The sequence below is a fragment of the Salvia splendens genome, chromosome 19 (genome assembly GCF_004379255.2).
Source record: "Salvia splendens isolate huo1 chromosome 19, SspV2, whole genome shotgun sequence".
Taxonomy (NCBI): Eukaryota; Viridiplantae; Streptophyta; class Magnoliopsida; order Lamiales; family Lamiaceae; genus Salvia; species Salvia splendens.
The window spans coordinates 26,353,252-26,475,147 of record NC_056050.1 but is presented as its reverse complement, the minus strand read 5'-3'; the positions used below and the strand labels follow the sequence as shown (position 1 = coordinate 26,475,147).

Here is a 121,896-nt window from a genome sequence, read left to right as displayed (position 1 = left end):
TGATTATGTATTCCAACTAAAAAATGACACTTCTTGGGATAAAATTTTGTTGTTGTTTTACTAAAATATGATTAATATTTTTTAATGCAATAAATTTACTATTTTATAAAGAACGATTCAAGACAAGACAGACCGGGTTCGGTCTAACCACACACATTGTGCGGGCTAGCGTGCAAGCCCGCACAGGAGTACAGCTCGTTCGAGTACGACTGTTTCGAGAAAGAGCCTCAAAGCAAACAAATGGAACGTTTAACATCAGAATTGCAAGTCTAGAAGTAAATGTTTTATGTTTTTAATCCACAAAACTATCACACATAAGAGCATGACACACTAAAGAAATGTATATATATGACTTTGATGTGATGATTTACCTCTCTTCTCAGTTTCTTTAAGCTTTCGATTCAAAATTCTCCAGCAAAAACCGGTACAGTTCTTCGGCAACAACCTTCGGATACTCCTCCTGAGGCAGAAGAGCGCCCGGGACTTCCACGAATTTGCTTACACCCTTTGCTCCCCTTAGAGCCTCCATTTCAGCTTTTGACCTTTTTGGTGCATCCGTGGCTGAGACAACGAGGACTGGCACGTTTCCCTCTAGTCCAGCGAATAGTCGAACAAACTCCTCTCTGGAACCCACTGGATCGAGCATTCCAGTCAGAAACGCAGCTGGCACATAACGGGCCCCCTTTCTTTTGGTGAGTGCATATCGGCTGTCAATAATATCAGGGGTGACGTTTTCGGGGTCGGCATACACGTGGGATTTGTACTGCGACGTGATTGACTTTTCGTTGCTGACAAGAACGTTGTACATCATCCAGCCCAGAGCAGGAGCCCTCAATGTCCCTCTTAGAAGGCCGTACCTGTAAATTCGCAAAATTGGTAGAAAAGAAATTGTTGGTTTGGCTTTAATCTGAAGGCGTGTGAGTTGGTTCATACCTAGTTTCCATACTCGAATCTTTACCAAACACGATGGGAAGGGGGCCGGCCCAGGTTGGTGCAACGGCAGCAATGGCCTGTGGCTTCAAGGAACCTTTTCTTGTCGCCTTAACAGCTACCGTTGCAGCATGCCCTCCTCCGAAGACCACATAGTCATTATCTGTGTACAGAAACTGCAATCGTTAGCTGTAAACAAACGGTGCAAAAACTATCTTATTGTAGTTCTACTGATGTTCTCGGAAACGGCTAAAATATTCTGCAAGACAAAGTTCAGACTATATCTTCAGGACGAATGGCCATCATGAACTCAAGATAACATTAACAAACAGAATATTGGAAGATTGATAAATCAAACATCCTAACTCCTAAGCTTCTCATAAAAACTGTTGAGCTCATCAATCCTGCAATATAATCAATTCAAATAAAATTTACTATTAGATCTAATCACATCAAACTTGCACATAATTAAAACTGGTTCATGGTGATGTATTATCCCTAGGGACATCATCGCATATTTCTCAGTATGTATAATAGTATGCACTTGCAATATAGGATTCAAGGCGTTGATATACTAGGTTGGTGTAATATTATGGATGAAGCTAAAACTACAACTTAGTACTTACCAGCTCCATTTCCTTATTTGAAATTGAGCAAGTATTCAAACGGAAAGTTCTATCAGTAGTATGATGGAGATCCTACAGAACTGGAAACAATGATCAGCAGCAGCTCCCATTGTTTCGACGATCTATAGGCCCTCTCTTCTCTCTGAAGAGACAATGCGAAGACACCTCTACTACATTTTCCTGCTTTCGTCTGCCATTATTCCTTTAACAATTTCCTTGATTTTGTTTTCTTAGAGAGATCTAATTATCAGGTTCTAGATTCTCTTATTTGACTAAAGGACCTTTACAAAATTACATGTGGATGCCAAGTCGGTCGACTTTGATAGGAGTAACTCAAATCCTCGATTCGATCTGCCAGCTTTTGGGACCGCCACTTCGTCTCTGCTACAGCCTTCTCCAATCCGTCCAATCGCGTATCCGTCCTGGAATTCACCATCGTTCACCGCACCAATTGATAGGAGTAAAGGCTGAAGAACACGAATATAATATAGAATCTGGAATCAGAAATTCTAGGCTTTATTGAAAGAAACTGAATAGCAAAACAAGAAAGGGAAATCCTCCCGAAGGAGGCCAATCCTCACGAAGGAGGCCTACGAGTATAACTCGTCCAATAAACTGATCTATCCAAAGATGATCTATTCTCCCTAGCGTTCTTATATTTATAGGCTGCAGAATATTTGAATTACAAGAGAGTAGGAATTAAAATAGGAACTGCCGCTTCTTCCTTTTGAATTCGCCTGCTTCCCCCTTTTTCTCCATCGGTTGGCTTGCATAGCTGACCAAGTCGGCCATCGATCTGCCATCTTTTGAGGAACTAATTTGCTGACCCATTCTTGGCCAAACCACTTCCCTATTTCCCATCCTCCTATCCGTATCAGACTTCCCCAAATCAGCAAGCATTAATGAATGTAAATAGGAAAATTGGCTCTTTTAGCAATATGGGTCAACTATTCCAGAGGAGCAATGATAAATATCAAGTAAAGCATGAACTAATGTGATCTCAAAGACATGTCATCCTCCACTGAGTATGAACTGAATGTTGTCGTGCTCTGATAAGACCAATTGGTCGAGAGAAAACAAACAAATTTCTCCAAACTTAGAGGCTTTACTTACCGTAGAGATACATATTGCAAACAAATTTCTCCAAACTTAGAGGCTTTACTTACCGTAGAGATACATATTGCACAACACAGAAACTGGAAATCAAGCGAAATTCATTTCAAATACAAACTAAAAATGTGAAAATGCATTATATCTTGCTGCTGGAAAAATCATTGAGTCAATATGCAGAAGAGGAAATGCATTGGAGCTTAACACAAAGGTAGCTGGATTATCAGTTGTTTTTAAATTTTGAACAAGGAACTGAGCTTCAATGTAACAGAAAGAACAGCTCCAAAAAAGTGAACACTTAGTTGAATCGTTTTGTTGTTGAAAAATTGTTACTTTTGTTCAATCTCGTGTCTCCTTTACTACGACTTGTAATCTCCAAATCCTATCTACATCTTTTCCCCTTCCATTTCATCACTCTCAATCCAACATGTGATACCAATTACCAACCAACAAACGAGCCCCCCCAAAAAAAAAGAAACCTCACAACCTTGAACAGGGTTAACATAGGTTATTAGATTTCACCTTCGACCTTTCGATCCCAAACAATAACCATGACTCCTTAGCATACACAATTCGCAGAAATGTAGACATTGATCCATGGTAAATATTGCAATAAACAAACCAAAATTATAGGCTTTTAAGCTACAGCTACAAAACTGTTTTAAGCATTTTATAAACAACTGCAATATATTAACTTCGGCAATTAGATTTCGTTTCATCATATCCAAAAAAATTTTCCCCAAATTACTCACTACAACAAACCTATTCCATCGCAGAACAGAAGAAAACACAATAACTAATCACAAAACAATAAGCACCATAAAATCAATAGCAATTACGAATCAAAGCAACTCAATCACACACCTGCAACGAAGCTAGCAACGGGGCTATCCGGCGCAGTGACGAAATCCACCAAAAACCTCTCCATCACATCGGCATTGTAATCGAGCTTCGGCCGGTCCGAGTATCCCAGCCCAGGCCAATCCACAATCGTCGCGCTCCAATTGATCCCGCCGCCGTCCCTCCCGACGATCTCCTCAGCAACGCCTCTCCACTCCTCAACGGTGCTAACGTCGGAAATCGTCGGCACCAGAAGGATGTCCTTCCGCGGCTGATCGGCGCCGGCGCCGCCGTTCTCAAGACGCTCGAAGTGGATATTGACGGAATTTCCTCCGTATTTCCACTTCCAGCTTCCGGAATTGGTCGTGGAGATAGGCTTCGACGGGGAGGAGTAGTCAACGGATGTCGATGCCTTGACTTTGAAAATTAGGGATTTGGTAACGCGGGGAGAGATTGGGCGGGAGGATTGGAGTGGTAGGGAAAGGGATGCTGACGGAAGACGGAGAAATGCGGCGGCCGCCATTGATGACGATCGGAATTCAGCTGAGTTCACGGAGATTTTTTTGGGGGGTTTAACTTTAATTACATCTTTGAATTTTTTATGTTTTTAGTTGAATTTTTGTGGTGGTTAGGTAGAAAATGTTTCTCTACTATTGCCTTTAAAAATAGTACTCCCTCCGTCCCAAGCTACTTGCACTTATTTCCTTTCTGGGCGTCCCAAGTTACTTGCACTCTTTCCATTTTTAGTAAAAATTATCAACTACAGCCGTAATATTTGACTTTGTCTATCACTCATTCCTTAATCCCCGTGCCGAACAGGAAACGTGCGAGTAGCTTGGGACGGAGGGAGTAGGAAATTTGTGTTTAAAATATAATTTTTGAATGAGTTATGTCAATGACTCAATCTTATGATTTTCAAATTATATGAGTCAAATCATAGTTTTGCTATGATTTGCAATTTTATCATAGCATCATCAGGGCGCGGAATTCCAGGCAGAATTTTTCGCGCAATTCCCAAAAACACCTTCTGCCACGTCATACAGACTTTCCACTGCACTGCCACGTCATAAGGATTTCTCACTGCACAGTGACAGACATCCCCAAGGACTTCCCGAAGGACTTCCCACAATTAAAAAAATTTAATGCAATAAACGAGAATTCCGCGCGGACGTCCGAGGGAGTCGCCCATCGTGACGGAATTCCGCGTAACGCCGCGGAACTGCGGTGTCCTTAGTGGACGTCCACCGCGAAATTCCGGCACACCAGTCGGAATTCTGCGGGGACGGGCGTCATTGCTGATGCTCTCAATAGAAAGTCCAAATCATGAATATCCAAATTTGTGAATTCAAGAATTGCGATTTGGAAGTTGCGAACTCCAGTTCAATTTACTATTTTCATGTAGTAGTGTTTGCAAACCGTGATTTCTTTTATCGAAATAACTAAAGTTAGGCCAAACTTAAACATTAGTTTGGTTTACATTCATTACATTTGGTTCGATTGACTTATTATTAGTAGTATTTCAATGTTATTTAAGTTGAACTGCTCTTTCTTTCTTTTTTTTTGCTATTGTAATGAAACTAGTGACATTCATATACATATAGTGTGCATGATTATTTTAAAAGAATATACACTGTAATATAAGAATCAGTCAAATTTATGATATTAGAAGCTTCTTAATTAACATTAATGGCTAGATATATAAAAACGAAGAGAGGGGAAAAGCTATTGACGCTGCTTAGTAGAATATATATTTACAAAAAAAATGTGAATAAAAAAGGTAAAGCAAATGTAATTATTTACAAAAGAAAAAAGAAGAGAAATGGTTTATTAAAACAAAATATGTCAAGAGTGGGATTTGAACCCACGCCCTTTCGGACCAGTACCTGAAACTGGCGCCTTAGACCGCTCGGCCATCTTGACTTATTGATTTTGTTTTCAACACTAATTAATAGAAGTTCTATTGTTGAGACAATCCAATTTTATTAAAACAATATGTCTCACCAACGAGAATTTAGAATGGTGGCCTACCAAAGAATCAATTGTGTGACGAGAACTTGGAGTGTTGGCTTGACAAAGACCAACATTAACTAACAAGGACGTTAACCCTAAAGGGAGCTTGATAGTTGGCAACGACCTAGTCGTGTGTCCAACGAGAGGCAAAGAACCAGTCATTGGCCAACGAGGACGAATGCTCTGAAAGGGGCTTGATTGTTGGAGATGAACCAGTTGTGTGACCAACAGAGATAAATTAGAACAAATCGTGACCAATGAGGATGCATGAGCGGAGCCATAAATTAATATGGGACAAAAATATTAATAGACAAATTTTAAAAATTGAAGAAGGGACATTTAGTGAAAAATTAAAATTAATTTTTATACCAAGTTATACATACATATATACGGAAATATGAGCAAGGGCAAATGCCGCCCCTCCTAGCTTAATGCTAGATCCGCCCATGCTTAAGGGAGATTCGATTGTTATAGACTCTAATGTCCCACGTCAGACAACCACTTTGAAATTTATAGATGAAATGAATTCTCTTACCTATTAATTAGCATGCTATTCTTTTTTAACGAATCATGTTTTTATTGTTTATTTCTGTAACATGATCACATTGAAGATATTAACTTCCAAATTCTAATCATCAAAACAATTGCTTATATTAACTCGAAATTGGCCCAATTTTATTTCCTGCTATTTTCCCTAAATTAAAATATGCAAGCTAGGTTATACAATCAATCTCTTGTTTGATTTTATAGAGAACTTGACTAAAATTTGAGTGGTCCAAAGATTATCAGTAGATTAGAAGGTCTTCTTCTCCTAAAGTATACTACCAATTTTATCTTCCTTAAATATATTCAGGATTTATTTATTCTTATTGATTAGGGTTTGATAAAGAATATCTCCCAAATCCTATACTAAAATATGTCCCAAATCCTATAGTATAATATGTACGAATTGTTATAGACAGGAATAAGGTATAATATTGTAATACAATTACTAAAAATATTGTAAAACAATATTAATATGACCCATTTTCTATAAATTAAAAATATTGTAAAACAATCACTAAAAAAAGATTACAATCTCCGTTCTTTAAAAATAAGAATTCTTCCTTTTTGGAATTAAAAAAAATTCTGTTTGAGAAATTTGTTTCTATCATTTGGAAAAAAGGAAATCAATTTCCAAAGCTTCGAGTGTGAAACGGAACGACAATGGTTTCAATGTAAATGCAATGAAACAATTATCTCTCTTGAGCAGCTGCAAATCCCTTCGATCCCTCCAACAACTGCAAGCCCACGCCACCAAATCCTCCCTCGACGCCGACCCTCTCTTCGCCGGCAAGCTCCTTCTTCACTGCGCCGTCCACATCTCCGACGCCCATGACTACGCCGAGCGCCTCCTCCTCCACTCCCCGAACCCCAACGCCTTCATGTACAACGCCGTCATCCGCGGCTTCTCCGATTCCGACTCCCCCCGCCGCTCCATCTCCACCTTCTCCCTCATGCTCAGGAATCTCAGCTCCCAAATCGACAGCTTCACCCTCGCATTCTCCCTCAAATCCGCCGCGAATCTCCGCTGCCTCCGCACCGGGGCTCAGCTGCACTGCCAGGCGCTGCTGCGTGGGCTCGAAACCCACATCTTCGTCGGGACTACCTTGGTCAGCATGTATGGTGAATGCGGCCGTGTTGAGTTTGCACGCGACGTGTTCGACGAAATTCCTGAGCCAAACACCGTGACGTGGAACGCGCTGCTGACAGCTTTCTTCCGGCGCGGAGATGTCGGGGGTGCGGAGAGGGTGTTTGCTGCGATGCCGGCGAAGAGCCCGACCTCGTATAACTTGATGCTCGGAGGGTACGCGAAATTGGGGGAGTTCGCGATTGCGGGGAAGGTGTTTGATGAAATGCCGCTGAAGGATGAAGTGTCTTGGAGCACGATGATTCTGGGACTGGCGCAACACGGCTGGTACGAGGAGGCGTTTGCGTGTTTCCTGAGGCTGCGTAGGGTTGGGACGAGGCCGAATGAGGTGAGCTTAACCGGGGTTCTATCTGCGTGCGCGCAAGCAGGGGCGCTGGAGTTTGCGAAAATGGTGCATTGCTTTGTTGAGAAAGTTGGTTTGATTTGGATCACTCCTGTGAACAACGCGTTAATGGATACTTACTCCAAGTGCGGGAGCGTGGATATGGCTCGTCTCGTGTTTGAGAGGATGCCAGGGAAGAGGAGTATCGTCTCTTGGACAACGCTGATCGCGGGCCTAGCAATGCAAGGTCACGGTGAGGAAGCGCTTGCTCTGTTTCTTGAAATGGAGGGCTCTGGTGTCGAACCTGATGCTACCGCGTTCGTTGCCCTGCTCTACGCGTGCACGCACGCTGGTCTGGTCGAGGAAGGGAGTGAGATGTTCGATAAAATGTCCAACCTATATAGGCTCGATCCTGAGATTGAGCATTATGGATGTATGGTTGATCTATACGGCCGGGCCGGCCAGCTCGCTCGTGCGTACGAATTCGTGATTCAGATGCCGATCCCCCCCAACGACGTCATCTGGCGGACGCTTCTTGGCGCGTGCAGCTTCCACGAAAACGTGCACCTCGCGGAGAAGGCGAGGGACAAGCTCTCGGAGATTGATCCAAACAACTCTGGCGACCGCGTCCTGTTGTCAAACATCTACGCCGTCGCAGGGAAGTGGAGGGACGCGGCCGCGGTGAGAAGGTCGATGGCGGAGCTCAAGCTGAGGAAGAGCCCGGGCTGGAGTAGGATCGAGGTCGATAAGATGGTGTATATGTTCGTAGCCGGTGTGAGGGGGGATGACGCGACGAGGGAGGCGTACGAGAAGCTCGGTGAGGTGATGTCGAGGATCCGGGTTGAAGGAGGGTACGTCCCGGAGGTTGTGAGCGTCCTGCACGACGTGGAGGAGGAGGAGAAGGAGGGCGCGGTGGCTGCGCACAGCGAGAAGTTGGCAGTCGCGTTCGGGATGGCGAGGTCGGGTGGGGCCCGGAGGGTCAGGGTTGTGAAGAACTTGAGAGTTTGTAGGGATTGTCATAATGTGATGAAGTTGATTTCAAAGGTTTATGAGTTAGAGATTGTGCTGAGAGATAGGAGTAGGTTTCATTGTTTCAAGAATGGGAATTGCTCTTGCAAAGATTATTGGTGAAATTACTTGAAAAAAAGTGTGATTTTTTATAAATAAGAGGGGTGTTGTTTTTTTTGGTATATAAGATGTGTTCTAATGTTATATGTGAACGATGAGAGTAGTTAATTAGGTATTAATTATAGTTTATCAATTAATTATTTAGTATTTATAATTTATTAAGATTATAAAATAACTAAAAGATAGTACTCATTTCATCCGCGAATTGGAGTCCCGTTTTTCTATTTTGGTTCATCCGCGAATAGGAGTCCTTGTTCATAATTACTCCATCCGTCCATGAAATGTTGTCCAAGTTTGACTCGACACGGATTTTAAGAAATGTGAAGAAAAGTGAGTTGAAAAAGTTAGTGGAATGAGGGTCCCACATTTATATATTACTCCCTCCGTCCCGGCTAAGATGACACATTTCTTAGCTGGCACGAGATTTTAAGAATTATTGGTTGAAGTATTTAATTAGAGAGAGAAAATGTGGGTGTAAGTATTATAATAGAGAGATAAAGAAATCTGAATATTTTAATAGGTGTGAGAAAAAGTGGTTGGTGTATTATTAATTGGACAGGGAAACTTTCCAAAAAAGGAAATGTGACATCTTAGTTGGGACAAACTAAAATAAAAAATGTGTCATCTTAAGTGGGACGGAGGGAGTGGTTTTATAATAGAATGTGAGTGGAAGAGTTAGTGGAATGTGGAGTCCATAAACCAAAAATAGTAAAAATGCAAAGTTGACAATTTTTCACGAATAGACTAAAATAGAAAAACTTGACAAAATTTCACAGACTGATGGAGTATTATAAATGGTAAAGAGACCACATATTCCACTAACTCAATCCCACTCACATTTCATTTAAAATTATTATATAAATGAGACCTATACTCTACTAACTTTTTTCCACCTAATTTTCTTAACATTTCTTAAAATTCGTGCCGGATGTAATGAGACTCTTATTCGCGGACGGAGACGGCAGTAATCAATAAGGAATCGTATCTTGTAACTACGTGGACTTGGGCCCCCAAATTTCTTTTCCTTACAATGCCCAATTCTTTTTCTTCGGCCCAACGTTCTTCTGCGCATGTTGTTAGGATTTCATCGAATTTTATCTTCCTTAATTATATGCAGGATTTGATTTATTTCGATATTGATTAGGATTTATTTAATATATATAAAAATCCTAGATTATAAATATGTACGAAAAGAATTATTATCATGTTTGATGTTTCTAACCCTAATTAAACCTTACTTTTAATAAGCCGCCGTCAAAGTAATATGGAGAGAGATCCTTGCAAGAAAGATTTGAAAGAAATATGGATACCGCAAGAAATATGGAGAGACATCCTTACAAGACTCCCGATAAGATGCATTGTGATGTGTTGGAGCGTTTGTAAGTTATGGCGCGATCTAATAGAAGAGGATGGTATGCTTGCGAAACAATTCATGGCTTATGTTTGTCAAGACATGACGAGTGGTTTGTTGCTTTGATCTTGAAACAGAGCTCTTTACCAGTTTTCCTCTTTAACCCCTTAATGTGCGTTTCTTGAGATTTCCTGAAGATACACGTTGGATGTTATTATATTCGGGATATCGGCTATGCATTTTAGAGGACCGGCTATGTTTATGCGATACATCAAGTCCTACACGGTATAAAATTTGGAAGATGGACAACTATGGAGATGCAAGATCCTGGATAATGGAATATATCTTCGAACCACCATTACATGTACGTGCCAATCCGCTCAAACTTTCGACACCTGGTTTTATTCAGCCATATTCCTATCATCAATTTCCTAGCATCACTATCTACACCCCAAGTTTTTTTTCGCTCAAAACATTGGGAATTCACAATGTTCACTCGTTATGTTTACATTAGGAATATTTTGGTACTTTTTATAGATTTTTTGTATGTTTGTTTGATTGTGAACATTTTTTTAATTTATAGATTTATTGTACTGCCATTCCTTTCAGATTGAAACCAAATAAATCACAATATATACTTTGGCGTGTATTTTGTTTTTAACTTGGAAAAATAGTTAAGAGATTACATATTAATGGCAAGAAATGCAATTCCTTATATTAATGCACAAAATCTACTAGCATGCTAGGTGCATAAATCCTCATTAATGGATTCATTCATATTTGGTAAAGATAAAGTGGCAATTTCCTGATAAAATTTGAATCTTAAACCTTGCTTTTAGCAAATTCAAATTGATGAAGTGTTTTGTTGGGATATCACTTCACTTTCATTAATTAAAATTTTGTGACGGGCATAGGGTTATTTTTATTTCTTCTTTTATTTTCTTGGATGCTCTTTAGAAAAATATAAAATAAATTGTGGGGTATGTTCGAAAAGGAAAACTACATATCCTGTATAGCAAATGCTGCATATTTTTATGTGAATGGTGAGAGTAGTTAATTAGGCTTAATTATAATCATGAATTAATTGTGATTTTTGATTAATTAGTAATTATAAAAAATATGAAGAAAAGCCCAATATGTAGAACACATCTAACTATGGCCCAAACGAATTGGCCCAAATGCCTATAGGCCCATTCTCAAATGGACCTACTATATTTTCAATCCCAATCTATATATCATAGGTTGCTTAACATTAGTTTGTCCCGAGATATTCCTATATTGAAACATTATGAGATTATCCAAAATTAAACATTATCACGAAGAGAATGATAAGACTCATAAATCAAAACTGATCTTACGTCATAAAATAAATTATCAAACTCTTCTTGTCTAATCGAACAACATTTATAAGGCTCGTTCTTATCTAAACCATTAAACCAAACACCACCATAATTAACACGATTGGATACGGTAGTGACTCATGAACCTAATCTACACTTGCAACTCTATGTTTCTCAAAAAAGATGCATCTTGTTAGTATGAGTAATTAATCCATATCAAATCTGCTAAGCTCTCATTGAATATAAAGTTTCATATCTCTATATTCTCATAATCTCTCTCATTCTGGTGCGTTTTGATTCATTCATCGCCCCACTTCAGATGTAGGTGTTCGCTTCTTGTATGTGCCTATGCACCGACGATAACTCCCTACTTTTGCTCCGACGTTCATATACAATTCGAATTAAAATTAATATATGGTCTTTCCCATTAATGGCTTGATCACATACCGTCCACCAAATTATGTGCACAACTTACTTGGAGCATAAAATATTTGATGATTTAAATAGGAAAATATTATTGTGAAATGGACAATGTTGTCCCTACACATTGTTGAATGAATGGATGCCCTTGAGCCTTGTTTTTCAGCCACCACTTTAACTTAATACAAACCTCTCTAACTCAGAATTTTCAGCCCCTCCTCTTAAATGACTCTAAACTCAATACAATGTGATAAATACTCATACATATATGTATATATCATATTCAATTATAACTATTATAGTGACTCTTACACATGCCTCCATTTAATTTATTCTTGAAATTAATCCTGTTTTCCAAAGTTTGTATTTGTTTGATGTCGATATTTCTGCAACTTGAGTGAGAGAGGTCTGAGCAAGCTGTGATAATATAACTGGATCAAATGGGACGTGCATATCAATTTAATTACTGAAATATGAGTCCAAATATTAATCACATTATATACACATTCGGTATATATATGAGGTTTGAAAGTGACATTTTTATTAAACTAAGAGTGAGTTGTCACTTGTCATGAATAAAAAAATAACTGGCTTTTTTTGGAAAAAAAAAAAGTTATGAACAAATTAAAATTGGCTAAATTGTCATTTAATTATTACTTTTAGTTAGATGTTTCGTGCCCTGTGAATTACATCAAAGAATTTACATGGTTTGAATGTAATAAAATGACAATTCTTATGTGCGCGCATGGCAATAGCGTTCATTTTTATTTGGTCAATTGTTACGTATGTTACCATATTTATACTCTTTCTATTTTCTATTTGTCATTAAATGTCTTATATTTTCATTTTAAAATATCCATTATCAAATGTTTAATTCATTTCAATTTTCCTATTTTTACTAAAGGAAACATTTATTCGTGGACGAATAATGCTTAAATCTGTCATTTCATAACACATGCATACACTTACAACCCAATAACCTAGCTTTAACCTCATCCAACCATAAACTAAATCCACTAAATTAGAATGAATCAATCAATCGATCGATCATAGATACACTCTAATCATTTCTTCACATAAATATTATACAATACTAATACTACATGAAACATTAAATAAAAACAACATCCCAAACCCTAAAACCATTACAACCAAAAAATGATTTAACAATTAAAGTGGCTACAACTCACAAGCATGTAGGCTCCCTTTGTCTTTGCTCTTATCTTCCCCTCTCCATTCCTACTTAAACCCCACCTCCTCTTCAAAAACCTTCACTCCGATCTCTCTCTCTCTCACTCTATTAACATCTTTACATTTATTTTATTTCGGAAGTGAGCTGATAATCTCCGTATCATTATTCGATACACATCAATGGAGACTCAAGACGGCAGCAACGGTAGCCTTCGCGTTGATTCGTTCTCGTGCTACCTCGATAAAGCCAAAGAGAGCCTCGTCCACCGCGTCTCCGCCCAAGACCACAACAACATGACCATCAAATTCTCCGGCGGCGGCGGCCTCCGAGTCGACTCGTTCTCCCGCGCCTCGGACCACAACCTCCTCTTCCAAGTCCCCGCCCCCGTCCCGGACCCCACCGCCGCCTTCTCCTTCTCCCACCAATCCGCCGAGATCGGTGTCTTCGGCGCCGACCGCTACTTTAATACTATGAAGCTTCAATACCCCACCACCGCCGCCGCCGCAGCCCCCCGCCGCGCCGCCACGACCTCGGGATCGGGATCGGAGTCGGAATTGTCCGCCGCTACAACGTCGAACAGCCAAACCAATCTCCTCCGATCAAATCAATCGATTCAATTAAAGCAGAAGAAAGCCGCCGCCGCCTCCGCAGTTACCGCCGCTCGCCTCTTCACCGGATTCAGCTGCAGAAGCCCCTGCTTCGGCAATAAATCCGTCCGAATCAACGAATTCGTCGTCTCTCCGGCGAAGAATCAGCTAATTGAGAAGATCGAAGAGTCGCGGCGATCGATTGAAGTCTTCGGATCGTCTCGCAAAATTAGGGTTTCGAAAGGGCGAAATGACGTGGCGACGAACATGGAGCGGAAGCTGTCGATGCTGACGTGGGACGCGATTCCGGTGGGCGGGAGCAACAACCTCCCGACTTCAACCATCGGAAGCAGCGGCGGCGGCGGCGGCGACGCGGAGAGCGACGGCAGCTCGGATTTGTTCGAGATCGAGGACGTTTCCGGAAGCATCTACTCGGTTCTAGAAGGCGCGGACGCCGCCGCCGACAACGAGCCGAGCTGCGTAATGAGCCCCGCCACGTCGCTGTACGCGCCGAGCGAGGCCTCCATCCAGTGGAGCGTCGTCACCGCCAGTGCGGCCGATTTCTCGTCCGCGCTGTCGGAGTTCAACGACGACAGCGTCAGCGTCGCCGCGGCGGCGGCGAAACCGAGGGCTAATAGCAACCAAGGGCAGAAGAGTAGGCCTTCTCATGGATTGCTAGGGTGCAAGAGTGTTAAAGCTGTGGATGTTGCTAATGAGAATGTGTGTGTTAAGGTTAAGAACAAAACCCTAATTAATTAATCAATCAATCAACAATCATCAATTTGTTGTTTATGTATGTGTGTGAGAGTATAGTTTCAATACTATTAAGGGTTAATTGTATGTAAATTTACAAAGTTTGATCAAATTATGGTTTGTTCTGAACATTTCGATCCAAATTTGAATGATAAATCACAAAGTTTCAAAATTCTCATTGGTCTCGTGTCGATTTCGCAAGATAAATGCGATGCAGAGTTCGCGCACACGTATAAATTTTTGGTAATATGGATCAATTGTGACACAAACATGTATGAATGTGACGACGTGTACAGCTAAACCACTTCGTATTTGGTTGGATGAGACAATTGAGAATTTTTAAAAATTTGTGATTCCATAGCCAATTCATGATATTATTAATTAATTTTGTTGATTATGATTATGTTATAGTACATGATGATTGAGGATGCCGTGTAACAAGGCTTTTTGTTTTGCAATTTGGGTGTGTTTTTTGTGTCATCCAAAGGTAGAACATGTGTGTGTTGAAAACCCTAAAAAGATTGTGTATATATGTTGAGGTGGGCGTTTCTTGTCTGAGGGAATCGAAAGTTTGATGCACTAATTGTTTTGTCTGTGTTTTGTTGTGTGATTAAATATTGTGGAGATTCTTGAGTTGGGGTCACCAAGAATGTTTGCTTTTGTGACATAAATACCAACAATTCTATTATTTGCATGTTGACATACATGTGTTTCTTTGCAGTTGAAGGTCCTACATATGTTAATAATTTCATGTTCAATAAAATGTTTGCACTTATGTAATGTATAATTCAATGGGTACAAATTGGTAGCATCTCTAGTGAGCCTATTTTTCTTAAGTTCACAGGTATATAAAAGATTAGGTTACCGTAAAAATTACTCCATCAAACTTTGCCAATTTCTGAACAATTTCAAAACTTTGAAAATAGATTATACCGTAACTTTGACATTTTTTCTCAATTTTCTCATGGCGAAAATTGCAGCATACTATATGTTTGAATTTATTAATGTCACGCATACCTATGTAAAATTAAAGACGTGGTTGACTACGTGTATTAAACAAAACATAGTCTGTCACACATTAACCCTAGATCCCGCAGGTCGGATTTGCCACCGCCCGACCATCTTCTTCGTCATGCTAGGGTTTTGAAACTCTAGCGATGCCGTCTTGAATTCACACACTCTACTCCATGCGATTTAATCATAAATTTATTTTCTGTTAAATTTCGATTGGTTATATCTTACTCCTATTTTTTTAATTTAGATATTTAGTTGTCATAGACGTATTAACTCAAGGAAGAGGTCCCGGAATGGAATGTTTCTCCAAGGGACCAAATATAGGTGGAACGTCAATTTCATATGTAATTATAGTATAGTTATATTTATAGGTTTGAACAAAATACACTTAAAATAAATAAAATTGGACCACGTCGAATTAAATAGGGATCTCTTGATAATGTGTTAGAAATATTATGGTTGTATGTATAAAATAATACATAGGTGGCGTTCGGTTTTCAAGATAAAATAATATAAGATACAATCTAGGATTGAGTTGTGAGATTATTTTAGTCATAGGGGGTTAGCTATGACTAATTATCCTATGATTATCCATCTAGGATTGAGTTGGGGGACTAAATCTTATGAACCTGATTATCCATCTAGGATTGAGTTGGGGGACTAAATCTTATGAACCAAACACACTACTAATTTAATCATGAGATACAATCTTGCAAACCGAACACCCCATAATGTATAAAATAGTCGAATGCCATACATAATTGCAAAATATAGTAGTACTAACTACTAATAACTTCTATCTTGACCCAAACCAATTTTGGCCCATTAATCATCTGCAATAAACAGACAAGCCCAAACCTCCTATTTATACATATATATTTAATATTTAGATAAATTTTAATTATTCCAACAGTAGTAACTTGAAATGTGTGGGTATGAAAAAATTATAAGGTCTTAAGAGAACAATCACAATCTAACATTAGAAAAAAAAATCAAGATTTTAAAATTTAATATATCATCAAGTTTAATCTTACTAAGAAATGATTGAGAAATGGAGTACTACCCTAAGCCATATGACCAATAGTGGAGCTTAAAAATGGTGAGTTGGTAGACCCTCGGTCTTATGTTAATTTATTATTGTCAAGAAAAACTTAATTACGAGTATCTTATTCGTGAATGAAATGTTAATCACATTTTTATTTATTAATTATATAATAAAATAAATTAGTCGAACTTTAATTACTTCAACATAACAAACTCCACCCGAATTCGAAACTCAAAATACTCTTAAATAGAAACAACCAACATAGATTCAATTAATCACATTATGCAATACTGATATTTGGATGACACAATTGTCATTAATAATTATGCCACCTATAGTTTCAAATAAAATTGATGACATTAATTAGAAATTATGGCAATTAAGAAAAATGGAAAGATTAGATTGGGCTTAGACAAAATTAATGATGAGATTCTTTGGATTATCACAATTCTCACTTTATTAGTATTTTCTCATTACCTAATTCTTATAATTCAGTGCATCAAATATCAATCGGAACCCTAATCCCTAAATTTCCATCTTCTCTCTCTTTGGGTTTATTTAGGGTTTAAGGCCATCCCTCAAATTATCAATCGAAATCCAAAGACTGATTTTTTTTTTATTTTGTGTAAATTTTGCGGAGAGATATGGGAGCGGAGAAGAAGCAGAAAGTGGGAGGAGCTGATGAAGAGAGCAATGACACCGAGCAGATTGACGGCGAGCTCGTAATCTCAATCGAGAAGCTTCAGGAATTTCAAGACGAGCTTGACAAGGTGAGTCCGATTTCTCATGTTGATTTTGTTGGGAATTGAGGGAATTGTGATTTTCTCTGTTGATTTAATGGTTGTTTTATTGTTTAGAAAGAAAAAGGGGAACGGAATTGAACAATTTGAAGTGTTTAAGAGTGAGTGGGAGTTGAGCCATTGCTAATTTTGGAATATGGATTGAATCAGAGGGAAATTCTTCATCTTTTGTTTGTGAATTTGAAATTATTATATAATTGGAAATACTTTACAGAAGATAGAGTGTAGTGTTTTTCTATTTAAGGTGTTGTGTGATTTTTTTGTGCTATGAGATTGGTTTTGTAATTGGATTTCTAATTTTCAGTGTATTTTAGAGGCTGATGAGTGGATGTTTCAGGCTTTAGCAATTTGCTTGCTTTTAAGGTATAATTGTTTAACGGGCAAGGTGTAGGGCATGGCACGTACCTTTCGAAAAAGAGGTTATACACCATAGAATTAACTAGCCTAGTAGCATATGAAATTAAACACCTTCGGTTTTAGCTTAGGCTCCAGCAAGGTAAAACTTTGGTTTTCGTTCATTTTTGGCGATGTCGAGCTGAATATCAAATGTAAAAGTTGTGAAAACAGACTAACATTACGCTCTTCTTTTTGGTGATGGGTTACTGTTCAATACTTGAGTGATGCTCAAGTTTTATGACCATTATGGTTGAGAATGGAGTTCAATGCTACTAAAGTTATTCCAGCCTTTATTTATTTATGATGATATTGATATGATATTAGGTTTAGAAGAGATTGTTTTTGTACATTTTAATGCCTGTGTCCTGTTTTGAATCATCAATCATGGATCTAGAATATAGACTTTCGTATGTATGCTGGCTTATTCCTGTTCTTGTCAGAAACTGCAAAGCTAGTTTTTTCATATGAAGATGGTAACATTTGCCTTCATCACATATATTGCTCTGTTCTACATGGCATGATTCTCTTGGGATTATTGATCTTGTTCTTTCATTTTATTTTCTCGATGGTCATTAATTTCGTAATCGATCACTTGAACTTGTTATTCTGCTCAATGCAGATACAGCCCAAAGTGGATGCGATAGATAGTAACGAGTTTTTCTGTTTTCTATGTGCTTCCAGATCAATGAAGAAGCAAGTGAAAAGGTCCTGGAACTGGAACAGAAGTACAATGAAATACGGAAGCCTGTCTATGATAAGCGAAATGAAATAATTAAATCCATTCCTGATTTCTGGCTGACTGCTGTGAGTGGTTTATAACATTTAATAGATTAATTATGTAGTATGACTTTTCTTGGTAAATCTTTCCGCTGCTTAAAATTGTTCTTTTCCTACTTAATGTTCCCTTTGCTCTGGCAGTTTATGAGTCACCCTGCTCTCAGCGAACTTTTGTCTGATGAGGACCAGAAGGTTTTCATTTTTTTCTGTCGTTTATTAAGAATAGTCAATAGACAACGTTAATTATTATAAACATTGACGTTTAAGTTATTTCCTTTTTCATATGCCAGATATTTAAGTATTTGATTAACCTGGAAGTCGAGGATTGCAAAGATGTGAAATGCGGTTACTCCATCACATTTGTGAGCTTTTATCTTTGCTAATTCTGGATGATGTCTGTTGTTGGAAGTATGATTTACGTCTAGTCCATTTGAAGGTTTGATCTCATTCGAAAATCCCTTGTGTTTTTTATGTCAGGAATTTAAACCCAACCCTTACTTTGAAGAGACGAAGCTCACAAAGACCTTTACGTTCCTTGAGGAAGGTACAACCAAAATCTCATCAACATCGATAAAATGGAAAGAAGGCATGGTAAGCTTCAATTTATAGCTTTTAGAATACAGCCCTATACTTTGAAAGGAGATTGAGTCTATTGTGCCTCTCTGGCATTTGAAGGGTATTGCTAATGGTGTTGCTGCTGAAGAGAAGAAAGGAAACAAGCGACCTCAAACTGAGGAGAGGTTGGTACCTTCCGTTATCCTCTTCTGCTATTCATTTATTCCCTCCGATTCTTGCTGGAGCTGGTAGAAATTGGCGTATGATCACGATTCATCTAAAGTCTTGTATTTACTGTGATGATTATTTTTGAGACTAAATACGCTTTGAAATGCAGCTTCTTTTCCTGGTTCAACGAAAGCCAGCATACTGGTGACATGGTAGAGATTGACGATGAGGTAAACTTCTCAGGCTTATTATCGAATGAGCTTAGGCTTTATTTACATTTTACGCACCCTTTTTCAAAACAAAGAATAAATTTTTATGAATTTTTTTGTCTTGCCGTCTAAAGCAGATTGCTGAAATTATCAAGGAGGATTTATGGCCAAATCCCCTCAATTATTTTAACAATGTATGCATTATTCCCTAACTTCCTTCGATGTACACTTTCTACAATTTTTTCCAATTCATGCTTTCTATGGTCCACTTTCTAACTCTGCACTTTCCTAAACGATCTTGCTTTAGGAGGGCGCTGATGAAGAGGAATTCGTAATGGATGATGATGAGGTAAGAGGATACCCTTACATGACTTGCTACTTCCGAAGGAGGCTTCCATATCACTCTTCTCAAACTAGATTTTGAAGCGTTTATGAAAATTATTAAGCAGTTCAATTTAAACACCATTGCAGGACAAGGACAGTGATGGCTCTGAAGATGATGAAGAAGAGGATGACGAAAATAAAGATTAAACGAGGCGTCTCCAGAAAGTTTGGTTTTCATCAACTAAACAGGTTTATAGGTTTCTACAAGAGAGGATTTGAACCTAATCGTCTCTGTTTGAATTTGTGGCGTTGGGTATTCGTACTTCTAATTTTGTTTCATTATTTCTCGTGGCATTGATGGCCCCACCGGAAAGTATAGCTAGCTCGCGTTATCTACTGTAAGAACCGTCTCTGTCGATCCGTGCATCCTCTTATCTATTTTGATAAAATGAATCACATTCTTCTCCCAAGATATGGAACTTAGTTGGTTTTCTTCTGTCACCAGTTATAGTTGTCACCTCTCTACTAAGATATAGTACAATGTCTAGTTATTTGTTATACGAAAGTTATCTGCATAAATTTTTCATCATATTTTATTTAGGGGGAAATTGTACAAAAACTACTCCACTAGTCCACGAAAATTAGGGCACATTTGTCATTTTTGGTTGTCCATGAAAAATAGGACACGTTCAAAAAAAGAAAAGATTTCAACAACTTCTCTCTTACTTTTTTCCCCTTTTATTTTACTAATAATATGGGTCCTACATTCCACTAACACTATTTCTCTCTTATTTTTTTTTCCTCTCTCTCTTTTTTTCTCTTCTCTCCTACTAATAATATGGACCTCACATTCCACTAACATTACTTCTCTCTTAATTTTTTAATCATCTCTTACTTTACTAATTCTATATTAAAACCGTATCATTCACGAAGTGCTCTATTTTTCATGGAATATTATGTCTTAAATTCTGGTTTTTTCGTGGAATATTATGTTTGTTAAATTCTGGTCAATATTGTAACCGTGAAAACCAATCAGAAAAATAAAGTTTGTATATGTTCACAATTATTCCATAAAAAAAACTAATGGAATTATATCAGATATATCAGCCAAGGAATCATAAGTAGAAATATCATCAAAGGAATCGTAAGTGGAATTATGTGTGGCTATTTGGATTTGGAGTGAGCAAATTAAGTAGACAATATAAGAATTTATATAACCATAAACCTAGGTTTTTTTATGTGTACACTCTAGGACGAGAATGTTCATGGAGAAGGATCCCAACACCAGCGACAACTAGATTGCATGTACTGCACTGCTGGAGCGAAATTACAATTAGACCATCATTTGATTATGATGTACTCCTCTGTCCCACAAAAATATGCATTTTTTAATTTTGAAAACTCTTTTATCTCATTAGAACTCATTCTCCTCTAACAGTACTTTAATTACTTTTACTTTCTACCTCTCTTTCTTTACAAATTTTGCATCAAAATTCGTGTCGAACCCAAAGTGCATATTATTTTGGGACGAAAGAAGTATTTTTTAACGAAAATATTTATAGGGTTGCATGTGATTTTGGGAATAATATTTACGGTGTTACAGAGTTTTTTTTTCCTTTTCAACCCTTAGTGTGCATTGTACTCAATATTTAATTTATTTTCATGTTCATTAGGATTTGATATAGGAATATTTCCCAAATCCTTTAGTATAAATATTATCTTCCTTAATTATACTCAGGATTTAATTTATTTCCATGTTGATATAGGATAGGGGTGTGTTATATTACTAACTCAATACTTAATTATTAACTACAATTAAATAATAGTCATTAGATATTCAAATCAAGGGCCTAGATCATCAGCCACGGAATATCAATACGATCAACAAAAAACGTCAATAAGGATATTAAAGTCAATTTACAACAAATTTGTTATAACTAACTTTTGAAGAATATCCCATAACTTTAAAACGCATATAACTTTCTCGATTTAAATTATGTTTTCGCACAACATATATCAAATTAAAGATAATTTCATAAGGATTCTAACGAGATCTCACTTGCATATGTTCTGATGTCAAAATTTGAAATAAATTTAAAAAAATTTCATTTTTTTTATACAACAACAAATGTCAATATAGTATATAAAAATGTCAATATAATACATATAGAATGTCAATATAAGCAATGTGTTAACATTTTCAAAGTATTGTGTTGATATCTTTGAAACACTATATTGACATTTTCATCCAAAACCCTAATTTGGTAGTTTTTTTTTATCTTTTTCGATTTAATTAATAAAAGTGAAAATTACATGTGGCAAATTTTAGACCACAAGATTCCTAAAATCCTATAATCTTAAATTAGATGTAGTTAGCAATTAAATAATGAGTTAGCAATTGATCACTCCCATAAGATAAATCCTATAGTATAAATATCTCCCAAATCTAGTATAAATAAGTACGAAAAGAATTATTATCATGTTTTTATCCCTAATTAATTCTTATTTTCATAAGCCGCCGTCAAAGTAATATGGAGAGAGATCCTTCCAAGAAAGGTTTGCAAGAAATATGGAGAGAGATCCTTACAAGACTCCCTATCAGCTGCATTATGAGGTGTTGGAACGTTTGCAAGTTATGGCGCGATCTAATAGAAGAAGATGGTAGGCTTGCGAAACAATTCATGGCTTTCGATCGTGAAGACAAGATGGGGTATGCAGTCGCTGATGAGGACGGCCAGCCACTTTTCTGATTCGAATTGCCCCCTCCTTATTCAACACCTCACCATCGTTTGATAATTAGTTCAGTTAATGGTTTGCTTTTGCTGTGGGATGGATTGGATGATAATCATGATATTCTTTTCGTAGTCAATCCAATGACTTGTAAATATACTAAGCTTCCTCCTCTACCTACACGTAGGTGTGTATATGGATTTGGAGTGAACAAAATAAGTGGACAATATAAGATTTTATGTGTCGATGAATCTAGATTTTGTCAAGTGTACACTCTAGGAGGAGAATGTTCGTGGAGAAGGATTTCTGCATCAACGACAACTAGATTGCATACAGTACCATTGTGGGACTCATTTACACCTAGACCGTCATTCGATAATGCTATATTTTTTAACGGAAATATTCACTGGGTTGCTTGTGATTTTGAGAATAATTTTTTGGTTTGTTGCTTTGATCTTGAAATAGAGCTTTTTACCAGTTTTCCTCTTCCTCTTCAGCCACTTGATGAGGATATCTTGATTTATCTTGAGAAAACACGCTTGCATGCATTACATGTGAGATATCACCTATGCATTTTAGAGGATCGACTATGTCTATTGGACACATCATCATCTAGACTCACTTCTACAATTGGGAAGATGGACAACTATGGAGATGCAAGTTCTTGGATAATGGAATATACCTTCGAATCACCAACATACTGTTATAATCCAATCAAAGTTTTGATGAATGGCGACTTATTGCTTAATTGCCGTAGTAGAATGTATATCTACTACAAAAACACCGAAGCTTATACGCTAAGTGGTGTTCTACCACTATATTCCTATTATTACTTGCCTAGCATCACTAATTACATCCCAAGTCCTTTTTCACTCAAAACATTGGGAATTCACAATGTTCAGTCATTATGTATTCACTAGGAATGTTTTTGTACTTTCATAGATTTTTGTAAGTTTGTTTCATTAGGAATTATTTATGGTTATATAGATTTATTGTACTAGTTCTTTGTCACAACATATACTTGGGCGTGATGTATTTTATTTTCAACTTGGCAAAAGAATTTAGCAATCTAAGGCTCAGACTTATAGGCCACATGAGCAAGATTGAATAAATATAGGAATTTACTGATATTCATGTATGTGATAAGAACACTTCATATATATATTTTCAAAATCATTATAGTGAGCCCACACAATGCTAGAGCTTATAAGTTGATGGCAAGAAATGGCGTCAACTATACTTCATATCAAATTTTATGGGAAATTGTTAAAAAAAGACTATAAAGTTTTGTCCTGGTCCATCTCGTAATTTGAAAATTAATTGGAAAAACTTAAAATTCGTATTTATTCACTATTATTCCATAAAAAAAAGTTAATAAAATTATATTTGATATGCCAGCTTAAGAATTACATGTTGACAAACATTAATAATTTGTTAGATGTAGGTGGCCTGATTTTCCAAGATGGATCAAATTTTTTGATTTGAGTTATGACGCAAATCATAATTTGATTGAATTTCATTACTTTTTGCCTGTTAACCTTCTATTTAATCATATAGTTTGTAAAAAATTGAGTATGTTTGGATGTATATATATATCTCTATTTAGTTAATCCTAGATTTTGATATAATATATTAATTTGATTAGAATATAATTAGGTTTGACGTAGAATGTGATCAAAACAAAAATTGATAGTCAATACAAAACTAGGCCTAAATGTCAATCTCATAGTCAATAATTAACCAAAAAAAAATAAGGTCATTATTAATTAGTTTTAAATTATTTTATAAAATTTGGATTTAAAGTTATTTTTAGACTATTTTAAATTATACTTATGAAAATGACTTAAAAATAAATTAACGGTGATTTAAAAATGACATCGTATATTTGGCTCACAACCCGGTTTAATGTAGCATAATTATAATATGCTCTCATTTTCATTTTCTCAATATTTTTCTATCATTTTCACCGTTGCACACTTGGAATATGGCAAAATTGGCCTTTACTATACTATACATCCAAAATTGGTTAAAAATCAAACTACAAAGCAATATCTTAATCTTGATTTAGAAAAAAAAATGTTCACATATTGAATGCTACATACGGATCAAATCTGTCTCCAGCAACAAAACCATGCATCTGATCTTCACTCTCAACCCAACTGCACCCAGCTTTCTTCTTCACTCTTCTCAAACTCATCACCTTCCTAACCCGATCCGCCTCGCCCCACCTCCCGGCCTCCGCGTACATGTTCGACAGCACCACGTAGTACCCGGGATGATCCGGCTGCAGCTCAAGAAGCCTCTCCGCAGCCCAGCACCCCACCTCCACGTTCCCATGAACCCGACTAGCCCCGAGCAACGCCCCCCACGTGTTCGCCCCTGGCTCGACCGGCATGCCCCTAACAACCCCCACCGCCTCCTCCATAAGCCCGTTGCGCCCTAGAAGATCCACCACGCAAGAATAATGCATCTCCGATGGCGCCACGCCTTGCACCAACATATCGTCGAAGATCTCCCTCCCCGTCCTGACTAGGCCGCCGTGGCTGCAGGCCGACAGCACTGCTATGTAAGAAACAGAGTCGTGTCGGACGCCATCCTCCTTCATGGATTTGAAGAGCTTGACTGCGGCCTCGAACTCCCCGAGCATCCCGAATCCTAAAATCACCGTGTTCCACGAAGCAGTATCCTTAACCGGGATCAGATCAAACACCTTCATCGCAATGTCAATCCGCCCACACTTAGTGTACATGTCCAACAGCGAGTTTGCAACGAAGAGATGCTCGTCAAACATCCTAATCACGGCCAGCGCGTGAATCTGCCTCCCTGCCTCAGACGCGGACATGTTCGCGCAGGCAGCCAAGACTCCGGTGTAGGAAACAGTGTCATGACTCATCCCCACCATTTCCATCTCTCGGAATAAGGTTATAGATTTCGAGCTCTGGCTCGTCTGAGAGTAGCCAGCGATGAGGATGTTGTACGACACCTTATCCCTGGGCGATATGTCAAACATAGCCTGAGCAAGGTCGAGGCGACCACACTTGGCATACATGTCTGTCAAAGCATTTGAGACAAATAGCTCAAATGCTGGCCAGAAACGGACACACCTAGCGTGCAATTCTCTGCCACGACGAAGAGAGCCGACTCTCCCACAAGCAGGAAGAACATTGGTCAGAGTAATGGAATTAGGAACTTCACCATGAGCTTGCATTTCTCTAACTAGCTCTATAGCTTCCGTTGCAAGCCCGTTCTGTGTCATGTTCCCGATCATCGTGTTCCACGACACTATGTTCTTTGCATCAATCGCGTAGAAGACCTCCCAAGCCTCACTCATACGCTTCCATTTGCCATACATGTCAATCAACGCATTAGCAACGAAGACATCACAATCCATGTTCGATTTCACACTGAATCCGTGAAGCTGTGAGCCCTCATTGAACAGATTCAGCTCCGATATCAACGGCAAGATTGTAGCAATCGTCACAGTGTTCAATCTCACACCCTCAACGATCATCGATCTAAAACAATCCAACGCATCTCTCGTTAAACCCCTATACGAAAAACCACCAATAATCGAATTCCAAGAAACCTCATTTCTCTCATCCATCTCACGAAAAACTCTCTCAGAAGCCCTCAAATTCCCACACTTGCCATATGCGTCAACCAACGCGTTTCCAACCTTCGTTTCGCCACCCAAACACGCCTTGATCGCGTAACAATGTATCAAACGGACAAACCTCTCGTCCTCCAACGCAGCACACGCTGGCAAAACACTCACAACACTAATCACATTTGGCAAGAAATCAGACTTTAGAAACATATCCCTAAACAAACCAATTGATTTTGAAAAACAGTAATCATCCGAAAAAACCCGAATAACTGTATTCCATGATATCAAATCTCTAACCGGCATTTCATCAAACACTTTATCCGCACTCCTCAATTCGTCACAGCTACCGTAGAATAAAATCAGGGTGTTATTCACAAACAAATCTCCATCAAGTCCAGCTTTAATCAGCCTCGCGTGGATTTCTATCCCCTTCGACAAGCGGCGGGAATCGGCGCAGAGCTTGAGCGCGAAGGGGAAGGTGTAGTCGTCTGGAAAAAAAGGAGTTGCGGCGAGTAAATGGTTGTAGGCGGCGAATCCGAGATCGGAGGCGGCGGGGAGGAGCGTGGAGGAGCGGATTAGGGTGTTGTGGAGGAAGCTGGAGGTGGAGAAGGGGGCGGAGGGGGAGAAGAGGGAGAGGAGGGTGTGAGGGGGGGAGGAGGCGTGGGCGGCGTAGGAGAGGATGAGGGCGGCGGCGAGGGAGACGCTGGAGGGGAGGAGGCCGTGGAGGAGGGCGAGGGCGTGGAGGCGCTGGGTGGCGGGGAGGGAGCGGGAGGCGGCGAGGAGGGGGAGGAGATTGGGGCATTGGGGAGGGGATGGGGAGAGGGAGAGGAGAGAGAGACGGCGGAGGAAGGTGTGAGTGTGAGTGTGAGTGTGGGTGTGGAGGAAATGGGAATGGTGGAGCATAGCATTTCGATAGTGATGAGAGTTTCAGTTCGCCATAACTGTTTTATGCTAATCCTCCATTGCAACGCCTACTCGTTGAAGAAATTGTTTGACTTTATGAAGTAAAGTGGGTAAAAAAATTGGTGGAATTGAGACCTATTTTTATATATTAGTTTTATAATAATATGAGAGTGAAATGAGTTAGTAGAATGTAGGGTTCACTTACTAAATATGATAAAAGTGAAATGAAATATTTATTGGCGGACGGACGAAAAAGAAAAAATGAGATTTAATGGCAGAGAGGGAGTAGAAATTAATTTTGATAAAATATACTTCCTCCTACCATGATTAAATGTCTTAAATTAACTTGACATGGATTTTAACAATTATAATAAAAATGAATATAAAAAGTTATGGGAGCGTGAATTCTATTTTTATATAATAGTTTTAAAATAAAATGTGAAGTGGTATGAGTCACTGGATAATGAAATCTATAATAAAAAAAATGGTGTAAAAATTAAATGAAACATTTATCTATGAACGAACTCAAAAGGAAACTTGAGACACCTAATCTAGGTGGACAGAGGAAGTACTTTTATTTTCAAAATTTGGGTTAAGGTTTAATAATATAGGGAATTTTTGCACATCTTTTCTTTGGGTATGAAATCACTAAGTACAATAAATTTAGATTCGTTCAAATTGGGCTTCGTATAGTGTTTGTCATGTATTTTTAACGGCCTAAATAAAAATTTTGTTGGGCCACCACAACATTTTCTTATAATATAGTTTCATAGATAGTAACGTATTAAAAGATATAATTATAACATAATAATACTTGATTTCCTCGTTAGATACGACTTCGGAGAATATAAATATTAATTTTTAGAATTTTCACCTAAGTACGAAACAGATAATAAGCATAATTAATACCTCCATCTCATGGTAGTTGAGTCCGTAATTTTTTTGGATTCTTAAATTAGCTGGGTTATTTTTTTAGCAAAATTTTTATATTTTCTTATATTTTACTGTCTTACTTTATTCTCTTCTCACTTATCAGCCCCGATATTTTAAATCCAATGCTTAAGAAAAAATGTGTCAACTATCTTATGACGGGGAGAGTATCATATTTAGAATTATTATTGAAGATTTAAGATAAATTGAAAAGAAAAGAAATGGTGATGCATAATTATGATTAGTTCCTTGTTAGATAGGAGGGGGATAAAATATTCATTTTAGAATTTTCACTTGATAAGTTTCATACAAAATTGATTAGAGGTATATACTGGAGTACTATATTTAAAGATAAATTGAAAAGAAGAAAAATGGTGATGCCACGTAGGCATAAATAATGAGTTTGTGTAATAGTTCATGTGGTAGGACTAGCTGTTTTTGGGTTCTATTTTCTTCTTCGTGGTCTGTTTTTTTGCCAGCTTCTTCTCGCCTTAGGCAAATATTTGAGTATCTTTTGCTATCAGCCCGGTCCAATAATTGTCATACCAAAGACTTCATGTTCGAATCCGAACAAAAAATTTGAGTTCTTGTCACGTGCATGTTCTATTGGATCGAATCGAATCTGATTATAATGGAGCAATAAAAATATTGCTCACAGCGAATAAAATCAAATCAGACCGGATGCAAATTGAACTCTTGTCACATGCATGTTCAATTGGATCGAGTCGAATCAGATTATAATGAAGCAATAAAAATATTGCCCACAACGAATAAAATCAACTCAGACCGGACCTGATGCAATAAAAATATGGCCCGTGTACAAAATCGGCCCGGCCCGGCCTACTTTTATTATTAAATTATTGTACATGTGACATGAGATTTCCAAAATGCAGAGATTGATGGGTAAAGTGGAGAATTATTTGGGGTGCGTGCTACTGTTTTTGGAGGTAAATTAAAGTTAGGTGATGTGACTCCAAATAATTGATTTTGGTATGTCTGTAATTTGTATGTATATATATACAAATGTGTGTGTGTGTGTGTATGGAGGCAACAGTTGTCATTGCGTCAGCTCTTTCTCTTCCACCCAACGCCCAAAGATTCCAACTGTCTCACTTTTCACATCTTCTAGCAATATAACCTAAGAGCATCTCCAATGCATGTATGTCCCACTCGGACATCCACTAGGACTTCCCAAAAACATCTCTTGTCACGTCACTAGGACTTCACATCCCACTGCCAGGTCACTAGAACTTCCTCTGCACAATCCGTCTTTCTCATCGCCCTTCCCACTAGGACTTCCCGAAATTAAAAAATAAATACCGGACTACCGACCCATGCCACAATGGCGGACGTCCGCTCGCCCGTCGCCCGGACGTCCGAGGACATGCGACGTCCATACGGGACATCCGTATCCGAGTGCCTTCGTTACAATGGTGGATGTCCCAGTCGCCCGTCGCGGATGTCCGACCGGACGTCCGCCATTGGAGATGCTCCCCCTCATTATACACCAACTAATATGTTCCTCTCATATGGATAATGTATGTGTGTATATAGGGCCTAGCTTAGGTAGATTCCCATCTTTAGGTAGCATTGTAAAATGATACTATGTGATTTTTTTATTTGGACTGTGACGAATAACATGACATGAAAAATTCAAACCGGCTACCGATGATAAAATTACTTACTGCTCCAACTTTCTTTTCCTGCGTTGATATTAGCACGACGTGCGTGAGTTCATGGGTATGATGTCTTTCTCTATGTTGTACAGAGGATGTGCTGAGTTCTACCTTTGGTTTGAATTGCTTGTAGAATTTGTATATTTTTTGTTGTCAGTAAATTTCTATAATGGTTTGTTGGCGACTTATAGAACAGTGTTTTATGCATCTACTGTTATTATTTTTGCGATAAATCCTTTTTGACTGCTTTGTTGAACTCATTCTCATTAGACTTGACTACTTTTTCATACATGCTAATTGGATTTGGTAGTTTAAGTATTTTTCTAACTAAAAATACATAACATATTGGCGTCGGAGTAAGCACCGTTGAGTGGTCGCCGGCGTATAGATGTACAAACATTTTTATGTATTAAGCAAATGCATTTTTTGGATATAAGTTATATACATATATAAAGCAATGACTTGTATTCTTTGTCGAAGTATCACATTAAAATTAACCAGTTTTCATTTTTGCTTAATCATTTTATACTACATTAAATATGTTGATTATATACATATTTTTGCACTATAATTTTAATATCCAAATAAAATCCGTGTGTCAAAAAGAAATAGTAGACCAAATAAAGTGGGACGGAATAATCATTCATGAGCCTATCATGAATTTATTAAAAAGCACGTTTGAATTATTTACATAGTTGTGTCAATCAAATTGGCCTATTTTTCGAGGCATGAAACGAAAGTATGGCATTCTCTTTAATTTATCTACTATATATGTTACAGAGAAAATAATTCAAAGTTTTCTACTCCCTCCGCCCCGGATAATTCGTCTCACTTTGACCGGGCACGGATTTTAAGAAATATAATGAAAAATGAGTTGAAAAAGTTAGTGGAATGTGGATCCTAGTTTTATATATTAGTTTTATAATAAAATGTGAGTAGGAATGAGTTAGTGGAATATGAGGTCCACTACCAAAAATGGTAAAAGTGAAATGTGACAAATTATGTGGGACGGACCGAAATGAAAAAATGTGACAAATTTTCCGGGACGGAGGGAGTAATTTGTAAGTGTTTAGTGAGTTAAGTACTGGTGAGACAAGTAGACAATTAAATGAAATAATCGTAATTTATTTCCCAATATACATCCATACAAACTAAAATGAAAATTTGGGGCCTCCCTCAAAACCAAGAAATGAAACTATTGAACCAAAACCAAAAATCATTGGAGACAGAAATGAAAGTAAAATAAATGGGAGGTTGTGATGTTTAGGGATTGTGGTCTGAAAAGAAGCAGCAAAAGGAAACTGGTCCCAATTCACATGGCAACAGTCACCTTTGATTTCCCTCACTGCTTAGCAATCTTATGGTTACTTGATTAGACAAACAACTTATCATGTGTTATATGCTCTTGCAACATCATTTATGTATCTATATTATTTTGTCCCATTTTTACTTAGTTCAACATTGCCAACTACTATTAGTATTTCAATTTCCAAAATTTCTTTCTATCAATTTCTTTAATATGTGGTGTTTGTGATAAGCAATAAATGAATAGTACAAGATATAGATAAAAAAACGCTCTATTCAAAACTACTAGAGAAGAAAAGCAACGGACGAACATAAGACAACATAAGCAAAGGAGCAGCACACATCCTGATATTATCTGTCATCCTCATCCACATCAGAACTAGTGGTCTAAGAGGAATTTCAAGTTAGAGAAGAAGAGTACTTGTGATCGATATTTGACTTTTTCTGTTAGAAGAGAGATAGTTCAAAGGTAAATTGTCAATTTAATTTTGGTCAATTCCACAAGGTTTAGAAACAGAATATTAAATCATAAAGTGATTAAGTGAATGAAAACAAGGTCTCTCAAAAGATAAAATTGGAAAATGAATGAACGTGATATTTGTGATTTCATTCTCTTTAATATTAAAGTTTGCAAGTTATCCTGTATTTTTCAGTTAAATACTAATGTATAGAATAAAATTTTGTACACATGCATTGTTCAATAGAAAGACAAACTATAATTTTCTAAATCAAAATTAGAAAAATAGAGCTTACTATTATTTCTTATTTATTTGCTTTTTGTATATATATTTATTTTTGTACACCTTTGTAAATTAATTATTTAGGTATATGAAATTATGACGAAGTAGATATAACTCATTATCATACTTTCAAATAAAAAAAAATAGACCATAACTTATTTTTACAATTTTTACGGAAATTATTATATAAAAATAACATAATGTTTAGATATGTTAAAAATTCTCACGCAAGATACTTTTGCAAAACACTACCATGTTAAAAAAATTATACTATAAGAATAAAAAATCTAATATTTTTAATGCCATTTCTTTCACATATCATAATTCCATCCTTAACATTTCAATCTGCTACTACTTATACCTACAACAATACATGGGTCACTATCTATATATAGATGAAAAATACTAAATTTCTGTTAATTTCTTCCAACACAGTTAATTATTAGACCTGAATTATAGGTGTGTGTTTTAATATTATGAGTTGTCTTATTCGTATACGGTTGTGTAGTGTCAATGATATATTGTAGTTTATTGCTTCGATTAGTTTTTTCACGATTGGTAGCAATTAATACTGACATGGTTTTATGAATGAATTAATATTCATAATTAATTTCTTTAAAATTTTCACGCCTGAAATCTATGAGAAAATATTCAGTGATCTAGACACACCACGTGACACATGATGATGTGGTCTGCCCCACTAATTAGAAATTGACAAATGGAAGTAATTGAAGTATAGAAATTACACTATATAAGGTATCTAGTTCTTATAAATTGAATAACATTTGAAATTTAAAAAATTTACAAATGTACAATGTAAACTATTAATACACATATATAATATTATATTTCATCTTTTTTTCATTATCTATTCACATCATTCTAGGTAATTTATTTAAAATTTGATTAAACTATTCTCTCTTTTTTTTTAAAAAAATTATGGAGTGTATATATATATATATATATATATGTATAATATGTATCTCAAAATCACAATACGTTAACATAAATTAACTATTTTTTCATTTGGTATTTATACATGAAAAAAATTTAAAATATAATGATAAAGTAAATCATAATTAATCATGTTAGTACTATAACCATGAAATTAAAATTGTTTATATAATTTATTTTACTATTACACTAAATAAAAAAAATTATAAATATTGTATGTATCTCAAATAATCCCAATAGATTAACCGAAATTTAGTAGTATTTTTTTCATTTTATGTTTATTTATGAAAATATTACAAATAAAAATATAATAATAAACTAAGTAAATCATAGTTAATCGTATTAGTACTATAGGCATGAAATTGAAAATATTTATATAATTTTGTTTTATCATTACAAAATATAAAAAAAAAATACGTACTTTATATATGTTTTAATAGTTTATATTGTTGTAATTTGTAAAGTTTTTAAATTTCAAATGTTATTCTATTTATAAGAACTAGATACCTTATTGTAATTTCTATACTTCAATTACTTCCACTTGTCAACTTCTAATTAGTGGGGCATACCACGTCATCATGCCACGTGGAGTGGTCTACCACTGAATATTTTCTCGAAATCTAGGTGTTAAACTATTGATTTGTAAAACGTTTTACAGACAGTTTCTGAAATACAGATAGAAAAAGAAGGTATTAAATATTTTATTTAAGTATATATATATAGTACATTGTGATACGTTTCATAATATGGTAGAAAATTATATTTTTTCCTTAGTACTATTTAATATCCCAAGAAAATGAATATTGCAAATTAGTACACGTGTATAAATTGTAAAAGAAAAAAATTATAGTAGTACATTGTTGTTGGCACATAATATAATGAAGTTAATATATTCTTGCTGACTCTTTATTTCTGTACCTTTTTTTTGGGTTAGTAGTATTATTTTTTTTAATTGCTCTTGCAATGCTAAGTTGCCATATTTTTAGCTAATTGAATGTTTTGAATGGGATAAAAATTACTTTAAAAAAATACTACCTCCATATTTTAAAAATAGCAATTCTTTTCATTTTAGTCCGTCTCTTAAAAATAGAAACTTTCAAAGTTTTTATTTTAGGAAATCTTTAAACCCATACACATCAATTTATTTACCGCTTATACCACTACAATAAAGTGGACCCCACAATCCACTAATATTAATTTCATTATTTTTATCTTCCTCTCTTTTGCTTTACCATTTTTTCTCTTCTTCTCTCTTATTTTACCAATTATGCATTAAAACTTGTGCAGTTTCAAAAGTTTCTATTTTAAAAATACGGAGGTAGTAACGTACTTCTGATTTCCACATATCATAATTGGGGAAGACATACACCAAATCGAAGTGAACACACCTAGATTATCGACCACTGATAATTCTCTCCGTGAGAAAACTGTTGTCTTTTCCCACCTCGGTGTCGCCTCTGTCAAACACTTAGAGGGGGGGGGGGGGGGGAATTCGGACACTAACCTTTAATCCACGAGCATAGTTGCCATATCAATAAATTTTCTCTCCGACTCTAAATTTGCAACAGAATCATGAAAAATCAAAACAAATGTTTCAAATAATTAAACCATGAAACAACATAAAACACAAAAATCCATAAATTCTTTATCATTTATGTAAAGTTAATTATTGATATTGTTGCTTAGATATCTCATATCACCATCAAAGGTAAAAACAAGCCCACTAGAAGCCGGTGTTTGTTCCGTGACACCTTTTGATACAAACTTTGGTTGTAAAGTTTCAAATATAGATAATGTATTATCACCTTATGAAATATCATGATAAAAGTAGAATCTTATTCATTCCACCTCAATATCAATTTATTTTGCATTTGTTTGGCTAATCAAATTGTAAATTTTACTCTTTCCCTAAAAAAGAAAATATATCTCAATTTTATTGATACATTAAGCAAATATACATCTCAATTTATTGATTGAAAATAAATATTGCCGCCCACACTGAAAAAAATAATATTCAAATCTCCAAATTCAAAGAGATAGAGAAACTGTGTTCGAATTAAATAAGACCTTCAAAAGGATCATATTATCACTACGAGCATTTATTTTATGATTTAAATGATTATAAAATATGCTATAAATTATTATTAATTAGTTGCAACTATCATATCAAAACCTATCATTGTTTTTAATTCTCTACATCAATATCATCGAAAAAATAGTTACAAGAAATTTAATGTTATTCTAGCTACCTATGTAGGTATATAGAATTAGAATCGGTAAAATTAGGTCATATATGTATATGGTTTGGCCCGACACAATCTTAAATTGTTAAATTCAATCATATCGATATTTCTAAGTTGAGCTACACAAAGCACCTATAAGTAGTAGTAGGTTACAAGCTAGGTAATTAAGGTAAATAAAATTAAATAAAAAAATTTGTGAAAGATATAATGGTTATATATATTATAGTCCGAATATAATTATCACAAATTAAGTTCGTTTGTAATTGTATCAACTCTTCACTTAATAGCTCAAGTTAAAAAAAAAAATTCATACGTTTTTATTGTCGAGTGTGGATTTCTTGGCACATGTCTTCACCTTTTGTTTAGATGTCGGAGTTACCCATAGTGATGTGGGCTATTTCATCAGTGTGATACTTATATGTGCTAAATTGTTCTTTCTAAATTGATAGACCACTAGATATATAGCTTTAATTTTTTAGATGAAACACATTATTCGAGTCAAAGAAGGCGAGCCAAAACAAATATCAGCAAGATATTACGAATTTAAACAAAACATGTCTGCATGACAAAAAAGGAAGAAAACACAAAATAAACGTAAGAGATAGAGATGGCTATACAAAAACTACTAACCTTAGAAAATGTCCAACTCCATCAAAAGACCAAACACCAATAAAGACAAGACTAGAAATCATCAACAACGCAATACAATCATAAGTGTACTTACCAATGCGTATACAAACATGTACCTAAATACCTATGCGTATTCTTGATATATATTAACATTGGAAAAAAATAATGAAATAGTAAAATAAACTTGAGGTCTGATGAAGCAAATAAACAAGTATTTGAAGGTGCATTATATATTTCTAAAATTGAAGAGGTGACAGTCTTGCAGCCATACCATTTCTTATCCCAAAAAGGTGTGTACAAATAAAATATGTGGTATGATCCAACCTATTTAAGATTTCCCCACACACTGTAATTATGATGTTAAATTTCATCAATTTTTATATATTATTATATACGTCGACAGATTTAGGAATATTGCTATTCTAGAATATATGCACACTAATATTGGTAACACGTTTAATTGTTTTCTTGAAATATAGTTTTAAACGTCAAGTTTGTAGTATCATAGTTTTATTTTGTAAAGTAAATATTTTATTTTGTCAATTAACTAAGGATGCAAGATATTTATATGTAAATTGAGTAAACTATAAGATTAAAAAAAACCAATGTATAAATAACTTATTTTAATGAGCTATATGTAGTCCGAAACCTAATTAAGTAATTCATTAGGTCTACTTTCTGTCTTAAAAAAATCGGTTTAGTCTCAACTAAGCTTTGTATAAACTAATTATACTTTTCTTTCCAATTCATGTCATACATCTTTTATTACTACTAATTAAATCAAAGTCATGTAATTAAGTATTTATCCTTTTTTCTCAAAAAAACTATTCGTTTATTTCCTTTTAAAATTACAATTATGTCAAGGCCAGGGTACTATACAAATCATTAACTATTTTTGAAAGAACATGCAAGGACATCAATTTTCTCATGAAATTTTCAGCATTTAACCAAATTAACCTTTTTTCCCTGAAACATGTAATTTGCAACACTATTTAATTTGTTTCCACAATAAAGAACCAAAGCTGTTTTGAATAATATTTAAAGAAACCACCAAAAAAACAAAACATCAAAATAAAACATGAGCAAATTACTATTTACATCTGTATATAATAATCATTGAATTATCTTCTGCACACCTGCATTGAATTCCAACTCCAGTCCCAGAAATAAATAATTTCTCAACTTCTCCATAATGTTTTCATAAAAATCAATCTTTCTTTAATACACAGTCACAAATATTCAACAATATCTGATAATTTAAAAATTAAAATATCTTAGGCTTGATGTGGCAAGCAAAACATTGATTAAGGCTACTTAATTAACAAGTGCCCAAAAAGCAAAATTCCAGCAGAAAAAAAAGGCAAAGAACCAAAGGCAAAATGAAATGATTACATGAATTAGAGGGTCACACACAACCCCAATTTTTCATTAAAATCATTTTTTCCCTCTAAGTCTCTCTCAATTTTTTTTGACTTGAGATTGGGTCCCATTTTGGACACCATTGTCTTTATGGATTGAATGATAAAAAAGAGCACCTCACGTGGACTCTGAACCAAAGCTACTGTCCAACCACAATAATATAAAAAAATAAAAATAAACTAATTGAAAATAACTAATTTATAATAAGGGAGTATTAGTTTAGAAGAAGTTTTGGGATTTGAGTTGGCAAGAAAGAAAAAGATAAAAAGAGAAAAGAGTATTATATATATAATCACTTTAAATACCATAATTATCACCAAAAACGAAAAAGAGGAGAATGAATAAATAGATTAAAAAAAATCAAGAATGATCACAAAATCTCGTTATTCTTCTTTCTGGCGCATTTCAATAAAGGGTTTTTTGTCAAAAAGACAATAAAAAAAGAGCCCCAACAAAAGCATGTATTTTCTTTCTCCCCTTTGCAATTTATTTTTCTATTTTATTTTGCTTTTTAAAGCTCACACCCCATATAATTCCCACTCATTATCTTTGTTGCTTAAAGCTTGTCCTCATCTCTTCTCCCTCTCTCTCCCTCCATTGTTGAAGAGGAATTGCTTCATTCTCTCCCTCCATTGTTGAAGAGGAATTGCTTCACAAAAGAGAGAAAATATAGAATCAAGCATTTTCATTTTAATTTCTTCTTATGTCACACACACTAAATTAAATTAAGTTCTACTTCTATTCATTTTTCAAGAAGTTTTTTCAAGAAGTGGGGTTATAGTTATATTATTAAAAAAAATTTATAGTTATATTATTAAAAAAAATTCATGTTTTGTTACTATACCTAAATGTGATCATGGAAGGAGGTGATGACCATTTCCACCTCCACAACCACGGCCACGACCACCACCACGGCCGCCTCAATTTCCCGTTCCAATTACTCGAAAAGAAAGAAGACGAATCGACTAGCTCCCCCTACCCCTCCCTCGCCATCTCGGCCAGGGCCCCCTCAAACCCTAATTACAACAGCTCTGCCTCCGCCTCTGCCTCTGCCTCGTCACTCCAAATCATCACGGCCCCCGAGGCTTCCAAGAAGCCTCCACCTAAGCGCACGTCCACGAAGGACCGGCACACGAAGGTGGACGGCCGCGGCCGTCGCATCCGGATGCCGGCCCTCTGCGCTGCTAGGGTTTTCCAGCTGACGAGGGAGCTCGGCCACAAATCGGACGGAGAGACCATCGAGTGGCTCCTCCAGCAGGCCGAGCCGTCCGTGATCGCGGCCACAGGCACCGGCACCATCCCGGCCAACTTCACCTCGCTAAACATCTCCCTCCGCAGCTCCAGGTCCAGCATGTCGGTGCCGTCCCAGCTCCGGTCCACCTACTTCAACCCTAGCTACGCCATGACGTCGTCGCCGTTGCACCACCACCGCCGCGGAAGCTTCTTCCCTGGAGATCCCTCCCCCGCCGCCGCCGCGATCCTCAATTTTCCATTGGCCGGCGGCGGCCTGAACCCTAGCTTTATGACGCCGGCGAAGGAGGAAGCGCGGGAAAATTCAATCGATTTGGGGGAAATGGAAGACGGCGGAGGAATTGGGCGGAAGCGGAGGGCGGAGCAGGAGCAGGAGCTGGGGAATTACCTGCTGCAGTCGAGCAACGCCTCCGCCATGGCGGCGGCGAGCCACACCGCCGCGCCGGCGAATTTCTGGATGGTGGCGAATTCGAGCAACATGGCCGCCGGAGTCGATCCGATTTGGACGTTTCCGGGCGTCAACAGCAGCAGCGCCACCGCAGCCGCCGCCTTGTATCGGGGCAGCGCTTCGAGCGGCTTGCATTTCATGAACTTTCCCGGGCCAATCGCGCTGCTACCGAGCCAGCAATTGGGCGGAGGAGAGGCGCAATTGGGCACGCTGGGCGGGTTGGGTCATTATCGGGCCGGAGGAATGTCGGATTCTCAGGCGAGTGGGTCCCACGGCGGCGGCGGCGGAGACGAAAACAGCCACCAATCGTGAGGTGGAGATATGTAAAACACATACACGTGAGGTTTGAGTAATTTATTTTGTCTTTCAAAATTATTCATTTTTTTGAGTTTGCTTTTTTTTCTTCAATTTAATTTTTTTGTTTTTGAAGTGGTGTGATGATGAATATAGAGGAATTCTAGGGTTTTGGGAAGGCCATGTTTTTTACAGTTGGGATTATTGAGCTGATTTTTTTGTGAAGGGTTATAAGGTTAATTTGATGATCTTTTATTGCACTAGAGATTTGATCATTTTCATGTTACACTAGATAGAAACAAATATTTCTAATTTACTAGTCTTCCACATTTCACTTGATCGATTGTGAGAAGTGGAAATTAGAGTTCTTGAATAAATAAACAACTTATAAGTAACCTATAAGTGGTGAAGAATTTAAGCTCACTAGTGATCCCCAAATACACCTAGGCCAAAAGGGAAAAAAAGCATTCTTCTTTAATAATACTACTAGCTAGATACATGCAATTACTTTTAGTTTCTTGTATCAATTGAAGTAGTTTTGCATCACCACAATAACTAACCAAATGCATACTCAATCCGTAATTTTGAATTGGACGGGATATATATAAATATAACAGTGTGTCACGTCTGTCAAATTTCACTAGATATTTATTTATAAGGTCAGGTTAAAAATTGGTAAAACTCATTCATGTTTATGATTTTAGCAGCAAATATTGAAGTTTATAGGAGAAACCGGAAAAATGACATAAGCTCGTGATATTAACGACTATTTGTCATATTTTATATACTAGGCAACTAGCATATAACGATCAATACTAGTTCCATATAATTAGTAAATATAGTAAATTTTCTAATATTTCCCACATTGCATAGTCTTGGGTTTATTTTTAGTAGTAGTACTTTAAGTGCTAATAGTGTGCTAGGAGAAATGAAAGTTTGACATAACAACACATGCTTGTATAGCATGGGAAACCAATCTCTATGTGATGAAATCTTAGTGTCTTATATTTTACCCAAATATGTTTTTACCGAAGTCTATGATTAAATGAAATTTCCTTTTACATATTTCAAATTGTTGGAGAAGGATGGGCAATAGTAATTAGGCTGCGTGGGACCCCATACCTTATCTTCTGCTTCCAGGTGTTGGCTCAGGTGGCGGGCCCACACGCTGAAAATTTTGCCATAGTAAAATTTCTTCTTTTATTTTTACTACTATAGTTTATAGTAAAATATTAGTATTATAATTATTATTTGAGTAAATTGTCATAAAAATAGTTTTGCCATAGTAAAATTTCTTCTTTTATTTTTACTACTATAGCTTATAGTAAAATATTAGTATTATAATTATTATTTGAGTAAATTGTCATAAAAATAGTGAAATTTAATAAATTTTTGGTCCGTTCCCGACTTACAAAAATTAGTTAGAAAAAGTTATGATAACTCATAATAAAAAAAATCTGATCGTATTAGTGTAATATTATTAATATATTTTACACTTTTTTGCCAATGGATAATTGAGAACTTCAAACTTCATACTAATTTTTTGATTGATTACTAAAATTGCAAGACGGATCGATAATTGACCAAACTCCATAGTTTTTCTAACGATTTTAATAATAATAATAATAATAATAATAAGAACGAAGAAGAAGAAAAAAGAGTGTAGGTTTTAGATAGATCCACTGGTCCTGCATGTTTGAATAATAAAATAAACTTGATTTTGTAGTGATAGTGTGTAGTAGAATTTTCTTTAATTATATAGTAAAATCACTAGATAACTTATAGGAGTAATTTGTAGTAGAAATTTCTACATTTACATAGTAGAAGTAGTAGAATTATAGGACCATTGGGCAGTGGCGTATCCAAGATTTTTAATTCGGGGGTACGATATTTCCAATACCTTAGACCTTTAAAATTTGATCTATCATTTTTATTTCACTCTGTTAAATAAAATACTAGCTAGTAAATCTTTTGAGTATAAATTATTCATAAAAAGTATAAGTTATTTTTGAAATATAATAACTTCAAAATAAAAAGTAGAATAAATTAAAATTATAAGCTATTTTTGAAATATAATAACTTCAAAATAGAAAGTAGAATAAATTAAAATTACAGCAAAATACTTAAGTCTCCTAGTAAATCTTTTTATTATAAATTATTCATATAAAGTATAAACTATTTTTGAAATATAATAACTTCAAAATAGAAAGTAGAATAAATTAAAATTACAGCAAAATACTTAAGTCACCTATAGAATATAACTGTAAAAGGGAGTAAAATTAAAATACAACAACTAAAAAAATAAAATGTAGCAAAATAAAAGGGAATATGTGGTTTAATCGAATAAGAAGACAGATAGGCAATTTCCAAAATAGAACGGAGATAATAGGCATTCTTCAAAATAGAATGAGGAACAATTAAATGCAAGGAAATAAACTCTACAGCTCACAGCAACCAGGATCGAACTTGGGTCTCTGCGTAGACTAAGTGACATTCAATAGCTGGACTACAATGGTTTGATTGTAAAAGCATTACAATATATGCTTAAGGCATCAAATTTTTGGGGTACAACTGTACCCCTTATTCTACACTCGATACGCCAGTGCCATTGGGCTTGCCTATGGATTCACTGATCGTTACTACTTAACCTCGGGTTTAGATTGGACGAGGTTAGAACAGAGTTGTCACACCATAAGGTTTGACAACTTTAAGGACCGAAGATAATCGAGTTTTTCAATCCTAACAAACTGACAATGGAGTCGGCTAATCTCGACTCCAAAGCCGCCATTGTATAATGACAATATAATTATATATTCTCTTAGTAATTACTTAGTTTGTACAAAGTAATAACCGTCCATTTCAAGAGTGGGGCATGCACTAGAATGAGATAAGACTCAAACATGCAATAGAAAAGTCATATATGGACCACCATATATAGTTACTCAAACTAGCTTCACGTACTTTTTCATTGAAACATGTCACACCCTTCGACCTATCTATTTCTTCTTGTCCTAAAACTAACTATATTCCAAGACTAAAGTGCTTACATTTGCTGGCATCTCCAAAACCTCTCTGTTTGGGAAATAAATATGGTCGGCTTTGAAATATTCATGACTCGCACTTTGATCATATTAATTAATTATTTCCTAATGTGTACTGCTAAATAACTCATAAGTAGGGGCGAACAAAATATCTGCAATCAGAGTAATTGAAATTAACCCTAGTTTTTTTAATTACAAAACCCGAATTGTATTTAAATAATACTATGTTTTATTCCAATATTTTTAAGATTATATAAACAAATTATTTTGGATTTTCGGCTTGTTTGATTTTTTTTATTATTACATATATTTTATTTAGGAAATATTAGATTTTAGACTTTTGGATGTTTCGGATCGATTCAAATTTGTTTTTCAAAATTTAGATTTTTTGATGGGTTTAAAAATGTGATCTCAAATATGAATGTTCATCCTTGCAAACAAGACTAGAAAGACTTGCATCGTGAATACATGGGAATATGCGATGCGTAGGGCTTACTAGTCGTCAAATTTTGAATTGAAATGTTGGTTCTTTTTTTCTTATTAAGGATTAGTCGTCAAAAACTTAGAAGTTCTGTCTAGACTATTTATGCAGATTATAACAATTCATTTTGAACGGTTACACGATTTTCTGATTTGCTTAACTTTTAACAAAGGAGTTATGTCTACCTATTTTGTAAGGATGATTACTATTTTCTTTTCTTTTCAATAGCCATCTTCAACATATTGATTCTTTTTTTAGCATAATTCCATAAAGTATTAACCTAATATATTGACATAAAGAGAAGTCCTCCCCTATTTTGTTTTTTTCCAAATAGGAAATGAAAATAAATCCATTACCAAGTGGTGCAACATCCAAGAAAAGAAGTTGGTTATTTTCATGCAAGTTGGCTTTGGGATCCATTAAACACCATCTATTTCAACAGCCTTTTCATTGTTCAATGTTTAATTGGGATTGATGTTTGATGTCACAACATCATAATACTTTGGCATACAATTTGTCATATGATCGTACCAAAATGTCACATGGGGTTGGGACCAATTTTTGTACAACCAATTTTGGTCCCATTTCTAGAGATCTTGTAACCTCAAAATTAGTATTTTATCTGATTTTTTTTGTCTTCTTTTAGGAAACTAAACCCTAATTAACTAGTCCACGTCGAAGATTTTTGGGGCCAAATTGTTGTGTCTTAAGTTGCTAACACGTACAATTTTTTTGTTGCTAAATTTGGCTTCTTAAATTGTCCACTAATCATACTTCTTCATCTTAATGATTTTTTAGTAGTTGTAGTTTCTTGATTGTCTTCTATGTTTGGTCCACATATGATTGCTTTGTGGCTCGATCTTGATTAATCATTTGATGGTTTTTTGTTTAGTTTATAAATTGTGTAACTAATAATGCTACATATACATACATATAACATGTCGAATTATGAACTTAATACATTTGTATAGTAGTATTTGTTTTTCAATTATTTGGCATGAACTATGCTTTGTCATGTCTACATTAATTGATTGTTAATTATTGAATACACCATTTAATATATTATGTTGCAGATCAATGGAGTATTAAATAGTGTAAATGTATTAATACTTTATAAACATATTCAAAAGTATTATTCTCCCCACCCCAAAACTGTACTACTACTACTACTATACTACTACGTACTACATTGCTTTTTTACCCACTTCCTCTATCTCTATTGAATGATCATTGAAAAACTATTCCATAAAATTCGTTTTTATAGTTGTCTTCAACTATATTGTGCCACAATTCCGTCGACCCAAGCATTCAGAATTGGGGTTTAATACCATTCTTGATCCGCCATCCATTAGCAATGATGGTTTGTCGCACCGTGTTTTCCTTTCGATGTCAGCAACGTCCTTCTTCACTTTATCCGATCCCACTAGTTTTGTTATAATTATCCAACTTTCTAAATAACGGTTGAAAAGTATAATAGCGGTTAGACCATCTAGCAAACCGAGTTTAGAGCATCCACAGTGGTTATAGCCCAGCAATAGCCCAGCCATAGCGTAGCCACAAACTCCTCATGCCACATCATCAATACTAAAAATCCTCCTGCCACATCAGAAATAGCCTAGCCATAGCCTAGCCATATCATAAATAGCCCAGCCACATCAATAGCCACATCACTAATAACACAATATACGGAATTTAATTTACGAGACATATACGGGAAACATTAATAATACTATTTTAATTTTTTAAAAAAAGTACAATAAATTAAAAAAAGTATAAAAATTTTAAAAAAGTACATTAATAAAAAAATGATATTCAAAATCGCAAAAAGTACATTACTTAAAAAAAATCACTCGTTAATACAAGTGGTGCGAATGAAAATGAAGTGCAAATCGCGTATATATAGTGTTTCGAAAATTAAAAATAAAAATAAAAAATCCGCTGGGCTATGCGCTGGGCGATCCGGGTGCTGCAATGGAGCCGAGCGGATCGCCCAGCGGATTTTGACCGCCTAGCGCTAGGCGAAATTGATTTTCGGAAAACCGCTCGGCGGTTTTCGGCTCCTCCAATGGTTCGCTTAGCGACCGCCTAGCGCCGGCGCTCGGCTAAGCGGTGCGCTAGGCGCCATTGTGGATGCTCTTAATACTATAACGGTAATGAGAGATGACGAAGATATTTTAGTTAATCCAGACATGTCATTTTCTCATGTGGGTATTCTGTCGAACACATGGTTAACTTATGATCTTTGTTTTTTTTATCTCTTAGTTACTATACTACTTATGAATTTTCTATTTGGTTAAACTGAAATACAACTCACCTACACATATATTGTAAAAAAAAGAGTTCACACAACAATACAATAATAATATTAAATTAATTAATACTAAATAATGGACATGTGGCAAGTATTGTAGAAAGTGGCAAGCATTCAATGTCAATGTAAGCCACAAGAAACTCTGTTTGTTTTTACATATATATATGATACATGTGGGACATTTAATGATTTATTTATTGCTAAATATCACCTTATACCTAATTCAAGTTTCTTTTAAATAATGATATATATCTAATAAATTATTGATCTAAAATTAGTATACTATTTTTTCTGTAAAGAAGATCAATAGGATTAGAGTGTTAATTTTGAGGTTATACATTTTAATTTAAAATTTATTTTGATTTTTAAACTTTAATCCTTTTATTGATTATTGTTATGCTAGCAGAATAGATGATCCATTTAGGCCCAAACCCATCTAGCCTAAATAGCCCACTAATTTCGACCCTTAAAACTATGAGTAGCCCAATTCAAATTCAACCTTAATTATTATGTAGTGGACAATAATATCCAAACTCTTAAAAAATAATGGCTAATTTGTATGAACTTTTAGTTAAATTTTATTCTAAATTTTCTATAGAAAATTTAATTAAATTGTGATTTTTTTATATTTTTTAAAATTTAAATGTGAAATTATGAAAATTTTGTAACTATTCCATCAGACCAAATTTGTTTTGTTTTATTTTATGTATACTTTTAGTTTTCTATGCTTAAAATGACGTCGTTTAGTCGTTACATTAATACCGTCACTATTTATTAATATCACCAAATTTGAACTAATCCAAAAAATTAACATGGGACTATTTTAGTTTTTGAAATTTCCATTTGTCATCATATTACTATTCAATATTTATTAATAAATTACTATTTCTTAAATTAACAAAAAATATTATTAGAATCATTTTTTTAAAATAAATGTTTGGTTTTTAAGCTCTTAAGTCTTACTAATAACTTTTAATTGAAAAGAGATTAAAAAAAAGGAAAAAGAAAGTAAAAAGCCCACGCAAATTTGCTGAAGCTTCTGAACTGATTTCAGCTGTAGAAATCGTCCAATTCACGCATGAAATTCCAAACAACTGTTGATTACTGTGCAAAATCTTCAATGTGTTGATGATCAACAGTTCAATATATGCAAATTGGGATGGCTAGAGGGATAATCAAGCACTGGTGGCGTCGGTCACTGAAGATCGCTGCAGTCTGGTCAATCTGCGCTCTCACATTCTTCTGTTTATTTCAGATGGCTCTACGCAAGTCTTCAGCTCGCTCTAGTCGGATCACACTCTCAAGTATATCTATTTTCTTATTTTGCTAGCGTTTTTGAGCGATTGTGTTTTCGGAGTTTGTTGATTGAAGCTAGAATCTCGCTACAGCTTACAATTGATTGGAATTTGCAATTAAGCTCTGTGAAATTAGGTTTTGCAATTAAGCGCTGTGAAATTAGCTTTGTTTCTGCTTCTAGGTTTTGTATCCCCTAATTTAAAATGATTATTAAAGAAATGCTTGGTTTCTGAAGTTAAATTTTATTGATTCACTGGATTTTGGTTAGGGTTCTATAGCAGTTAATGTTGATGCTTCGATGTTCTGTGCCTACAGTTTAATTTCTTCAATTTGGTGTCCTGGTTCTTCTGCACTTGATATGATGAATTTGTGTATATAAAGATTATGCAACTAGCATTTTGGTGTGCAGCAGGTTCTGCTATTGCGAATGCGGAGCAACGATCGATACTGTATACACAATTGGCGAAAGAACTGGATGAGAAAGGAGCAGTTTTTCTCAAACAAGGACAGACTTCTCAGTCATTATCCTTATCCGATCTTTTTACTATAAAGGATGGAATGCTGACCCCTGTTCTTAAGGTAATAGTACGTGAATATATCGAATTTTCCAAGCAAGTCCAATGGTGCTTTTCTCACTGGATGGTTATTGTTTACATGAATGTAGGTTGCGGAACCTCCGGTCCGAGCAAATGTATTGCATTTAAATACTGAGTTCTCCGTTCCAATCTCGTGAGTTATCATACTTATGATTACGTATTTTGAGTGATTGTTATCTGTAGAGTATAAAGATGTACTTATGCAGGTTGAAATGGATTTATTCTAAATTTAGTACTAGGTGTTAAATGATTTGTGAGAACTGAAGCAGAATTGGTCTTTCTGACTGGATTGAATATAGGATCCAATATTTGTTAAAATCAGATTTTCAGATATAAGAAACCTTATAATGTATTTGTGTGCATCAGAATTTTAGTTGAGGGAGATCTATTCTTATGTTTTCTGTTGAGTACATAATCTCTTACTAATCCTACATTTTATCTTATTATCCCCACATCCTAAAACTACTACTGAATTGTGAGTTCTAAGTTAACACCACTGAATGCTTGGAAGATTGGTGTACATGTTGAATTGTTGCTGGAAAATTAATGTGCGGCCATGTAACAAGCTTTCTCTCTCTTCCCGAATTAACAAAACTATTAACTTTCCTGTTTTCAGATGTTTGAATTACATAAAATCGATCAGAGTTTAGATTGTGCTATATGTCTTGGGGTATAAATGCTTTATTTGCTTGCTATTGATGCAGTGATGCCGTAAAGAGCATTCTTTTGCCATACTTTGGAGAAGGTAAGATGTTATTTTATAGCATAAAGGTACATCTAAAAACATATTGCATGTGCAATTCCATATATTTTGAGGATATTGATCAGATTTTTGCTTAGCAATCTGGTTTCAGAACTCGAGTATGTATCACTTTAGCATGTTCCACGCCTCACATCACATAACTCCTGTCCCTGCCTCAGAAAAGGAGGTACTGATATTTTTGGTCCTAATCCATAGATTTTCTTCATTTCTTCTCATGTTTTATTTCATTGCTTGCTCTAACATCTCGATTTTCAGATAGAAGCTGAGGCTCTTGCCGTAAAGGAAGTTTCAAAGTCGATCTGCCCAATGCATATTGTCCTAGATAAGGTTGTTTTGACCTCGACTGGTGTATTACTAGGTTGTTGGCAGGTATGCTTTTTCATGTTTTCTGTCCACTATCATTTCCAGTTTAAGATGAACTCCACATACAACAAATTTTGCTCATTTTCTTTTATTTATATATGGGTGCGTAAAAGAATTACCAAAATAAAGAAAAAGAGGGTGAGAAAGAGTTCAAGGGATTTTGAGGGGTCGGCTATAGCTCTTTCCATTTTTGCTATTTGGAAGCTCGTTGCTGACATTTTTTTTTTCTTGTTTTTTAAAAAAACTTCACCGGAAATTTTTTCTTTGATATTCTATTCTTGAATCATGATTTTGTAGTAAATGCCATTTATATCTCTCTATTTGTTTCCAAAAGGCTTGCTATAGAATTGCAAGTATGGCATCTTTGATCTTGGAGGTTTAATACGGTGGCATTGGTGCTATTATTTGTTTTCTATGCGAGCCCTCTTAATAAAGCATGTGCCAGCTATGCCGAGTTTGCAGCCAATGGAGTATAAGTTAAGTGCTTGTCTCATTTTCTTAGTAATGGTGATAACTCATACTTATTCTGCTCAGGTGGTCTCTGGTACAGATCCTGTAACAGTTCGTGCTAAACTAAAATCAGCTCTTCCCCGCGCTCCACAAAAACAGCTCGTAAGAACCAACTTCATATATCTTCTTGTATTATCTTTCCTACTAATCATGTTAATGTAGGAAGGGTGAATTGCCATGATTGGAACAGTTCTATTTTGAATTGTCGTTGGGCTCTAGAAATGATGTGGATTTTCGGGATTGACAATATTTTTGATACTGTTCATATGCTTGGGACAGTATAACGAGGCAATGCTTCATACTTCTTTTGCACGACTTCTCGCCCCCCCTAAAAAGTTGTCTGAGGTACGACAGTGCTGTTATCACTGTCTAATGCACGATGTTTTGATTCCTTATCTTTCCATTGTTTGCACCAATGCTAAAGTAACTTGACTGTTAGATCTCACTAAGAAAACGAAAAATGTTGTGTAATACAAATCCTCGTTATTCTGTCGAATCTTACACTTCTCTCATCCGCACAGGAGGAAAAGAAAATGTCAGATCTCCAAGTTTTCCATGAGCTTGTAAGCAGACTTAACCGCAAGATAGCTGGACTGAAGGTTAGTCGAAAGCTCCTATCACGAAGACATTTTATATGAAATTTTATACCTGCCACATAGCATCACAAAAACGTTGTGCACACGAGGTTGTGTGAGATGTATAACGTCTACTAGTAATACACTATGATGCAGTGCGTTAAACAGCATATGAATCGCGATTATCTTCGTTTTGATTATCGCAGGCCACAGTTTCAGAACTATGGTATGTTGAAGAGTTCGATTTGCTTGCACTCGCCTTGAATGGGAACATGAAGATTCGTGATTTCAGTTTTGGTTGCTCAGAAGCCTAATGTAGTTTTGTTTATCTCATGGATTTCTTCACATATTTAAGAGAGAGCGTAACGTAGAAAAGTATATGTATTAAGTAAAATATATACCAACTATACTCTCTACATTTTACAAAAAAACAAAAATATATACATGAAACTATGGAAACTACTTACCAAACTAAACTAATTAATGATATTTTATTATACTATAGGAGGATTGTTGGTATGAGCCATGGGGTACGGTTGAATATAAGAAATACTAATTGTTTTTTACTAAAAGTTTATGATGTAAACCAATGATATGCTTATTTGGATTAGCAAGATTAGTAGTATAAAAGAGAAAATAATAAAAAATGTTGTGCAATGTGCACACTAATGTGTATTGCAATCCCTTGTATACGAGTATAAATTATCAAAGGTTCCTTTTAATAAATATGTTGGCAAGCTTGACTTTTTTATTTTAATCTACGTTTTAGATATTATTATATATGTGTGCAAGTTGACACCATAGGACATGTTAATCAATAATTGGCTTATTTCCCTTGAAAAATTAAAACTTAGAAAAATAGGAGATAGTATTTGAGAAATTGACTATGTAAAAACGGCATGCTTCATTCCGCCTTGTGTAGTTTATCTCGGAAGGCCGTACCACGTTCTACTTCTACATAGCCAACCATATTATAATAATATAATGAATAAAATAAGTATTTGAGTGTGTTGTTATATGTCCATGATGTGGACATCCATATAAGGGTATACTAGTCATTATATATGTTATGTACTTATGTTAATGTTATACAATTTGGTAAAGACAAATTAGATCATGTGGCTTCATTTTGTTTTTAAATGTTTTACATTATATAATGAAGACATAGTACCACTTCAAATAACATTGCACTATCTTAAATTATTAGGTGATGATTTCATGCCCAAGTCCAATATCCTATTCATTTGCCTATAGTTTTTTTTATATAAAGAATTAGTATACTCCACTTACATTTAAAGGCATAAATTGTTGAAAAATCATGCAATTTGGTCAAATTCGACTGTCCTGCAGTTTTAGAAATCACTCACAAAAACCACGAAGTTCGAATTTCTTCCCATGACAAGTTCTCTTTGTGAAATCATATATGATATGATAGCCGAGAAACCATATTGCACGTCATCATTGTTGAGTTAAAATATGTTTATCCATACAAAAAAACGACATCGTTTAGTTGAAAAATATCACATGCAATCAATTTCTTTTTCGCCATTGGATGATGGCGAACGAATTCAATTTTTATGATTTTTCCAACTGATTTTTGAAATTATGGGACAGACCATAATTTGCCAATTTCTTAATTTTTGTGTGCGTAGGCCCATGCTAAACTTCTATGTATGTTCCAATTTTATGATGCCTTTAAATAGACAATTAAGGTGTAACCAAACTTCATGATTTTTCGATAATTTGCAATTATAAAAACGAGTAAATTTATCCATTAAAACAAATAAGCCAATTGATGTAATGGATAGAGCATTGAAAGCACGTGGAATAACTGTTGCCGGAACGTGCTTGTCACACACTACACGACAACACACACTGCCACCGTGGCCTCCATCTTCATATGATGACTCCTTTTCCCAGTGCTCGCCACACGCTCTCTCTCTCTCTCTCTTAACCAACCACTGAACCACACCTCCAATTCCAAATTGCTGCAGCAAGAATCCTCTCATTTTCTCCATCTTTGACTTCCCCACAACTTCTATTTATGTGGGTAACCTCTTCTTTCATTACTCTCTTGCAAATCAACCTCTATCTCACATCGGTTTCTCTCTCTTCTGTGAAAAGTTTTGATCTTTGGTAATGATATGTAAACAGTGGCTTTGAATTCTTGTTGAATTGCTATTCTCAAACTTTTATTTATGCACTGAATTTTGTTGTTCTGTGAAATGGAGATTGAGAATTTTTATTCTTGTTAGAAGATTTTATGGATTTGGCCATTTAAAGTGTGATCTTGCCCTCTTGTGTTTCACTTTGGTAATGATATGTAACAGTGGCTTTGGGTTCTTGTTGAATAGCTATTTTCAAAAGAAAAAATTCCCTTGGAGAAAATAGGAATATGTATTGAATTTGTGTGTTTTGCTATACTATGTAAGATTGAGATTAGGAATTTTTCTTCTTGTTGGAAGATTCTGATGAATTTAACCTTTTTAGCTTCCAATTATGCTTTGATTCTCTCTTTTAGTTATGGAATCTCTATGGGGAATAAGGTTCTTTTTTGGTGAATTTGGCCTTTTAGCTCCCAATTATGCTTTTGTTTCTCTCTTCTGTGACAAAAGCTGTGATCTTGCCCTCTTGTGTTTCACTTTGGTTATGATATGCAAACAGTGGCTTTGAATTCTTGTTGAATAACTATTTTAAAACAAAAAAAATCCCATGGAGAAAATAGGATTATGTTGAATTTGTGTCTTTTGCTATGCTATATGAGATCGAGATTCGGAATTTTCCTTCTTGTTAGAAGATTGTAATGAATCTAACCTTTTTATCTTCTAACTATGCTTCTGTTTCTCTTTTAGTTGTAGAATCTGTTTGGGGAATAAGGGTCTTTTCTTGGTGATATAGTATTGGCTTACTTTATCCTTTACCTAATTCCCTCTTTGATTGAGCTTTTCATAAGCTAAGAAAAATTGGTAGAGGATACGAAACTTCGACTCTTAATTGATTTCTTTATTCAAACAGCAGACTACTTTGTTGAGTTGGTGTTACATTTCAGCCACTGACTGTTTGTTTGGTTTATCATAATTTGTGGCAGGAACTTAGATGCAACCCCACATTGCCCCCATAGTTAAGTCTAAAATGGCAGTGGAGACGTCAACGAGTGGGTAAGTTCTATGTATGATCGGTTTTGTGTTTGACTATTGAAGGCTCCAGTAAGCTATATACATAGATCATGTGCTTCTTCTGTATTTCAACTTACAAGGATCAAAATTAAAGCTATCACTTTCTTTTTTTTATCGCTTCTCGTTTAGTCAAATGCATTTGATTATGAGTAAAGGCATCTTGTGGTAGATCGAGTCGAGTGGCTGGGGGAATTAGCATTCTTTAATCATGCTGTGGGATTTTGTTGTTTCATCTGATCAATGAAGCTCACTTCTCCAGTGACATTTCTAGCAAGAACAATGGAAAGATTCGTAAAAGAATTCACAAATCCGAGAGGGAGAAGATGAAACGCGAGAATTTGAACGAGCTGTTTCTTGCTCTAGCAAATTCTTTAGGTTTGGTTTGAAGTTTTCTACCTCTAACTTCAAAACCAGATTCCTGAAAGAGTAACGACTGATGATTTCTTGGTGAACGTATTCTCGCAGAAGTATCTGATCAGAACAACGGCAAGGCTTCCATGTTGGTTGCAGCCACGCGAACAGTGAAAGACATGCTGGATCAGATTGAACGTCTCAGAAAAGAGAACGCCACCTTGTTGTCCGAATCCAAATATGTAACTCATCTTAACTCGTTTTTTCCATTTTCTAATGACTTGCTTTTGGCCTAATTGCATGATAACTAACTGTATATCGTATATATTGAAGGTTAATGTTGAGACGAGCGAGCTAAAGGATGATAACACTGCTTTGGAGGCGGAGATTGGTAAACTTCGGACAGAGATCAAATCAAAGACCAAATTACAGCTCGACCTCAACATGGCCCCTCCTGAATGTCATAACAACGAGCATGCATCCCACGATCTTGATAGTCCTTTTGTCTTTCCCGTAGTGCAACACGGTACACGAGGGCAAATAACTCCTTCACATCTTGCCACATTCTGCTCGAACATCCAAGATCCTCCAGAGGTCGGTATTGGACAACTCGCATCCACGCATATTTCTCTAGTGAGCAAACCACACGCTCGATATCTCACTCCAGCCGACAAATGGCCGTCTCAAGTTCTAGAATACCAGTCCGAGTTAGGAAGAGCAGTTCCTCAAGGTTATAGAAACAGCAAATAATGAGGAGTTAGTACTAGTGCTTTATGTATATTTCGGTTTCTGGTTAGTAGAGATGTCTTCGTGAATTTTAGACCATCCCGATGCAACACATGGCATGTAGAACAGGGAATTAGAAAGTCGTATGGAAAGGTCTATATGTTTCTCCATTCTCTCATTCTGTTTCGAGATCGATATGATGAATCAAATTATATCTTTGTCAATGATGCCTCTGAAAGCATTCTTATTTGTCATGTTCTAATTTTTTTCGAATGTTTTCTTGTGAATGCATCCTATTTTCTTTGATTCTTCGAGAAGAAACGAAGAACGATGTAGAAGAGAACTCTGTGAAGAACAGGCCATCCGAGAATAGCATAAACCTTGTGCCACTTGAGATTGTGTTCGATTCCTATGCCGAGTGATTCAAGGATGCTGTTCCCAGGTACGTTTCCGAAGGTTTTGTCTTTCTGATACTCATTCATTAGCAGCCCTTCGTACGGATAAGTCATTGTAGAGACGGAATACATCCACTTCCAGTAACGCGGCATTGCGTTGCTGCTGAGGAAGTAGCCACAGAAGAGGAAGAATAGCGCGGTGAAGGCAATCACAGCTGCATACCCGAGGATGTAGCTGGGCACTACTGAGCTGACGAAGACCACAAAGGAGTTGGTGGAGATCAGTGATACGTAGAGTACGAGGAGGAAGTAGCCGAACGCTCCATCTAGTTTCAATGGGAGCCACACGATCGATGCGTACAGGGCCGCCTGCAGGGCTAAAAAAGGGAGGTACGTGATGAGGCCGGCGATGGTGTACGAAGATGTGTGGTAGGCGTTGTGGGATGTCTCGCGGATGAAGACGAAGCGCTCCTGGATGAAGGCTGGGACAGCGTCGTTGGAGGAGAAGAAGAAGAAGAGGCAGACGGTGAAGATGAAGAAGCTGATGCGGTCAGTGATGCCCTGAGCGTTGTCTTTCGGGTGCCAGATCATGGTTGCCATCATGAATCCCATAATGGCCAGGACGAAAAGGCGGGACACGAAGAGCTCGGGCGTTCTCATGATGGTGATGAAGTTGCGGCGCATCAGTATCCATGTCTCGGGGAGGAAGGAATTGGCGAACTTTGAGCTAAGTTTCTGGTATGATTCCATGGTGATGGTACTGTCGGTCATGTAGTCGTCTTTGTTGAGAGTGTGGTCGCTGCTGTGAGGAGTCGGCGTCCCTCGCTCGAGTAGGCGCAATATCCCGGAGTCGGGCTGCAGGTATAGCATGAGAGGTATGTATACACACATCATCATTCGTTGCTAAGGATTATACTCCCTTCTGCCAATAAATGTCTCAATAAAATCTCGAGTTTAAAGAAATTGTTTAACATTGTAATAGAAGATTATAGAAAATTTAGTGGAATATGGATCCTACTTTTATTTATTTGTTTTATAATGAAATGTGAATGGAGTGAATTTGTGAAATATGGGGTCGACTTGGCAAAATTTGTAAAAATGAAATGAGACATTTATTGGCAGACGGCCGAAAAAAAATGAGACATTTAACGGCGGATGGAACGAGTATTCAAGATTATAGCTTTTCCTTTTTTTAGCTAAAGCTCGAGGCACGTCTGCCGCCGGCTTGTGGCTGCCCCCTTTAAGTGGCAGGAGTTCCGTTGAAGCCGACATCTCTTCATAGGCCACCAACTGCGGCGGCCTAACTCCGGTGAGAGCAAATTCAGCCAACGCCTCGACACCTATGTCCGATCTATCATACTCTTTCACCACATCGATGAAATACTCCATGGGGTTCTCACCCTTTGAGACCCTGCGCCCGATCCGGCCTAGGTGGCTAGCGACATCCCTAGGAGCGCCCTGGTACACGAGCTGCCCTCGAGCCAGGATGATGACGTGGTCCAGCAGCAGCTGTATCCGCGACGAGGGCTGGTGGATTGTGAGCACCACAGTGCTCCCGGATCGCGCTATGTCGTGATCCTTCTCCATCACACTGTGAGCACTGGTGGAGTCCAAACCCTAAGTGGGCTCGTCTAAGAACAAGAGAGAAGGTCTGTGGATGATGTCCACTCCAATCGTCACCCTCCGGCGTTCCCCACCCGAGACGCCCCTCCTCCCTTTGTCGCCTATGTAAGTATTCCTCGACGACTGCTTACTTAACACAAGAACTCAATAGTTAGTCTCTAAACTATGTGATTTCAAGAATTTGGATCTTCATGTGACATACCGTTAAACCGAGCTTCTCGATCAGCTGCTCGACGCACTGCCTTTTGTCGGCCGCGGACATTGATCCGAGCCTGAAATCAGCAGCAAACATCAATGTTTCATAAACTGTAAGCATAGGAAACAGCCTATCATCCTGCATTATGTATGCTGAAATCCTCTTGATCAGGCTCGGATTAACATCGGCGCCGTCTAGTGACACGTGTCCCATGAGGCTCCCGGCCGGCCAGACCGTCGAAAAACGTCGACTTTCCAGCACCGCTCGGGCCCATGGCTGCGGTGATGCAGCCTTTTGCTGCATAGCCAGTTATATTATGCAGCAAGTCAACTTCTTGCTTCATCCAATTCCCATTGGCATTTTTCACCTTCTCGATCACCGTGTCGGGGCGTCTGGCGCCGGCGTCTCTCAGCCTCCCTAGATTTTGGATTAAAATGTTATCAAGACTGTAGAATCTTAGGATTTATATACACAAGCTACATTGTGCAATCCGATTTTTTTGGAAATGTTTTCGAATCTAACTCGGGGAAAATCAATTTTGTGGGTAATTGGCTACTGTTGCCAAGTTTATGGGTTTCTTTGCCAACTTTAAAGTTCACAGGAAAACCTATTAATAATTTTGATTGAGTTATTTGCCTTTAGATACATAAACTTTCAACATTTTTTAGTTTTTTTCGAACTTTATTTTATGACACAAAAGGAACTTGATAGTCTAAAGAGAGAGACAAAAATGCCTAGTAACAACAGAATCAAATATCCCTTCAAAATCAATGGATGGAAAATAAAATTAAACAACACAAGCAAAGCAAATTCATAACAATCAAGAAAAAGCAGGTCGAAACGCAGTCTCCGGTCACCCCTGGCCGACTCCATTCACTGCCAGCGCGGGTAGAATTGCCGTAGCCTCACCACCAATCACGACCTCGCCACCATCTTTCCGGCAAGTAGTCGCAAACTTCACCCTATCGGCCAAAGAAACAACGCACCATTCAACAAAGAAACAACTTCACATGACAGGGAGCAAAGGCAAGTTTGTCAATTTCTTACATGAACTTATCTTTGAGCTGTCTAATGCTGTTTGCCTGCACTTCACCAACAACATCATCTCCTACGAAAACCGGCTCCCTAAACTCCAGCGTTTGCTTCACGTAAATCGCCCCCGGCTAATCAAAGATACAATGATCATCAATCACATACACTTGGAATCAATTTTAAAACAAAATGTGCGATTGAAGAAGAAGAAGAAACGCTTACGAAATGGGAAGCGATGATCCTCGGAAACAGGGAAGCAACAAGCAATCCCGGGATAGGAGTGTCTTTGTATCCGGCTTTCGTGGCGCATTCCAAATCAAAGTGGAGTGGATTATGATCGTGTGTTAGCTTCGAGTAATCCTCGACTTCGGCTATGGAAAATATTCTGGATTGCTTCAAAATGTCACCGGGTTTAAGCACGTTTGAAGCTGATGCTGATGAAGAGTAATGCTTCAGAGAAGAAACAGAGTTCAACAACAATCGCCTCATCGCTATAACAGTTTTAGGGATTCTCTTGGGGTTTTTATCGAACAGGTGGAGTGCAGTCATCACTAGATTATGTTGCGTCAGTGTAGCGATTTCTTAGAAGAGTTGAGAAGAGTTGTGAATGGAGTGGGATCTAGTGATAAGGTGTCCAAGAAATTGTTTTATCGTAGGCTTCGATTTCAACGATATTAAGGCATCTATCTTAAACAACATTCGTCCGGGAATAAATGTCTCATTTTTTACTAAGCTCGGATGTCAAGAAGCCGTTGACTTCGTAAATAAAAGTAGCTAGAAAAATTATTTTAAAATATTGTTTAACTTCATAAATAAAAATAATTTTAAAAATTAGTAGAATATCAATCTAAAAGAATTGTGTAAAATATGTATTCTTATTATATTATATTTTTTTTGTGTTCCCTACCAAAATAGAAGATGTTTTTCTATAATTAATTTTGAGAGGAGAATGGAGTAGAAATGAAACCTCAAAAATCACTACTCCATTTACAAAGTGCAAGAAACACAAGAAAATATTTCCCTCCTCAAACACTAGTACAAAAATGCTTACTCAAAATAGGAGGAAATCCAACATCACATATTTGTGCAGCACTAAACGCTAGACTTCTTTAGACAAGAAGACCAACTATCAACCACCTCCACAACTGTCTCATCAACCACCTCCGCAGCCATCTCACCGGCCGGTGCAACCCCACAGCCGGGCAAGCGAGACAACACCCTCGGCCACCAATCTTCGAATGTCTGTTCCATGGAATCCCTTCTGCTCCTCAGGACTCGCTCGTTTAAACCACCAATGATAAGTCCCACCGGAGGCATGAGTCCGCCCCATTGCACATCCTCCGGGATGAAGTACTCGTCCTCCTCCCACCCTAAATTATCGTATATAGTTTTACGCACCACCTCCACCCAACTCTCGTTCTTGTAGTCCTCATCATCTGAGCTCACCTCATCGTGGTTACCTTTCCCATAGTTGAGTCCACAACCACTCATTGGAAAACGATGGCCAGTTGGAATTCGATCACCAAACGCATAGTTGAGTCCATGACCATTAGCTGGAACACGATAGCCAGTTGGAATTCGATCATCATCTGAGCTCACCTCGCTGTGATTACCTTTCCCATAGTTGAGTCCACGGCTACTAGTTGGAAAACGATGGCCGGGTGGAATTCGATCACCAAATGCACCTTGAGAAGCCTTCGACTTGACCTCATGAGGAGGGGATGGTGTAGGGAGCCGATCAAGAGTCACGAAGAATTTAGGCGTTTTGAACATCTTGGCAGCACGGTGCAAGTCTTGTGTCGATAGGATTCTCGATTTCACTTGAGAGTCGTCATTAGAGACCCGACAATGCAGAACATATTTGAAGGTGGTCTGAGCAGCCTCGACAATTCTATGCATGAAATCCATGAATTCATCTAAAGATGTTTTCAGCAACGACGGCAAGAAGAAGAGTGACTCCGTCCCATATTGGTATTTCCATCCCGACCAATCCCCGTTATAAGCAACAATAACTTTATCCTCATCATCTGAGCTCACCTCGTCGTGATTACCTTTCCCATAGTTGAGTCCACCACCGCCACCAACAGCAGCATCACGGCAAGGATTTATTTTCAATTATTTGATAATTGGATCTTAAGCAATTCCGACAGTACAACTCTCATAGTATGAGAAAGATAAAATAAAACTGATTAATGTATTGTTAGTGAAGAATGTGTTATCTTTTTTTTTTAGAAAAAAAAATGAAATAGAAATAACTATATTTAGAAAGTGTCTATTTTTATGGAAAAAAGAGGAGTATGAAACTTGGCATGGCCTTTTTTTGTGTGTATTTCACTTAGTTTCTCAATTTCAATTGAGGCCCAATTTTTTTTCTTCTATTCTATCAGGCAAACATATTTTTACCTGAACTTGTAATTTCCCTATTTTTATCAATGGTGAAGTCACATCATTTTAGCAGTACAATAACAAACCATTCAACGTTACTTTGAGCATCAAAACACAACTTCAAAACTGCAAAAACACAATTTTCACGAAGCAAAAAAGCACAACTTCCATCACCAATTCTAACAATGATAGTATCAAAATGTTAATACACCTCTACACAAGAAGAATAAATGGTCATATCCCTACCAAACTTTCAATCAATGTCTCATTAAACTAACATAGCATCACAACACCAATCCAACTTGGCCTACTAATTTAAAGTCACAACACTCACCATCTCATCAAAATGTTAATCTACCTTGTTCCTCATCTCAACCTCAGCCGCTTCGCCTCTCCATCTTCGCAGGCAATGGCGCAGAGAACACAGAGGATTCCCCACGTTCGTCCTCATCAAGCTTCGTCGAAGAATGTCTGAACTCTTTCTCACCCTCACTGCTCAAGGAACCATCCTCGACTTCGTCCTTCGATGACACCCCAATCTCTTCAATCTCCCGACTAAGATCATCCACGAGCTCTTCCTCATCCTCATCATCATCCAAACCATCCTCTAGATAAGGTCTACTCAAGACCCGATAAACCTTCCCATTCTCTGCAAAGGTCACGTTTTTCTTCACCTTCGGCCCAACCCCACCGCGTTGCTTCACCAAACCACCACCACCACTGCTCGGATTCGCAGAAACACTATATTTTCTCATGATCAATTCACCTTTAGGCTTTTCAATCTCCACCTCCTCCTCATCTTCTAGCTCCTCAGCTAATCTATCAATTCTTTCGACCAAACCCCTAAGCTTTTCCCTTTTTGAAAACCCGGATTCGACATTGCCTAGTTTATTCTCAATATTGGAAACCCTAGATCTCAAATTCTGCTTCACAAACCTCCTCTGCACACAAGCCCCTTCAATAAATTCCAAAAATTTATACAACTCTCTGCTCAAAGAAATTTTCCCATTTCTGATCATGGGATCACCACCCTTCAAAAATTCAAAACAAACACAAAAAGATTAATCAGATCAGATCGGCCCATCAATTCCAACTTACCCAAAACCTAAAATTCGATACAAAATTAAGATCAACCAGAATATCGTCGAGTTTGAAGAGCGAGTTTGAAGCTTTACGATAAATTAAATTAAATTAAACATACCCAAAACCTAAAAGTCAATACTTTTAATACAAATTTAAAATCCCACTTGAATATCATCGAGTTTGAGGAGCAAAGTTTGGAGATTTACGATAAATTAAATTAAATTAAATCATACCCAATACCTAAAAATCAATTCTTTCATTACAAATTAGAAATCCACCTGAATATCAACGAGTTTGAGGAGCAAAGTTTGAAGCTTTACGATACATTAAATTAAATCAAACACACCCTAAACCTAAAAATCAGTACTTCAAACACAAATTTAAAATCCCACCTGAATATCGCCGAGTTTGAGGAGCAAAGTTTAAGCTTTACGATAAATTAAATTGAACTAAACATACCCAAAGCCTAAAAATCAATACTTTCAACACAAATTTGAAATCCCACCTGAATATCGTCGAGTTTGAGGAGCAAGTTCGTAGCTTTACGGTAAACGGCGTCGTAATCGAAGTGGGTCTGGTGAGAAACCCTAGATTTGAGGAATCCGAGGCTGGATTTGATCGATGCCAAATCCTTGAGGTGGCGGAGGGTAATTGATCTGCGGACGAGGAAGGCTCTGAAGTGCAACTGGATGGAGCGGGCGGCGACGTCGCGGAGGGAGTGGGAGGGGGAGGGGGAGGAGCGACGGAGGAAGGCGGACTCGAGGGCGGCGATGCGGCGGAGGAGGGAGGAAATGGCGGTGGGGCTGGGTTCTTGAATGTAGCTTTCTTGGGTGTTTAGGTAGATTTGGGGGGAGGGAGAGGGGTGAATGGAGATGGGGAGGATGTGGGGATTTGGAGGCGGAGGGGGGTTGCACGGAGGGTAGGTGGGTTGGTGGTAGCAGTGGCAGTGGCAGTGGCAGGAGGGGGCGGCGGGGTGGTGGTGGTGGTGGTGGTGGTGAGAGGCCATGGTAGTGGAGGAGGGAGGAGGGAGGAGTGGACTGATAGTAGGGTCTGTGATGCTTAATCGTTTATTGGGATGGAGTCCAATTGGAATCATTTTTACACATCAGCGTTTCAAAAAGTGGAGGAATTTTTTGTTGGAAAAGTTGTTCAATATTTCAATAAATGATGATGGAAATAGTATAGTTGTATCAATCTAAATTAAATGATTCATAGTATCTCTTTTATCTCTTTTTAGGTTTGATAATGGGCATATCGAGTAACCCAACCAATCTTGCTCGATTAGATTTGCAGATTAAGATTGAAAGTCTTTCCATTGCAGATTAAGATTGAAAGTCTTTCCAATGAGTGGCGAGGCTTGAACCATGACCTAAAGGTCACTACATCGCCATTTTATTTTTTCCTCTCTCCATCCTGTCATAAACAAAGCACTTATTTTAAGTATGAGATTTTAAAAAGTGATATTTAAAGAGTCAAGTGAAAATAATTACTATATCCGGCTCATAGTAGGAGTCACATTTTGTGTAGGCATGTGTTTTAAGAAATATAAGAAAAATTTGTTGAATCTCACTTTATATATATATTAGTTCTATAATAAAATGTGAATGAAATAAATTGGTAGAATGAGGTGCATATTTACCATTTGTTGTAAAAGTGAAATGTGACTCTTATTTCTGTGACTGATCGAAATGACATGGCAAAATGTGACTATTATTGTGTAACGGGGATAGTATTTGATAACTTTTGTTATTTTTAAGATGGTTAGTAGATATTATTACAATTATCAATTTCCTAATTTCAGATGAATGTATATTTCATTGAATTATGAATGACATTGGATGCTCTCATTAAATGGCCAATAAGTTGGGATATAGTAAAACCATAACTTTCCCATATTTATTTTATCCTATTTTGCTATTGTATTTTGACTAAATTTTCACAATTTTACTCCACAAGCATCTTACAAGAAAAGGGGAAAAGAACCTTGAATATTGGACCACCTCTAAATTCTACTAATCCAGTGACGAACGGAGGTGGGGTTACGCACGATCGGTTGACCCACGGTCACCCATGAGTACCGAAAAATTCTATTAAATGCAACCTTTTGAGTAATTGTCGACCCCACTTCCGACAATTTTGACCCACAAGTTCTGTTTGTTGAATCCATAACTAAATCATAGTATCTCCAAACTAAGCAGCAAAACATAATAAAATGCATGCATATACATCTAATTTGTTCAAGAAGTTATGTAATAGATGATGGAATCTTAACTTTAGGACAACACCGTCCATCTCTCTTTACTTCCCCTTTCTAATATTCCATCTAAGCTTTTTGAATCTGCACAAAACCCTCTTCATTTTTTTGAGTGTGAAGATAACATCTTGCCTTGAATTGGGAGAATGAGGGCCTCTTCAGCTCAAAGCTTCTTCAAATTGCTCATCGAAAATCTCGATATTGTTGCTGGGTAAAATCTTCTCTCTCCAAACAATTTACATAGAGAAGATGATAAGATATAGTACTAGAATTTTTACAAATATATGATTTTGAATTTGTGTTGTTCGATATTGCAGGCCTGTGGTTACATTGGTTTATCCTCTGTAAGTTTGCTATCTTTTTCTTGTAGATTTTATTATTTTTTTTAGCAATTAGTTGGGATTTAATGACATATTTGAGGTTGATATTTGTATTATTGAGCAGTTATGCTTCAATTAGGGCGATTGAGACAAGATCAGTTGGTGATGATCAGCAATGGCTCACATATTGGGTTCTTTACTCTATGATCACTCTTTTTGAGCTCACCTTTGCGAGCCTTATTGAGTGGTATGATCTCTCCCATCTCTCATACTATCACATCGACTTTATGTATCTACCGCGTTTGTGTGAAATTGGGTTTTGTCATATCGGGTCGTGTCAGCACAAATTAAATCGTGTTGCTATCACGTTTGTGTGTGTTTGTGTATGCATAACCGTGTCGTGTTCGTGTCTAGGGTTTTCTTACCGTTCCGTGTTTGGGCTTAGCCTTATCATGTTGTGTCATTATCATGTTGATGCAGAGTCCTTATATCTTGTCAACATGAATCAACTCGTGCTATCACGTTCATGTCAGTATGAACTGTCGTGTGGCGTTAGCGTCGAGAGTTTTCCTATTGCATCACATTGTTATCATGTTGACACGATCATATGGTCGTAATATCTTGTCAACACGAATTTTCTATCACATGTGTCGTGTCCGTGCAAGTCATGTCGTGTTCGGATTTAGCCTTATCATGCTGCGACGCTATTATGTCAACACGATAACGATCCGACATACACGATCCGACATGACATGCCTGACTAAATTAACCTTCTACATGGTTAGGCTTCCCTTTTGGGCATATGCGAAGCTGATATTCACCTGCTGGCTGGTCATACCATACTTCAAGGGAGCCGCATCTGTGTACAACAACGTGGTGCGCCCCTACATCATCACGCGCCAGAAGAAAATCAGCATATGGTACGTCCCCAACATGAAGGACACCTTCACCAAGCCCGACGACATTGTCGCCGCAGCTGAGGGATACATCCGACAAAACGGCCCCGAAGCATTCGAGAAGATCATCCAAAGGGTACGTAAACATAACTAGCAGAAATGACATCATCAATGTACACGTAGCATGCTCGTTTTTTATAGTTTCTCTGATTGCAGAGTAAGAAAGAGACGATGCCGAGCATGGACAATTTCACCAATAACCATTCGTTGTATGAAGACAACTACAAATATGAGGATGACTACAGGTACTGATATTGGTTGATTCAGGGATGAGAATGCTTAATTTTAATGTTTAATTCAGACAGTTTGTTTATCTTGAGGTTACTGCTGTTGTAACAATAAATTGCTCAGGCAAACAATATATCTATATATCCGATTAGTTTATTGTAATAGTTAATATCTTTACTATTGCAACTCCAGAAAAAATGCATAAAATTTTCAGTGATGATTATATTTTGACTTATATGACAAATGGATAAAATGGGTAACTAGAAAAAATTGACAATCCAATTAAAGACGAACTCGGATTAATCAAAATAGCATTGGAGAGCAGAGAAGTTTGCCTTAATTTTTATTAAACTAACTTGATGGTACGACAAGTTTCAGCATACATGCTACTCGAAACAGAAAAAAGGGCAGAAGATACCTTTTTTCCAATGGCGATTGTCTAAAAATTGGATCTGAACACAAAGCAGAGATTCTGTGACCTGTCTTCTGAAGTTTATGCCCGTTGCTCAACATAAGAACCAGAGAGTCCAGAAGTCCCGAGGACTGTAACCTGCAATTTGATGGGAAAAAAAGCAAGGATAAGATCATTAGGTGACGAATAGTTCATGTTTTTAACCAGTTGACAGGGTTCCAATACTTGTGATCAGTTACAATAGTTGCTTGTATCAGAAACACAATCCTTAACCTCGAGCTAATTGACAAGAATGGTTGCAGTGACAATTCCTACAAGTGGCTCACTCCTGATTTCAGATTTTACCTAACCATTTAAGAGTTGTTTTACGACCTAAAGATAAAAAGCTTATGGGTGTATGCAGTAGGCTCCACTATCAGCAACTTGTTTTTACGATTTTTTCTTTGATTTTGGATGTTATTTGGTTGTTTACAATGCTCGTCAAGAAAACCCTAGGGGTAAAATGTTAATTGGATACATTATATGCTATGTATTTGGGGGGGGGGCAAGTTTTTGCATCGATAATTATGAAGAGGAATTATACCTTTCCCCAGTCAGCTTCAAGGCCACCACACCTCATTTTCAAGTATATCATCTTTGATCCCAACTCTGTCTCAACTTTCTTCTTCAAATAGGTCTCTTTTGGCTCAAACGCAGCCAAATACTCAGTGTATCTGCTGAAGAGTGTCTTAATTGCCTTCTGATAGTCTTCTGGCAGTGGTCTCACGTTCTGCCAAAAACCTGATTATCAGACAAAACCAGGAAACACACTATAGAATCAAAACCATCATAATTCATATTACCTCACCACTAAGTCCAATAGCATCATCCAGTTCCATTTTCAGAGACATGATGATCCCTGTAAATTCCTCAACAGCCTCTGCTGCTCGGAAAACATCTCTCAGGGCATCCTGGGCAGATTTGTCTTCAGTACTCTTGGATAATGCCTTCTTCACATCATGGACGACTGCTGGTGAGAGGTCATCCCAGTTTGTAGCCATCAAGTCTTTAAATGCACGTTTAATCTGTGGGTCCTCGATAGCAGGAAAGTTGGAAATATCATAACTGAAAGAGCGAATACCCCCAAGATGTTTTGCAAAAGGATGTCGGAAATCTATAGGTGAGAAATACCAAAAGTACATAAGTGGAATGCACCAAGAATCAGTTAATCTAGGTCAAGATAGCCGGGAAAACAGCTTATAAAAACATAGCATAAAAGAAATAGGGAGGTAAAATAAATCCTGCCAGGATCTATTTAAGCATTAGGTAGCTACAATCACAACATCTGCATCAATTTTTTTTCCTACGCATCCTTATGATTAGAGAGAGATGCATCTAGGCATAATATCTGCAATTTTACAGGCCATAAGTATGATCATTGTTCACCCAACAAATATCCTAATTCCATCGCCCTACATCCCGTTCCATACATCATGTCCACTAATATCTACAAATACAAAGAAATTATTCCATTGTTCCACATCTAATGCTGCAGAATGAAACATAGGCATAAAAATGTCAAGTTCTACGGAACTGAGCATGGAACGGAAACATTCCAATCCTTCCCTTCTTCTTTTCAATGCCGAGACGAGATAAACCATCGAATGAAAACACATACAAAAAATCAAACCAGAATGCTCACAAAGCTTTCCGTCAATATACATATTTTGGAGTAAACAAATTGCAGGCATTTCCAATTTCTGTTTGCTTCTTATAAAACAAAATTATGAACAATGACTAGAAAATTCACAATTTCGTCAATTTCACACTTCAATTCCGAAAACTCAAACATGAGAGTAATCCGGTCTATGGCTAAACTCCAGAAATATACATCTCTTTTCCATAATCGCAACATAAAAAGGAAAAACAAAAGAAATGTTGCACATACATATTTACACATACCATAGCTACAGCTCAGTCTGAACACATATAATCCAGAAAAAAATCAAATAAATAGAGTAGTACCCTGGTTTGGAGAGGAGGCGGGGACCGATGGAGATGAGAAGTGGAGGTGACGGAGTTTTTGGTTGGTGGCGACGGCGGCGGAGGAGGATGAAAACACTTGAGATCTGCGCAAAATTGACCGGCTCAAGGATCTCATCAACATCAATTTCTCCATATCTATTCCTCAATTGAACCTCAAAGCTCAGCTAGATTGGTCGAATTCTCGATGTTGCGACCTTTTGGAATCGGATTGATTTTGACAGTTTTATAACTATTCTCGAAAAATGATATTCTTCGCTGCAATTTTTTATTTTTTCTGTTTTACTCTGCGAATTGCAATTCTCCTTTCCTGCAATTTTAACCCTTTAAAAACTAAATATTGCACTTTCGCATAATTACTTTTTTTTAATAAATAGACATAAATTTTGAAGACGGTATCGTGGTGAACTCAAACCCGAAATCTTTAGGATCGGGATTAACCACACTACCACTAGGAGCATTCCTTTTTTAATGCAAGGGTTGATGAAACTTTACTAGTATTTCATCATCCAAAAGACCAAAACTATCAATTACTATATCCTATAAAACAAGAAAATATCAATTACTATAAGATAGTATTCAAAACAGGAATTAGTTGTTATACTAAAAAATAAACTCGTTGATTTGGATTATCATATATTTCAGAATTAATTGGTCAAAGTCGATAGTTAACAATACAATTGAAAAATGAGCAATAGTTAGGCATAAACCACCTCAATATGAAACAACAAGATTCCAGAATTTTGTCACAAATTTTAAAACAAAGTGCCACACAAATTTTCAACAAATGCTTTCCAAATTCAGCAGATGTACTGAACTAAAATGATGGAATAAAGAGATTTGGCATCCTTTCTTCCATGGCACATTTAGATTCTACTCTGAGTTAGTGTTCAGCTATCGTCGGACAACCCGGTTTGCTCAGCATTTATCAACTCAGACACTATTTCTTGAGCCTCTGCAAGAGCGTCCTCATTCTCGTCTGCAGCATATAAAATCTTCTTTATCGCCACAGACATCTGCAAGATACATATACCAACATGTTCAGTATTGATGTACGTTGCCTAAAGCATATACAACACGAATTGAAAGATCAGAAATGGCATGAGTCCGTTTCGTGCAGCAGTTACACCACTAGTACCAGTTCAAGAAAATGTGATTATGCTAAGTAGTTCTTACAGGAAGATTTTCTAACTCGGGAGTCTGACAAAGCACCTCTACATCACGCAATTTGGCGAAGTAGAAGTCTCTTTCCTTCTCCAGGAGATCGACTGAAACTTTGAGATCAGTAATCTGAAATTACGGAACCTCATCAAAACAACACAAAACATCAAAGTTTAAGAAAGCAATGAATAAAACTGGATTTACAAGTTTGTAAGTTGAACATAAATAGCAGAAAAATTGAAAATAGATGGCCAAGAAATATAACTAAAGATTGTCAGATTACACAAAAGAATGTACGGAGCAAGAATATCTATGTCAAGAACAGATGAGACTGACAGAAAAATGTTGAACAAAGACGTTTAGCAAACAGACGGTACACAAATTGAAACTGATAAGGCCAAAGCGTCATTCTAGATAACAACATACAGCAAAAAGTCCATCATTATACCTCCTTCGTCATTGATTGGAACTCAGACAAGGTGGGCCCTGGCTTCATATTCTTGGCGCCAATGCCTGAAGGTCAGAATTTATTGAGTATGGAAGCTTAAGTAATAAAGAAAATGGGAAAAAAGAATAGAGATATTACTTCTACTTCTTCTAAGAACCACTGGATCTTCATCACATGAGCCCGAGTTCACAGAGTTGTTCGTCTGTAATGACTTCTGGTTCTTCAGTGGACCCCTGATACTTCTATTTCCACCTTTAGTTCTGCGCTCTACGGGATTGTAGTTCCTGGAAAGTCAATACAGAAGAAAAGGAATGTGTGATTCAGTGACTAATTTCAGTAAGGGAAAATTCAAAATCAGCAGTTAAAGGAGGTCTTACTCATTCATTAGACCCCCATTTACAGAATCACAATAGCGTTTCAGCCATTGTAGGAACTCCAAGTTGTCCAATGGTCTTGCTTTGACAAGTCTGTTGACCTCAATATGCTGAAATAATTAAAAAGAGGATTAAGAAATGCACTTTATGCTGGAATTGTGGTAGCACTTTATGGTAATAGAACAAAAACATATGCAAAGACTTTACACTCCAATAAACATGGCGAGAAAGGTCATATGAAAAAAAAAGCTTATTAGTAATTGGAAATTGAGTTGGGAGAAGTATTCTCATAGCAGTAATGCTAGATATATGATAAAGAAAAATTAACAGAATATATGCAAAAAGCAAAGGAGTACCTTATCAATTTTGAGTTTTGTAAAAACATCCTGAAGCACTTTGTAATTCTGGATGAAATCGTATTCAGTCTTACCATCAAAGTTCACCTACAATTGAATGATGTCAGATTTCAGAAATACCTTGAGATTAGGCATGAGCAAAACAAGAAAGAGCAGGAAAATGAAGTCATCACCTTGTGCATGGGAACGATTCCTGGGTGAGTCATGTCCATCATCTGGCATTGCACAGCCCCAGATGCAGCCTGAATGAATGCGTAGAGTGAGAATATAGCATGAGATATCAACCAAGCATAGCTCTTCAGTCAACGAAAAGGGATATAAAGCATTCACAGACTCACAGGATGAAGAAATAGACATAATTTAAGAGTCGTATATATTTATGCTCCTATTTACTTATTTCTACAGTACAGATACACATGATCCAAATTAGTAGCTATTCTTTCTTTGGTTCAGTAAAATTTGCTTTAAACGAAGTTTCAACGACAGTCATAACATCCTACCCAAAAGATTCAGTTTTTAATCAACATAAAAAACTGACGAAGCTGTCACTAATAGGATGATCTATAATATAAATACAATGCTGATCTTATATATGAGAGACACACCTTGCATAGAATAAAATACTTGTTCAAATTGTTCACTCCCACTAACTGCCACACTTTGACATAGATTGTGGTACGTGCAAAATACTAGTTTCAAGTATCCAAATATGTATACTATGCAGTTGAAGTTTATTTCATTTAGCGTGTAACATGATTCAACAGTGTCAATCCAGATAGAAGCCCTTGTGAAGGCAACAATTAAATGGTTAGAAAGTACCACAGTCTATATTTTAGATCACGACAAAAGCAACTGCATAGAAAGTTAGCTTATTAGATGAATTCACGCAGCCAAATGTCTCTGAATTGGAATTATTGCTTCAAACACACGGCCGATAAGAAGGATATCGTGTATTACAGCAAATCGAATTCAACCTGCATGTACTCCCTACACACTATGATTTAGTTTCTTTGATGGACTATGCACTTTCAAATAGAACAAAATCCCCAATAAACTCACTGTATTCATATTTCAAAATCAAAATTTTAAGATGGAGCAAACAGCACAACAGCCTAACCCCCAAAACAGTACATTAACCAAATGGCAACAAAAATCACGAGAAATTCCCCCAAATATACATTTCCTCGTGACCTAATTTACGAATTGCACCAAATTATTTCAGAAATCGAACGAAAAAAAGGAAAATTCAAGTGCAATAATTTCTACATAAACATTGGAAATAAACAATTTCTACCGCAAATAGGTTTTCATATACATTGCAAATATACATCAGTTTACCTCTTCAATACGAGAGAGATTGAGGTGAAGCCTGTCGTTGATCCAGCTAAGAATCTCATTTCTCCCCACGAAGTATGCACTGTCCATTATCCCTATATTTGCTGCCATTTTTACAAATTCAAATAAAATTGAAGTGTCGAAAGGTAAAGGAACAGGCCTCTTTCGTAATTCTTCAACCGCTAATTCCAGATTTCTACATGCAAATGCAGATATCCAGCATTGATGCTTGTCAATTGATTGTTTGAGAGAAAGGGAGAATGAGAGAGAGCTTCGGGTTTCTAATTCAAATTAAGAAATATGCTTTGTCGAAAAATTATTGGTTTTTATTCTAAAAAGATACTCTCTTCATCCCCGATTAATTGTCACTACGAGTTTTAAGAAATATAAAGAAAAGTTGTTGAAAAGTTAGTGGAATATGTGACCACTTTTTTTATGTTGATTTCATAATAAAATGTGAGTGAATTGTGTTAGTGGAATGTGGGATCTATTTACCATTTATGATAAAAATGAAGTGTGATAATTATTGAGCGACAGATCGAAATGGAAAAGAGTGACAATTAATCGGGGACGAAGGGAGTAAAAAACACGTGAGTGAGTTTGTTGGTTTTTTTTGGCGAAAAATAATGAAAATGTGATTTGTTGCTATTTTTAGTCCAAATTTAAAAATGAAATAGCGACTTGTTTAGTGCACGGCTTTCTTTATATATTTTTTTATTTATTTTATCAATCCATACTTCTTTTTACTAGAATAAACTCTTAAAATAGCAGTAGTATTTTTATAAAATATAAACTTTTACTATACTACTTTACATATTTTATTTTGTTATATTTATTCCTTAGCTACAATATATTGCCAATAATATCATTTTTGACATTTTATTCAACTGTCCTATTAATTATATTTAAGGAAAATTATATGATTTGGCAGCAAAATACTTTAACCTAATCTTAAATTCTATATTTTTCATCTCTAAAATAAATGGTTTTTGTAAGTGACATACAAAATTGCAAAGAAAAATATGAATAACGGCTTTCAAATCATACATAATTTTCTCCAAATCCAAATCAATGGGACAATTTAAAAAAATGTCAAAGTCATATATGATTTGGATTTAGGGAAAATTACGCAGGAGTGGAATGGGTTAGTGAAATATGAAGTCCACCACTTGCCACAAATAATAATAATAATAATAATAATAATAATAATAATAATAATAATAATAATAATAATAATAATAATAATAATAATAATGAAATGGAACTTGGAATAGGGATCAAACCTAAATGGTAAATGAGACTTCTTATGGGGGACGGAGGGAGTATATGTGTGAAAATCTTATTCTTATTGCATATATTGACTAATTGTTTAAATATAATTTGGCATTCTGTGTTATTTATATTGTAGTTCGGTTGTAAATGTCACAGCCAACATACACTAATGCTACTTGAATATTAATACTGTTAATATTTATTTTATTATAAAAAATAATATTTGTTTTTAAAATATTTAATTCCTCTCATAGTTTCGGATCCGCTACGATTAGCAAACAATATTACTAATAATCAAACATATATAAGAGCATCTCCAAGGGGAGAGGTAAATGGAGATGTAAAGTAATATAACTATCATATTTACCTTTTTTTTCATCAAAAACCACTCTTCAAGGAGAGAGACATTCGAGAAGGTATTATACCTTTTTTTCATAAAAAACCATTCTTCAAGAAGAGAGGCATTTGAGAAGGTATTATACATTTTCCCATATTGAAGAGGTATCTATACCTTCCCATCCATGGAGAGGTAAAATCTTATAACTACTATATTTGCCTTTTTATCATGAAAAACTCTTCCACAAGGGGAAATGTATTTGAGAAAGTATTACATTTTATATTTTTTAATGCATTTTGTACGATTATTTTATTTTTAAAAAATAATTTACCTTTCTGTATACATTTTTCCTTTGAAATGTGTTAATTTTTAGAAGAGTATATTTCACTTTTTAAGAATGTAAATACATAATACATTTTTCTATATACCTTCTCCCCTTGGAGATTCTCTAAGAACACGTGAGGCATAACTAACATTTGTATTCGAAGACAAATTGTACGTAATAAAAATATATTGTCTGTACATCGAATTCCGAAGAAAGGCGCTATAAAAAAAAAAGGGTTATTTTATTCAGTAATAGAAGACACCTATCTCATATGAGAAGGATCCTCTGCTTAAAATCACAACATTCCATGCTGTGCCACAAAACACAGGAGTTTTCCAATGAAGGCACAAAAGGATCGTCTGCTGTGGTTAAAACCACAGCACCCCATGCTGTGCCACGAAACGTGGAGTTTTCTAATGAAACGGCACAAACATTTATATTCAATTCATCCCCCATCCCCCATCCCCTACCCCCTAAGCCTACCACTATCCCACGTTTTCTACTACTATTAATTCTTTGAATTTTGTTGGCATCGTCGACCAAGTAGAGAATTATATAATCATGAAAGATGCTATATACTAGTACATTTGCTTTCTTCTTGGATTTGGTATATATACTAATGAAAATTTTAATTTCTTCTTGGATTTGTTACTTATATTCATTAATTTGGTCTGGCACATGGATAAACAGTTTATGGGAATTTCATTATTTACCTGTTGTGCGTCACCAATTAAATAAGTACCTGAACATACTAAGCAGTATTAAACACATTACACATACTAAGACCATCCACTACGCTGTCTCTATACCGTCTCTTAAACCGTCCCTTAACTACTATTTGAGCACTATTTGAGGGCCTCACTGTCCTTTTTTCATCCATCTCTTAACTAAGGGACGGAACCTGCAACGCTCCGTCCCTCAACCGTCTCTATACCGTCCCTTAATTACTATTCATTCAATTTCATTTATAATTTTTTTTTCAACCCAATTCAATTTAAACAAACACACTTTATTAAAATTAAAACAACATTACAACTTAAAATAAAAAAAAACGAAGACATAATTAAAATTCCCAAAAAATAAAAATGACATAATTTAATCTGCTTCGCCAAAGTTTTCCCAAATGTGCTCAATTAGATCCTCTTGGAGTTGGGTGTGGGCGCTAGAGTCGTGTGTCCTTGCCCGAATAGCCAACCGTTCTTGTATAGACGGATGCGCTCCACTTCGCGGCGGACTACTTGCGGTTGAGCTTCCGGGGGATTCGGGGTCGAACCAATTTCCCGCATCGGGTCCTTCGTCTCGGACAATCATGTTGTGCAAGATTATGCACGTATACATGATGTCGACCATGCTCTCCATGAACCACGAACGAGCCGGGGCTTTGATGATGTTGAAGCGCGCTTGGAGAACCCCGAACGCCCTCTCCACATCCTTGCGCGCAGCCTCCTGCTTCTGCGCAAAAAGAGCATGCTTTGGGTTCGCAGGCCTGTCGCACGTCTTCACGAAGGTCGGCCACTTCGGGTAGATGCCGTCGGCGAGATAGTACCCCATTTTATACCGCCGGTTGTTGGCGACGAAGTTGATGGCCGGCGCTTTACCATCCAAAACTTCGGTAAAGAGGTCGGACTGTTGGACCACGTTTACGTCGTTGTTCGAGCCATGAACCCCGAAGTACGCGTGCCAGATCCAAAGCCGGTAGTCGGCAACGGCCTCGAGTACAACGGTTGGGTGGGTGCCTTTGTGGCCGCTCGTGTAGGACCCCCTCCAAGCCACCGGGCAATTCTTCCATTGCCAGTGCATGCAATCGAAACTGCCAAGCATCCCGGGGAATCCGTGCACTTGTTCGTGCAGGTTGAGGAGGAACTGACAATCCTCCGTGGTTGGCCTCCGGAGAAATTCGTCACTGAAGGCTGCCCGAACGCCTCTGCAGAAGTTGAGCAATCACATGCGCCCAGTGGTGTCTCCGATGTGCAGGCATTCGTCGAATATGTCGGCCGTTTGTCCAGTCGCAAGCTGCCGGATGGCTGCAGTACATTTCTGCTGCGTCGTGTGGCTGGGACGGCCGACCGCGTCGAACCCTTCTCGGAAGAACTCTTCCCTGGCCGCCAAAGTATTCGCTATGTGGAGAAATAGCAGTTTCCGCATGCGGAAACGGCGACGGAAGTAGGTATCTCCCCAAATCGAGTTATCGCAGAAATAGTCGCGTACTAACCGTGCGGCGGCTTCTTCCCGGTTCCAATTGATGTACTTCCGGGAGCGTCGTGGGGGTGGCGCGGCTTCCTTCGCCTCCCGTCGTCGATATTTTTCGAGTGATTGTTCCATTAATTGACGCATTTGCTCAAAAGGATCCATTTATTTTAGGTGATTGAAGATGAAAATTGGAGGATTTGAGAGGAATAGATGTGTGTTTGTGTTTGAAATGAGTATGAAATAAGATTATTTATAGAGTAAAAAAAAATAAAAAAATAAAAAAACAAAAATATAAATCAAACGGTAATATTACCGTTTGTATAAAAAAAAATTAAAAATTCGATTTAAAAAAAATGAATTATTGCGTCATCAGTGACGTCGCCCATTATTACACTATAATGGTGCATTATTAGTCGGTGTGCATTATCCAACTGAAAATATGCATTATTACACTATAATGGTGCATTATTAGTCGGTGTGCATTATTCAACTGAAAATCTGTATTATTAAATGACACGTGTCACCAATCTAACCGTCGGATGAGAAAATCGTGGGACTGAGATTAAAAAGAACAAAGAACAAAAGATACAAAAAGGAAATAAATACACCCCTATATATATATATATATATATATATAAGACACAAGATCACTCAGATTGAACGCTACTTATAGCATCATATATCGCCTGTACATCGTATTCCCAGAAAACCATGGATCTGGGAATCTGATCAGTGGATGAGAGTAAATCCCTCGCACAAGAAAAATGAATCCAATAATCGCATTGTGAACAGGAGAAAGCAGCTTGGTCTACCAATCCCGGAATGATTTGGTGACAATACCCACACCTCTCATTTCTTCCGTAAGTAAGCATCCGTTTAAGTGTGAGAGGATGAGAGCGACAAGGCATGCTACTTTTGCCTCCGAACTTGACTTTGGACAAATAGCCAAGCGAGGGAATGCAGTTTATGTGGAAAGAGTAGTCACATTTAGCACATCGGTAGAACCAATACTTGCACTCTATACCTTCCTCACACACCTCACAGATGTCGTGATCACTACCATTACTAGTACCCGTAGTGATCAAATGCAGAGGATGTTGATCGAATTTACGAAAATGAACCCTTTTTGGTAGTAAGGCGCACCTTATATGAATGTAGAAATAGCAGGTAGTGCACCCATAGACATCAAGAATGGTGGAGCTGAGAGCATCTGTAAAATTGAGATGGAATAGTAATGGTTTGTATGCATATATCACACACTAGTTTTTTATAATTAGAATTATAATTATAATTATGATCCTCTGCCTCATCACCAACTAGGATCAAAGGATGCTTGTAAAAATTCTCCATTGCAAGCTTCTTGTCTTCATCATCACCAATATTATCAGCTTGGTTTCTCTGCGAGTATGTACTAATCTCCAAACTTGGAAATGTGTCAAACTCGTCATCTGGCAATTGGATCAACTCCAGCTTTGTTTCTGGAATGAATATACAGATATTAGTATATGAAGCAGACTGGATGAATATAAAGATTTTCTGTTGATATTATGTTGACATCTTCTAACGGTCCAGATCATAGTTTGGAGTTTGTATAATATTTAGAGTTTACATTTGATTACATTCCTTCATATGTATGATCCTTAATTACTTACTGGAATGAATATTCTCGAGTGCACATCTGACATGAGAAACGCTCAAGGTTTGGGGACATAAATAGATGGCGTTATGGGTATGAAGCAAGGATTCGTCGCAAACAAGGCACTCGCTCTCCTGGCAACTGGCAGGAATAGATTATACGAGGAGGAAATGCCAGGGAATAGAGAGGAGCTTGAGAGGGGTAGGCAGTATGGTGCAGTCTTGATGAATCTAAAAATTACATTGTTGGTACGAGAAGAAGAAACCATCATGTCTCTCCCCACACTCATCACAACGAGACAAAATATCTCTACAGTGAGCCACGGGCGGGTGAGGTGGATGGCTCTTGTGTTTGCTTTTGATCTCAACTCCATCCGCTGCTGCATCCAAAGGATGCATTTTGAAATGGCAAACCTTACATTCGTAGATGAAATTGGGACTTTGATACATTCGTAGATGAAATTGGGACTTTGATACGTGCATATCTATATGAAGATCCTCATATCTTTATTAATTAGTTAATTAGTGATTTGTCATATCTTTTCCATATATGTTTAGGATATTTTCTTGTTCCTTAAGTTAGGGTCATTAGCATTATCAATAGGTGCAATTGTTATTCCTTTCAATCATCGAATGAATGAATTTATGAATTTACGTTTCTTTCTATTTTATTTTACGCACTTTGTTTAAGCTTGAGTTGTCGACCGGATTCCGCCTCCCGGGACTTCACTTTTATCTTGTTTATCGCCTCCGGCATCGTGATAAGGGAAATACCCTTATCAAATTGGTGTTTTCATCCCCGAACTCATGGCCGAAGTCAATCTTCGTTCATGGCCGGAGATATCGCAAGCATCCGAAAACTTGCAACCGAATTCAATAGCTGCAATGTTGGAATATATCCTCGCTTGGCATGCCCGACTAGAGACCCGATTGAGTGAGCATGAGCATAGGGCAGCAGCCACGCTCCCTCCGTTGCGCCCCGAGCCTGACCCACCGGACGGCCCCCCGCTGTACGCCGTTGCACAGCCGCCTTACCAGCCCTACCAGCCACCATCGGGTCCTCATACCTCCAGTGGCGGGTTTATCTCTTGCTGATGAGGAGCCTTACTACCAGCAGCCGCAGCCGACGTATGGGCCTGCTCCGTACTTTTTGCCGCAACCCCATCACCAAAATCCTAACACTTATGGGTACTCGTCTGTGTCGCCTCGACAGCTACAACCGGTTCGAACCCGACTCCCGACTTGCTGGGACCCACCGCAAGAGTGGCAGCCCTCCGCTTGGGAACAACCCACTCCATACCCCGACCAGCTTGATTGGCAGAAGGCATATAAGCCTTACACTCGGCGCCCACACGCGGACCGTCAGCCCTATGCTTGGCTGCAACCGCCAAGCCATCACCTTCGACACTACGATCTCCCTCTGCCTGAGCAGCTTTACCACCAAGGAGCACCGCAGCAGCAAAGCACATCATCGTCTATTGAGCTGCCGCCCTACCATGCCGCACCAAGACCTTGGCAGCCCTTGCAACCGCTGTCGATGACAACCCCATTATTTGTCTCAAGCTCAAGGGAGAAAGAGGAGGATGTGAATCTGCCCGATGGTGAAGAAAAACTTTGTGCGAGGAAGAAGAGGTTGATAGAACTTAATAGGATGTTGAAGCAGAATGAGAAAGAGAATGACTCTGCTGAAAAAGAGGTTAACAAGGATTTTTCAAAGCTGATCGAGAAAGGGATAAAATATGAAGATCTTAAATCTAAGTTAGAGAAGAAGGAAAAATATTTAAGGGTGCTGCTTGAGAAGCCGAGAAAAAACAAGAAGATGGAGATTCAGAGCCTTGTTGCAATCGAGATAAAAGAGCACGACCTTGAAGTGGAAATGGAAGAGCAAAAGACTGGAGAATTGGTTCAGAAGGAGTGCGCAATCAGCCATATGATGAAAATATTGACAAAGAGGAGTCTGACTTGGCGTATGATCCAGGAGGGAATATCTCGCCAAAGCTTATGTTCGCGATGTTCTTCATTGTGTCGTGGTTCCCACCTCGAGGGCAAGATGGATTTTAACCGTGGGGGAGTTGATACGTGCATATCTATATGAAGATCCCCATATCTTTATTAATTAGTTAATTAGTGATTTGTCATATCTTTTCCATATATATTTAGGATATTTTCTTTTTCCTTAAGTTAGGGTCATTAGCATTATAAATAGGTGCCATTGTTATTCCTTTCAATCATCGAATGAATGAATTTATGAATTTACGTTTCTTTCTGTTTTATTTTACGCACTTTGTTTAAGCTTGAGTTGTCGATGGGATTCCGTCTCCCGGGACTTCACTTTTATCTTGTTTATCGTCTCCGGCATCGTGATAAGGGAAATACCCTTATCAGACTTCCTCGTCGGAGACAAAGATGTGTTGAGACATAGCAAAAACTTGGAATATATATATGAATAATGTTGTTGCCGTTAAGAAGCTTCACAGATTTGAAGGAGATGAAGCCAAGGTTCTCTTCTCTCAGATTCTCCATTGCCATATTGTCAAGCTTTTTGTTTTTTTGTATGCACCAAGAGAGCATGTTTCTCTTTAGCATGTTACTAATATTATGTAGGTCGTCTGGACTGAATTAGTTATATAAAATGATCCCATCCGTACTTACTGGATTGAATTTGACATGAACAATTACAAATATGATGGTTTGGGGACAGAAATAGAAGCAGGGCTTTGTTGCAAATTATGCATTGTTCAGATTGATTGAGGTGGATGGCTCTTGTGTTTGCTTTTAATCTCAACACCAAGCATTGCGGATGCATTTCCAAGTCACAATCCTCACATTTGTAGGTGAAATTGGGACTTCCATTTTCGAGACTATGATTGGGATGGATCAACTCTTCTTCGAATATCACTATATTACTAATAATCAAACACATCACACATGTTCTTATGGAATGTGTGATGCATAAGTAACATTTGTAGTAGTCCATAATAAAATCAAACATTAGCACACAAAACACAGTAACAACTTACAACTAAATGCCCCGTTAAAAGGCTTTGCAAAGAAAGGCTTGTATTTTATTCACTCATACATATATAGAAGACACAAGATCACTCAGATTGACAGCTAATAAAATCATATATCACCTGTACATCGTATTCCCCGAAAACCATGGATCTGGGAATGTGATAAGTGGATGAGAGTGAATCCCTCGCACAAGAAAAATGAATCCAATAATCGCATTGTGAACAGGAGAAAGCAGCTTGGTCTACCAATCCCGGAATGATTTGGTGACAATACCCACACCTCTCATTTCTTCCGTAAGTAAGCATTCGTTTAAGTGTAATAGGATGAGAGTGACAAGGCATGCTACTTTTGCCTCCGAACTTGATTTTGGACAAATAGCCAAGCGAGGGAATACAGTTTATGTGGAAAGAGTAGTCACATTTTGCACATCGGTAGAACCAATACTTGCACTCTATACCTTCCTCACACACCTCGCAGATGTCATGATCAGTAGTACCAGTGGTGATCAAATGCAGAGGATGTTGATCGAATATATGAAAATGAACCCTCTTTGGTAGTAAGGCGCATCTTATATGAATGTAGAAATCACATGTAATGCACCTATAGACATCAAGAATGGTGGAGCCGCGGGAACAACAACTGATGGAGGAGGCTCGCGAATGGCGGCCGGTGCGAAAGAGAAGGTGTTGGCTGTGTGAGTTGTGCTTTATAATGCTTGGAGCAGCCATGCACGACAAATCCATCATCAAGGGGACATCATACAAAGGATGTTCAGACTCAGAAAAGAAGTAGCAAGGTCCATTGCAAGGAAGAGAGCAGAAAAAACAGAAATATATTGAACTGAAGAACCATAGGTTCGGGCGCGGACAAGGTTGTGCCTTTAATACATCGCTGGTTACATCATCTGGAATCCCAAAGTTGAGAAGGGGGAGAAGCTCTACACAGACTTTATGGGCAAGGAAAGAGCAGCCACCAGTTTGTTGAGAGCATTTGTAAAACTGAGATGGAATAGCTATGGTCTGTATGCATATATCACACACTAGTTTTTTATAATCATGATCCTCATCATCTTCACCAACTAGGATCAAAGGCTGCTTGTGAAAGTTCTCAATTGCAAGCTTCGCATCTTCACCACTAGGACCCTCTTCAGGTTGCGAGAGTGCACGGAACTCCAAACTTGGAAATGTGCCCAACTCGTCGTCTGGCAGTTGGATCAACTTTAGTCTTGTTTCTGCAATGAATGAATGCAGAGTTAATAGATTGTGATATCAGTATATGAAGTTGACTGAATGAGTTGTACACTATTTTGACGTACTGGATTGAATATTCTCGAGTCCACATCTGACATGAGAAAATCTCAGAGTTGGTGGGCAAAAATAGATGGCATTATGGGAAAGAAGCAAGGGTTGGTGGCAAACTATGCACTCAATTGTTCGGATATGGGTAGGAATAGAATAAGCGAGAAGGTAAGGTTCAGGATTAGAGAAGAGTTTGAGAGCGGTAGGTAGTATGGTGCAGTTTTGATGAATCCAGAAATTACAGAGTTGGCACGAGAAGAAGAAACCATCATGTTCCCCGCCACAGCCATCGCACATAGACAAACTCTTTCTACAATGAGCCATGAGAGGGTGAGGTGAATGGCTCTTGTGTTTCGTTTTGATCTCAACACCATCCACTGCAGAGAGAGGATGCATTTCAAAATTGCAATCCTCACATTGGTATGTGAAATTGGGACTTCCTTCTTCGAGACGAAGCGTGTGATATTTATAACTCGGCCAATGATTGGGATGGATAAATTTTTGGTGGAATTTGTGTGCACATGATTCGTGCAGAAAAAAATCACAAGCAACAAAGGTGCAAGTGTAGGAGGGAGCAGATAGAATTGGCAAACCACAAATTTTGCAAGAATGAAAGTTATCACTCTCATCCACTTCCTTATCATTTACTACAAAAGAAGTTAATGGATGATCATGACTGAAATGCCAATCGCCCTCCATACCAACTGTGATTCTGAAAAAAGAGAGAGGTGGTGTTAAAAGATGAACAACAACTTCGATTAAAAGAGATCAACTCAAAAATACCAACCTAAGGTAAGAGAAGTCGACGAAATGCGGAAATGCTTGTGAATAATTTCCCTCTTCAGTGATGCAATTGAATGTGTATGTATGTATGCAGTTGAATGTGAGTGAGGAGAAGATGTGTTAGGACATGCCAACAACTTGGAATATATATACATGAATGTTTTAGATGGAATAATGATGCGTGCTACTTTCACAAAAATCATGTACGGTATATATATATACTTGACTTGGTGAGTCGGCCAAGAATATGAATCCAATATCACTACATCCACTTTCTTCAAATGTCATCTGCACATTACTTATAAGAAAATTACATGTTTCCTTGTTCCTTTTGAAAACTGCGTCCATATTTATTATTCGGTAATAAGTAAGATGTGTTACATATTTTCACCTCATTATAGAAGAATATTCTAACATTTGTTTCTAATATATTCTATGAGTAAGGCACTAAAACTTGTAGCCAAACCCAAAGTATATTAAATGAGTAATTCTTTTCATGCAACAAAGTAGGTAGACAAACACTCGATAGTACTATTTGGCAATGTTGACCAAGTAAAGAATTATATTCATGTAAGATGCTAATTAGTTTGTTTGCTTGCTTCTTAGATTTGGTATATACTAGAAACTTTTAATTTCTAAAGCTATACGCATACGGGAAATAAATTTTTTATGCTTATTGTGTCCAGTCAATCACAATTGCTGCAATTCTCTTCTCTTTAATTTTCTCCCTTTCTGCAATTGTGATTAACTAGTGCCAAATGCAATATGTCAAGACCATTGACTTTCCTACGTAATTTTAATGTGGCTGCTTGACTAGAAATTTTATATGTACTCCACTTGTCTATCAAAACATGTGTCGAGTCAAAACGTGTTTTAAATGACGGACAGGGAGAGTATACATAAAAAAAATACTAGGTATCATCACAAGCTTTAAGGGCAATGTCTGAGTTCTTTCGACTCCTCTTTTAGGAATGAAGCCAAGGTTTCTCTCTCAGATTCGCCATCGCCATATTGTCAAGCTTTTCGGCTTTTGTGTGCACCAACGGAGCATGTTTCTCATCTACGACCACACGGAAAGAGGAAGCCTCTTTAGGGTGTTGAAGGATGAAGAAGAAGCTGTGGATTTAAATCGGAAGAAGAGGGTAAATGTGGTGAAGGGCATTACATGCATCACGATTGCAAACCTCTTATGCTACACAGAAACATTTCGAGCAGCAACGTACTCCTGTTAGTAGTGACGATGACATGTTAGTTGGATGCAGAGTTGGCCTTCACAATAGTTGTTACAGGGAAATGTGATGTGTATAGCTTCAGAGTTTTGGCGTTGGATGTCATGTTTGGAGATCATCCGGCGGATTTCTTAAGTCTTTTTCTTCTTCGTGAACAATGTTGTGATATTTTATAGAATCATGATGAAATTTATGTTGGTAATTACATATTATGGGGACTCTTAACATAATTTATGTGATTTATACTGTCTAATTTTACAGCAGGGAACTTTATCACATGGAGTGTTGGTTCCACTAGATCGATTCTTGTACTCTGTTATTTTACAAACTAAGTTATTTTACTTAGCTTAGTCCTATGTAAATTGCATTAATAGTAAAAAATATTATAGGTGAACATCTGTTAAGGTCTTTCTCCTTAACAAACGTCGACGAACCCGCTCGTCGAAGGTTGAACTTTCCGGCGCCCAATCGTAGGGTCGGCGGAATCAAGATTCGGCTGTGCGCGGGATTCTTCCCGTCGGGCAGCTCACAATCTAGGGTTGGGCGTGTTTTGTCAACAAGAAGTTGGGCAAATAATATTTTCATTCATGAGAAGTTATGAACAAAATAGCCCTATTTATATTCTAGGGACCCTAGGTTTGGTTCGACCTAATCCTACATCGGGAAAGAACCAACAAAAAAACCCGACGGAGCTTATAATTACGCTCGAATTAAATGCAAAATAAAAGATAAAAGACTAATATTCTTGAAATAAAAGACGCAAAAATAAAAGAACAAAAAAGGAAACATCTACTCCTATTTGGACACAAAATCGCCTAGCCTCTCCGGCGGTCGTCTGTTCCTTGCCGGCTTCGTCGCCGCGATAGACTGCGGCTGCCGCTGCTCCTCTGTCTCTCTTCCGCCCGGCTCCGACTCCATCGTCACGTCTGCTGCCGATCCCGTAACAGGGGGGTCCGGGACCGTATCAACATCATTGGATGACCACAGTTATTTCCGGACTGGACTATTGTGGACACTCTAATAACATCAAACAATAGCACACAACTACTAAAACACAGTAACAACTCCCTCACAGTTACAACTTATAACTAAATGCCCCGTTATTTTATTCACTCGTATATATAGAAGACACAAGATCACTCAGATTGAGCGCTACTTATAAAATCATATATCAACTGTACATCGAATTCCCCGAAAACCATGGATCTGGGAATCTGATCAGAGGATGAGAGTGAATCCCTCGCACAAGAAAAATTTAGAAAACTTTGCAAAGCTGCCCTGTTTTAGTTTTTCCTATAAAACTTGGCTTGTTATTAGCTTCTATCTTTTTCTATTTATGCAGCCACCAATCTAGCCAAAGCTTTTCCTATGGAATATAAAATTAGCATACTAATTATTTGGTTATATGCTATGTCTATATTCAATTAGAACAAAAAAAGAGACATTAACTAAAAAAATACCAACCTAAGGCAAGAGAAGTCGACGAAATGCGGAAGTGCCTCTGAATATTTTCCCTATTCAGTGATGCAATTGAATGTGAGTGAGCGACACCAGATTTTTAAGGAGAGAATGTGTTAAGACATGGCAAAAACTTCGTAAACAGTAGAAGTATATATACTTGTTTTAGATGGATTAAAGTATTTATGCACAGTATTATATACTTGACTTGATCAGTCGGCCAAGAATATCAATCACTTTGCTCAAAATGTCATGTTGTTGGATATTTAATTCAAACCTAAAATGAATTTCAAACTTACGTTTTCAATTATAACTAATTGATGTTGACATTAGACGATGAAGTGTATCTCAGGTAGTAAGACCTTTCTCCCCAATCTAATAAGTTGGAGATTCTGAGTCATCACTTATCGATATCAGGTAGTAAGACCTTTCTCCCCCATCTAATAAGTTGGAGATTCTGAGTCATCACTTCATCTATCTCAGGTAGTAAGACCTTTCTCCCCCATCTAATAAGTTGGAGATTCTGAGTCATCACGGGAGAGATGAAAACTACTTAATAATCCTCTTCCAAAAGAAAAGTTAACTTGATTTAGTTCAATTCCACTCTTATTATTTGATAAATTTGTAAAATTAAACCCCGAGCTTCTAATATATATGATCACAATCACATGATATAAGAGTCGGATTATAATATAATAGGATAATAGGATTATAATAGTAATTTTTTTTTAAATATCATGTTCCTTTGTTCCTTTCGAAAACCTTGTCCGTAGGCGTGTTACATATTTTTCACTTCATTATAGAATAATCTAGCATTTATTGCTAATATTCTTTTTCATAAAATATTCCATGAGTAAGGTACTTAAACTTGTAACCGAACCCAAAGTATATTAAATGAGCAATTCTTTTCAAGCAACAAAGTCTGTACCTTTATTCTCGACTTGACAAACACTTGAAAGATATACTAAGTGATCTGTTTGCATGCTTCTTAGATTGGGTATATACTAAAAAAATTTAATTTCTAAATTTGTACGTGTATGGGAAATAAATATTTTTACTTCTACTTAAAGAATTGCCTCTAAATACTAGTATTGGTAGTGATCAAATCGGTACCGGTTCCAACAATATTTGCACTTTATATATTTCTCACACACCTCACTTAGATGTCATGATCACTACCAATACTATTACTAATACTAGTATTGGTAGTGATCAAATCCAGAGGATGTTGATCGAATTTATGGAAATGAAGTATATTTTCACCTCGAATACTCTCACATTTGTTGCTAAAATATATTTTTTAATAGTAAAATACTAAAACTTGTAGCCAAACTCAAAGGCCATGTTTGGTTGGCGGGAAAGTAAAGTTGACAAGGAAAATGATTCCTGGGAAAATAAATCCCGGGAATATGATTTCTAATAACTTTACTTTCCCATGTTTGGAAAATATCTAGATTTGAAAGTATATATTTGATTTAAACACTAAACTAAAAATACACTTATCATTTTTTATTTATAAAAAATAATAATACATATTATATAATAAATTATTAATTACAAATGATAATAATTATATTATTTTATTTATTATTACGATGGATAGTTTAAATATGGATTATACATCATAATATATAATAATATAATAATAAATAAGATTATTATTATTATTATCATTATATTAACTTAATTTTTAATTAAATAAATTTTATAATTTAAAATTTCACTACAATTTTATTTTTAATTACTAATTACTAATTATTATATTGTTATATAATTATAATTATATTTAATTATTTAATAAATTATTATTATTATAATAAAAAAAAATATTAATAATATAGTTATAATTATGATAATTTGAATTATAGTTATTTATTATCCTGAAATTAAGTATGGTTTATACTTTTAAATTATTTGTAAAACATTGTAATAAATAATAACAATAATAATAATGATAATAATAATAATAATAATAATAATAATAATAATAATAATAATAATAATAATAATAATAATAATAATAATAATAATCTGTACTATATTGCATTAAATATGTAAGAATCCTAAAACTGGGAAAAAGAATACCTAAGAAAAGTTAGGATTCAGAATCCTGGAAAGTTGTACTAACTTTCCTTGTTTTAGGATTTTGATTACTTTCCCAGTTTGATTAAAAACGGAAACAAACACAGGAATTTAAAATTTAAGGAATCAGATTACTTTCCCAGACAGAATCCTGGCAACCAAACATGGCCAAAGTAGTACTCCGTATTAATTTTCCAGCAACAAAGTGTGCACCTTATTATACAATCCTGAAAGATGCTAATTTGTCTGCTTGCATGTAGGAGTACTATCTAAAATGTTGATCTATTAAACCTATGTATAATCAATACTCGATACTCAACTATAAGAATTTATCTCACGGTGGTCATTCAGTGCTATCACAAACTAGTACTATCATTCATCACTCCAATGCAATATAGGATTTTTGTTCGGACACTGCAATCATTCATGATGGATAAATAGTTTCTTTCATATTTAGGAGGCCAATTGTCTTGGGGACATAGATGGATGGCGTTATGGGTAACAAGCAAGGGTTCCTCCCAAACGATGCACAAAAATTTGGATGCGTCAAAAGTGAGTAATTGTGTTCCTTGGTCGCATGACTTATAGACATCAGTTTGAGGGCCAATGTGGGAATATAGAGGCAGTTCGGGATAAGCAGAGTTGGGGATATTTCAATAGTATCAGCCTCTTCAACTACAGTAATTCCCCCAAGCGCAGATCAAACATAGGCTTTAGTGACTTTATTAAAATTTACAAAATCATTTTTATCATATGTCATGGTGTCAGTAGCATACAATAAAAAAATCCAACCATTTTCTTTCACCCCCTCCCTAGATTGGGCTAAACATGTTGTGGCAATATTCACTAGGGGTAAAAACTTATTTTTTGTAGGATTGGGGTCGTTCTTATAAATATCAGAAGCTGGGGGCTTTTTCTCAAATTTCATTGGGTCATTTATCACAAATATCAGAAAAATCTCAATTGCAAGCTTCGTTGTCTTCATCACCAATACTATGAGCTTGGTTTCTCTGCGAGTATGTACGGATCTCCAAACTTGGAAATGTGTTCAACTCGTCATCTGGTAGTTGGATCAACTCTAGCCTTGTTCCTGCAATTAATATATACATAGTTAATAAGGAGTAGATAATAATAACATATAGGTTGTCTGGACTGAATTAGTTATATAAAATGATCCTTACTTACTGGATTGAATTTTCCCGAGTCCGCATCTAACATGAACAAATATGAAGGTTTGGGGACAGAGATAGATTGCATTACTGGTAATAAGCAGGGCTTTGTTGCAAATTATGCATTGTTCATATCGGTAATTGGCCAGGAATAGAATATACGAGAAGCAGAGGCAGAGGACGAGAGGGGAGCGTGAGAGCAGTAGGCAGTATGGTGCAGTCTTGATGAATCCAGAAATAACAGTGTTGGCACCAGAAGAAGAAACCTTCATGTTTCTCCCCACAGGCATCACACAAAGACAAAATCGCAAGCTCTTGTGTGAGGTGAGGTGGATGGCTCTTGTGTTTGGTTTTGATCTCTGCACCAAGCATTGCAGCTGCAGCCAAAGGATGCATATCGAAATCGCAATCCCCTCACATTTGTAAGTGAAATGGTGACTAATTCCTGCTCGGAGACAAAGCATGTGCTTAGTAGAATCATCCAATGGTGTAGTATGATTGGGATGGGTGTATGTGTGGCTGAATTTTTGGGCACATGATTCATGCAGAAAAGAATGACAAGAAACAATGGTGCAAGTGTAGGAGGGAGCGGATAGAATTGGCAATCCGCAAATTTTGCAAGAATGATAATTATCACTCTCATCCGTCTCCTTATCATCTTGGAAGTTAGTCAATGGATGAGGATGGCTGAAATGCCTATCACCCTCCATACCTACACACAGACTTCGAATATATATGTACTTTCATGGTAGAATTAGGGTGAAATGTATAATTAAGGTTAAATGTGGTCCATTACATAGAAAAAATGAACATGGTTTAAATATTTATGATTCTGTTTGCATGATATATACACCAACAACATAACTTAACAATGTAAAAATGTCTAGTAGGGACATTTTACCTGCTAGAGATGTTTGAAAATGAGTCTACTATGGTAGCCCCAAAATGAGTTATATTTGCCATTTCAATATGGAATTATTAAACAAACTAACTATTGGGCATTATATTGCTAACCTTTTAAGTTGCTAACTCTGCTAACTCATCAATGTAGTGTATTAAAAATGTCAACACAGTATGTTGAAAGTTGTGTATTGACATTTCAATGTTATCGTCACTTTCGTTGACGTCACGAGTCAGCAGAGTTAGCAACTTAAAAAGTTAGCAATTAATCAGACCTATGCAGAAGGTATATTCAATTAGAACAAAAAAAAAAGAGATTAACTCGGAAATACCAACCAAGCTGTGTTAAATGAGTCAACAAGAAGCGGCATGCTGGTAAACAAGGACAATGCCGGAATATTAGTCTGAATATTTTTCCTCTTCAGTGATGCAATTGAATATTGTGGGCGAGTGATCACCAGATTTTGAGGAGAAGATGTGTGAACTTCGAATTTATAATGAATATGAATGTTTAAGATGGAATAATGATGCGTGCTACTTTAACAACTCATGTGCTATGTATATTACTTGACTTGGTTAGTAGGCCAAGAATATCAATAGAATATCACTTCATGCACTTTGTTCATATATTATTCTAAGTTGTGTTGTGTTGTGTTGTATGGATTAATTTAACTAAAAACAACATGGGACTTCAAAGTTAGTGTTTTAAGAAAATACTCCTTCACGCGGTTAGGTGATAACCATTAATCCTCTTTAGAGCATCTCCAATGGCATAGGACCAGGCCCGGCCCTGGGGGGGTCGAGCAGTGCCCCCGCCCCGGGCCCCCAAAACGTTGGGGCCTCCAAAATCCAAATACATACATGAGTATATACATGCTAGAAGAAACTTTTAAGGTAATAATATAAATTGTATGCTATAAATATTGTCTTGGATGTATTGAAGTGTTTTATTACTACTGTTGTTATTGTTACTATTAGTTTATAGTATTATTATGGGGCCCCTCTTTTAGTTCCGCCCCGGGCCAATAAAAACTCAGGATCGGGCCTGCATAGGACATCCAGTAGCCCTCACATAGCCTTCCCACTGCCACATCATCAGCACTAAAATCCTCCTGCCACATCATCTGGGCATGCAACTGGACATCCAATAGCCCTCACATAGCCTTCCACATCACTAACAATTATATAATTTAATTTACAATTGTAGCAACATACGAAATTTAATTTACGAGACAAATACATGAAAATTGAATAATACTATTAAAGTTTAAAAAAGTACAATAATTTTAAAAAATGTACATTTAAAAAATTACAAGCAATTAAATTAAAAACTAACGTCCTGCAATCCTCCGCGCCCACAACTCTTCAATTAAATCCTTTTGGAGTCGAATATGAGCATTCGTCTGACGCATGTTGGCATTTGCTTGGAGGAGGGCTTCTTCATCGTGAGGTACCCCACCTCGTACGTTGGCGGCGGCGACGCCGTGGCTTGGACATGCTTCATTATCGTCGTTGGCTCAATCAGTCAGTTGTACACCTTCATCTTTGACAATCATGTTGTGCATGATAATACAGACGTACATTATATCAGCAATGCAGTCGACATGCCACAAATGCGACGGTCCCTTAACTGCAGCCCATCGAGCTTGAAGCACACCAAATGCGCGCTCCACGTCCTTTCGCGCCGACTCCTGCCGCGTCGCAAAGTAGGCCTTCTTCGCATCTGATGCGCACCGGATCGTCTTCACAAAGACGGGCCACCTAGGGTATATCTCATCTGCCAAGTAGTAGCCCATATCATGCTGGTTGCTGTTGGTGACAAAACTGATGGCCGGACCGACGCCCTGGCACTGCTCGTTGAAAAGGGGCGACGAGTTGAGGACGTTTAGGTCGTTGTTCGAACTGGCTATCCCAAAATACGCATGCCAAATCCACAGCCGGTAATCAGCTACGGCCTCGAGGATCATCGTGAGATTCTTTCCCTTGTAGCCGGTCGTGTAGAACCCTTCCAGGCAGCGGGACAGTTCTTCCACTCCCAATGCATACAATCTATGTTGCCTAACATTCCCGGGAACCCATGCTGATCCTCGTGCATCCGTAGCAGATCCCGGCAATCTTCGGGGGTAGGCTTTCGAAGATACTGATCACCGAATACTTCAATCACGCCCTGACAGAAATACTTCATACATTCAATGGCAGTCGTCTCACCGATGTGGAGGTATTCGTCCCACATGTCTGCCGAAGTCCCGTAGGCCAACTGCCTGATTGCCGCAGTGCACTTTTGAATAGGGGTGTGGCCGGGTCTGCCAGCCGCATCGTGCCTGAAGCGGAAATACAGATATCGATGCTCCAAAGCGTTAACAATACGCATAAACAAGTCCCGCCTCATCCTAAAACGATGCCTGAAATGGTTGGCGTTAAAACGCGGCTCCTCTGCGAAGTAATCTGTGAACATGTGCAGCTACATGGTCACGATCAATCACTTCTCGACGGTGGACAACTGGTCGTGGGCGAGGTACCGCCGGCTGCATATAACTCTGCAGCCATCGATCAACCTCACGGCTCGTATAGACATCTAGCTCTTCGTTCATCATACGCTCGTACTCATCAGCATCCCCACCACTACCACCACCACAACCACCGGCATTACTCATTTATCGTTGTTGATCTTATACAGAAATTAAGATAGAGAGAGTACTCGTTAAAACAAGCGGTGCGAATGAAAATGATGTCCAAAGCGCGTATATATAGTGTTTCGGAAAATTTAAAAAAAAAATAAAAATCTGACGCCGATCCGGGGCCTACAATGGCGCTGTGAGGATCGGCGTGAGAATCGGCGTCGGCCCAAGAATCGGCGTGGGCACGCTGATTTTGACGCCGATTTCGATGACGCTGCTCGCAATGGTTCGGCGTCAGCACCGGCGTCCGCGAAAAATCGACGTGCTGGTGCCGACGCCGCCATTGGAGATGCTCTTAGAAAGAAAAGTTATATTGATTTGGTTCAATTTCACTCATGTTCCTTTTGACACAGATTATAGAAGAATACTCTCACATTTGTTGCTAAATTATTATTTTAATAAAATATTGTATGAGTAAGCTACTAAAATTTGTAGCCAAACTCAAAGTATATAAGATGAGTATTACTTTTCCAGCTACAAAGTCTGCACCTTAAAGGTAAAGAGTTTCCCTAATTTTGATTGCCTATTACACCCAAACTTCTCATATCTCCTTGATTTATTCCCCTCTAATTAGATCTCCTTTTCATTTCTTTCCAACATCCTTACGTAGTGGACGTACTGGATTTTGTTGAGTCCACATTTGACATAAACAAATTTGTCGGTTTGGGGACAGAAATAGATAGCATTATGGGTAAGAAGCAGGAATAACGTAGAGTCTTTTCTACATTATTCTATTTCTTACTTAATTTTATCGGCACTTTAACTATTTATAGTCATTTTTTCAAAACTGGCGCGAAAATGAAACGTCTCGTTTAGGTTAGGACAGATGGAGTACAACATTAGACAAATCACAGTTAATTGGAATATGTCATTATTATAAGGGTACGTTCTCTTTGTTATGAACTGATCATGACAAATTGAGGTATTGGAAATTGGATTTGGATCCCCTGCGGTGCACAGCACTGCTGTGCACCTCACAAAACATTTTTTTAATAATAATAAAATATTTTTTTAATGTTTTGTGAGGTGCACAGCAGCAGGGGATCCAAATCCATTGGAAATTTTCCTCCCTTCAAATTTCTCATTTCTTTTCCGTATAAGTTGATCGTTGTTGTTTTTCGCAAGCAATATTTTGGTACTTAAAAGTTATTTAACAGACAAACAAAAGAATGAAAAAAGCTCTAAGTAATTGTCCAATTTAGGTTCATTAGATTTGTATTTTTCTAAAAATATTAAAATATTTGACAAGAACCTTGACTTGGAAATGTAAGTGTAATATGGTGTTACGTCGATATTCAAAATTGGCTTTGTGGAATATTATACACTAGCTACAAATAATTGTCAAATAACTTGCAAATTAGGGTGGATCGGTACGGTATACCGTATCGAGAATGTTATACCGCATACCGTACCGAAAACTGCGGTATTATAAAATATCATATCGATATCATACCGAAAATTCGGTATGGTTAATTTTTTATAACATTACCTTATCGTTATTGCGGTATACCGCAATCTTACTGTATACCGAAGTAAAGTACGGTATACCTTAATGCCGTTATGCAAAAAAAAAAAATTGTACACAAAATAATTAAAAATATGATTTTCGGAAACTTTTTTTAAATTTTATTATATACTCCCTATGTCCCATATAAATATGTGCATTCTATTTTTGGAAAGTTATATCAATTAAATAATATAGGTCTTACTATCCACTAACACTACTTACTTTAATTACAATTCTCCTCCCCTCTCTTACTTTACCATATATTTCTCCTATTCTCTCTTACTTTATCAATTTTGTCTTAATTCTCGTGTCATCCTCATTGCTCATATTTTTATGAGATGGAGGGAGTATATAAATATATTAAATATAATATAAAAATTATTTAATATTTCAACATATATGTGATGGATTGAATATTAGAGGTAGAAATACTAGATTATACAAAGTAGACTATATACGTGATGGATTATGTATTTGCTACAAGTTTCATCATCATCACTGAGTAAATTAGTCCTTAGAAAAAGCTAGTCATTGAATAGTCATTGAATATTATTTGCAATGCAAAGACTAAATTGAAACGAAAAAAAAACACCTCCACGTAATTTGCAATGCAATACTACAATGGAAAATGAAAGTTTTGGAAATTTTGATTGTAGTCATTGAATAGTCCAGGCATTGACCTGGAAGACTTTGACTTTTATGATTTTCACTCATTAAAATATGATGGTTGCAAGTTGTATATAGAGTGATATTAGAGGTATGATTAAGAAACAGAATCATACATATACAAACCAGACAATATAACTAAGTGATGGGTGTTGTCTTTGTTGCTAATGCTACGATCATTGTGAGCATCTGCATATTGTTGAGCAGTAATGTAATTGCATCTAATGTTTCAGATTCGAACAGAGAAATGAAGGCGTTGATGAATTTTGGATGGCCTTATATCAACTCCACTGCTCCTCACTGCCATTGGATAGGCCTCACTTGTGATGATCGTGGCCGCGTTGCAGAGTTAAGCCTTGAATCTCGAGTAAGATGCAATGCGAGTGAAGCTTGGTGTCACGATGTTGGCTATTTGGATCCGCTTGTTTTCACATCACTCACTAGCATTCATCTCACCTCATGTGGTCTCTATGGATTTATCCCAGAAGAAATAGGTTCCCTCTCCAACCTATCTTATCTCAATTTGTCGAATAATCAACTCAATTCCCAACTGCCTCTTTCATTGGCAAATCTGAGTGAGTTGCGCGTTCTTGACATTTCTGATAACCGTTTCATTTATGGTGCCATTCCACCTAACATAGGAAGCTTATCCAAACTTACTCATCTCTATTTGTCACACAATCTACTCCAAAGTGGTCTGCCTCTTTCACTATCAAATCTTTCTAACTTAGAGGTGCTTCTCATTTCTTCTAATAGCATTTCCGGTGGCATTCCTTCTGGAATAGGGTACCTCCTTCATTTGATGGTTCTTGATTTGTCCAATAATCAACTCAATTCCCGATTGCCTCTTTCACTGGAAAATCTCACTAACTTAGAGGTTCTTGACATTTCTCATAACTATGACATTTATGGTGTCATTCCACCTGAAATAGGTAGCTTATCCAAACTTACTCGTCTCGATTTGTCATCCAATCGACTCCAAAGTGATCTGCCTCTTTCACTGCCAAATCTCACTAACTTAGAGGTTCTTGACATATCTAATAACCATGGCATTTATGGGGTCATTCCACATAACATAGGAAGTTTATCCAAACTAACTCATCTCGACTTGTCATACAATTCACTCAAAAGTGAGCTGCCACTTTCACTATCAAATCTCACTAACTTAGAGGTGCTTCTCATTTCTTCTAATAGCCTTTTCGGTGCCATTCCTTCTAGAATAGGGTACCTTTCGCATTTGAATGCTCTTGATTTGAGCTTCAATGACATCAATTGCTATCTGCCTGCAACTATGACCCAATTAACAATATTGGAATTCTTGAAATTGGATAGCAATAGGTTGGAAGGTGTTTTTGAAGCAGGAATACACATGCTTCCTCGTATCAAAACCATAGGCCTCAGTGCGTGTTCAATCGGAGGAAGGATACCTTCTCAGTTGGGAAATGTTGGTAATGCACAGTTTCTCAATATCGATCTTTCTAGGAACCAACTTATTGGTGAAGTCCCTGAATCTATTTCAAGTCTTGAGAGAATCGATTTGTCCTACAATAATTTAGAAGGTGAGATTCCAGCCAACTTATGGCGTAAGTTTGGGATCGAATCGTTCCACGGAAACACCAATTTACATCCTCCGGAGGAATTTTCCTCCAGGATTACTGTGGAAATGATTTATTATCTAATCTTTGTGTTTTTTATATTATGTGGGATCTATTTCATCTTCTTCACAAGGGATAGGAAAGGTGCCTCCTCCTCAGTGACACCTCATCCCAAACATGGAGATATATTCAAGATTTGGAACTTCGATGGCAACATGGCATATCAAGACATCATTGAAGCAACACAAGACTTTGACTTGAGATACTGCATTGGAACTGGAGCATATGGAAGCGTCTATAGAGCTCTACTGCCCACTGGAAGAGTTGTTGCCGTGAAAAAACTTCACAGATTTGAAGAAGATAATCCTACCTTCGAATCATCTTTTAGGAATGAAGCACAGGTTCTCTCTCAAATTCGCCATCGCCATATTGTCAAGCTTTTTGGCTTTTGTCTGCACCAACGGAGCATGTTTCTCATCTACGACTACATGGAAAGAGGAAGCCTCTTTAGTGTGTTGAGGGATGAAGACGAAGCTGTGGAGCTAAACTGGAAGAAGAGGGTAAATGTGGTGAAGGGCATTGCCAATGCCCTATCTTACATGCATCACGATTGCAGCCCTCCTATTCTACACAGAGACATATCGAGCAGCAACATACTCTTGGATTCAGAATTTCAAGGTTGTTTATCTGATTTTGGGACGGCTAGATTGTTGGATCCAGATTCATCCAATCAAACAATACTCGTGGGAACTCGGGGCTACATTGCACCAGGTATGCATCATAACATCGTTTCAAGTAGTCATTGTTTTCATACTGATGGCATGTTTGTTGTCCGCAGAGTTGGCCTTCACTATGGTGGTTACAGAAAAATGTGATGTGTACAGCTTCGGAGTGTTGGCATTGGAAGTCATGTTTGGAGATCATCCGGGGGATTTCGTTTCCTCCATGATGACGACGAAGAGATCCACACAGTTTGCTCAAAACTTGATGGTGCAACAACTCTTGGACAAGAGGCTACCATCTCTAGAGGAAGATGTAAGAATGTCGAGGGAAGTGATTGCAGTGGTCAAAACAGCTCTGAAATGCATAAGCTGTGATCCAAAGTCACGGCCGTATATGAAGGAGGTGTCTCACGAACTCGCTAAGCACCCACCGCGGTTGACAATGCCATTCCGCTCCGTATCTGTGCTACATCTCATGCATTCAGATTGAACTCACAGCTGTCTTATTCCCTATAATAAATTTACACATGCTCAGTAGCCATATGAAAATACCTCTGTTTTCCTCTGTTTCCTTAGTCTTTTCCTTCTTCGTGAACAATGCTGTGATATTTTCTATAATCATCATCAAATGTATGTTGGTATAATATATTATTGGGACTCTTTACATAATTTATGTGATTTAAAACTGTCACATTTTACAGCAGGGAACTTCATTAGTTCAACCACATGGAGTGTTGGTTCCACTAGATACATTCTTTTACTCTGTTAGTTTACAAACTAAGTTATTTTACTTAGCTTAGTCCTATGTATATTGCATTAATAGTAAAAAATTATTATAGATGCATGCTTATACAAAAAAGTTATTAAAATTAGAAGAGCTTTATAAACACAAGATCTTCCAAGTCACATTTTGGAATATTAGACAGAAAATGGAGTGCTAATTAGACGGAATAAAGCTAACAACTCTGTCAGTTGGAACTTTCTATGATATATCTTTCCTTAAATATTCAATTGTTGAGAGTAAGTATAGTATAGTATCTTAACATATCAAATACTAATAGGTTTTCAGATTAAAAATAATTTTGTGGAATATCTTGTAGACTTGGCCCTTGTAGGTTGGGTTGATTAATAATGGTTAATAGTGACTCGAGTATAGACTTCTAAGTCCAAGTCAATGGCAATTGACCGTTTACTTCAGTTCTAATACTCTCTCTCTCTGTTTGGAGAAATTTTTATTTAGCACGAGATTTTATGTAATTTTATTCTATAGGTTGAGTGGAGAAAATACAAATTAAAAAGAGAATAAAGTAAAAAATAATATTTCCATTTTAGAAAATATACTCATTAGAGTTTGACACTTTAAAAAGGAAAATGTGTCACTTGGAGTAATACAAAAATGTGTCACCAACGGAGCATGTTTCTCATCTACGACTACATGGAAAGAGGAAGCCTCTTCAGTGTGTTGAAGGATGAAGACGAATCTATGGAACTGAACTGGAAGAAGAGGTTGAATGTGGTGAAGGGCATTGCAAAACTATTAGACAAGAGGCTACCATCTCCAGATGAAGATGTAAGAGTGTCAAGGGAAGTGGCTGGAGTGGTGAAAACAGCACTGAAATGCATTAGCTCTGATCCAAAGTCGAGGCCGTCAATGAAGGAGGTGGCTCAAGAACTTGCTAAGCATCCACCACGATTGCCAATGTCATTCCGCTCCATATCAGTGCTTCATCCCATGCACTTCTTGAATAAAGAATAAATGTGTTGGTGTATACCTATTTTTGTAGTATCTATGCTGATGTATCTGCGTTACATATTTATCAAACTCTTACTTTGCTGCAGGGATCTTTATTAGTTCAGCAACATGTAGTGTTGGTTCCAATGTTGAAAACAACAAAAAGAATTTCTAATAAATGAATCTCTCATCTGCTTAGATTGCCAACCCTAGTTGATGGTACTACGTACTTACAAACTAACTTATCTACTTATCTTAGTCCTTTTAGTTGTATAAATTGCATGCTTGTATTAAACTCTAAAATCTTGCTACAAATTTTCCAAACTTCATTTGTCATTGCACCAAGTCATCTAGATGGATATCACAAACATATACATCTAGCTGAGGCCAGCAACTGCCTCAAGAGCATCTAATTAAATGTTCAACTGAAAGTGCAAATCTTTGAAGACAAGAACCATAAGCATCAACTGAATAAATGACAGGGCAAATCTTTGGAGTTTGGAGACGATAACCATCACAATTAGCGTTTGTGACACTTAGAGGTATGCATGAAAAGAATCATTTATACAGAAACTAGAGAATATAAGCAATGGGTGTAATCTTTGCTGCTGTCATTATTATCAGCATATTATTATTAAGTGATGTAGTTGCAGCAAATGTTTCAAACACGAGCGGAGAATTTGAGGCGTTGATGGCTTTTGAGTGGCCTCATATCAACTCCAACTCCACAGTCTGCGAGTGGATAGGTATCACTTGCGATGATGGTGGTTGCGTTACAGAGATAAGCCTGCAAACTCATCTCGACTTGTCATACAATTCACTCAAAAGTGAGCTTCCTCTTTCACTATCAAATCTCACTAACTTAGAGGTGCTTAACATTTCTTATAATAGGATTTTCGGTGCCATTCCTTCTGGAATAGGGTACCTCCTCCATTTGATTGCTCTTGATTTGAGCTTCAATCATCCGGGGGATTTCGTTTCCTCCATGACGAGGATGAAGAGATCCACGCAGTTTGCTCAAAACATGATGGTGCAACGACTCTTGGACAAGAGGCTAGCATCTCCGGAAGAAGATGTGAGATTGTCGAGAGAAGTGGCTAGAGTGGTGAAAACAGCACTGAAATGCATAAGCTCTGATCCAAAGCTGCGGCCATGTATGAAGGAGGTGTCTCAGGAACTTGCTAAGCACCCACCACGGCTAACAATGCCGTTCCGCTCAATATCAATGCTTCATCTCATGCATTCAGATTAAAGTTATATCATAATGTTATTATGCCTGTGTTCATCTTTTCCATTTTGTTGGTTTTGTCTTTTAATAAGATCAAATAGGCAAATAGCTATGAGTTAAGTTAACTCCGTTTAATTATTCTTCCTTTTCCCCTGCTTCTAGAAAAGCTTCTAAACAAATGCTGCCTAACATACCAATAAAAGTAGAGTCAAGTCAATCCACTAAAGCACTAAGCCTAACACTGTAATTCCAACTCCAAATATAGATTCAAAGTAGACTTTCATTTCAAGCACTCTAATTTTAATTATTAAAGTATCTAATGTTTGTAAAATACACCTCCAGCACTGTAGATATATATTTCGTAGTTCCAATATGAGAAATAAACAATAATGAGATTGAAGTTCTCATGATCTCATCTAAGAAATGTGTGTTAATTGTAATAGGAAAATAAATTCTTGCAGTTCCAGTTGTTTAAAATTAGAAGAATTGGTGTATTATGTTTATAGATATTCTCATGAATTATGAGTGCACCTCAAGTGTATCATATATCTGCATTTAAATATTGAGGGGTATTAAAATAGAAAAAGTGAATTGTGGAAAACGTGTATGTTGGGTTGGGACTTCAACACTATACAAGGTGATATATCATAGGTATGAATATGAGTGAGATTAAGAAAAAGAATCATATTGATATACATACAAACTAGAGAATACTATAAGTGATGGATGCCTTGTTTGCTATGATCATTGTGAGCATCTGCATATTGTTGATGAATAATGTAGTTGCATCTAATGTTTCAGATTCTAGCAGAGAATTGAAGGCGTTGATAGATTTTGGATGGCCTTATATCAACACCACTGCTCATCACTGCGATTGGGAAGGCATTGCTTGTGATGATGATGGCCACGTTGCAGAGATAAGCCTGCAGTCTGAAGTAGGATGCAATGATGATGAACATAGGTGTCACGATGTTGGCTATTTGGATCCGCTTGTTTTCACATCTCTCACTAGCATTCATCTCAGCTCATGTGGTCTCTATGGAGATATCCCACCACAAATAGGTTACGTCTCCAACCTATCTTATCTCAATTTCTCGAATAATTATCTCGAATGTGAGCTGCCTCTATCATTGGCCAATCTGAGTGAGTTACATGTGCTCGACATTTCTAATAACTTTGGCATTTATGGTCTCATTCCACCTCAAATGGGAAGCTTATCCAAGCTAACTTATCTCGATTTGTCTGGTAATCACCTCCACGGTGAGCTGCCTGCAAATTTGACTGAGTTACATGTGCTCAGCATTTCTTTCAATAAGTTTTCCGGTGTCATTCCACCTGAGATAGGAAGCTTATCAGAACTAACTCATCTCGATTTGTCTGACAATAGCCTTGAGGGTGAGTTGCCTCTTTCACTTTCAAATCTCACTAAATTGGAGATACTTGACATTTCTTGGAATAACTTTTTTGGTGGCGTTATTCCTAAGATAGGAAGCTTATCAGAACTAACTCGTCTCGATTTATCTAGCAATCGGTTCGACGGTGAGTTGCCTCTTTCACTGTCAAATCTAACTAAATTGCAAGACATTGACATCTCTTCTAATAACTTTTCTGGTGGCATTATTCCTAAGATAGGAAGCTTATCAGAACTAACTCGTCTCGATTTAGCTAGCAATCGACTCGAGGGTGAGTTGCCTCTTTCACTGTCGAATCTAACTAAATTGAAAGGTATTGACATTTCTTGGAATAACTTTTCTGGTAGCATTATGCCTAAGATAGGAAGCTTATCAAGATTGACTCATCTCATTTTGTCTAACAATCTATTCATGGCTGTTTCACTACCAAATCTAACTAAATTGGAGGTGCTTGACATTTCTTACAACATCTTTTCTGGGGTCATTCCACCTGAGATAGGAACCTTATCAGAACTAACTCGTCTCGATTTGTCTCACAATCGACTCAAGGGTGAGTTGCCTCTTTCACTTCCAAATCTCACTAAATTGACAGAACTCGACATTTCTTCTAACGACATTTCTGGTGCCATTCCACCTGAGATAGGATGCTTAGTGAGACTAACTCATCTCAATATGTCTCAAAATCAACTCTACTGTGAGTTGCCTATTTCAGTGGCAAATCTCACTGAATTACAGATGCTTGAAATTTTTCAAAACTTGATTCATGGTGCCATTCCCTCTGAATTAGGAAACCTCCAATCCTTGGCTTTTCTTGACTTGGGAGGCAATAGCATCACTGGTGTCATTCCCTCTGAATTAGGAAACCTCCAATCCTTGGAATTTCTTGACTTGAGCAACAATGGCATCGCTGGCTCTATTCCATCAACTTTCATTCAATTAACAAGATTACAATTCTTGAAATTGGATGTGAATAGGTTGGAAGGTATTTTTCTAGGGGGGATAGAAAAACTATCTTCGATCGAAATGATAAATCTAAGTTGGAACTCAATCAAAGAACAGATACCTCTTGGTCTAGGAGATGCTCCCATTGCACGGTATCTCACTATCGACCTTTCTTGGAACAATCTTTCCGGAAGAGTCCCTGAATCTGTTTTTAAGTTGAGTGGCATCAATTTGTCCTACAATCATTTGGAGGGCCAGATTCCGCTCGCTGTCTGGCGTAAGTTTCCGGTTGAATCATTCTTGGGCAATCCCATGTTACTGGTTCCAAATGAGTCCATGCCGACACCTCCAATTGCAATGAAAAGAGAAAAACATCGAAACAATTCAGTTACAATTTATGCTGTGGGGATAGTATTTGGCTGTGTGTTTCTGTTTTCCATTTTCTTTGGAGTCTTTTTCTTAAGAAAGAAAGCAGCAGCAGCAGCAGCATCAACCTCACCTGATCTCAAACATGGAGACATATTCAAGATATGGAACTTCGATGGCAGCATCGCCTATCAAGACATCATTGAAGCAACCGCAGACTTTGACTTGAGATACTGCATTGGAACTGGAGCTTACGGGAGCGTCTACAGAGCACAACTTCCCACTGGAAGAGTTGTTGCTGTTAAAAAGCTTCACAAATTTGAAGGAGATAATCCTAACTTTGACTCCTCTTTTAGGAATGAAGCCGAGGTTCTCTCCCAAATTCGCCATCGCCATATTGTCAAGCTTTTTGGATTTTGTCTGCACCAGCGGAGCATGTTTCTCATCTACGACTACATGGAAAGAGGAAGCCTCTTTAGCGTGTTGAAGTATGATGACGAAGCCGTGGAGCTGACCTGGAAGAAGCGGGTAAATGTGGTGAAAGGCATTGCCAATGCGCTGTCTTACATGCATCACGATTGCAACCCTCCTATTCTACACAGAGACATTTCGAGCAGCAACATACTCTTGGATTCAGAGTTTGAAGGTTGTTTATCCGATTTTGGGACAGCTAGATTGTTGGATCCAGATTCATCCAATCAGACTCTACTTGTGGGAACTCGGGGCTATATTGCACCAGGTATGCACAACATAACATAGTTTAAAATAGTAGTAACTGTTTTCATGGCGATGACATGTTTGTTGGTTGCAGAGTTGGCCTTCACAATGGCGGTTACCGAAAAATGTGATGTGTATAGCTTTGGAGTTTTGGCATTGGAAGTCATGTTTGGAGATCATCCGGGGGATTTCATTTCCTCCATGACGACGATGAGATCCACACGGTCTGCTCAAAACATGATGGTGCAACAACTCATGGACAAGAGGCTACCATCTCCAGACGAAGATGTAAGAGTGTCGAGGGAAGTGGTTGGAGCGGTGAAAATAGCCCTCAAATGCATAAGCTCTGATCCAAAGTCGCGACCGTGTATGAAGGAGGTGTCTCAAGAACTCGCTAAGCAACCACCACGGTTGACTATGCCATTCCGCTCCATATCAGTGCTTCATCTCATGCATTCAGACTGAGCTTATGTCATGATTTTGTCATTGTGTCGTGTTCTATCCTCTCCATTTTATTAGTTTTTTCCGTTAATAATCAGTGTCTAATGTCGAACAAAGCAAAAAGATCTCCATGAATCGCTAGTCACCTCTGTTTTTAGAAAGAGCTTCTAAATAAAATGTGGATTGTTGGGGCTTTTCCTATCCTAACATTCTCTCTATTTATAAGAGCAAGGACTTCTCATCAAAGAATTCTGTTTATAACATATTAGTTGCTAATATCACTAATTTTTTGCCAAATTACAGATTCTCCTAAATATTACTAATAAGTTTGTGCTTTGTGGTGGCAAAGTTCACTATATTTACGACAAGTTTTAAGTTGGTGGCAAAATCGTAAATACGGCAATAAGTCATAAGAGTAAAGTCAAGTCAGTCCAGTAAAGATAGAAATTTCATCATATTCTCCCAAAATAATTTCCTCACCACATGAATTCCAGAAATTAATACTTATCAAAGCTTGAATCATAAACATACCTCACATCATGAATTCGCAGACGCAACAAAATCCTAATCGCAGCATTCTTTTCCCTTCAAATCAATCGAATCGAATTAGCTCCACTTCCGAATTCCAATCCGACTGCTTCGATTCCATATCCTCCGCCAATCAATCACTTCGCCGCCGTGAATTCGCAGCTCCGGTGGGGGGTGGAGAGATGAGATGGTTGAGAATTTAGTTACATTGAATTTAATATTCAGTGTTGATTTTCTTGTTTTGCTTGCTTTTACGAATTTATTAAAAATGTTTTTTTTTGCATTTATAATTATGTATCAATTTTAGTAGTAATTGGTAGATATTTATATTTAGCAAAAAGTGTGATTTTTTATAATAATATAGGCTAAAACATATACATATTGATATTTTTCAATTGTTAATATTCACGCTAAATGATTCAACTAAATTTCATCGTCTTTCACAATTAAATTGCTAAAGCACTAGCAATTTAATTGTGAAAATAAAAGTAGACATTATATATCCATAAATTATCGCTAGTTATTAATATTGCAAAAATTGTGTTGTGCACTATGAATCATGATTGTATTCAGATGGTTATCAAATTTCAAATTCATGATAGTGAATTAACAAATACTCTCTCCGTCCTATGTTACTTGAGTCATTTCTTTTTTACCCTCGTTTTAAAAAATGATAATAAATAGTTAAAGTAGGGAGATAGTAAAGTAAGAGAGAGAATAATATAGAGAAGAGTCTTCTCGTTCGTATTCTCTCGCTTACTCTACTCTCGCTCCACTTTAACTACTTATTATAATTTTTCCAAAACGAGTGAAAAAAGAAGTGACTCAAGTACCGTGGGACAGATGGAGTATGTCTATAGGGACTATCGATCTTACTAATATGAATTGTACTCCATCCGTCCCGCACTACTCGCACATTTCCTTTTGGGCACGGAGATTAAGAAATGAGTGATAGACAAAGTCAACAATTACGGCTGTATGTATAAATTGTTACTAAAAATGGAAATAGTGCAAATAACTTGGGACGCCCAGAAAGGAAATAAGTGCAAGTAGTGCGGGACGGAGGGAGTACTTTGTTCGAATATTCGTTTTATAAATTGAGGAACAAATTGGCGGCGGATTAGCTAGATTATTCATGTGAATCTTTTGAAATGTATTAGAGATTGTAATCAACTAATAGTGACAAGAAAATCCAAGACATCAATTTTTGTTGGCTATACAATTCTGACTTTATACATGTTGGTCCCAAATATCAATTATCATTATATTATGCTAGGGAAAAGATCAACTGTATGTCCATAAACAGTAGTGACACTGAAAAGAAATAAATCAAACAAATTGAAATATGTACTTATTTTTATATTCATGCACCATTAATGGATGAGAAATGCTATAGCTTCATCAAAACCCTAATATTGTTACTTATATATGCATCCTCCATTTCAAATTTTGTGTTACATCTCATATTGAATTCTAAAAGACATCTGAAAATACGAGATATAAACAAACACGCGACAAATTTAACGTCGGAGGAGTGCCCTAATAGTATCTTCATCCACATTTCCAGAAGCAAGAAGCTGAGACAGTCTCTCACTTAGATCATCCACCTCTTTGTGCAGTTTCTTGAGGTAATTGCATGTCTCCTTCAAAATCTTTGCTGTTGAAACCTATTTTAATGAGCAAGAAAAAAAAAATTACTTTTCAAACTTCAAAACACATGCATGAATATGTAATGCCTAATTGTTCATATTTAGCTAGTGAAAGTCACCATATCAACTTTTTTATTTATAATTGCTAGTATTACTTTTCATTTCTCCAATAGTTTAGATATATGATGATGGGTCTCTTTTGACCTCTTTCCAATTGTCTCTTTCATATCTTGAGGTTTGGTTAAAGGAAATCTTGAATATTAGCTCTTCTTTTTTGTTTGAACCTTGTGTCTTGTGTGTCTATATATCATAAAATCAATGTTTCTATGAAGAAGAAATGCATAGATATTGGGGTGGTCTTAAACTTGATGTTTACGAAAAATCTATAATTAAAATTCAGAACATTAATTTAATTAAGGTAATAATCATATTTAGAACTTACCTTTGTGTTACACCTTGAACTTGAATCCTGCAACAATGGATGCAGCTTCAAGATGAGATCATTGATCTCATCTTCTGTAATTCTTGAACTTCTTTCCCTTCTACTTGTCATAATCTCTCTCTCTCTCTCTGTCTCTTGTTTGTGTGGAGAAGTGGGAAGATGAAAGGAGAGGAAATGGTCTTAAAAAGGAATGAGAAATATTGAGGGTTAGTTAGAAAAGGGAATAGACAGTTGAAATAATACAAAAGAAAATTATTGCTATTTGCCCTTTTGCAAAGGTAGCAATTAGAAAAAGAAAATCTACATTTTCAATCAAGTTAATTCTATTTAATTTCGGTTGCTAATATGTTTATTACCTTGGGAATATATTATGCTGATCTATGTAAATTAATTCGCAGCCAAATTTTATTAGATGCAAATTAAGTTTATATTAATAGGGAAAATTAGGTATACTGTGTATAAAATTCAGTTACATGTCCCCTCAAATTGCAAATAACAAATACAATCATAGCTAGTTACAAATTTTCACATTTTTTATTTGGCGAAGTAAATTGAAGTCTATATATCTTTGATGTTCACTTCAAGGATTCAGTTTAAAATCATATTTGACACCTAATTTACAAAAAAATAACAACCGGTATATATAAAACTAACAAAAATCATATGCATCAAATTATTAATAACACTATAATATCAGAGAAGATCCTAGAGAGAATAGAACACGTGTATGCATTGGATTGGTTAAACAGGATTGCACCAAATAGATTCCTTGTTTGTTTCTCATTTTCTTGCTGTTGTTGGGATTGGGTTTGGGAATAGGATTTCTTGTCTTTTTTGTTGACATCTCTCTCCCTGTGATATTGAAATTGTGTCTCTCTTTTGAGTTTACAGACTTAAAAGTTTAGATAATGTCACTCGAGCTTATTTTAAACATGCCAAGTTGAAACTAAACTTTGTTTTGATAAAACGTCATCATTATATTTTGAGTGTTACTTAAAATATGATAATATATCTAAAACATTATCATTTTATTATCATATCATATTTGATTTTGACATATTAGTTTTAATTTTAACCATCATGGGACAATAGAGAAAAATTAAAATATTGTAATTTTATTATTTATATTCTAGTTTCAAAAGTTAATATTGACCCAAAGTTAACCAAAAATTATTATTTAGATGATAAATATTTGGCAGCATTCACCAACCAAGAAATTTGGCCCTAATTTTTGGGGTTAGTTCTCTAGTTTGGCATTAATTTTGCATTTTTCAAACTTGCACAGAGTATACTATATAGGTGCTTTTGCAATGAAAATTAATTAGCTGCCAATACAAATTTTATGTACATATCCATTGAACCAAGTGGTTGTCTTCTGTCTATCATTTAAAGTCCTTAATTTATTAGGGTTGATTAGGAATTGTCACATAAAACGTGTACAAACTTTCTTGGTAGTTATTTTATTTTAAAGATTAGAACTTTGTTCTATCAAATTAAACATATAATTTCGTATTGGGTACAAGAATAAATATAATTTCAATGTTAATTTATATGATAAACCAATAAATTACATTATTTGAAACTCACCTAACACAACTAATTACCCCCAATTTTTATGTCATAAAAATATTTACTGAGCGTAGAAGATAATTTTTAAAAAAAAAAACCTGTAAAAAAAGAGCTGATAAACTTAGGAAACATGCTAGGCATTACTGCTTGCACAGCCAGTGTAGCTTGTGTCACGCCTCCGGCCTTCCAGTTTCGAGAATGTTCCTTTTCTCCCACGGTATATCCTGTAGCAAGGCTACTTACAATCAGCACGAAGTTATGAAAGAGTATCCATATACTATAAATTTTCCGAATCAATCTATACTTGGATATGGTAAAAATCAAACGATACCGGTTTAGGCTCCCTCTCGTTGTGTGAAGACAGCTTGCAGATCTCTTCATGCTTCTGTATGCCAGTTTACCAATAATCTTTACAAGAGCAGCTTCCATCTTGGAAATGATGGAAGCGGTAGGCATCCCGTACAATGATAGGCCGATCAACCACCTTTGAGATAAATTTAATCCAGTTATGGCAATCATTACAGACGCGCAGATTCTTCATGACATGCAAGGGGATGATATCGGGAAGGCTTAGAAGTCCAAAAGCAACAGCCAACCTTTCACTGTGAATTTGTGCAGTCGGGTCCTTCTGCCTAAGCTCCACCTCGTTCCATAGGCAACTTTGATCTGGCACATAACCAATTGCAGCCACCTTCTTGGTTAGTTCATCCAAGTAGTTGTAAATCTCATCTACAAGAGGATGGAGTCTATCACCGACAAAGAATGCATGGACTGTATTTCTCACTTCAATCCAACTACGACCAGCCTCTTTCTTCACGCCTCTGTCTCTCATGAAGAGTTTTGTGCAATCCCGATGACCCCATTCACCGGTAACAGCGTACATGTTTGACGTAAGTAGCAGAATGGTCTGCAACTTCACCAAATTCTCTGAATAAGAAATTTATGGAATGAGATGGAATTGATAATTATTGATGCTAATAGGAGTGCAGTTAAATTAATTGAACCTTTAATTTAATTTCTATCACTGAATAAATGTAACGACTCCGCTCTAAGAATGAAGGTTGTTCTCATAGACTAACACAAGTCTTTCTAACGTATTTCTACCTAAAAAACTTCTCAGGGGTCATGATTGCCCCAGGCTAAGCTTAGCTTGGGAGTTCTTGTGAGCTAACATCAGAAATAAGATACTACATTTTACTGGTACGATTAACACCCCTATCAAATTTAACAACTTCTCATTTAATGTTCAGTCTCATATATGCATATCCTCAAAATCACTCTCTTTCTGGTGTGTTTCGGTTCATATCCCCCTCTACTTCAGATGTAGGAGCTGTTCTTTGTCAGTGTCTCTGCACCGGTGATCACTCCTTACTCTTGCCCCGGGTGTTACAATAAACTCGCTACAAGAAAAACAACGGCTAAGGACATGCAAGTGATGATACTTCGTTATCAAAATAATCACTTTTAGTTTGGGACTCTTAATTTGGGATTGCAGGTTTAAGTGGTAGTAGATTCATAATTATTTATTACTCCCTATATTTGCAAAATAATGTCTCATTTTGCCATTTCGGTATGTCTGTGATTTGAAGTTCCATTAACTTTTTTCATTTTGGGTAAGTGACCGTCACACTCCACTAAATTATTATACTCACATTCCATTATAGAACCAAGTGATACTCATATTGCACTAACTTTTTCCACCCACTTTATTTCACAAAGCCAAACAATTTCTTAAAACCCGCGCCGAGTCATAACGTGACTTTAAATCGCAGACGGAGGGAGTATTTTTTATATGGAGAGCTATAGTGAATAAAATGGGGAATATGAATAGAATCGCCTCATAATTACTTTGAGATAATCATGATCGATACATACCTTATATGGAGGGCATTTCGAAATACATATAATATAATCTTCAAATCCAATCCAACTGAAGAAGGTTCCAAAAAAAAAAAAACAAAAAGGGAAAATCATGACTAAAACAGTAAATCATAGCCTTAAACTACGGCAGTTGACAGTTTTCGACCATTTTAAAACGATGTGCCAGTCAGCATCAACTAGGGAATTTAAAGAGAAGAGAATTTAGCTAATTTACCAGAGCCATACCTAAGATTGAAACATCACACACCTGAAATGAACCGACTCGTTGATTGTTAAGGACACACATGCACCACGAGCCCCATCAACGGAGGACGTAGTGGCCGAGGCGGCTGGCGGACAGACGGGAAGTGTGCCAGCCGAATGTGACGAGCCAGAGGTAGAAGTTCCGCAGCCAACCATGGCGTCGAGCAGGGTGCTGAGGCCGAGGGATAAGATAAAGCCTCCCAGCCGGCTCCTTAATTAAATTGAGTCTTTTTGGTTATTTTATTATTTTTGGTAGTTACTTAGTTAGTATGGAAATTACTTTATTTTCTTTTATTATTTTCCGTCGGGTTTTCTTTGTTGGTTCTTTCCCGACGTAATTAGGATAGGTCGAACCAACCCTAGGGTCCATAGATTATAAATAGGGCACTTCATTGTTCCGTAAACGATATGAATGAAGAATTATTTGCCCAAGATATCTGCGTAATACTTTTGAACCCTACTTTCTGCCGACGAAGGACGTTCTTCGCGCCAGATATTGAATTCAGCCGCCGATCTTCACGACGAAGACGCCGGAAACGAGTGTTACTTAGTGGATTGGACAACAATCTTCACGTTAAGAGCAGAAACCTCTTAACAAGTGGTGCTCTCATTGATCTAAGGAAACAACGACAGCTGAAGTAAGTGCAATTTTCAAGAATTTAAACAAGTAATAGCCAAATAGCAATAAAATGAAATTTCAGGAAAGCAAACAGCGACTAAAAGAAATTAATTTTTTTTTCTTTTTCAAAAGGGTGAAATGTCACATTGGTTATAACTATGTTGGTAGAGCACCTCGTTTACACGCGCGCCAATGTTTTTTCAGGGGAATCCACCATCCAATCCAAAAAATGGATCTTATTTAGAAATCGACGTCTTACTCTATAAAAATTAAGTAACTGATTCATTTCAGACTTGTTAAATAAATGTAAGAAAGATAACAATATGTGTACCTGTGTTGGCCTAGTGGTAGAGTTTTTAATGCCCGAGACCAAAGGTATCGGGTTCGAGCCTATTAATCAAAATTTCCAGCGTTATTTTCTTGTATTTAAATATTAATTTTTACGACTATAGAAATTAGTATTGACCTCGTAGTCCAATGCCAAATTATGAATAAAACTAATATATAAATGTAGGAGTAACATTCCACCTAAATATATAATTAAAAAAATACAATTGAAAAATATATAAATAAAATTGATTTTATAAGTAGAAAAAGAAAAAGAAATATACTTAAATAAATTAAATTTTGATTTTTAAAAAAATGGTGAAATGCAACGTTGCCCTAAGGGTTATAACTCAGTTGGACAGAGCACCACATTTACAAGCACGCTAGTGTTTTTTTCCCGGGAAATCCACCATAGAATTCAAACTATGGATCTTATTGAGAAATCGACGTCTTTTGCTATAATAACTAAGTAGTTGATTCAATTCAGACTCATTAAATATATCCAGGGGCGGACGCACAAAATATTGGCTGTAGGGGCTGAGCTTCATTATATATTTAATACAAACTATTCCAAAATATACTCCCTCCATCTCATAAAAATATGTGCATTTTCTATTTTTGTCCGTCCCACAAAAATATGTGCATTCCATTTTTGGAAAGTTATATTAATTATATAATGTAGGTCTCACTATCCGCTAACACTACTTTAACTACTTACCATTCTCCTTCTCTTTCCTACTTTACCATACCATTCTCCTCATCTCTATTACTTTACCAATTTTGTCTTAATTACTGTGCTATATCACACTTCTGTTTACACTGCAAAATCTGCCCATTGGCTACCTCTACAGCCTTAGAATGTACTGGAGTTAAGTCACAATTGATCTTCCTAGCCGTTTTAGCACTCAAAAAATTATGAGTACTGCCCGTGTCTATCAGTATTTTGAGAGCTTTCTTTTGACATATTCCCTTGATTCTCATTACTTGAGGCCCATCTTTTCCCCACACTGCGTGTAGTGATAGTTGGACGTCAGTTTCCTCTTCCTCTGCCTCCTCTCCATTTTCTTCCGGCTCATCATTCTCCACTACCTCCTCTCTCTGTATCAGCTCTATGACATAGGATTTCCTATTCGAACATTGGTGATTTGGAGTGAATTTCTCTCGACACCAAAAGCACTCCTTCCTTGCCTTTTTCTCATCTATCTCCTTAGGTGATAAATTTGTACTTGCCCTGACTCCCCCATAACGGCCATTATCCTTGTTATTCCCATTCCAGTTGCTCACATTTCCTACTGGCTTGCTTGTGGCTGTGACTGTTAAGGGTTTGCTATTCGAATAGTAGGCACACCACTCTGAACTCCCTTCGATTTACCCCCTAAAGCTCTCACAGTCAGCTCCTGCAGCTTGGCTAATGAATACTCCTCTGCTAAGCTTTTAGGCCTAAACATTCTCACTGGCATCTGCAACTCATCAATAAGCCCAGATAAGAAGAAACTCTGAGCCTGATCCTCTCTAATACCCGCTCTCGGATACAGCTCATCAAATGCATCCATATACCCCTGCAGCGTGCCCTTTTGCTTAAGATTCCTAAGATCTGCCAATGGATCTTCATAGGCATGAGCTCCAAAACGAGCTGCTAAGGCCGAGGCATAACAAGGCCAACTCGCAAAAGCCATGTCCCCGTGCAAACTCTCGAATCCACGGTGCCATTGTAGAGCCTTCCCTTCGAGGTGGATCGCTGCAACGCGCACCGTTCCTCCTCCAGCACCTCCGCCACCTGAAAAAAAATACTCAGCTCTCATCACCCACCCTTCAAAACCATATTTGTCGAATTTAGGAAATTCGTAGCGTGTGGATCTGCCCCATTCGCTTCACCCTTCACCCCAATTACCGCCACTACTACCGATTTGTTTTTCTGACTTTGCAAGCTAATCGCAGCAATTGCCTGCGCCAATTCCTCAATTCTCCCCCCTTGAACTTGCTTCACCTGCTCAACGAGCTCGCCCATTCTTTGTTCCGTCATTTCCATCACCTTTTTTTCCATTTCAGCACCTCGTGTCACCGTTCCAACGTCCGGAGATCGAACGCTCTGGATTCCACTTGTTACGACCTTACCCCGTGATTTCCCAATTGTAGATCGCAACGTAAATCAACAATCCACAACGATGAAATTAACACAGCAATGAGCAATCAAGAGGAATGATAATAATGCAACGTAAACGATCAACAAATACAATGCAACGTAAAGAAACAGAGGATATAGCTTCAGATCCACGATCTAAGCTCATGAACAAACACACAGCATAACATAACATGAAGATGGTGTTGTGGCCCTTTTTATATGCATCAGAAATCACACGCCCCACGCCTTCCTTGCCACCTCACCCCGCCACCTTAGCCTGCCAGCTCGGTTGAACCATGTGCTACTTATTGATCCACATAAGCTTATTCATATCTAGTAATTAACTACGCCACGTACACTGCACCACGCAGCTTGCTATGTTGCTTGCACATACGAATATTGCCCGAGATAATTGTGCATGCAACACTGGGCGACGGCTGTGGCCGAGAGGGGCCGAATTTTGATGGACAACCACGACTTATCTCGCGAGGCGGCAACTGGACGGACTGAGTGAAGACGACCGGCTTTGCGACCAGAAATTGGAGACGGCGAGCTGAAGGAGGGGCTAGAGTTTCTGCGGCGGGAAACTGAGAGAATGGGCTGCGCTGGCTGCCCAGAAAAAGCGGTGGAGTCCGGCGACTGGGCGATTTCGAGCACTCATAACGCCAGAGCCGAGACCAATTGGAGACGCTGACAGCAGCCGGAAACGGAGCCGGCGGCTGGGAGATTCACGCTGACTACGGCATGAGTAATGAGATAGAGGAAAGGAGGAGACTTCTCTGATATTTAGAGATCAATCGGGAAAGTGAAAAGAGAGGAGACGACGCTGGTCGAGGGAGAGAAGAAGGGATGCAGGCTGTGTCAATTTTGGAGGAGAAAGGAAAATGTCAGTAAGAGGATTGCATTGAGAAATTGATGGAGAGTTTGGAATTCTCAATTTGGTGTAGATTTCCGCCGAGGGGGGGACAGAGGCGGAGCTTTCACCGATTTGGGATTTTTGATTTGGAAGAGAAAGAGAGAGAGAGAGTAGACGACGGAGGGGGAGAAAGAGAGAAGATTTGGGGGCTGCTCTTTATTTGTTTTGGGCCAAGAAATAATTGGGCTGGTTGGATATGTTAATTCCAATTTAGTTTGGGTCAGCAGTTGGAGTATTAATTTTAGTTGGGCTGATATGAAAAATAAAATGGGGGAGGTTTTGGGCTGGAAAGATTAAAAGGTGTTGGGCCGAAGGAGATAGGATACTCGAGCGGCCACGATAAAGATGAAGTTCTAAAGTCACGTGAAAAATTCAGAATTTCCTAAGTAAGATCGAAGGGTAAGATTTAGCATCACGTAGAATGCATGCATTGTTTAAATTAAATTTATTTTCCTAAAGTCTAATCTTAAGTCTTAACATGTTAAGTTCTTTCAAAAAGAGGGTGATTTTTACGCGTTATTTGAGAACGGAATGAAAAGACAAGTTGAGGATTTTAAGCGAACGAGGTGGGCTTTCTTTTTAAATAAGGACTACGTCGTAAGTATGTTTATTTTTCAAATGATGCAAAATATGTTTGTCATGCCATGTTTTTGTGTTTCTATGGGACCTATCTGAAGTGGCTTTACCATGTATATTTAATCGAATTCGGGTCTGACTAGGGAGTGAGTCCCTACTCAGGCTAGTGTACACCCCGTAGATCGGGAGTCATCTTTCAAGTTGGCCGGTCTAGTGACTTGGAATGTGGCCACATTCCTTGTCATGTATATTCAGATATGGTTGTTGATGATGATGTGGATGTTGATGTTGATGTTGATGATGATGGATGTTGATAGATGACAGGATGAAATGTTTTAGTGCCTCGGGCCTTTTCAAAATTAAAACCCCGAGGTCACTCGTTAATGGCATGATAAATATTTTTATGAAAAATGTATGTTTGGCATGAGTCCACTGAGTGCATCAAGTACTCAGCCCGACATATGTTTTAAAAATGTGCAAGTTGTGAGTTGTGACGAGTGCGGTGGATGTTGAGCATGAAAGTGAATAAGTTGACTGTCAGATGTTCTGAATGTGTCGTGTCTTCATACATGGCATCATTCGCTCTTGAATGCTTCCTCTAAATAGTAAATTCATTTGAGTTTACATAATGTTGAGATATTATTCCTTTCGAGTTATTTATTGTTGAGATGATACTATGATTTTATTCGAGTTATTCCTAATATTTCGAGCTATTCCCAAGTATACAATTGTTTTCCCCCTTTCTTCCCCGCTTCTTTAACCCTCCCCTAGTCGCGATCAACAGTGTTTTCTATCCTTAGAAAATGCGGTCGTGACAGGTCATAATCTGAGTTTGGGAACAGATTAGAAGATTCGTGGTCGAGTACGAAGAACTTCACGTGGAGAAGGCGCAAGCAATCTTCGATTCTTTGGAGAATCAAATCGGTAATTCTAAACCGTATGAATTCATGAATTAGGTTTTAATTCATTGAGCATGAATTATGTGCGTTCTTATATGCAATTAATTGTTTAGCATGTGAATTAATTAATCACATAATCGGTTAAATAGATCTTATGTCTGATTTATTTGTTTTTGCAAGTTTTCTGCTGTGCAAGGGGCACCAAAACCCCAACAATTGGTATCAAAGCCAATTTTTAGGTGGATTAATTTCATGTTATGTGAATTGCTTGAGTTTCTTCGTTTCGTTTGTGTTGTTGTTTTCTTTTCAATATTTGATGTCAAAGAACACCATGAACAAAAAGAACGAAGAACGGATTAAGATGACGAGGGCATACTCGGCGAGCACGTGCAGCCAACATTCTACTAACTCATTCCGCTCATATTTTATTATAAGATTAATATATAAATGTAAGATCCATATTCCACTAACTTTTCCACTGACTTTACATTATATTTCTTAAAATCCGTGCAGGGTCAAAGTTGGACACATAATGTGGGAAGGAGGGAATAATGTAAAGTTCTCATAGGTCACCCGAGTGGCTAGATGACATAATGGACACACCCTCATATTAAATTCTCCATTTTTCCATCCATTCTAAGACGAGCCCATGTACAGATGACCATCTCTTTGATAAAAGTAGACAAGGGCTTCAAACTCCAACTGATTTATACATAAGATGCATGCTTCCTTTCTTAAAGCCGAAAAGCGCCAACTCTTCCATCACACGCAAATTTCTATTCCTTTCTTCGCAGCTGCTCATCTCCCTTTTTTGGGTCTCGCTTTGTTAAAATACGAACTAAAGCATAATGAATTATAAGATGAATTTAGGATGTAAAAGTTGATTCCATAGATCTGTATAGCTCATATACGTAGAGCACTTTGCTTGTTGTTAACACATACACATTTATACAAAGTTGGCATCGTTTTTAGATCTATGAATTCACCATCAAGTTGAGAGCAAAAAACGGATCCAGATACATACATATATAAATGGCGGTAGAAGCAGCGGTGTCATTTGCGGTGGAGACGCTAGGTAATTTTCTGATCGAGAAGGCCGTTTTCCTGAAAGGCGTGGAGGGCGACGTAGAGTGGCTGAGAAACGAGCTGAAGAGGATGCAGTGCTTCCAAAAAGATGCGGCGAGGAAGCAAAGCAAGAGCGAGAGCATCCGCAACTGGATATCCGAGATCAGAGAGGTGGCTCACGATGCCGCTGACACGATAGAGATGTTTGTTCTCAACGTCGAGAGCAGAGCTCAGCAGCAAGGGAGGTCCGACTGCTGCTTCCAATATCCCGACCGCGTGTACCATCTCAACAGGGTCGGGAAGGAGATCGAGTCCATCCGGAAGAGGCTCAAGGACATCGAAGACGGCCGGGTGAGGTACGGCATCCAAGATGATGATCATGGGAGAGACTCCGGAACGAGTATACAAGTGGAGTCGTGGCGGAGGTTGGCTTATTGGCAGAAAGACACAGACGTGGTGGGGTTGGAGGAAGACGTGGAAGAGCTGGTGGAGAAGCTTCTTGGGATATCGATAATGGAGAAGAAGAAAAATGTCGAGGTGGCGAGGAAACGTGAGGAGGAGATTAACAGGAAGCGGGAGGAGATGATACGCCGGAGGAGTGAGGAGCGGAAACTCGAAGAGGAGGAGGATAAGGAGAGGAAACGTGAGGATGAGGAGGAGGAGAGGAAACTTGAGGAGGAGGAGGAGGAGAGGAAACGTGAGGAGGAGAGGGAAGTGGAGGAGGAGAAAAGAGTCGTGGCGGCGAGGAAAAAACGTAAGGATGAGATTAACATGAAGCGGGAGGATAGGTTACGCCGGAGGAAACTTGAGCGGGAGAGGAAAAGCGAAGAGGAGAGGAAAAGGGAGAAGGAGGAGGAGGATGAGGAGAGGAAACGTGAGGATGAGGAGGAGGAGAGGAAACTTGAGGAGGAGATGGAGGAGAGGAAACGTGAGAAGGAGAGGAAAGTGGAGGAGGAGAAAAGAGTCGAGGCGGCGAGAAAAAAACGTAAGGATGAGATTAACATGAAGCGGGAGGATAGGTTACGCCGGAGGAAACTTGAGCAGGAGAGGAAACGCGAAGAGGAGAGGAAAATGGAGGAGGAGGATAGGAAACGTGATGAGGAGCAGAGGAAACGTGAGGAGGAGAGGAAAGGCCATTCCGTTGCAGCCATAGAGGGCATGGGCGGGATCGGGAAATCAACACTTGCCAGCAGAATATACAACCATCCAGCCGTTGCTGATCGATTTGAGAGCCGTGCGTGGGTGGTTGTTTCGAGTGAGTTTATGCTCGAAGATATAATCCAGCAGATAATGCATCAGCTGGACATTTGGTTGTATATCCCGAAGCTTCACGATGAACTAAGGCGCCAAGATATTCTACTAGAACAGCTTCACGAGGAACTCAAGGGTAAACTGTATTTTGTAGTTTTGGACGACCTGTGGGACGTCCAACATTTCGAATCGCTTAGAAGAGCTTTTCCTCAAGGTGTGTCAAGCTTTCCCGTTTTTTTTTGTCATCCTTTCTTTTTTACTTTATCAATGCTACTTGGGTCTCTTATATCTAGTTGTTGGTTCATTCTTACAAAATTGAGCGATGCTCTTTAATGGTTTTGATTGTTTTTTTTGGTTTTTTGCTACTACAGAAAGTGTTTACATGTCTGTCTTTATACTAAACTTGGTATCCTATATTTAGAAAACATAATATCTTGGTTAAGTACATAAGATATTACATAAGCCCTATTAACCATGCAGAGAAAGTTGACTTTTGCATTATTTGTGAAATTACAATTTTACCCCTCATTTGATTCCACCCACAATGTTCTTGATCTGGTGATTATCCCTATTGAAATAGCTGTTTCGTGGTCAGATAAAGCTAGCAGACTGATACTTACAAGTCGCAATAAAGGTATGAGGTACAGTACCGACTATGTGCATGAGATGAAACTCTTGGATGACAATCGAAGCTGGAAGTTGTTCTTGAGAAAAGCTTTCATTGCTAATAGCGGCGGAAAGTGTCCAGAAGAATTGAAGGACATAGGGGAAGAGATCTTGACAAAGTGCCAAGGTTTGCCACTAGCAATCAGCGTGGTGGGAGGCCTTCTACTCAGAAAGACACCATGCAGGAGTGAATGGCTCAAAGTTCGCGACGAAATGCGGTCCCAATTGGATGGAAATAGAGGTGACAGTGAGAGTGACATTAAGACTATATCCGCAATCTTGGAATTGAGCTACAAGCATCTGCTTCCAGAACTGAAGGTGTGCTTCCTGTGCCTGGGCTTCTTCAAGGAAGACGCCATGATCAAGGTGAAAAACTTGGTGCATATATGGGTTGCACAAGGCTTGGTGCCGCAGCGAGAAGTGGGAGTAGGGGAAACGATGGAGGATGTGGCAAGGATATATTTAGGCGAGTTGATCAGTCGAAACATGGTTCAGGTCAAGGAGAGCACACATGATCAAGTGAAAGCATGCAAGATGCACGATCTTATCCGCGACCTATGCCTTAGAAAAGCAAAGGAGGAGATAGATTTCGAGGTCCTAAGTGAGGAGGGAAACTCTCGTCACTCCTCCTCGCGCCATCGCGCTGTATACAGCACTCGACTCAGCCTCCTAAACTCCACTCGCAACCAACATGTTCGCTCTCTTTTCATCCACGGAGAGACTGAAAGGAACAACGATTGGCAGTCTTATTGGAAGAGTTTTGAGCTGCTTAGGGTTCTTGACTTGGGAAATATAAGATTCCAAATATGGCCCAAGGCGATTGGTGGGCTTGTTGGATTAAGGTATCTAAAAATGATATACGATGGAAAAGACTCGAGTCTCCCGCGCTCATGGGCTAAGCTTAAAAACCTTCAGGTCCTTCATTTGGGGTGTGGTTTTGGGCTTTTTATCACAGACAAAGTTATACTAGAGATGGATAGCTTGCGCCATCTTTATGCATATATAAGCAGCCACTCTAAGGTTCCTCTAGGGAATCTGAGGAATCTTCAGACACTGTGTTTTTTCGTGGTAGAGGATTCGAATCTCTGGCAGGTGAAAGCAATGACTGGTGTTACCAAATTGGGTATTGATATGCGTGAAATATCGGATGCAAGAAACATCTTCATGAATTTGGCTGAGCTTGAGAATCTTGTGAATCTAACATTATTATATCATGTGTCTAAAAATTTGGATGGGTTGGATACTCTGCAACGTGTCACTCAACTCAAGTTAGTTACCATGAGCTTGCCGAGAAACTTCCCTCCCAACCTTTCTCACTTGACCTTAAGCCGGATGAGGCTGGGCAAAGACCCCATGCCGGTGCTGGAGAAGTTGCCCAAGTTGTTGTATCTCAAACTGTGCGACAACTATATAGGTGAAGAGATGGTGGTCTCGCATTGTGGGTTCCCCAGACTCAAAGTCATGGTTCTCCAGGATAATGTGAGGGTGAAAAATGTAATGGTTGAAGAAGGTGCTATGCCGGAGCTCAAGCAGTTGATGATCCGTAACTGCAAACGTTTGATCATTGACAATCTGCCGGAACACCTCAAATCCAAAATCATTGTTGCTGATTAATTGTGCTGTCACCTTCCAATTGAATACTCTGTTCTATTATTTAGTTTATGTAATGTGGTGTAATATAATGTAATGTAAAGTGTGTGTCTGTTGGCATTGTGTATAATATTGTGTGAAATAAATCTCAAGGTATATGACACGAGCCTCCCATATGTAGAAATTGGTAATTGTATTTCTTGATTATTCACAATGGTATAATACAATATATATAGGCTAGAATATGTCTATACAAGGTAAGATATTGCCCTAATTAAATCTTCCTAATTAGCGGTAGAGATACTCCGTAATCTTCTCATTCAATGCGTAATATTCTCCTTGATTTTGTAGGTGCTCCGGATCTCCTTCCAACACTCCCCCTCAAGTTAAGTGACGGGATCTCCAAAACTTAACTTGCCCAGTACTTCTTGGAAATTCTTTGCGGAGACGGCCTTAGTCAAGATGTCGGCTAGCTGGTCTTCAGATTTCACGTACGGGATCTCCACTATCTTCTCTTCAAGATTTTCCTTTATGAAATGTCGATCAATTTCGACGTGTTTTGTTCTGTCATGCTGCACTGGATTCTCTGAAATGCTGATTGCAGCTTTATTATCGCATAGCAGCTTGCAAGTCTTCTGTGACTCCAAGTCCAACTCTCTCATCAATCTTCTAAGCCACAGTATTTCGGTCAAGCCACTTCGAATACCTCGAAATTCAGCTTCGGCGCTTGAGAGTGCCACTACCTTTTGCTTTTTACTTCTCCACGTTACCAAGTTTCCACCAACAAATGTGAAGTATCCTCCAGTGGATCGTCTGTCCATCAAGTTCCCTGCCCAGTCTGCATCAGTATATCCGTGGATGTCTAGGTGCCCATTTTTTCGAAATAGCACTCCATGTCCGGCAGTTCCTTTCAAGTATCGTAACACCCTAAGCGCTGCCTCCCAATGCTCTTCTTGAGGACTGTGCATAAATTGACTGAGGACTCCTACAGCATAGGCAATGTCTGGTCTCGTATGGGATAAGTAGATGAGTTTCCCAACGAGTCTCTGGTATCTTCCTCGATCCGTAGAGTTCGCACCTTTTGTGATTTGGAGCCCATGATTCTGAACTATAGGAGTGTCTGCGGGCCTACAGTCCAACATTCCTATCTCTGCCAAGAGGTCCAGTATGTACTTGCGTTGGCTAATAAAGATCCCTTTTCCAGACCTAAGTACTTCAATCCCGAGAAAGTACTTGAGGTCACCCAGATTCTTCATTTCAAATTCCGCTGCCAGATGTCCCTTTAGTCGTTCTATCTCGGCTTCATTATCCCCTGTGATAATCATATCATCCACATAAATTATCAAGCAAGTGATTTTCTCACCTTCTCGTTTGATGAAGAGTGTGTGGTCAGAGCTGCTTTGTTGATACCCATACTTCTTCATTACTTCCGTGAATCTGCCGAACCATGCTCTTGGGGATTGTTTTAACCAGTATAGGGTTTTCTTCAACTTACATACCTTCTCTCGCCCGAACTCCTCTGAAAAACCTGGTGGGGCCTCCATGTAAATTGGGTCTTTCAATTCTCCATGAAGGAAAGCATTAGTGACATCATACTGATGGAGAGGCCAGTCTTTATTTGCCGCTATAGATAGAAGTACTCTTACAGTGTTCATTTTGGCAACTGGAGAGAAAGTCTCAGAATAGTCAATACCTTGAGTATGAGTGTACCCTTTCGCCACCAATCGAGCTTTATACCGTTCAATACTTCCATCTGGTCTCCTCTTGATGGTGAAGACCCATCTGCACCCTACGGTATGCTTCCCTTCGGGTAGTGCGCTGATCTCCCATGTGTGATTTCTCTGCAAGGCTTTCATCTCAACCAGCATTGCTTCCTTCCAATGCTTGATTTTTACGGCTTCTTCAAACGTTCGAGGTATCTCCTCCTCGTATAGTGCAGTCTGGAATGCCCTCGCCATTTTGGAGATATTAGCTTCAGCAAAGCTTGCTATTGAGTATCTATTTCTCCTTCCTATCCTCTCTGGTGAATATCTCTTGGGAGGAATTCCCCTTGTACTGCGCGGCGGAAGTACATATTGTCTTGTGTCTTGATCAATAGTGGTATCTTCCTCTGTATCAGGGGGATTAGAAATAACAGTCGTATCTTCAGAAGGTGTGTCAGAGATTACCTCGGATTCCGGTACGGTTGGATCAGAGGAACGCGGCGGAAGCGCTGAAGGGCTTGTTTCTGTAGACAAATTCGACTCATGGATGGTACCAACTTGCTCTGGTGGGCCCATATCAAAGTGACTTGGCACATGCCACCGAAGAGAGTCGCTCTCTTGGGTCTCCCCCTGTCTCGCACTCTCCCCCTGAGTCCCAAGGTGGTAAAAGAATTCTGTTTCGAGGAAGTTGCAATTCATGGTAACGATAATTTTCTTGGTTTTAGGGTCATAGCATCGATAGCCCTTCTGAGTGATCCCATACCCCATAAATACACACTTAATCGCACACGGAGAAAATTTGGTTCTTTCTTGTTTTGGAATGTGTACGTAGATGGTGCAACCAAAAATTTTGGGTGGAAGGGATAAGGCTGCGGGGATTTGTGTCAAGGTAGCCAGATGATCCAAGGGTGTTTTTCGATGTAGTGTTTTTGTAGGGAGGCGGTTGAGAAGGTAAACAGAAGTAGCTACTGCTTCAGGCCAAAAGATCGGTGGAACTTTGGAATAAAAAAGGAGAGCCCTAGTCATTTCAAGGATAATCCTATTTTTCCTCTCTGCTACCCCATTTTGTTCCGGTGTGTGAGGACATGAAGTTTGGTGGATCAACCCGTTATCCCTAAAAAACTGAGACATAGAATTGTTCACAAATTCCCCCCCGTTGTCTGACCGTAGGATCCTAATGTTTGTTTGAAATTGGGTTTGGACCATTTTATAAAACATAATAAATTTTTCAACAACTTCTGACTTATGTTTCATAAAATATACCCATGTAGCCCTACTGCAATCATCAACAAATATCACAAAGTATTTAAATCCGGAGCTAGTACCAGTAGGTGCCGGACCCCACACATCAGAATGAATTAAAGAGAAAACAGTCTCAACACGTGTATCATTGGGTTTAAAAGAGTTACGGTGGCTCTTGGCCAAAACACACGATTCACAAGAAAAATCTTTCGGAACAAAAAGTTTGGGAAATAAAGATTTAAAATATCCCGGAGATGTATGACCCATTCTTCGGTGCCAGAGCCAAGTCTCTTGATGGGTAGGTCTGTGAGCAAGCATCGCCGTACCATCGTGTCGAGAGATCTCATCTACAAAATAGAGTCCACGGCGTTCAGTGCCACGTCCAATAATCTTCCCCGTCCGGATATCCTGTAAGAGACAAAAGTTCGGTTGCATCAGTAGGGTACAGTTTAGTTCCTTAGTCACGTGACTAATGGACATCAATTTTTGAGATAAGTTCGGCACATATAGACAGTTCGTAATCTGCACATTCGGGAATATTTCTATAGTCCCTGCCCCCTCAACTGGAGTCAACCCCCCATTGGCTGTCTGGATGTGTGATTTATGGGTTTCATAAAATTTCACAAAATCTCTTTTATCAAAGGTCATGGTATCAGTGGCACCGCAATCAAAAATCCACCCGGTATCATCAAATTCATCACAATCTCGGGTCTCAAAGGCATATGACAACTTTTCTAGGGGAGCAAATGAATTTTTACATATAATGGGGTCAAAATCGAGGATTTTCCTAGTCTGGGGATTAATTTCATGGATAGGCATACTTGGGGGACTTAATTGCAATTTCGGAAAAAATTGAGGACTTAATTGCAAGTTCGGGAAAAATTGAGGACTTCATTGCAAGGGTTCAGAATTAGGGTTAGGGTTAATTTCCCCCCAACCCTTTACCTCCTTCATCAGCGCCGTTGTTGTCCATTCTCAACGAGGCCACCATCGCCTCAGCAGTTCTCCCTCCGCCACCGTCGCAGCGTCGCCCTCCGCCGGTCTGGAGACCACCGGCTTCAGGCTTTCGCTCCTGGGGTTGCGCCGTTTCTCGGCTTTCTCCCACCCCTGCTCCATCGCGATTTCGCCCCCCATCTGTCCCGATCGCCATTTTTTCCTTTGCTGCCTTCTCCTCCTCCCACCAATCGGGATATCCGATTAATTGGAAGCAGGTATCCTTCGTGTGCTTGTGCATTCCACAGTGGGAGCACCAAAGTTTCGATTTGTCTGGTTTGGAGTTCCCCGACGGGTTGGGTTCTGACGTGGTGGCGGTGGTTGGCCGCGGTGTTGCTGTTGTGGCTGGCGGTGTTCTTTGGCTCCAAAGCCGAATCCTATTCCCGATGATGAATCGTTTCCAGCGGCGGCAGTGGGTGATTCGGACGCC

General features: G+C 37.7%; 21 protein-coding genes, 1 long non-coding RNA gene, 1 other non-coding gene and 1 pseudogene across 33 annotated transcripts in view; 10 read left to right on the top strand and 14 right to left on the bottom strand.

Annotated features, from left to right (window-relative positions):
- Window positions 1–248: 248 nt before the first annotated feature.
- LOC121778296 lies at window positions 249–4,123 on the bottom strand. Its single transcript, XM_042175618.1, has 3 exons — window positions 3,531–4,123; window positions 934–1,093; window positions 249–857 (listed from the first exon to the last, which is right to left on the bottom strand). The coding sequence occupies exons 1-3, from the start codon at window positions 4,027–4,029 to the stop codon at window positions 389–391; spliced, it is 1,128 nt and encodes a 375-aa protein (XP_042031552.1). The 5' UTR covers window positions 4,030–4,123; the 3' UTR covers window positions 249–388.
- Window positions 4,124–5,346: 1,223 nt separating this feature from the next.
- On the bottom strand, window positions 5,347–5,426 carry TRNAL-CAG. The gene has a single exon. It is a non-coding gene; the product is annotated as a tRNA-Leu (tRNA).
- Window positions 5,427–6,662: 1,236 nt separating this feature from the next.
- On the top strand, window positions 6,663–8,818 carry LOC121778331 (pentatricopeptide repeat-containing protein At1g74630). The gene has a single exon (XM_042175660.1). It carries the CDS (start codon window positions 6,743–6,745, stop codon window positions 8,657–8,659), a length of 1,917 nt encoding a protein of 638 aa, XP_042031594.1. The 5' UTR covers window positions 6,663–6,742; the 3' UTR covers window positions 8,660–8,818.
- Window positions 8,819–13,054: 4,236 nt separating this feature from the next.
- LOC121780023 (protein PHYTOCHROME KINASE SUBSTRATE 3-like) lies at window positions 13,055–14,429 on the top strand. Its single transcript, XM_042177541.1, has one exon. It carries the CDS (start codon window positions 13,139–13,141, stop codon window positions 14,303–14,305), a length of 1,167 nt encoding a protein of 388 aa, XP_042033475.1. The 5' UTR covers window positions 13,055–13,138; the 3' UTR covers window positions 14,306–14,429.
- A 2,409-nt stretch (window positions 14,430–16,838) lies between these two features.
- Window positions 16,839–20,057, top strand: LOC121780025 (NAP1-related protein 2-like). Its single transcript, XM_042177542.1, has 10 exons — window positions 16,839–17,128; window positions 18,236–18,358; window positions 18,473–18,523; window positions 18,622–18,693; window positions 18,809–18,922; window positions 19,007–19,071; window positions 19,224–19,284; window positions 19,401–19,457; window positions 19,571–19,612; window positions 19,735–20,057. Exons 1-10 carry the CDS (start codon window positions 17,003–17,005, stop codon window positions 19,792–19,794), a joined length of 771 nt encoding a protein of 256 aa, XP_042033476.1. The 5' UTR covers window positions 16,839–17,002; the 3' UTR covers window positions 19,795–20,057.
- Window positions 20,058–24,300: 4,243 nt separating this feature from the next.
- Window positions 24,301–26,827, bottom strand: LOC121779253 (pentatricopeptide repeat-containing protein At1g18485-like). Its single transcript, XM_042176568.1, has one exon. It carries the CDS (start codon window positions 26,825–26,827, stop codon window positions 24,398–24,400), a length of 2,430 nt encoding a protein of 809 aa, XP_042032502.1. The 3' UTR covers window positions 24,301–24,397.
- Window positions 26,828–37,145: 10,318 nt separating this feature from the next.
- Window positions 37,146–38,977, top strand: LOC121778389 (transcription factor TCP14-like). Its single transcript, XM_042175736.1, has one exon. The coding sequence runs from the start codon at window positions 37,581–37,583 to the stop codon at window positions 38,733–38,735; it is 1,155 nt and encodes a 384-aa protein (XP_042031670.1). The 5' UTR covers window positions 37,146–37,580; the 3' UTR covers window positions 38,736–38,977.
- Window positions 38,978–45,546: 6,569 nt separating this feature from the next.
- LOC121779936 lies at window positions 45,547–49,155 on the top strand. Of its 2 annotated transcripts, none has more exons than XM_042177415.1 (10): window positions 45,547–45,854; window positions 46,259–46,425; window positions 46,511–46,575; window positions 47,147–47,187; window positions 47,283–47,371; window positions 47,461–47,574; window positions 48,103–48,180; window positions 48,358–48,423; window positions 48,600–48,677; window positions 48,860–49,155. In XM_042177415.1, the coding sequence occupies exons 1-10, from the start codon at window positions 45,698–45,700 to the stop codon at window positions 48,965–48,967; spliced, it is 963 nt and encodes a 320-aa protein (XP_042033349.1). In that variant the 5' UTR covers window positions 45,547–45,697; the 3' UTR covers window positions 48,968–49,155. The 2 variants fall into 2 exon arrangements, with proteins under 2 accessions (XP_042033349.1, XP_042033348.1); XM_042177414.1 differs by having other exon boundaries at window positions 46,256–46,425.
- Window positions 49,156–50,553: 1,398 nt separating this feature from the next.
- Window positions 50,554–53,130, top strand: LOC121779881 (transcription factor bHLH47-like). 4 transcript variants are annotated; one of them, XM_042177333.1, is made up of 5 exons: window positions 50,554–50,699; window positions 51,742–51,811; window positions 52,089–52,204; window positions 52,295–52,422; window positions 52,514–53,130. In XM_042177333.1, the coding sequence occupies exons 2-5, from the start codon at window positions 51,750–51,752 to the stop codon at window positions 52,928–52,930; spliced, it is 723 nt and encodes a 240-aa protein (XP_042033267.1). In that variant the 5' UTR covers window positions 50,554–50,699; window positions 51,742–51,749; the 3' UTR covers window positions 52,931–53,130. The 4 variants fall into 4 exon arrangements, with proteins under 4 accessions (XP_042033267.1, XP_042033266.1, XP_042033268.1 ...); XM_042177332.1 differs by having other exon boundaries at window positions 50,585–50,789; XM_042177334.1 differs by having other exon boundaries at window positions 50,589–50,703.
- Window positions 53,131–53,199: 69 nt separating this feature from the next.
- LOC121779252 lies at window positions 53,200–55,768 on the bottom strand (annotated as a pseudogene).
- Window positions 55,568–57,124, bottom strand: LOC121779883 ((R)-specific enoyl-CoA hydratase-like). The gene is made up of 3 exons (XM_042177336.1): window positions 56,375–57,124; window positions 56,168–56,283; window positions 55,568–56,082 (listed from the first exon to the last, which is right to left on the bottom strand). The coding sequence occupies exons 1-3, from the start codon at window positions 56,699–56,701 to the stop codon at window positions 55,974–55,976; spliced, it is 552 nt and encodes a 183-aa protein (XP_042033270.1). The 5' UTR covers window positions 56,702–57,124; the 3' UTR covers window positions 55,568–55,973.
- Window positions 57,125–58,677: 1,553 nt separating this feature from the next.
- LOC121779657 (BAG family molecular chaperone regulator 8, chloroplastic-like) lies at window positions 58,678–60,704 on the bottom strand. Its single transcript, XM_042177018.1, has 2 exons — window positions 60,126–60,704; window positions 58,678–59,568 (listed from the first exon to the last, which is right to left on the bottom strand). Exons 1-2 carry the CDS (start codon window positions 60,624–60,626, stop codon window positions 58,915–58,917), a joined length of 1,155 nt encoding a protein of 384 aa, XP_042032952.1. The 5' UTR covers window positions 60,627–60,704; the 3' UTR covers window positions 58,678–58,914.
- Window positions 60,705–61,926: 1,222 nt separating this feature from the next.
- On the top strand, window positions 61,927–63,542 carry LOC121779660 (HVA22-like protein a). 2 transcript variants are annotated; one of them, XM_042177023.1, is made up of 5 exons: window positions 61,927–62,085; window positions 62,192–62,218; window positions 62,319–62,441; window positions 62,980–63,226; window positions 63,292–63,542. In XM_042177023.1, the coding sequence occupies exons 1-5, from the start codon at window positions 62,021–62,023 to the stop codon at window positions 63,298–63,300; spliced, it is 471 nt and encodes a 156-aa protein (XP_042032957.1). In that variant the 5' UTR covers window positions 61,927–62,020; the 3' UTR covers window positions 63,301–63,542. The 2 variants fall into 2 exon arrangements, with proteins under 2 accessions (XP_042032957.1, XP_042032956.1); XM_042177022.1 differs by having other exon boundaries at window positions 61,934–62,085; window positions 63,307–63,542.
- Window positions 63,543–63,692: 150 nt separating this feature from the next.
- LOC121779659 (succinate dehydrogenase subunit 5, mitochondrial-like) lies at window positions 63,693–66,122 on the bottom strand. Its single transcript, XM_042177020.1, has 4 exons — window positions 65,795–66,122; window positions 64,633–64,943; window positions 64,374–64,559; window positions 63,693–63,928 (listed from the first exon to the last, which is right to left on the bottom strand). Exons 1-4 carry the CDS (start codon window positions 65,946–65,948, stop codon window positions 63,872–63,874), a joined length of 708 nt encoding a protein of 235 aa, XP_042032954.1. The 5' UTR covers window positions 65,949–66,122; the 3' UTR covers window positions 63,693–63,871.
- A 301-nt stretch (window positions 66,123–66,423) lies between these two features.
- LOC121779658 (microtubule-associated protein RP/EB family member 1A-like) lies at window positions 66,424–69,766 on the bottom strand. Its single transcript, XM_042177019.1, has 8 exons — window positions 69,490–69,766; window positions 68,325–68,393; window positions 68,152–68,238; window positions 67,799–67,905; window positions 67,560–67,705; window positions 67,422–67,486; window positions 66,989–67,102; window positions 66,424–66,828 (listed from the first exon to the last, which is right to left on the bottom strand). Exons 1-8 carry the CDS (start codon window positions 69,595–69,597, stop codon window positions 66,703–66,705), a joined length of 822 nt encoding a protein of 273 aa, XP_042032953.1. The 5' UTR covers window positions 69,598–69,766; the 3' UTR covers window positions 66,424–66,702.
- An 8,522-nt stretch (window positions 69,767–78,288) lies between these two features.
- Window positions 78,289–83,162, bottom strand: LOC121779605. 2 transcript variants are annotated; one of them, XM_042176948.1, is made up of 3 exons: window positions 83,035–83,162; window positions 79,576–80,270; window positions 78,289–79,491 (listed from the first exon to the last, which is right to left on the bottom strand). In XM_042176948.1, exons 2-3 carry the CDS (start codon window positions 80,255–80,257, stop codon window positions 78,344–78,346), a joined length of 1,830 nt encoding a protein of 609 aa, XP_042032882.1. In that variant the 5' UTR covers window positions 80,258–80,270; window positions 83,035–83,162; the 3' UTR covers window positions 78,289–78,343. The 2 variants fall into 2 exon arrangements, with proteins under 2 accessions (XP_042032882.1, XP_042032881.1); XM_042176947.1 differs by lacking the exon at window positions 83,035–83,162 and adding an exon at window positions 80,346–80,954.
- A 2,582-nt stretch (window positions 83,163–85,744) lies between these two features.
- LOC121778761 lies at window positions 85,745–87,637 on the bottom strand. Of its 3 annotated transcripts, XR_006045722.1 has the most exons (3): window positions 87,516–87,637; window positions 86,296–86,724; window positions 85,745–86,200 (listed from the first exon to the last, which is right to left on the bottom strand). XR_006045722.1 is itself a non-coding variant. In XM_042176168.1 (2 exons), the coding sequence occupies exons 1-2, from the start codon at window positions 86,987–86,989 to the stop codon at window positions 86,167–86,169; spliced, it is 732 nt and encodes a 243-aa protein (XP_042032102.1). In that variant the 5' UTR covers window positions 86,990–87,637; the 3' UTR covers window positions 85,745–86,166. The 3 variants fall into 3 exon arrangements, 2 of the variants coding, with proteins under 2 accessions (XP_042032102.1, XP_042032101.1); XM_042176168.1 differs by having other exon boundaries at window positions 86,292–87,637; XM_042176167.1 differs by having other exon boundaries at window positions 86,296–87,637.
- A 4,434-nt stretch (window positions 87,638–92,071) lies between these two features.
- LOC121779677 (probable leucine-rich repeat receptor-like protein kinase At1g35710) lies at window positions 92,072–95,025 on the top strand. Its single transcript, XM_042177050.1, has 2 exons — window positions 92,072–94,396; window positions 94,464–95,025. The coding sequence occupies exons 1-2, from the start codon at window positions 92,176–92,178 to the stop codon at window positions 94,835–94,837; spliced, it is 2,595 nt and encodes an 864-aa protein (XP_042032984.1). The 5' UTR covers window positions 92,072–92,175; the 3' UTR covers window positions 94,838–95,025.
- A 630-nt stretch (window positions 95,026–95,655) lies between these two features.
- Window positions 95,656–102,086, bottom strand: LOC121779678. Its single transcript, XR_006045879.1, has 2 exons — window positions 101,717–102,086; window positions 95,656–96,148 (listed from the first exon to the last, which is right to left on the bottom strand). It is a non-coding gene; the product is annotated as an uncharacterized LOC121779678 (long non-coding RNA).
- Window positions 98,030–101,723, top strand: LOC121779676 (MDIS1-interacting receptor like kinase 2-like). Its single transcript, XM_042177049.1, has 2 exons — window positions 98,030–100,766; window positions 100,839–101,723. The coding sequence occupies exons 1-2, from the start codon at window positions 98,030–98,032 to the stop codon at window positions 101,207–101,209; spliced, it is 3,108 nt and encodes a 1,035-aa protein (XP_042032983.1). The 3' UTR covers window positions 101,210–101,723.
- A 966-nt stretch (window positions 102,087–103,052) lies between the features above and the next one.
- On the bottom strand, window positions 103,053–104,161 carry LOC121778849 (transcription factor ILI5-like). The gene is made up of 2 exons (XM_042176251.1): window positions 103,805–104,161; window positions 103,053–103,380 (listed from the first exon to the last, which is right to left on the bottom strand). The coding sequence occupies exons 1-2, from the start codon at window positions 103,913–103,915 to the stop codon at window positions 103,234–103,236; spliced, it is 258 nt and encodes an 85-aa protein (XP_042032185.1). The 5' UTR covers window positions 103,916–104,161; the 3' UTR covers window positions 103,053–103,233.
- Window positions 104,162–105,015: 854 nt separating this feature from the next.
- Window positions 105,016–107,700, bottom strand: LOC121779922 (pentatricopeptide repeat-containing protein At4g13650-like). 3 transcript variants are annotated; one of them, XR_006045962.1, is made up of 3 exons: window positions 107,480–107,700; window positions 105,705–106,300; window positions 105,016–105,597 (listed from the first exon to the last, which is right to left on the bottom strand). XR_006045962.1 is itself a non-coding variant. In XM_042177393.1 (2 exons), the coding sequence occupies exons 1-2, from the start codon at window positions 107,538–107,540 to the stop codon at window positions 105,771–105,773; spliced, it is 591 nt and encodes a 196-aa protein (XP_042033327.1). In that variant the 5' UTR covers window positions 107,541–107,700; the 3' UTR covers window positions 105,016–105,770. The 3 variants fall into 3 exon arrangements, 2 of the variants coding, with proteins under 2 accessions (XP_042033327.1, XP_042033328.1); XM_042177393.1 differs by having other exon boundaries at window positions 105,016–106,300; XM_042177394.1 differs by having other exon boundaries at window positions 105,016–106,280; window positions 107,502–107,697.
- A 6,156-nt stretch (window positions 107,701–113,856) lies between these two features.
- Window positions 113,857–117,680, top strand: LOC121779920 (probable disease resistance protein At1g58602). Its single transcript, XM_042177389.1, has 2 exons — window positions 113,857–115,486; window positions 115,868–117,680. Exons 1-2 carry the CDS (start codon window positions 113,989–113,991, stop codon window positions 117,550–117,552), a joined length of 3,183 nt encoding a protein of 1,060 aa, XP_042033323.1. The 5' UTR covers window positions 113,857–113,988; the 3' UTR covers window positions 117,553–117,680.
- Window positions 117,681–121,670: 3,990 nt separating this feature from the next.
- The window catches only part of LOC121779251, an 894-nt gene continuing 668 nt past the window's right edge, over window positions 121,671–121,896 (bottom strand). Inside the window, exon 1 of the mRNA XM_042176567.1 lies at window positions 121,671–121,896. This exon is cut by the window's right edge and continues 668 nt beyond it. Within this exon, the coding sequence (XP_042032501.1) occupies window positions 121,671–121,896 (226 nt within the window).

What these genes read in the sequence shown, in the direction of transcription:
- LOC121778296 (XM_042175618.1), bottom strand. Translation starts at nt 4,029, where the DNA reads ATGGCGGCCGCCGCATTTCTCCGTCTTCCGTCAGCATCCCTTTCCCTA. An exon ending in CGTTGCTAGCTTCGTTGCAG is followed by an intron (nt 1,094 to 3,530) that starts GTGTGTGATTGA and finishes TTCTGTACACAG; the next exon opens with ATAATGACTATGTGGTCTTC. An exon ending in GATTCGAGTATGGAAACTAG is followed by an intron (nt 858 to 933) that starts GTATGAACCAAC and finishes GCGAATTTACAG; the next exon opens with GTACGGCCTTCTAAGAGGGA.
- LOC121778331 (XM_042175660.1), top strand. Translation starts at nt 6,743, where the DNA reads ATGAAACAATTATCTCTCTTGAGCAGCTGCAAATCCCTTCGATCCCTC.
- LOC121780023 (XM_042177541.1), top strand. Translation starts at nt 13,139, where the DNA reads ATGGAGACTCAAGACGGCAGCAACGGTAGCCTTCGCGTTGATTCGTTC.
- LOC121780025 (XM_042177542.1), top strand. Translation starts at nt 17,003, where the DNA reads ATGGGAGCGGAGAAGAAGCAGAAAGTGGGAGGAGCTGATGAAGAGAGC. An exon ending in TGTCTGATGAGGACCAGAAG is followed by an intron (nt 18,524 to 18,621) that starts GTTTTCATTTTT and finishes TTCATATGCCAG; the next exon opens with ATATTTAAGTATTTGATTAA. An exon ending in TCGTAATGGATGATGATGAG is followed by an intron (nt 19,613 to 19,734) that starts GTAAGAGGATAC and finishes ACACCATTGCAG; the next exon opens with GACAAGGACAGTGATGGCTC.
- LOC121779253 (XM_042176568.1), bottom strand. Translation starts at nt 26,827, where the DNA reads ATGCTCCACCATTCCCATTTCCTCCACACCCACACTCACACTCACACT.
- LOC121778389 (XM_042175736.1), top strand. Translation starts at nt 37,581, where the DNA reads ATGGAAGGAGGTGATGACCATTTCCACCTCCACAACCACGGCCACGAC.
- LOC121779936 (XM_042177414.1), top strand. Translation starts at nt 45,698, where the DNA reads ATGCAAATTGGGATGGCTAGAGGGATAATCAAGCACTGGTGGCGTCGG. An exon ending in TTTGCCATACTTTGGAGAAG is followed by an intron (nt 47,188 to 47,282) that starts GTAAGATGTTAT and finishes ATTTTTGCTTAG; the next exon opens with CAATCTGGTTTCAGAACTCG. An exon ending in TCCCTGCCTCAGAAAAGGAG is followed by an intron (nt 47,372 to 47,460) that starts GTACTGATATTT and finishes CTCGATTTTCAG; the next exon opens with ATAGAAGCTGAGGCTCTTGC.
- LOC121779881 (XM_042177333.1), top strand. Translation starts at nt 51,750, where the DNA reads ATGCAACCCCACATTGCCCCCATAGTTAAGTCTAAAATGGCAGTGGAG. An exon ending in TGCTCTAGCAAATTCTTTAG is followed by an intron (nt 52,205 to 52,294) that starts GTTTGGTTTGAA and finishes GTATTCTCGCAG; the next exon opens with AAGTATCTGATCAGAACAAC. An exon ending in TGTTGTCCGAATCCAAATAT is followed by an intron (nt 52,423 to 52,513) that starts GTAACTCATCTT and finishes TATATATTGAAG; the next exon opens with GTTAATGTTGAGACGAGCGA.
- LOC121779883 (XM_042177336.1), bottom strand. Translation starts at nt 56,701, where the DNA reads ATGACTGCACTCCACCTGTTCGATAAAAACCCCAAGAGAATCCCTAAA. An exon ending in GGATCATCGCTTCCCATTTC is followed by an intron (nt 56,284 to 56,374) that starts GTAAGCGTTTCT and finishes ATCTTTGATTAG; the next exon opens with CCGGGGGCGATTTACGTGAA. An exon ending in CAGCTCAAAGATAAGTTCAT is followed by an intron (nt 56,083 to 56,167) that starts GTAAGAAATTGA and finishes TTTGGCCGATAG; the next exon opens with GGTGAAGTTTGCGACTACTT.
- LOC121779657 (XM_042177018.1), bottom strand. Translation starts at nt 60,626, where the DNA reads ATGGCCTCTCACCACCACCACCACCACCACCACCCCGCCGCCCCCTCC. An exon ending in TCAAACTCGACGATATTCAG is followed by an intron (nt 59,569 to 60,125) that starts GTGGGATTTCAA and finishes GAATTTTTGAAG; the next exon opens with GGTGGTGATCCCATGATCAG.
- LOC121779660 (XM_042177022.1), top strand. Translation starts at nt 62,021, where the DNA reads ATGAGGGCCTCTTCAGCTCAAAGCTTCTTCAAATTGCTCATCGAAAAT. An exon ending in AATCTCGATATTGTTGCTGG is followed by an intron (nt 62,086 to 62,191) that starts GTAAAATCTTCT and finishes TCGATATTGCAG; the next exon opens with GCCTGTGGTTACATTGGTTT. An exon ending in TCGAGAAGATCATCCAAAGG is followed by an intron (nt 63,227 to 63,306) that starts GTACGTAAACAT and finishes CTCTGATTGCAG; the next exon opens with AGTAAGAAAGAGACGATGCC.
- LOC121779659 (XM_042177020.1), bottom strand. Translation starts at nt 65,948, where the DNA reads ATGGAGAAATTGATGTTGATGAGATCCTTGAGCCGGTCAATTTTGCGC. An exon ending in CTATTGGACTTAGTGGTGAG is followed by an intron (nt 64,560 to 64,632) that starts GTAATATGAATT and finishes GGTTTTTGGCAG; the next exon opens with AACGTGAGACCACTGCCAGA. An exon ending in TTGAAGCTGACTGGGGAAAG is followed by an intron (nt 63,929 to 64,373) that starts GTATAATTCCTC and finishes ATCAAATTGCAG; the next exon opens with GTTACAGTCCTCGGGACTTC.
- LOC121779658 (XM_042177019.1), bottom strand. Translation starts at nt 69,597, where the DNA reads ATGGCAGCAAATATAGGGATAATGGACAGTGCATACTTCGTGGGGAGA. An exon ending in ATCTCTCTCGTATTGAAGAG is followed by an intron (nt 68,394 to 69,489) that starts GTAAACTGATGT and finishes GCATTCATTCAG; the next exon opens with GCTGCATCTGGGGCTGTGCA. An exon ending in CAAAACTCAAAATTGATAAG is followed by an intron (nt 67,906 to 68,151) that starts GTACTCCTTTGC and finishes TAATTATTTCAG; the next exon opens with CATATTGAGGTCAACAGACT.
- LOC121779605 (XM_042176948.1), bottom strand. Translation starts at nt 80,257, where the DNA reads ATGGAGGGCGATTGGCATTTCAGTCATGATCATCCATTAACTTCTTTT. An exon ending in ACTCGAGAATATTCAATCCA is followed by an intron (nt 79,492 to 79,575) that starts GTACGTCAAAAT and finishes CATTCATTGCAG; the next exon opens with AAACAAGACTAAAGTTGATC.
- LOC121778761 (XM_042176167.1), bottom strand. Translation starts at nt 86,989, where the DNA reads ATGGAGGGTGATAGGCATTTCAGCCATCCTCATCCATTGACTAACTTC. An exon ending in ACTCGGGAAAATTCAATCCA is followed by an intron (nt 86,201 to 86,295) that starts GTAAGTAAGGAT and finishes TATTAATTGCAG; the next exon opens with GAACAAGGCTAGAGTTGATC.
- LOC121779677 (XM_042177050.1), top strand. Translation starts at nt 92,176, where the DNA reads ATGGGTGTTGTCTTTGTTGCTAATGCTACGATCATTGTGAGCATCTGC. An exon ending in TCGGGGCTACATTGCACCAG is followed by an intron (nt 94,397 to 94,463) that starts GTATGCATCATA and finishes TGTTGTCCGCAG; the next exon opens with AGTTGGCCTTCACTATGGTG.
- LOC121779676 (XM_042177049.1), top strand. Translation starts at nt 98,030, where the DNA reads ATGGATGCCTTGTTTGCTATGATCATTGTGAGCATCTGCATATTGTTG. An exon ending in TCGGGGCTATATTGCACCAG is followed by an intron (nt 100,767 to 100,838) that starts GTATGCACAACA and finishes TGTTGGTTGCAG; the next exon opens with AGTTGGCCTTCACAATGGCG.
- LOC121778849 (XM_042176251.1), bottom strand. Translation starts at nt 103,915, where the DNA reads ATGACAAGTAGAAGGGAAAGAAGTTCAAGAATTACAGAAGATGAGATC. An exon ending in GTTCAAGGTGTAACACAAAG is followed by an intron (nt 103,381 to 103,804) that starts GTAAGTTCTAAA and finishes TCATTAAAATAG; the next exon opens with GTTTCAACAGCAAAGATTTT.
- LOC121779922 (XM_042177393.1), bottom strand. Translation starts at nt 107,540, where the DNA reads ATGTGTGTCCTTAACAATCAACGAGTCGGTTCATTTCAGGTGTGTGAT. An exon ending in GTGTGATGTTTCAATCTTAG is followed by an intron (nt 106,301 to 107,479) that starts GTATGGCTCTGG and finishes TTTCTTATTCAG; the next exon opens with AGAATTTGGTGAAGTTGCAG.
- LOC121779920 (XM_042177389.1), top strand. Translation starts at nt 113,989, where the DNA reads ATGGCGGTAGAAGCAGCGGTGTCATTTGCGGTGGAGACGCTAGGTAAT. An exon ending in TAGAAGAGCTTTTCCTCAAG is followed by an intron (nt 115,487 to 115,867) that starts GTGTGTCAAGCT and finishes TTTCGTGGTCAG; the next exon opens with ATAAAGCTAGCAGACTGATA.